General features: G+C 44.0%; 2 protein-coding genes across 2 annotated transcripts in view; one reads left to right on the top strand and one right to left on the bottom strand.

Moving 5' to 3' along the window:
* Positions 1–4534, bottom strand: part of LOC109886356 (macrophage mannose receptor 1-like) — a 91814-nt gene extending 87280 nt beyond the window's left edge. The window contains exon 1 of the mRNA XM_031806765.1: positions 4402–4534. Within this exon, the coding sequence (XP_031662625.1) occupies positions 4402–4468 (67 nt within the window). The 5' untranslated portion in view covers positions 4469–4534. The remainder of the gene's footprint in view (positions 1–4401) is intronic.
* Positions 4535–44926: 40392 nt separating this feature from the next.
* Positions 44927–107453, top strand: col6a1 (collagen, type VI, alpha 1). Its single transcript, XM_031806764.1, has 33 exons — positions 44927–45113; positions 52724–52853; positions 53890–54090; positions 54648–54807; positions 60168–60281; positions 60605–60625; positions 60728–60748; positions 61565–61609; positions 61904–61957; positions 62140–62184; positions 62291–62344; positions 62726–62824; positions 65391–65453; positions 65558–65620; positions 66213–66260; positions 66360–66395; positions 67385–67447; positions 67656–67718; positions 77818–77880; positions 81980–82042; positions 82137–82187; positions 82402–82437; positions 85581–85643; positions 92671–92736; positions 100219–100254; positions 101723–101759; positions 101967–101975; positions 102470–102603; positions 103152–103261; positions 103569–103755; positions 104908–105079; positions 105267–105296; positions 105880–107453. The coding sequence occupies exons 1-33, from the start codon at positions 45023–45025 to the stop codon at positions 106473–106475; spliced, it is 3024 nt and encodes a 1007-aa protein (XP_031662624.1). The 5' UTR covers positions 44927–45022; the 3' UTR covers positions 106476–107453.
* Positions 107454–108836: the final 1383 nt, after the last annotated feature.

The following is a 108836-nucleotide window of genomic DNA, read 5'->3' as shown; positions in this document are numbered from 1 at the left end:
CATAACACTGTTATAGAGCTATATAACACTGCCATAGGGCTACATAACACTGTTATGGAGCTATATAACACTGTCATAGGGCTACATAACACTGTTATAGAGCTATATTACACTGTCATAGGGCTAAATAACACTGTTATAGAGCTATATAAAACACTGTCATAGGGCTACATAACACTGTTATAGAGCTATATAAAGCACTGCCATAGGGCTACATAACACTTTTATAGAGCTATATAAAACACTGTCATAGGGCTAGATAATACTGTCATAGGGCTACATAACACTGTCATAGGGCTACATAACACTGTCGTAGGGCTACATAACACTGTCATAGAGCTATATAAAACACTGTCATAGGGCTACATAACACTGTTATAGAGCTATACAAAACACTGTCATAGGGCTACATAACACTGTCATAGGGCTACATAACACTGTTATAGAGCTATATAACACACTGTCATAGGGCTACATAACACTGTTATAGAGCTATATAAAACACTGTCATAGGGCTACATAACACTGTTATAGTGCTATATAACACTGTCATAGGGCTACACAACACTATATAAATCCTAATAAAGCCAGGCACCACACCCTCATCATCCTTAATCAATATCACATTCAACTTTTACCAGTTGAATGTAAACACAAATCTACAACTTTTTAGTATAACAAAAAAACTGCAATATGCTGAACTCAGCAAAAATAGAAACGTCCCATTTTCAGGACCCAGTCTTTCAAAGATAATTCGTAAAAATCCAAATAACTTCACAGATCTTCATTGTAAAGGGTTTAAACACGGTTTGTTCAATGAAACATAAACCATTTTTCTGGACAGTGGATGAAGTCAGACTAAATATTTAGTTTTATGTTTTGTTAAGACATTCCAGAACCAGATTTGATCAGAGCAGATTGTGGATAAATAGTTGTATCTTTCTACCTGTAAAATACTACAGACGTACGTGTCAGCGATGCAGAGATGTAGAGGAGTACAAAGGTTTGAGCAACACAACTGAATTTACTCACAAAAGTCATGCAAAAATTTAAAAAAATAGGAAAATACATACACACTAACACCTGCTTATTATATAATAATATAATGTATATATATATAGAATTAATTAATGTATATATATAATAATATAATAATAGAATTAATTTCTATATATAATAATATAATTAATTAATTTCTATATATAATAATATAATTAATTAATTTCTATATATAATAATATAATTAATTAATTTATATATATAATAATATAATGTATATATATAGAATTAATACATTTATATATATAATAATATAATAATATAATTACACACTAACACCTACTTATTATATAATAATATAATGTATATATGTAGAATTAATACATTTATATATATAATAATATAATAATATAATAAATTATTATATATAATAATATAACTAATTTATTATTATATATAATAATATAATTAATTTCTATATATAATAATATAATTAATTTCTATATATAATAATATAATTAATTTCTATATATAATAATATAATTAATTAATATATATATATAATAATATAACTAATTTATTATTATATATAATAATATAATTAATTTATATATATATAATAATATAATTAATTTATATATATATGTAATCATTCATATATCAATAACACAGTAGAAAAAACAACAACTATATAATAATTTATTTACCAAACACGTATTTAGACCCAATCACTTCAAAGTAAGTTACAAAATATAGTCCAGTTTGTAAAACTCTCTAAGAAATGGGCTTTACATGATAATGTGTGTCAGCCCAACGTGTGTCAGAGCGCTTTGTGAACGGCATCATTTGCTGTGCACTGTGTGAAAGCTCTCGATGTCCCTCTTCACATACTGCTCTCTGTTCTCATCTGAGATGCAGAACATGAAATCTGACACCTCATTTGCATAGGGAGCTACACCTCACATTTTTTGGCCTATCCAGGATCGATTTCCTCTGCCTTTGCTATTGCAGCAAAAAGCACCTCTCATCTCGCTGTGATCTTCTCAGAGGGATTCAGCTCTCAACATGAAAAAATACTCAATAATTTTGCAGAATTGAAACAAGACCTCTTCTTCTTGGTCACAGAGGGACGAAAACCACCTTAAAGCTGAAGTTGTCGGCAGGCATTTGAATGGTGTCTCTGCACCACTCAGTGGACGCTGGGCAGAAAATGATCTGTTGTCATGTGTTGTACTGTCACTGAGTACGATCACATTTATTTTACAGTCATAAGAAAGGTGCAGTGTTATGGCAAGTCGTTTATAATTTGATTGTTATTATATTTATTGTCAAAATGTCTATCTCTATTCCCTTCTCTTTTGTTGAATCAGAAAAAAAAATATTGAACTACTGAAAGAGCTGATTCCTGTACCTGGACCTCCTATGTTGAACGTAATAATGTGTACAAAACTCACTTTTGAAAAACCAAAAAAAGGAATCTGCCTATATGGAATCTCCCATTCCTCTCAAAAAAATTAGAAAAAGCTGTTGCGCAGCAACTCACTGCCTTCCTGAAGACAAACAATGTATACGAAGCGCTTCAGTCTGGTTTTAGACCCCATTATAGCACTGAGACTGCACTTGTGAAGGTGGTAAATTACCTTTTAATGGTGTCAGACCGAGGCTCTGCATCTGTTCTCGTGCTCCTAGACCTTAGTGCTGCTTTTGATACCATTGATCACCAAATTCTTTTGGAGAGATTGGAAACCCAAATTGATCTACACGGACAAGTTCTGGCCTGGTTTAGATCTTATCTGTCGGAAAGATATCAGTTTGTCTGTGTGCATGGTTTGTCATCTGACAAATCAATTGTAAGTTTCGGTGTTCCCCAAGGTTCCGTTTTAGGACCAATATTGTTTTCACTATATATTTTACCTCTTGGGGATGTCATTTGGAAACATAATGTTAACTTTCACTGCTATGCGGACGATACACAGCTGTACATTTAGTGGAACATGGTGAAGCCCCAGAATGTACCTCCCTGGAAGCCTGTGTTTAAGACATAAGGAAGTGGATGGCGGCAAATGTTTTACTTTTACAGAGAGGCTAGTTCTAGGTCCCAAGAAACAAAGAGATCTTCTGTTAGATCTGGCAATTTTGATGGTTGTACAGTCGTCTCAAATAAAACTGAAGAACCCCGGCGTTACTCTGGACCCTGATCTCTCTTTTGACAAACATATCAAGAATAATTCAAGGACAGATTTTTTCCCATCTTTGTAACATTGCAAAAATCAGAAACGTTTTGTCCAAAAATTATGCAGAAAATTAGATTAGACTACTGCAATGCTCTACTTTCTGACTATATTACTCCAGTGCTAGCCTCTCTGCACTGGCTTCCTGTTAAGGCTCGGCTAATTTCAAGGTTTTACTGCTAACCTACAAAGCATTACATGGGCTTGCTCCTACCTATCTCTCTGATTTGGTCCTGCCGTACATACATACACGTACGCTACGGACACAAGACGCAGGCCTCCTAATTGTCCCTAGAATTTATAAGCAAACAGCTGGAGGCAGGGCTTTTTCCTACAGAGCTACATCTTTATGGAATGGTCTGCCTATCCATGTGAGAGACGCAGATTCGGTCTCGACCTGTAAGTCTTTACTTTTTTTGAAGACTCATCTCTTCAGCAGGTCCTATGATTGAGTGTAGTCTGGTCCAGGGATGCGAAGGTGAACGGAAAGGCACTGGAGCAACGAACCACCCTTGTCTCTTCCTGGCTGGTTCCCCTCTCTCCTCTGGGATTATTTGCCTCTGACCCTATTATGGGGGCTGAGTCACTGGCTTACTAGTGCTCTTCCATGCTGTCCCTAGGAGGGTTGCATCATTTGAGTGGGTTGAGTCACTGACTCCTTGCTGTCCCCAGTCCACCTGGTCGTGCTGCTGCTCCAATTTCAACTGTTCTGCCTGTGGCTATGGAACCTTGACCTGTTCACTGGATGTGCTACCTTGTCCCGGACCTGCTGTTTTTGACTCCTTCACTCTACCGCACCTGCTGTTTCTAACTCTGAATGCTCTGCTATGAAAAGCCAACTGACATTTATTCCTGAGGTTCTGACCTGTTGCACCCTCTACAACCACTGTGATTATTATTATTATTATTATTATTTGACCCTGCTGGTCATTTATGAACGTTTGAACATCTTGGCAATGTTCTGTTATAATCTCAATCTAGCACAGCCAGAAGAGGACTGGCTACCCTCAGAGCCTGGTTCCTCTCTAGGTTTCTTCCTAGGATCCTGCCTTTCTAGGGAGTTTTGATTGATGAACAACATTCCTGTTTCAGGTGTAAACTAATAACCAATGAGATGAACAACATACCTGTTTCAGTTGTAAACTAATAACCAATGAGATGAACAACATACCTGTTTCAGGAGCCCCCAGGGTGGTTTGAATGAAGAGCATCAGTACTGTTATCATGATGGTTGTCATGGTCCCAGTTGGGTTGTGACTGACATACAGACGTCCTATAGCAGAGTGGAGTGTTCTGTACGACTGGGTCTGCTATTTAATAACATGACAGTCTCTGTCACATGACAGCTTTTTTTTTCTCTATCAACGGATGTTGTCGAGACATTTCAACACTTTTCTAGTCAATGGGAGGTGCACTGACACATCACTATGTCAGGGTTTACGATTCGCAGAAAACACTGTGGTGTTTAAAAAAATATATGTTCTGCGTATTTTACACGAACCACAAGTCATGAGACAATAGTCAATGTCTGAGCCCCAAATGGCATCCTATTCCGATATAGAACCCTGTGGGCCCTGGTTAAAAGTAGGGCACTACAAAGGGCCCTGGTTAAAAGTAGGGCACTACAAAGGGCCCTGGTTAAAAGTAGGGCACTACAAAGGGCCCTGGTTGAAAGTAGTGCACTACAAAGGGAATAGGGTGCCATTTAGGATGTAAATCACTAACCAATGTCTGTTCATCCCAACAGGTTAGATGATAATTACAACAATGTAAAGTAGGCCGACATGTCATCTCACTAGCTACAATAACAAACACAAAGGCAGCATCCCAAATGGCATCCTATATAGTGAATAATAGGGTGCCATTGGGGACGCTACCCACCTGGCTAACGGCTAGCTGTCAGTCTATTCCTGGCTAACGGCTGGATGTCAGACTATACCCGGCTAATGGCTAGCTGTCAGACTACCTGGCTAACGGCTAGCTGTCAGACTATACCTGGCTAACGGCTAGCTGTCAGACTATACCTGGCTAACGGCTGGATGTCAGACTATACCCGGCTAAAGGCTAGATGTCAGACTATACCTGGCTAACGGCTGGATGTCAGACTATACCCGCCTAAAGGCTAGCTGTCAGACTATACCTGGCTAACGGCTGGCTGTCAGACTAAACCTGGCAAACGACTAGCTGTCAGACTACCTGGGTAACGGCTAGCTGTCAGACTACCTGGCTAACGGCTAGCTGTTTTACTCTACCTGGCTAACACCTAGCTGTCAGCCTATACCTGGCTAACGGCTAGCTGTCTGTTTAATAGTTACCACTCTTTCAGGAACACACACTTGACCCTGACCCCAGGAGTGAAACTAGTCTGCTGTGAAAACATGTCATGCGAAGGAAGTGTGTGTGAGAAAGAAGAAGTGGTACCATGGGGCCCAGAGAGCTATGGCCTTCATCACCCTGCACCCTGCACACAAAAAGGACAGAGGGGACGTGATTCACCAGAACACAGGAAGTAACTGGCTGAGTGCCAAGGAAGACAAAGACCAGCTATGTCTACTATCCAACTGGAACCTATAGACCAGCTAGGTCTACTATCCTACTGGAACCTATAGACCAGCTATGTCTACGATCCTACTGGAACCTATAGACCTACAGCTAGGTCTGCTATCATTGGAAACTTTAGACCAGCTAGGTCTACTATCCTACTGGAACCTGTAGACCAGCTAGGTCTACTATCCTACTGGAACCTATAGAACAGCTAGGTCTACTATCCTACTGGAAACAATAGACCTACACCTAGGTCTACTATCCTACTGGAACCTATAGACCTACAGCTAGGTCTACTATCCTACTGGTACCTATAGACCAGCTAGGTCTACTATCCTACTGGAACCTATAGACCAGCTAGGTCTACTATCCTACTGGGACCTATAGACCAGCTAGGTCTACTATCCTACTGGAACCTATAGACCTAAAGCTAGGTCTACGATCATACTGGAACCAATAGGCCAGCTAGGTCTACTATCCTACTGGTACCTATAGACCTACAGCTAGGTCTACTATCCTCCTGGAACTTATAGACCTACAGCTAGGTCTACTATCCTACTGGAACCAATAGGCCAGCTAGGTCTACTATCCTACTGGTACCTATAGACCGACAGCTAGGTCTACTATCCTATTGGAACCTATAGACCTACAGCTAGGTCTACTATTCTACTGGAACCTATAGACCTACAGCTCGGTCTACTATCCTACTGGAACCTATAGACCTACAGCTATGTCTACTATCCTACTGGAACCTATAGACCAGCCAGGTCTACATCCTACTGGAACCTATAGACCAGCTAGGTCTACTATCCTACTGGAACCGATAGACCTACAGCTAGGTCTACTATCCTACTGGAACCTATAGACCAGCAAGATCTACTATCCTACTGGTACCTATAGACCAGCTAGGTCTACTATCCTACTGGAACCTATAGACCAGGTAGGTCTACAATCCTACTGGAACCTATAGACCAGCTAGGTCTACTATCCTACTGGAACCTATAGACCAGCTAGGTCTACTATCCTACTGGAACCTATAGACCTACATCTAGGTCTACTATCCTACTGGAACCTATAGACCTACAGCTAGGTCTACTATCCTACTGGTACCTATAGATTAGCAAGGTCTACTATCCTACTGGAACCTATAGACCAGCTAGGTCTACTATCCTACTGGAACCTATAGACCTACATCTAGGTCTACTATCCTACTGGAACCTATAGACCTACAGCTAGGTCTACTATCCTACTGGAACCTATAGACCTATAACAGGACCTACCTATAACAGGATCTACCTATAACAGGACCTACAGGACCTACCTATAACAGGACCTACTTATAACAGGATCTACATATAACAGGATCTAAATATAACAGGACCTACAGGACCTACCTATAACAGGACCTACCTATAACAGGACATACCTATAACAGGACCTACAGGACCTACCTATAACAGGACCTACAGGACCTACCTATAACAGGACCTACCTATAACACAACCTACAGGACCTACCTATAACAGGACCTACAGGACCTACCTATAACAGGACCTACAGGACCGACCTATAACAGGCCCTACCTATAACAGGACCTACCTATAACAGAACCTACCTATAACAGGACCTACCTATAACACAACCTACAGGATCTACCTATAACAAGACCTACAGGACCTACCTATAACAGGACCTACAGGACCTACCTATAACAGGACATACAGGACCTACCTATAACAGGACCTACCTATAACAGGACCTACAGGACCTACCTATAACAGGACCTACCTATAACAGGACCTACCTATAGCAGGACCTACCTATAACAGGACCTACAGGACCTACCTTTAACAGGATCTACCTATAACAGGACCTACAGGACCTACCTATAACAGGACCTACAGGACCTACCTATAACAGGACCTACCTATAACAGGACCTACCTATAACAGGACCTACAGGACCTACTTATAACAGGATCTACATATAACAGGATCTAAATATAACAGGACCTACAGGACCTACCTATAACAGGACCTACCTATAACAGGACATACCTATAACAGGACCTACAGGACCTACCTATAACAGGACCTACAGGACCTACCTATAACAGGACCTACCTATAACACAACCTACAGGACCTACCTATAACAGGACCTACAGGACCTACCTATAACAGGACCTACAGGACCGACCTATAACAGGCCCTACCTATAACAGGACCTACCTATAACAGAACCTACCTATAACAGGACCTACCTATAACACAACCTACAGGATCTACCTATAACAAGACCTACAGGACCTACCTATAACAGGACCTACAGGACCTACCTATAACAGGACATACAGGACCTACCTATAACAGGACCTACCTATAACAGGACCTACAGGACCTACCTATAACAGGACCTACCTATAACAGGACCTACCTATAGCAGGACCTACCTATAACAGGACCTACAGGACCTACCTTTAACAGGATCTACCTATAACAGGACCTACAGGACCTACCTATAACAGGACCTACAGGACCTACCTATAATAGGACCTACCTATAACACAACCTACAGGACCTACCTATAACAGGACCTACAGGACCTACCTATAACAGGACCTACAGGACCGACCTATAACAGGCCCTACCTATAACAGGACCTACCTATAACAGAACCTACCTATAACAGGACCTACCTATAACACAACCTACAGGATCTACCTATAACAAGACCTACAGGACCTACCAATAACAGGACCTACAGGACCTACCTATAACAGGACCCACAGGACCTACCTATAATAGGACCTACAGGACCTACCTATAACAGGACCTACCTATAACACAACCTACAGGACCTACCTATAACAGGACCTACAGGACCGACCTATAACAGGCCCTACCTATAACAGGACCTACCTATAACACAACCTACAGGATCTACCTATAACAAGACCTACAGGACCTACCTATAACAGGACCTACAGGACCTACCTATAACAGGACCTACAGGACCTACCTATAACAGGACCTACAGGACCTACCTATAACAGAACCTACAGGACGTACCTATAACAGGACCTACAGGACCTACCTATAACAGGCCCTACCTATAACAGGACCTACCTATAACAGGACCTACAGGACCTACCTATAACAGGACCTACAGGACCTACCTATAACAGGACCTACCTATAACAGGACCTACCTATAACAGGACCTACAGGACCTACCTATAACAGGACCTACAGGACCTACCTATATCAGGACCTATAATCTTAGAAAAAAAGGTTCCAAAATGCTAGTAAATGCTGTCCCCATAGTAAATGCTGTCCCCATAGTAAATGCTGTCCCCATAGTAAAAGCTGTCCCCATAGTAAATGCTGTCCCCATAGTAAATGCTGTCCCCATAGTAAATGCTATTTTGGGTTCCAGGTAAAACTATTTTGGGTTCCATGTAGAACCCTCTGTAGAAATGGAGCTACATGTAACCCTAAAGGGTCCTACTTGGAACCAGAATCGTTATAGTTGCAACCAAAAAATCGTTATTTAAAAAAATCGTTATACAAAGGGTTATCTTATGGGGACAGCCAAAGAACCCTTCAAGGGTTGGGTTTTGTGAATAATCCAACATATTGGTTTGGATTACCCAAACATGGATTAATTTATCCAAAAGTTGGGTTTACATTCATTTTCATGCTGGGTTGACCCAGCAGCTGGGTCTTTTTTAATCTAATCCATAGGTTATTTTCTGTAAACCAGCATATTAGGGGCGTGGCTTTTCAGATAGTTGTTTTTGGCCACCTGTGAGAGTAAATGTCATTCCTGTTCCATCATGTTAATTTTAACATTGCAAATTTAAAAAACCCTGAATATTTGTGTATATTACATATTCTAATACAACATGAATAATTTTCCATTGATCACAACATTTTGTAACAAAGTCGTAACTATTCCAACATTGGTATAGTCATAAGCTTTTGAGGAACTCATACATTTGTTTAAGCTTAATTAAAGCTACAAAAGTGTCAATGTCGAACCTTAACAATACAACAGGGATAAACAGAATTACATTTACTCTCACAGGAGACCAAAAATAACTATCTGAAAACCATGCCCCTACCATGATACGCCTCCAGTCTTCTGATCTGACCCACTGGGTCATATCTTAATAACCCAGCGTCAACAACCCACACTTGCTCCTTTTAAAGAAACAACCCAATTAAGTTACCCAAAGCCTTCAACCCAGCAGTTGGGTCATCCAAACAAGGCAGCATTTTTGCAAATGGACACATTCACAATGACCAACACTGTGTACTCATCAAGTAGTATCAGTGTTCCGTAATCGACAGTCAAAGTGTGTGTGTGTGTGTGTGTGTGTGTGTGTGTGTGTGTGTGTGTGTGTGTGTGTGTGTGTGTGTGTGTGTGTGTGTGTGTGTGTGTGTGTGTGTGTGTGTGTGTGTATCTTACATTTCTTTGAGCTCCATGATGAAGCGTTCAGTAAAGCTCTTGATCTGGTCGATGTAGAAGTTGGGAGGTTTGGCCCTCAGAGCAACACTCTCAGACGTGTCCAGCACAAAGAACAGGTCCACCGGACACTCTGAACACACACCGAAGTAAACATAAACATAGGAAATATCTTCAACAGAAACAAACACCTGACACCTGTATATGGGGCGGCAGGGTAGCCTAGTGGTTAGAGCTAGTTCAAATCCCTGAGCTGACAAGGTACAAATCTGTCGTTCTGCCCCTGAACAGGCAGTTAACCCACTGTTCCTAGGCCGTCATTGAAAATAAGAATTTGTTCTTTAACTGACTTGCCTAGTTAAATAAAGGTACAATAAAATAAAAATATGGAGAGGTTATTTACACAATGCTATACCCACCAGTTTTTCACATTTGTGTTTTTTCATCAGAAATGATTGCTTATTTTACACCCTTCATGTGTGTATAAAATATTACTGTTTTCAGATTTTTTATTAATAGATTTTAGAAATGTAGTGGAAATTTCCTGTATTGACCAAATCATGAGACCAAACCACCACACAAGTCAGAGTTATCATAAAGTCCATCTTTAATTATATGAGCTCCATCACAACCCTGTGACTCTCAGATCAATTCAGTGTCTATCAATGAATTCTCTGAGAGTCCCTTACACATTGCAACTGAGATCCTTTATAGCCAGACAGCATTGGCTATAAATTATCGTTCAGCTTTGTCTCCTAAACTATGTTCTCATCTCGCTCTCAGGACCATAAAACAAATCCTCATGAACAGGCATATATCAAATACACCCCTCCTGGACAAGATCACAGAGACACACTGACTGGCACACAGACATTGTGGAGCCAAGAGATAATTTGTTCCCCCTCAATCATCCCTTAAAATGGTTTAAAAGATATGTTTACCTATGAAGACAAGCTTGACCCCTCCCCTTTCTGCGGCCCAAGTAACTGACCCCAGGACAGATCAAGGATAACTGCAAATGGCCACCACTATGGTACAACAAGATACATTCTGATGAGAAGTAACTGACCCCAGGACAGATCAAATGTCCACCACTATAGTACAACAAGATACATTCTGATGAGAAGTAACTGACCCCAGGACAGATCAAGGATAACTGCAAATGGCCACCACTATAGTACAAGACATTCTATATGAGAAGTAACTGACCCCAGGACAGATCAAGGATAACTGCAAATGGCCACCACTATAGTACAACAAGATACATTCTGATGAGAAGTAACTGACCCCAGGACAGATCAAGGATAACTGCAAATGGCCACCACTATAGTACAACAAGATACATTCTGATGAGAAGTAACTCACAAGTATATAATGAAAATAAGACATCTTATCTATGTTACCCAACTAATTCTGATTTATCCCAGTATGAAAATGTTATAATATTGTTTTCAAAGCGCTTTATATCCATTGATTAGCTGCAATGGAATGTTTGTATTCTGTATATTTGACTGTGATATGAGGTTGTCTCATTTAGCTACCTGAAGATTCATTCACTTCCTGGATGTGACATCTGCTAAATGACTCAAATGTCAAATGGAAATGTTTTACACACAGATCTCATGTTACTGTATTGAAATATTTGTAATGTTTAATATTTATGTCCCACATGTATCATTTGTACAGTTCTTTGGACTGTGTAAACATAAAACCAAACAAATGTTTGCTATAGAATACTACAGTACTTACGATAGAATTATGTAGTAAACTGTAGAAAAGTGTAGAATACTATACTACACACTGGAGTACCCCTCAATCATGTGTAGTACTTACTATATAATTGTGTAGTATGCTGTAGAACACTATAGTTAATACTACACTATAGTACAGTATTATCCACAAAAAATACTGTAATAAATACAGTAATGTCCACAGAAACACTTCAGTCCCCAAATACAATAGTTTTTTTAAGTATAGTAATACTACATGATTTAATTCATAAATAAGGGTGATTTTTTCGTTTGTTGCTTATACCCTGCCCATTCCCCTCCCCAATATCCCAATTTGTGCTATCCATAAGTGATAAACCTACATGCCAAGTATACACTCTTAGAAAAAAGGGTTCTTCAGCTGTCCCCATAGGATAACTTTCTTTTCCAGGTGGAACCCTTTTGGAGTCCATGTAGAACCCTCTGTGTAAAGAGTTCTATATAGAACTCAAATGGGATCTACCTGGAACCAAAAGGGGTTCTTCAAAGGGTTTTCCTATGGGGACAGCCGAAGAACCCTTTGAGGTTCTAGAGAGCAACTTTTTTCTAAAAGTGGAGACCATAATTGTGTTCCCATCAGGAAATAGAAAAGAGCAGTAAACACTACAGTAAACACTACAGTAAATACTACAGGAAACACTACAGTAAATACTAGAGTAAATACTAGAGTAAATACTAGAGTAAATACTACAGGAAACACTACAGTAAACACTACAGTAAATACTACAGTAAACACTACAGTAAATACTACAGTAAACACTACAGTAAATACTACAGTAAACACTACAGTAAATACTACAGTAAATACTACAGTATACTGCAGTCTGCAACAACACTACAGTAAATACCACAGTATACTGCAGTCTGCAACAACACTACAGTAAATACTACAGTATACTGCAGTCTGCAACAACACTACAGTAAATACTACAGTAAATACTACAGTAAATACTACAGTATACTGCAGTCTGCAACAACACTACAGTAAATACCACAGTATACTGCAGTCTGCAACAACACTACAGTAAATACTACAGTATACTGCAGTCTGCAACAACACTACAGTAAATACTACAGTAAATACTACAGTAAATACTACAGTATACTGCAGTCTGCAAAAACACTACAGTAAATACCACAGTATACTGCAGTCTGCAACAACACTACATTAAATACTAGAGTATACTGCAGTCTGCAACAACACTACAGTAAATACTACAGTATACTTCAGTCTGCAACAACACTACAGTAAATACTACAGTATACTGCAGTCTGCAACAACACTACAGTAAATACTATAGTATACTGCAGTCTGCAACAACACTACAGTAAATACTACAGTAAATACTACAGTCTGCAACAACACTACAGTAAATACTACAGTATACTGCAGTCTGCAACAACACTACAGTAAATACTACAGTATACTGCAGTCTGCAACAACACTACAGTAAATACTACAGTATACTGCAGTCTGCAACAACACTACAGTAAATACTACAGTATACTGCAGTCTGCAACAACACTACAGTAAATACTACAGTATACTGCAGTCTGCAACAACACTACAGTAAATACTACAGTATACTGCAGTCTGCAAAAACACTACAGTAAATACTATAATCTATACTATAGTTTAAGTATATTAATACTACAGTAGGTATTCTACAGTAAACTGGAAATACTATAGTGTACTACAGTAATATATGGAAACAATACAGTCCTAAAAAACACGACAGTTGTTGAACTATTTTAAAAGTAAAGTATTTATACTATAGTAAACTATAGTATTGTTTATGTGGGTGAGGCAGATTAGTATTGTTTATGTGGGTGAGGAAGATTAGTATTGTTTATGTGGGTGAGGCAGATTAGTATTGTTTATGTGGGTGAGGCAGATTAGTATTGTTTATGTGGGTGAGGCAGATTAGTATTGTTTATGTGGGTGAGGCAGATTAGTATTGTTTATGTGGGTGAGGCAGATTAGTATTGTTTATGTGGGTGAGGCAGATTAGTATTGTTTATGTGGGTGAGGCAGATTAGTATTGTTTATGTGGGTGAGGCAGATTAGTATTGTTTATGTGGGTGAGGCAGATTAGTATTGTTTATGTGGGTGAGGCAGATTAGTATTGTTTATGTGGGTGAGGCAGATTAGTATTGTTTATGTGGGTGAGGCAGATTAGTATTGTTTATGTGGGTGAGGCAGATTAGTATTGTTTATGTGGGTGAGGCAGATTAGTATTGTTTATGTGGGTGAGGCAGATTAGTATTGTTTATGTGGGTGAGGCAGATTAGTATTGTTTATGTGGGTGAGGCAGATTAGTATTGTTTATGTGGGTGAGGCAGATTAGTATTGTTTATGTGGGTGAGGCAGATTAGTATTGTTTATGTGGGTGAGGCAGATTAGTATTGTTTATGTGGGTGAGGCAGATTAGTATTGTTTATGTGGGTGAGGCAGATTAGTATTGTTTATGTGGGTGAGGCAGATTAGTATTGTTTATGTGGGTGAGGCAGATTAGTATTGTTTATGTGGGTGAGGCAGATTAGTATTGTTTATGTGGGTGAGGCAGATTAGTATTGTTTATGTGGGTGAGGCAGATTAGTATTGTTTATGTGGGTGAGGCAGATTAGTATTGTTTATGTGGGTGAGGCAGATTAGTATTGTTTATGTGGGTGAGGCAGATTAGTATTGTTTATGTGGGTGAGGCAGATTAGTATTGTTTATGTGGGTGAGGCAGATTAGTATTGTTTATGTGGGTGAGGCAGATTAGTATTGTTTATGTGGGTGAGGCAGATTAGTATTGTTTATGTGGGTGAGGCAGATTAGTATTGTTTATGTGGGTGAGGCAGATTAGTATTGTTTATGTGGGTGAGGCAGATTAGTATTGTTTATGTGGGTGAGGCAGATATATACCTTTTTTTTTAAACATGATTATTTGTCCATGATTAGATAGTGAAAAAACTTACCAATCTCTTTCAGAATTTCTATAATCAGTAAAGCTCATTTACCAACATTTCTGAAAATGTGTTTTTAGCATTTTGGAATTAAATTATTCATATACACACAATCACACAATAACATTTGTTACTCAATGGCGGTAGTCTCGAAGTTAGAGAGCTGGGTTGCCGGTTCGAATCTCAGGACTGGTTGGGAAAATGAGAGTGATCTGGCTCAGCTGGCAACTAGCTGGTTGCCAACTATTGAGTTAAGCAGGCCTATATCCCACTGCTGCCACCAATGTAACCTGGCAGAGAGAGACAGAGAGAGAGACAGAGAGAGAGACAGAGACAGAGAGAGACAGAGAGAGAGACAGAGAGAGAGAAGAATACCTGTCCACTGTGACTGACCCAAACTTAAGGAAAGCTTTGACTATGTACAGACTCAGTGAGCATAGTCTTGCTATTGAGAAAGGCCGCCGTAGGCAGACATGGCTCTCAAGAGAAGACAGGCTATGTGCTCACTGCCCACAAAATGAGGTGGAAACTGAGCTGCACTTCCTAACCTCCTGCCCAATGTATGACCATATTAGAGACACATATTTCCCTCAGATTACACAGATCCACAAAGAATTCGAAAACAAATCCAATTTTGAAAAACTCCCATATCTACTGGGTGAAATTCCACAGTGTTTCATCACATCAGCAAGATTTGTGACCTGTTGCCACGAGAAAAGGGCAACCAGTGAAGAACACACACCATTGTAAATACAACCCATATCTATGCTTATTTATTTTATCTTGTGTCCTTTACCATTTGTACATTGTTAAAACACTGTATATATATATATATATATATGACATTTGTAATGTCTTTATTGTTTTGAAACTTCTGTATGTGTGATGTTTACTGTAAATTTTAATTGTTTATTTCACTCACTTGCTTTGGCAATGTTAACACATGTTTCCCATGCCAATAAAGCCCTTGAATTGAATTGAATTGAATAGATAAAGAGAGAGAGATAAAGAGAGAGAGAGAGCGATGAAGAGAAACAGAGGGGGTTCAAGAGAGAGATTGTGACTCCCAGAAAGAGTTAGTGCCACCTTGTGGTTTTGAAAGGAAGCAAGTAGGAGGAGCGAGGAGGTGGAGTTGGGAGGTACTGTATGTCGAGAGTGTTTGAGAATGTTTGAGAGTTGAGGGGGGTCTTGGTTGATATGTATGGAAGTAAGGAAACATTTAAAACTGAGTGTGTTTGTGTGTGTGTGTGTGTGTGTGGGGGGGGGGGGGGGGTGTATAGACTGTGAGACTACAGAGGGAATCTGGCCTAAACTCAGAGTTTCCATTGAGAACACTGTTTCAGAGAGAAACATAGGTTTACAGAGTGGAGAGACAGGGGTGGAGGTCGAGGGAGAAAGGGGAGAGAGAGGGAAGCAAGAGTCAGAGAACAAGGGAGTGAGAGACGAGTAAGACAGAAAGAAGAGAGAGAGGGGGGGAAAGTGAAAATGAGAGAGGGGTAAGAGAGAAAGAAGAGAGAGGGAGAGAGAGGGGAAAGAGAGAAAGAAGAGAGAGGGAGAGAGAAAGAAGAGAGAGGGAGAGAGAGCGGAAAGAGAGAGGGAGAGAGGGAGAGAGAGAGAGAGAGAGAGAGAGAGAGAGAGAGAGAGAGAGAGAGAGAGAGAGAGAGAGAGAGAGAGAGAGAGAGAGAAAGCGAGAGGGGAAAGAGAGAAAGAAGAGAGAGGGGGAGAGAGAGAGAGAGAGAGGGGGGGGAGAGAGAGAGAGAGAGAGAGAGAGAGAGAGAGAGAGAGAGAGAGAGAGAGAGAGAAAGAAGAGAGAGGGAGAGAGAGGGGAAAGAGAAAGAAGAGAGGGAGAGAAAAAGGTGAGGGGGAGGGCTGTTTGGCAGCTGCATTGTGTGTGTGTGTGTGTGTATACGAACATCTGTGTGTGTGTGCGTGCATGCAAACATCTGTGTGTCTGTTTAACTATACTATACTATACCAGAAAATTGGACCCACAGGGGACAAATGCTATTTCTAAGGGTTTAGAATTAGTGTTACGTTTAAGAGCTAGGGTTAGTTTTGGGTTAGTTTTGGGTTAGGAGCTAGAGTTAATTTTGGGTTAGGAGCTAGGGTTAGTTTTGGGTTAGGAGCTAGGGTTAGTTTTGTGTTCGGAGCTAGGGTTAGTTTGCTGTTAAGAACTAGGGTTGGTTTTGGGTTAGGAGCTAGGGTTAGTTTTGGGTTAGGAGCTAGGGTTAGTTTTGGGTTAGGAGCTATTGTTGGTTTTGGGTTAGGAACTAGGGTTAGTTTTGGGTTAGGAGTTAGGGTTAGTTTTGGGTTAGGCACTAGGGTTAGTTTTGGGTTAAGATCATGGGTTGGTTTTGGGTTAGGAACTAGGGTTTGTTTTAATCCAAAACTAACCCTAGATCCTAACCCAAAACTAACCCAAAACAAGCCCTAGCTCCTAACCCAAAACGAACCCTAGCCTCTAACCCAAAACTAACCCTAGTTCCAAACCCAATACTAACCCTAGCTCCTAACCCAAAACGAACCCTAGTCCCTAACCCAAAACTAACCCTAGTTCCTAACCCAAAACTAACCCTAGCTCCTAACCCAAAATTAACCCTAGCTCCTAACCCAAAACTAACTTTAGCTCCTAACCCAAAACTAACCCTAGCTCCTAACCCTAGCCCTAAACCCCAAAATAACCCAAAATAACCTTAGCTCCTAACCCAAAACGAACCCTAGTTCCTAACACAAAACGAACCCTCGTTCCTAACCCAAAACTAACCCTATTTCCTAACCCAAAACTAACCCTAGCTCCTAGCCCAAAACTAACCCTAGGTCCTAACCCAAAACTAGCGCTAGCTCCTAACCCAAAACTAACCCTAGCTCCTAACCCAAAACTAACCCCAGCCCCTAACCCAAAACTAATCCTAGCTCCTAACCCAAAACTAACTTTAGCTCCTAACCCAAAACTAACTTTAGCTCCTAACCCAAAACAAACCCTAGCTCCTAACCCTAGCTCCTAACCCAAAACTAAACCAAAACTAACCCTAGCTCCTAACCCAAAACTAACCCTAGCTCCTAACCCAAAATGAACCCTAGTTCCTAACCCAAAACTAACCCTAGTTCCTAACCAAAAACTAACCCTCGTTCCTATCCCAAAACTAACCCTAGCTCCTAACCCAAAACGAACCCTAGCTCCTAACCCAAAACTAACTTTAGCTCCTGACCCAAAACTAACCCTAGCTCCTAACCCCAAACTAACCCTAGTTCCTAATCCCAAACTAACCCTAGCTCCTAACCCAAAACGAACCCTAGCTCCTAACCCAAAACTAACCCTAGTTCCTAACCCAAAACTAACCCTAGCTCCTAAAACAAAACTAACCCAAAACGAACCCTAGCTCCTAACCCAAAACTAACCCTAGCTCCTAACCCTAGCTCCTAACCCAAAACTAACCCAAAACTAATCCTAGCTCCTAACCCAAAGCTAATCCTAGCTCCTAACCCAAAACTAACCCTTGCCCCTAACCCAAAACTAATCCTAGCTCCTAACCCAAAACTAACCCTAGCTCCTAACCCTAGCTCCTAACCCAAATGAACCCTAGTTCCTAACCCAAAACTAACCCTAGTTCCTAACCCTAGCTCCTAACCCCAAACTAACCCTAGCTCCTAACCCAAAACTAACCCTAGTTCCTAACCCAAAACTAACCCTAGCTCCTAAAACAAAACTAACCCAAAACGAACCCTAGCTCCTAACCCAAAACTAACCCTAGCTCCTAACCCTAGCTGCTAACCCAAAACTAACCCAAAACTAATCCTAGCTCCTAACCCAAAGCTAATCCTAGCTCCTAACCCAAAACTAACCCTTGCCCCTAACCCAAAACTAATCCTAGCTCCTAACCCAAAACTAACCCTAGCTCCTAACCCTAGCTCCTAACCCAAAACGAACCCTAGTTCCTAACCCAAAACTAACCCTAGTTCCTAACCCTAGCTCCTAACCCAAAACTAACCCTAGCTCCTAACCCAAAACTAACCCTAGCTCCTAACCCAAAACTAAGCCTAGCTCCTAACCCAAAATGAACCCTAGTTCCTAACCCAAACTAACCCTAGTTCCTAACCAAAAACTAACCCTCGTTCCTATCCCAAAACTAACCCTAGCTCCTAACCCAAAACGAACCCTAGCTCCTAACCCAAAACGAACTTTAGCTCCTGACCCAAAACTAACCCTAGCTCCTAACCCCAAACTAACCCTAGTTCCTAATCCCAAACTAACCCTAGCTCCTAACCCAAAACGAACCCTAGCTCCTAACCCAAAACTAACCCTAGTTCCTAACCCAAAACTAACCCTAGCTCCTAACCCTAGCTCCTAACCCAAAACTAACCCAAAACTAATCCTAGCTCCTAACCCAAAGCTAATCCTAGCTCCTAACCCAAAACTAACCCTTGCCCCTAACCCAAAACTAATCCTAGCTCCTAACCCAAAACTAACCCTAGCTCCTAACCCTAGCTCCTAACCCAAAACGAAACCTAGTTCCTAACCCAAAACTAACCCTAGTTCCTAACCCAAAACTAACCCTAGCTCCTAACCCTAGCTCCTAACCCAAAATGAACCCTAGTTCCTAACCCAAAACTAACCCTAGTTCCTAACCCAAAACGAACCCTAGCTCCTAACCCTACCTCCTAACCCAAAGCTAACCCAAAACTAACCCTAGCTCCTAACCAAAAAAGAACCCTAGTTCCTAACCCAAAATGAACCCTAGTTCCTAACCCAAAACTAGCCCTAGCTCCTAACCCAAAACTAACCCTAGCTCCTAACCCAAAACTAATCCTAGCTCCTAACCCAAAACTAATCCTAGCTCCTAACCCAAAACTAACCCTAGCCCCTACCCCAAAACTAACCCTAGCCCCTAACCCATAACTAACCCTAGTTCCTAACCCAAAACTAACCCTAGCTCCTAACCCAAAACTAACCCAAAACTAACCCTAGCTCCTAACCCAAAACTAATTTTAGCTCCTAACCCAAAACTAACCCTAGCTCCTAACCCAAAACTAACCCTAGCTCCTAACCAAAAACTAAGCCTAGCTCCTAACCCAAAACGAACCCTAGTTCCTAACCCATAACTAACCCTAGTTCCTAACCAAAAACGAACCCTCGTTCCTAACCCAAAACTAACCCAAAACTAACCCTACCTCCTAACCCAAAACGAAACCTAGCTCCTAACCCAAAACTAGCCCTAGCTCCTAACCGAAAACTAACCCTAGCTCCTAACACAAAACTAAACCTAGTTCCTAACCCAAAACTAATCTTAGCTCCTAACCCAAAGCTAATCCTAGCTCCTAACCCAAAACTAACCCTAGCCCCTAACCCAAAACTAATCCTAGCTCCTTACCCAAAATGAACCCTAGTTCCTAACCCAAAACTAACCCTAGTTCCTAACCCAAAACTAACCCTAGCTCCTAACCCAAAACTAATCCTAGCTCCTAACCCAAAGCTAATCCTAGCTCCTAACCCAAAACTAACCCCAGCCCCTAACCCAAAACTAATCCTAGCTCCTAACCCAAAACTAACTTTAGCTCCTAACCCAAAACTAACTTTAGCTCCTAACCCAAAACAAACCCTAGCTCCTAACCCTAGCTCCTAACCCAAAACTAACCCAAAACTAACTCTAGCTCCTAACCCTGGCTCCTAACCCAAAACTAACCCTAGCTCCTAACCCAAAACGAACCCTAGCTCATAACCCAAAACGAACCATAGCTCCTAACCCAAAACTAACACTAGTCCCTAACCCAAAACGAACCCTAGTTCCTAACCCAAAACTAACCCAAAACTAACCCTAGCTCCTAACCCAATCCTAACCCTGGCTCCTAACCCAAAACTAACCCTAGCTCCTAACCCAAAACGAACCCTAGCTCATAACCCAAAACGAACCCTAGCTCCTAACCCAAAACTAAAACTAGTCCCTAACCCAAAACTAACCCTAGTTCCTAACCCTAGCTCCTAACCCAAAACTAACCCTAGCTCCTAACCCAAAACTAAGCCTAGCTCCTAACCCAAAATGAACCCTAGTTCCTAACCCAAAACTAACCCTAGTTCCTAACCAAAAACTAACCCTCGTTCCTATCCCAAAACTAACCCTAGCTCCTAACCCAAAACGAACCCTAGCTCCTAACCCAAAACTAACTTTAGCTCCTGACCCAAAACTAACCCTAGCTCCTAACCCCAAACTAACCCTAGTTCCTAATCCCAAACTAACCCTAGCTCCTAACCCAAAACGAACCCTAGCTCCTAACCCAAAACGAACCCTAGTTCCTAACCCAAAACTAACCCTAGCTCCTAACCCAAAACTAAGCCAAAACGAACCCTAGCTCCTAACCCAAAACTAACCCTAGCTCCTAACCCTAGCTCCTAACCCAAAACTAACCCAAAACGAATCCTAGCTCCTAACCCAAAACTATTCCTAGCTCCTAACCCAAAGCTAATCCTAGCTCCTAACCCAAAACTAACCCCAGCCCCTAACCCAAAACTAATCCTAGCTCCTAACCCAAAACTAACTTTAGCTCCTAACCCAAAACTAACTTTAGCTCCTAACCCAAAACAAACCCTAGCTCCTAACCCTAGCTCCTAACCCAAAACTAACCCCAGCCCCTAACCCAAAACAAACCCTAGCTCCTAACCCTAGCTCCTAACCCAAAACTAACCCCAGCCCCTAACCCAAAACTAATCCTAGCTCCTAACCCAAAACTAACTTTAGCTCCTAACCCAAAACTAACTTTAGCTCCTAACCCAAAACAAACCCTAGCTCCTAACCCTAGCTCCTAACCCAAAACTAACCCAAAACTAACTCTAGCTCCTAACCCTGGCTCCTAACCCAAAACTAACCCTAGCTCCTAACCCAAAACGAACCCTAGCTCATAACCCAAAACGAACCATAGCTCCTAACCCAAAACTAACACTAGTCCCTAACCCAAAACGAACCCTAGTTCCTAACCCAAAACTAACCCAAAACTAACCCTAGCTCCTAACCCAATCCTAACCCTGGCTCCTAACCCAAAACTAACCCTAGCTCCTAACCCAAAACGAACCCTAGCTCATAACCCAAAACGAACCCTAGCTCCTAACCCAAAACTAAAACTAGTCCCTAACCCAAAACTAACCCTAGTTCCTAACCCTAGCTCCTAACCCAAAACTAACCCTAGCTCCTAACCCAAAACTAACCCTAGCTCCTAACCCAAAACTAAGCCTAGCTCCTAACCCAAAATGAACCCTAGTTCCTAACCCAAAACTAACCCTAGTTCCTAACCAAAAACTAACCCTCGTTCCTATCCCAAAACTAACCCTAGCTCCTAACCCAAAACGAACCCTAGCTCCTAACCCAAAACTAACTTTAGCTCCTGACCCAAAACTAACCCTAGCTCCTAACCCCAAACTAACCCTAGTTCCTAATCCCAAACTAACCCTAGCTCCTAACCCAAAACGAACCCTAGCTCCTAACCCAAAACGAACCCTAGTTCCTAACCCAAAACTAACCCTAGCTCCTAACCCAAAACTAAGCCAAAACGAACCCTAGCTCCTAACCCAAAACTAACCCTAGCTCCTAACCCTAGCTCCTAACCCAAAACTAACCCAAAACTAATCCTAGCTCCTAACCCAAAGCTAATCCTAGCTCCTAACCCAAAACTAACCCTTGCCCCTAACCCAAAACTAATCCTAGCTCCTAACCCAAAACTAACCCTAGCTCCTAACCCTAGCTCCTAACCCAAAACGAACCCTAGTTCCTAACCCAAAACTAACCCTAGTTCCTAACCCAAAACTAACCCTGGCTCCTAACCCTAGCTCCTAACCCAAAATGAACCCTAATTCCTAACCCAAAACTAACCCTGGTTCCTAACCCAAAACTAACCCTAGCTCCTAACCCTACCTCCTAACCCAAAGCTAACCCAAAACTAACCCTAGCTCCTAACCAAAAAATAACCCTAGTTCCTAACCCAAAATGAACCCTAGTTCCTAACCCAAAACTAGCCCTAGCTCCTAACCCAAAACTAACCCTAGCTCCTAACCCAAAACTAATCCTAGCTCCTAACCGAAAACTAATCCTAGCCCCTAACCCATAACTAACCCTAGTTCCTAACCCAAAACTAACCCTAGCTCCTAACCCAAAACTAACCCAAAACTAACCCTAGCTCCTAACCCGAAACTAATTTTAGCTCCTAACCCAAAACTAACCCTAGCTCCTAACCTAAAACTAACCCTAGCTCCTAACCCAAAACTAAGCCTAGCTCCTAACCCAAAACTAACCCAAAACTAACCCTAGCTCCTAACCCAAAACTAATTTTAGCTCCTAACCCAAAACTAACCTTAGCTCCTAACCCAAAACTAACCCTAGCTCCTAACCCAAAACTAAGCCTAGCCCCTAACCCATAACTAACCCTAGTTCCTAACCCAAAACTAATCCTAGCTCGTAACCCAAAACTAACCCTAGCTCCTAACCCGAAACTAATTTTAGCTCCTAACCCAAAACTAGCCCTAGCTCCTAACCCAAAACTAACCCTAGCTCCTAACCCAAAACTAAGCCTAGCTCCTAACCAAAAACTAATTTTAGCTCCTAACCCAAAACTAACCCTAGCTCCTAACCCAAAACGAACCCTAGTTCCTAACCCATAACTAACCCTAGTTCCTAACCAAAAACTAACTCTCGTTCCTAACCCAAAACTAACCCTCGTTCCTAACCCAAAACTAACCCAAAACTAACCCTACCTCCGAAACCCAAAACTAACCCTACCTCCTAACCCAAAACGAACCCTAGCTCCTAACCCAAAACTAACTTTAGCTCCTAACCCAAAACTAACTTTAGCTCCTAACCCAAAACTAACCCTAGCCCCTAACCCAAAACTAACCCAAAATAACCCTAGCTCCTAACCCAAAACGAACCCTAGTTCCTAACTCAAAACTAACCCTAGTTCCTAACCCAAAACTAACCCTAGCTCCTAACCCTAGCTCCTAACCCAAAACTAACCCAAAACTAACCCTAGCTCCTAACCCAAAATGAACCCTAGTTCCTAACCCAAAACTAACCCTAGTTCCTAACCCAAAACTAACCCTAGCTCCTAACCCTAGCTCCTAACCCAAAGCTAACCCAAAACTAACCCTAGCTCCTAACCCAAAACTAATCCTAGCTCCTAACCCAAAGCTAATCCTAGCTCCTAACCCAAAACTAACCCCAGCCCCTAACCCAAAACTAATCCTAGCTCCTAACCCAAAACTAACTTTAGCTCCTAACCCAAAACTAACTTTAGCTCCTAACCCAAAACAAACCCTAGCTCCTAACCCTAGCTCCTAACCCAAAACTAACCCAAAACTAACTCTAGCTCCTAACCCTGGCTCCTAACCCAAAACTAACCCTAGCTCCAAACCCAAAACGAACCCTAGCTCATAACCCAAAACGAACCCTAGCTCCTAACCCAAAACTAACACTAGTCCCTAACCCAAAACGAACCCTAGTTCCTAACCCAAAACTAACCCAAAACTAACCCTAGCTCCTAACCCAAAACTAACCCTAGCTCCTAACCCAAAACTAAGCCTAGCTCCTAACCCAAAATGAACCCTAGTTCCTAACCCAAAACTAACCCTAGTTCCTAACCAAAAACTAACCCTCGTTCCTATCCCAAAACTAACCCTAGCTCCTAACCCAAAACGAACCCTAGCTCCTAACCCAAAACTAACTTTAGCTCCTGACCCAAAACTAACCCTAGCTCCTAACCCCAAACTAACCCTAGTTCCTAATCCCAAACTAACCCTAGCTCCTAACACAAAACGAACCCTAGCTCCTAACCCAAAACTAACCCTAGTTCCTAACCCAAAACTAACCCTAGCTCCTAACCCAAAACTAACCCAAAACGAACCCTAGCTCCTAACCCAAAACTAACCCTAGCTCCTAACCCTAGCTCCTAACCCAAAACTAACCCAAAACTAATCCTAGCTCCTAACCCAAAGCTAATCCTAGCTCCTAACCCAAAACTAACCCTTGCCCCTAACCCAAAACTAATCCTAGCTCCTAACACAAAACTAACCCTAGCTCCTAATCCTAGCTCCTAACCCAAAACTAACCCTTGCCCCTAACCCAAAACTAATCCTAGCTCCTAACCCAAAACTAATCCTAGCTCCTAACCCAAAGCTAATCCTAGCTCCTAACCCAAAACTAACCCTTGCCCCTAACCCAAAACTAATCCTAGCTCCTAACACAAAACTAACCCTAGCTCCTAATCCTAGCTCCTAACCCAAAACTAACCCTTGCCCCTAACCCAAAACTAGCCCTAGCTCCTAACCCAAAACTAACCCTAGCTCCTAACCCAAAACTAATCCTAGCTCCTAACCCAAAACTAATCCTAGCTCCTAACCCAAAACTAACCCTAGCCCCTACCCCAAAACTAAACCTAGCCCCTAACCCATAACTAACCCTAGTTCCTAACCCAAAACTAACCCTAGCTCCTAACCCAAAACTACCCAAAACTAACCCTAGCTCCTAACCCAAAACTAATTTTAGCTCCTAACCCAAAACTAACCCTAGCTCCTAACCCAAAACTAACCCTAGCTCCTAACCCAAAACTAAGCCTAGCTCCTAACCCAAAACTAATTTTAGCTCCTAACCCAAAACTAACCCTAGCTCCTAACCCTAGCTCCTAACCCAAAACTAACCCAAAACTAACCCTAGCTCCTAACCCAAAACGAACCCTAGTTCCTAACCCATAACTAACCCTAGTTCCTAACCAAAAACTAACCCTCGTTCCTAACCCAAAACTAACCCAAAACTAACCCTACCTCCTAACCCAAAACGAACCCTAGCTCCTAACCCAAAACTAGCCCTAGCTCCTAACCGAAAACTAACCCTAGCTCCTAACACAAAACTAATCCTAGTTCCTAACCCAAAACTAATCCTAGCTCCTAACCCAAAGCTAATCCTAGCTCCTAACCCAAAACTAACCCTAGCCCCTAACCCAAAACTAATCCTAGCTCCTTACCCAAAACTAACCCTAGCTCCTAACCCTAGCTCCTAACCCAAAACTAACCCTAGTTCCTAACCCAAAACTAACCCTAGCTCCTAACCCTAGCTCCTAACCAAAAAAGAACCCTAGTTCCTAACCCAAAATGAACCCTAGTTCCTAACCCAAAACTAGCCCTAGCTCCTAACCCAAAACTAACCCTAGCTCCTAACCCAAAACTAATCCTAGCTCCTAACCCAAAACTAATCCTAGCTCCTAACCCAAAACTAACCCTAGCCCCTACCCCAAAACTAACCCTAGCCAATAACCCATAACTAACCCTAGTTCCTAACCCAAAACTAACCCTAGCTCCTAACCCAAAACTAACCCAAAACTAACCCTAGCTCCTAACCCAAAACTAATTTTAGCTCCTAACCCAAAACTAACCCTAGCTCCTAACCCAAAACTAACCCTAGCTCCTAACCCAAAACTAAGCCTAGCTCCTAACCCAAAACTAATTTTAGCTCCTAACCCAAAACTAACCCTAGCTCCTAACCCTAGCTCCTAACCCAAAACTAACCCAAAACTAACCCTAGCTCCTAACCCAAAACGAACCCTAGTTCCTAACCCATAACTAACCCTAGTTCCTAACCAAAAACGAACCCTCGTTCCTAACCCAAAACTAACCCAAAACTAACCCTACCTCCTAACCCAAACGAACCCTAGCTCCTAACCCAAAACTAGCCCTAGCTCCTAACCGAAAACTAACCCTAGCTCCTAACACAAAACTAATCCTAGTTCCTAACCCAAAACTAATCCTAGCTCCTAACCCAAAGCTAATCCTAGCTCCTAACCCAAAACTAACCCTAGCCCCTAACCCAAAACTAATCCTAGCTCCTTACCCAAATGAACCCTAGTTCCTAACCCAAAACTAACCCTAGTTCCTAACCCAAAACTAACCCTAGCTCCTAACCCTAGCTCCTAACCCAAAGCTAACCCAAAACTAATCCTAGCTCCTAACCCAAAACTAAACCTAGCTCCTAACACAAAACTAACCCTAGCTCCTAATCCTAGCTCCTAACCCAAAACTAACCCTTGCCCCTAACCCAAAACTGGCCCTAGCTCCTAACCCAAAACTAACCCTAGCTCCTAACCCAATACTAATCCTAGCTCCTAACCCAAAACTAATCCTAGCTCCTAACCCAAAACTAACCCTAGCCCCTACCCCAAAACTAACCCTAGCCCCTAACCCATAACTAACCCTAGTTCCTAACCCAAAACTAACCCTAGCTCCTAACCCAAAACTACCCAAAACTAACCCTAGCTCCTAACCCAAAACTAATTTTAGCTCCTAACCCAAAACTAACCCTAGCTCCTAACCCAAAACTAACCCTAGCTCCTAACCCAAAACTAAGCCTAGCTCCTAACCCAAAACTAATTTTAGCTCCTAACCCAAAACTAACCCTAGCTCCTAACCCTAGCTCCTAACCCAAAACTAACCCAAAACTAACCCTAGCTCCTAACCCAAAACGAACCCTAGTTCCTAACCCATAACTAACCCTAGTTCCTAACCAAAAACTAACCCTCGTTCCTAACCCAAAACTAACCCAAAACTAACCCTACCTCCTAACCCAAAACGAACCCTAGCTCCTAACCCAAAACTAGCCCTAGCTCCTAACCCAAAACTAACCCTAGCTCCTAACACAAAACTAATCCTAGTTCCTAACCCAAAACGAATCCTAGCTCCTAACCCAAAGCTAATCCTAGCTCCTAACCCAAAACTAACCCTAGCCCCTAACCCAAAACTAATCCTAGCTCCTTACCCAAAACTAACCCTAGCTCCTAACCCTAGCTCCTAACCCAAAACTAACCCTAGTTCCTAACCCAAAACTAACCCTAGCTCCTAACCCTAGCTCCTAACCCAAAATGAACCCTAGTTCCTAACCCAAAACTAACCCTAGTTCCTAACCCAAAACTAACCCTAGCTCCTAACCCTAGCTCCTAACCCAAAGCTAACCCAAAACTAATCCTAGCTCCTAACCCAAAACTAACCCAAAACTAATCCTAGCTCCTAACCCAAAGCTAATCCTAGCTCCTAACCCAAAACTAACCCTTGCCCCTAACCCAAAACTAATCCTAGCTCCTAACCCAAAACTAACCCTAGCTCCTAACCCTAGCTCCTAACCCAAAACGAACCCTAGTTCCTAACCCAAAACTAACCCTAGTTCCTAACCCAAAACTAACCCTAGCTCCTAACCCTAGCTCCTAACCCAAAATGAACCCTAGTTCCTAACCCAAAACTAACCCTAGTTCCTAACCCAAAACTAACCCTAGCTCCTAACCCTACCTCCTAACCCAAAGCTAACCCAAAACTAACCCTAGCTCCTAACCAAAAAAGAACCCTAGTTCCTAACCCAAAATGAACCCTAGTTCCTAACCCAAAACTGGCCCTAGCTCCTAACCCAAAACTAACCCTAGCTCCTAACCCAAAACTAATCCTAGCTCCTAACCCAAAACTAATCCTAGCTCCTAACCCAAAACTAACCCTAGCCCCTACCCCAAAACTAACCCTAGCCAATAACCCATAACTAACCCTAGTTCCTAACCCAAAACTAACCCTAGCTCCTAACCCAAAACTAACCCAAAACTAACCCTAGCTCCTAACCCAAAACTAATTTTAGCTCCTAACCCAAAACTAACCCTAGCTCCTAACCCAAAACTAACCCTAGCTCCTAACCCAAAACTAAGCCTAGCTCCTAACCCAAAACTAATTTTAGCTCCTAACCCAAAACTAACCCTAGCTCCTAACCCTAGCTCCTAACCCAAAACTAACCCAAAACTAACCCTAGCTCCTAACCCAAAACGAACCCTAGTTCCTAACCCATAACTAACCCTAGTTCCTAACCAAAAACGAACCCTCGTTCCTAACCCAAAACTAACCCAAAAATAACCCTACCTCCTAACCCAAAACGAACCCTAGCTCCTAACCCAAAACTAGCCCTAGCTCCTAACCGAAAACTAACCCTAGCTCCTAACACAAAACGAATCCTAGTTCCTAACCCAAAACTAATCCTAGCTCCTAACCCAAAGCTAATCCTAGCTCCTAACCCAAAACTAACCCTAGCCCCTAACCCAAAACTAATCCTAGCTCCTTACCCAAAATGAACCCTAGTTCCTAACCCAAACTAGCCCTAGCTCCTAACCGAAAACTAACCCTAGCTATCAACACAAAACTAATCCTAGTTCCTAACCCAAAACTAATCCTAGCTCCTAACCCAAAGCTAATCCTAGCTCCTAACCCAAAACTAACCCTAGCCCCTAACCCAAAACTAATCCTAGCTCCTTACCCAAAATGAACCCTAGTTCCTAACCCAAAACTAACCCTAGTTCCTAACCCAAAACTAACCCTAGCTCCTAACCCTAGCTCCTAACCCAAAGCTAACCCAAAACTAATCCTAGCTCCTAACCCAAATCTAATCCTAGCTCCTAACCCAAAGCTAATCCTAGCTCCTAACCCAAAACTAACCCCAGCCCCTAACCCAAAACTAATCCTAGCTCCTAACCCAAAACTAACTTTAGCTCCTAACCCAAAACAAACCCTAGTTCCTAACCCTAGCTCCTAACCCAAAACTAACCCAAAACTAACTCTAGCTCCTAACCCTGGCTCCTGACCCAAAACTAACCCTAGCTCGTAACCCAAAACGAACCCTAGCTCATAACCCAAAACGAACCCTAGCTCCTAACCCAAAACTAAAACTAGTCCCTAACCCAAAACTAACCCTAGTTCCTAACCCTAGCTCCTAACCCAAAACTAACCCTAGCTCCTAACCCAAAACTAACCCTAGCTCCTAACCCAAAACTAAGCCTAGCTCCTAACCCAAAATGAACCCTAGTTCCTAACCCAAAACTAACCCTAGTTCCTAACCAAAAACTAACCCTCGTTCCTATCCCAAAACTAACCCTAGCTCCTAACCCAAAGCGAACCCTAGCTCCTAACCCAAAACTAACTTTAGCTCCTGACCCAAAACTAACCCTAGCTCCTAACCCCAAACTAACCCTAGTTCCTAATCCCAAACTAACCCTAGCTCCTAACCCAAAACGAACCCTAGCTCCTAACCCAAAACTAACCCTAGTTCCTAACCCAAAACTAACCCTAGCTCCTAACCCAAAACTAAGCCAAAACGAACCCTAGCTCCTAACCCAAAACTAACCCTAGCTCCTAACCCTAGCTCCTAACCCAAAACTAACCCAGAACTAATCCTAGCTCCTAACCCAAAACTAATCCTAGCTCCTAACCCAAAACTAACCCTAGCTCCTAACCCTAGCTCCTAACCCAAACGAACCCTAGTTCCTAACCCAAAACTAACCCTAGTTCCTAACCCAAAACTAACCCTAGCTCCTAACCCTAGCTCCTAACCCAAAATGAACCCTAATTCCTAACCCAAAACTAACCCTAGTTCCTAACCAAAAACTAACCCTAGCTCCTAACCCTACCTCCTAACCCAAAGCTAACCCAAAACTAACCCTAGCTCCTAACCAAAAAAGAACCCTAGTTCCTAACCCAAAATGAACCCTAGTTCCTAACCCAAAACTAGCCCTACCTCCTAACCCAAAACTAACCCTAGCTCCTAACCCAAAACTAATCCTAGCTCCTAACCGAAAACTAATCCTAGCCCCTAACCCATAACTAACCCTAGTTCCTAACCCAAAACTAACCCTAGCTCCTAACCCAAAACTAACCCTTGCCCCTAACCCAAAACTAATCCTAGCTCCTAACCCAAAACTAACCCTAGCTCCTAACCCTAGCTCCTAACCCAAAACGAACCCTAGTTCCTAACCCAAAACTAACCCTAGTTCCTAACCCAAAACTAACCCTAGCTCCTAACCCTAGCTCCTAACCCAAAATGAACCCTAGTTCCTAACCCAAATCTAACCCTAGTTCCTAACCCAAAACTAACCCTAGCTCCTAACCCTACCTCCTAACCCAAAGCTAACCCAAAACTAACCCTAGCTCCTAACCAAAAAAGAACCCTAGTTCCTAACCCAAAATGAACCCTAGTTCCTAACCCAAAACTAGCCCTAGCTCCTAACCCAAAACTAACCCTAGCTCCTAACCCAAAACTAATCCTAGCTCCTAACCCAAAACTAATCCTAGCTCCTAACCCAAAACTAACCCTAGCCCCTACCCCAAAACTAACCCTAGCCCCTAACCCATAACTAACCCTAGTTCCTAACCCAAAACTAACCCTAGCTCCTAACCCAAAACTAACCCATAACTAACCCTAGCTCCTAACCCAAAACTAATTTTAGCTCCTAACCCAAAACTAACCCTAGCTCCTAACCCAAAACTAACCCTAGCTCCTAACCCAAAACTAAGCCTAGCTCCTAACACAAAACTAATTTTAGCTCCTAACCCAAAACTAACCCTAGCTCCTAACCCTCGTTCCTAACCCAAAACTAACCCAAAACTAACCCTACCTCCTAACCCAAAACGAACCCTAGCTCCTAACCCAAAACTAGCCCTAGCTCCTAACCGAAAACTAACCCTAGCTCCTAACACAAAACGAATCCTAGTTCCTAACCCAAAACTAATCCTAGCTCCTAACCCAAAGCTAATCCTAGCTCCTAACCCAAAACGAACCCTAGTTCCTAACCCAAAACTAACCCTAGTTCCTAACCCAAAACTAACCCTAGCTCCTAACCCTAGCTCCTAACCCAAAATGAACCCTAGTTCCTAACCCAAATCTAACCCTAGTTCCTAACCCAAAACTAACCCTAGCTCCTAACCCTACCTCCTAACCCAAAGCTAACCCAAAACTAACCCTAGCTCCTAACCAAAAAAGAACCCTAGTTCCTAACCCAAAATGAACCCTAGTTCCTAACCCAAAACTAGCCCTAGCTCCTAACCCAAAACTAACCCTAGCTCCTAACCCAAAACTAATCCTAGCTCCTAACCCAAAACTAATCCTAGCTCCTAACCCAAAACTAACCCTAGCCCCTACCCCAAAACTAACCCTAGCCCCTAACCCATAACTAACCCTAGTTCCTAACCCAAAACTAACCCTAGCTCCTAACCCAAAACTAACCCAAAACTAACCCTAGCTCCTAACCCAAAACTAATTTGAGCTCCTAACCCAAAACTAACCCTAGCTCCTAACCCAAAACTAACCCTAGCTCCTAACCCAAAACTAAGCCTAGCTCCTAACACAAAACTAATTTTAGCTCCTAACCCAAAACTAACCCTAGCTCCTAACCCTCGTTCCTAACCCAAAACTAACCCAAAACTAACCCTACCTCCTAACCCAAAACGAACCCTAGCTCCTAACCCAAAACTAGCCCTAGCTCCTAACCGAAAACTAACCCTAGCTCCTAACACAAAACGAATCCTAGTTCCTAACCCAAAACTAATCCTAGCTCCTAACCCAAAGCTAATCCTAGCTCCTAACCCAAAACTAACCCTAGCCCCTAACCCAAAACTAATCCTAGCTCCTTACCCAAAATGAACCCTAGTTCCTAACCCAAAACTAACCCTAGTTCCTAACCCAAAACTAACCCTAGCTCCTAACCCTAGCTCCTAACCCAAAGCTAACCCAAAACTAATCCTAGCTCCTAACCCAAATCTAATCCTAGCTCCTAACCCAAAGCTAATCCTAGCTCCTAACCCAAAACTAACCCCAGCCCCTAACCCAAAACTAATCCTAGCTCCTAACCCAAAACTAACTTTAGCTCCTAACCCAAAACAAACCCTAGCTCCTAACCCTAGCTCCTAACCCAAAACTAACCCAAAACTAACTCTAGCTCCTAACCCTGGCTCCTAACCTAAAACTAACCCTAGCTCCTAACCCAAAACGAACCCTAGCTCATAACCCAAAACGAACCCTAGCTCCTAACCCAAAACTAACACTAGTCCCTAACCCAAACGAACCCTAGTTCCTAACCCAAAACTAACCCAAAACTAACCCTAGCTCCTAACCCAAACTAACCCTAGCTCCTAACCCAAAACTAAGCCTAGCTCCTAACCAAAAATGAACCCTAGTTCCTATCCCAAAACTAACCCTAGCTCCTAACCCAAAACGAACCCTAGCTCCTAACCCAAAACTAACTTTAGCTCCTGACCCAAAACTAACCCTAGCTCCTAACCCCAAACTAACCCTAGTTCCTAATCCCAAACTAACCCTAGCTCCTAACCCAAAACGAACCCTAGCTCCTAACCCAAAACTAACCCTAGTTCCTAACCCAAAACTAACCCTAGCTCCTAACCCAAAACTAACCCAAAACGAACCCTAGCTCCTAACCCAAAACTAACCCTAGCTCCTAACCCTAGCTCCTAACCCAAAACTAACCCAAAACTAATCCTAGCTCCTAACCCAAAGCTAATCCTAGCTCCTAACCCAAACTAACCCTTGCCCCTAACCCAAAACTAATCCTAGCTCCTAACACAAAACTAACCCTAGCTCCTAATCCTAGCTCCTAACCCAAAACTAACCCTTGCCCCTAACCCAAAACTAATCCTAGCTCCTAACCCAAAACTAATCCTAGCTCCTAACCCAAAGCTAATCCTAGCTCCTAACCCAAAACTAACCCTTGCCCCTAACCCAAAACTAATCCTAGCTCCTAACACAAAACTAACCCTAGCTCCTAATCCTAGCTCCTAACCCAAAACTAACCCTTGCCCCTAACCCAAAACTAGCCCTAGCTCCTAACCCAAAACTAACCCTAGCTCCTAACCCAAAACTAATCCTAGCTCCTAACCCAAAACTAATCCTAGCTCCTAACCCAAAACTAACCCTAGCCCCTACCCCAAAACTAAACCTAGCCCCTAACCCATAACTAACCCTAGTTCCTAACCCAAAACTAACCCTAGCTCCTAACCCAAAACTACCCAAAACTAACCCTAGCTCCTAACCCAAAACTAATTTTAGCTCCTAACCCAAAACTAACCCTAGCTCCTAACCCAAAACTAACCCTAGCTCCTAACCCAAAACTAAGCCTAGCTCCTAACCCAAAACTAATTTTAGCTCCTAACCCAAAACGAACCCTAGCTCCTAACCCTAGCTCCTAACCCAAAACTAACCCAAAACTAACCCTAGCTCCTAACCCAAAACGAACCCTAGTTCCTAACCCATAACTAACCCTAGTTCCTAACCAAAAACTAACCCTCGTTCCTAACCCAAAACTAACCCAAAACTAACCCTACCTCCTAACCCAAAACGAACCCTAGCTCCTAACCCAAAACTAGCCCTAGCTCCTAATCGAAAACTAACCCTAGCTCCTAACACAAAACTAATCCTAGTTCCTAACCCAAAACTAATCCTAGCTCCCAACCCAAAGCTAATCCTAGCTCCTAACCCAAAACTAACCCTAGCCCCTAACCCAAAACTAATCCTAGCTCCTTACCCAAAACTAACCCTAGCTCCTAACCCTAGCTCCTAACCCAAAACTAACCCTAGTTCCTAACCCAAAACTAACCCTAGCTCCTAACCCTAGCTCCTAACCAAAAAAGAACCCTAGTTCCTAACCCAAAATGAACCCTAGTTCCTAACCCAAAACTAGCCCTAGCTCCTAACCCAAAACTAACCCTAGCTCCTAACCCAAAACTAATCCTAGCTCCTAACCCAAAACTAATCCTAGCTCCTAACCCAAAACTAACCCTAGCCCCTACCCCAAAACTAACCCTAGCCAATAACCCATAACTAACCCTAGTTCCTAACCCAAAACTAACCCTAGCTCCTAACCCAAAACTAACCCAAAACTAACCCTAGCTCCTAACCCAAAACTAATTTTAGCTCCTAACCCAAAACTAACCCTAGCTCCTAACCCAAAACTAACCCTAGCTCCTAACCCAAAACTAAGCCTAGCTCCTAACCCAAAACTAATTTTAGCTCCTAACCCAAAACTAACCCTAGCTCCTAACCCTAGCTCCTAACCCAAAACTAACCCAAAACTAACCCTAGCTCCTAACCCAAAACGAACCCTAGTTCCTAACCCATAACTAACCCTAGTTCCTAACCAAAAACGAACCCTCGTTCCTAACCCAAAACTAACCCAAAACTAACCCTACCTCCTAACCCAAAACGAACCCTAGCTCCTAACCCAAAACTAGCCCTAGCTCCTAACCGAAAACTAACCCTAGCTCCTAACACAAAACTAATCCTAGTTCCTAACCCAAAACTAATCCTAGCTCCTAACCCAAAGCTAATCCTAGCTCCTAACCCAAAACTAACCCTAGCCCCTAACCCAAAACTAATCCTAGCTCCTTACCCAAAATGAACCCTAGTTCCTAACCCAAAACTAACCCTAGTTCCTAACCCAAAACTAACCCTAGCTCCTAACCCTAGCTCCTAACCCAAAGCTAACCCAAAACTAACCCTAGTTCCTAACCCAAAACTAACCCTAGCTCCTAACCCAAAACTACCCAAAACTAACCCTAGCTCCTAACCCAAAACTAATTTTAGCTCCTAACCCAAAACTAACCCTAGCTCCTAACCCAAAACTAACCCTAGCTCCTAACCCAAAACTAAGCCTAGCTCCTAACCCAAAACTAATTTTAGCTCCTAACCCAAAACTAACCCTAGCTCCTAACCCTAGCTCCTAACCCAAAACTAACCCAAAACTAACCCTAGCTCCTAACCCAAAACGAACCCTAGTTCCTAACCCATAACTAACCCTAGTTCCTAACCAAAAACTAACCCTCGTTCCTAACCCAAAACTAACCCAAAACTAACCCTACCTCCTAACCCAAAACGAACCCTATCTCCTAACCCAAAACTAGCCCTAGCTCCTAACCGAAAACTAACCCTAGCTCCTAACACAAAACTAATCCTAGTTCCTAACCCAAAACTAATCCTAGCTCCTAACCCAAAGCTAATCCTAGCTCCTAACCCAAAACTAACCCTAGCCCCTAACCCAAAACTAATCCTAGCTCCTTACCCAAAACTAACCCTAGCTCCTAACCCTAGCTCCTAACCCAAAACTAACCCTAGTTCCTAACCCAAAACTAACCCTAGCTCCTAACCCTAGCTCCTAACCAAAAAAGAACCCTAGTTCCTAACCCAAAATGAACCCTAGTTCCTAACCCAAAACTAGCCCTAGCTCCTAACCCAAACTAACCCTAGCTCCTAACCCAAAACTAATCCTAGCTCCTAACCCAAAACTAATCCTAGCTCCTAACCCAAAACTAACCCTAGCCCCTACCCCAAAACTAACCCTAGCCAATAACCCATAACTAACCCTAGTTCCTAACCCAAAACTAACCCTAGCTCCTAACCCAAAACTAACCCAAAACTAACCCTAGCTCCTAACCCAAAACTAATTTTAGCTCCTAACCCAAAACTAACCCTAGCTCCTAACCCAAAACTAACCCTAGCTCCTAACCCAAAACTAAGCCTAGCTCCTAACCCAAAACTAATTTTAGCTCCTAACCCAAAACTAACCCTAGCTCCTAACCCTAGCTCCTAACCCAAAACTAACCCAAAACTAACCCTAGCTCCTAACCCAAAACGAACCCTAGTTCCTAACCCATAACTAACCCTAGTTCCTAACCAAAAACGAACCCTCGTTCCTAACCCAAAACTAACCCAAAACTAACCCTACCTCCTAACCCAAAACGAACCCTAGCTCCTAACCCAAAACTAGCCCTAGCTCCTAACCGAAAACTAACCCTAGCTCCTAACACAAAACTAATCCTAGTTCCTAACCCAAAACTAATCCTAGCTCCTAACCCAAAGCTAATCCTAGCTCCTAACCCAAAACTAACCCTAGCCCCTAACCCAAAACTAATCCTAGCTCCTTACCCAAAATGAACCCTAGTTCCTAACCCAAAACTAACCCTAGTTCCTAACCCAAAACTAACCCTAGCTCCTAACCCTAGCTCCTAACCCAAAGCTAACCCAAAACTAATCCTAGCTCCTAACCCAAAACTAAACCTAGCTCCTAACACAAAACTAACCCTAGCTCCTAATCCTAGCTCCTAACCCAAAACTAACCCTTGCCCCTAACCCAAAACTAGCCCTAGCTCCTAACCCAAAACTAACCCTAGCTCCTAACCCAATACTAATCCTAGCTCCTAACCCAAAACTAATCCTAGCTCCTAACCCAAAACTAACCCTAGCCCCTACCCCAAAACTAACCCTAGCCCCTAACCCATAACTAACCCTAGTTCCTAACCCAAAACTAACCCTAGCTCCTAACCCAAAACTACCCAAAACTAACCCTAGCTCCTAACCCAAAACTAATTTTAGCTCCTAACCCAAAACTAACCCTAGCTCCTAACCCAAAACTAACCCTAGCTCCTAACCCAAAACTAAGCCTAGCTCCTAACCCAAAACTAATTTTAGCTCCTAACCCAAAACTAACCCTAGCTCCTAACCCTAGCTCCTAACCCAAAACTAACCCAAAACTAACCCTAGCTCCTAACCCAAAACGAACCCTAGTTCCTAACCCATAACTAACCCTAGTTCCTAACCAAAAACTAACCCTCGTTCCTAACCCAAAAACTAACCCAAAACTAACCCTACCTCCTAACCCAAAACGAACCCTATCTCCTAACCCAAAACTAGCCCTAGCTCCTAACCGAAAACTAACCCTAGCTCCTAACACAAAACTAATCCTAGTTCCTAACCCAAAACTAATCCTAGCTCCTAACCCAAAGCTAATCCTAGCTCCTAACCCAAAACTAACCCTAGCCCCTAACCCAAAACGAACCCTAGCTCCTAACCCAAAACTAGCCCTAGCTCCTAACCCAAAACTAACCCTAGCTCCTAACACAAAACTAATCCTAGTTCCTAACCCAAAACTAATCCTAGCTCCTAACCCAAAGCTAATCCTAGCTCCTAACCCAAAACTAACCCTAGCCCCTAACCCAAAACTAATCCTAGCTCCTTACCCAAAACTAACCCTAGCTCCTAACCCTAGCTCCTAACCCAAAACTAACCCTAGTTCCTAACCCAAAACTAACCCTAGCTCCTAACCCTAGCTCCTAACCCAAAATGAACCCTAGTTCCTAACCCAAAACTAACCCTAGTTCCTAACCCAAAACTAACCCTAGCTCCTAACCCTAGCTCCTAACCCAAAGCTAACCCAAAACTAATCCTAGCTCCTAACCCAAAACTAACCCAAAACTAATCCTAGCTCCTAACCCAAAGCTAATCCTAGCTCCTAACCCAAAACTAACCCTTGCCCCTAACCCAAAACTAATCCTAGCTCCTAACCCAAAACTAACCCTAGCTCCTAACCCTAGCTCCTAACCCAAAACGAACCCTAGTTCCTAACCCAAAACTAACCCTAGTTCCTAACCCAAAACTAACCCTAGCTCCTAACCCTAGCTCCTAACCCAAAATGAACCCTAGTTCCTAACCCAAAACTAACCCTAGTTCCTAACCCAAAACTAACCCTAGCTCCTAACCCTACCTCCTAACCCAAAGCTAACCCAAAACTAACCCTAGCTCCTAACCAAAAAAGAACCCTAGTTCCTAACCCAAAATGAACCCTAGTTCCTAACCCAAAACTAGCCCTAGCTCCTAACCCAAAACTAACCCTAGCTCCTAACCCAAAACTAATCCTAGCTCCTAACCCAAAACTAATCCTAGCTCCTAACCCAAAACTAACCCTAGCCCCTACCCCAAAACTAACCCTAGCCAATAACCCATAACTAACCCTAGTTCCTAACCCAAAACTAACCCTAGCTCCTAACCCAAAACTAACCCAAAACTAACCCTAGCTCCTAACCCAAAACTAATTTTAGCTCCTAACCCAAAACTAACCCTAGCTCCTAACCCAAAACTAACCCTAGCTCCTAACCCAAAACTAAGCCTAGCTCCTAACCCAAAACTAATTTTAGCTCCTAACCCAAAACTAACCCTAGCTCCTAACCCTAGCTCCTAACCCAAAACTAACCCAAAACTAACCCTAGCTCCTAACCCAAAACGAACCCTAGTTCCTAACCCATAACTAACCCTAGTTCCTAACCAAAAACGAACCCTCGTTCCTAACCCAAAACTAACCCAAAACTAACCCTACCTCCTAACCCAAAACGAACCCTAGCTCCTAACCCAAAACTAGCCCTAGCTCCTAACCGAAAACTAACCCTAGCTCCTAACACAAAACTAATCCTAGTTCCTAACCCAAAACGAATCCTAGCTCCTAACCCAAAGCTAATCCTAGCTCCTAACCCAAAACTAACCCTAGCCCCTAACCCAAAACTAATCCTAGCTCCTTACCCAAAATGAACCCTAGTTCCTAACCCAAAACTAGCCCTAGCTCCTAACCGAAAACTAACCCTAGCTATCAACACAAAACTAATCCTAGTTCCTAACCCAAAACTAATCCTAGCTCCTAACCCAAAGCTAATCCTAGCTCCTAACCCAAAACTAACCCTAGCCCCTAACCCAAAACTAATCCTAGCTCCTTACCCAAAATGAACCCTAGTTCCTAACCCAAAACTAACCCTAGTTCCTAACCCAAAACTAACCCTAGCTCCTAACCCTAGCTCCTAACCCAAAGCTAACCCAAAACTAATCCTAGCTCCTAACCCAAATCTAATCCTAGCTCCTAACCCAAAGCTAATCCTAGCTCCTAACCCAAAACTAACCCCAGCCCCTAACCCAAAACTAATCCTAGCTCCTAACCCAAAACTAACTTTAGCTCCTAACCCAAAACAAACCCTAGCTCCTAACCCTAGCTCCTAACCCAAAACTAACCCAAAACTAACCCTAGTTCCTAACCCTAGCTCCTAACCCAAAACTAACCCTAGCTCCTAACCCAAAACTAACCCTAGCTCCTAACCCAAAACTAAGCCTAGCTCCTAACCCAAAATGAACCCTAGTTCCTAACCCAAAACTAACCCTAGTTCCTAACCAAAAACTAACCCTCGTTCCTATCCCAAAACTAACCCTAGCTCCTAACCCAAAACGAACCCTAGCTCCTAACCCAAAACTAACTTTAGCTCCTGACCCAAAACTAACCCTAGCTCCTAACCCCAAACTAACCCTAGTTCCTAATCCCAAACTAACCCTAGCTCCTAACCCAAAACGAACCCTAGCTCCTAACCCAAAACTAACCCTAGTTCCTAACCCAAAACTAACCCTAGCTCCTAACCCAAAACTAAGCCAAAACGAACCCTAGCTCCTAACCCAAAACTAACCCTAGCTCCTAACCCTAGCTCCTAACCCAAAACTAACCCAGAACTAATCCTAGCTCCTAACCCAAAGCTAATCCTAGCTCCTAACCCAAAACTAACCCTTGCCCCTAACCCAAAACTAATCCTAGCTCCTAACCCAAACTAACCCTAGCTCCTAACCCTAGCTCCTAACCCAAAACGAACCCTAGTTCCTAACCCAAAACTAACCCTAGTTCCTAACCCAAAACTAACCCTAGCTCCTAACCCTAGCTCCTAACCCAAAATGAACCCTAATTCCTAACCCAAAACTAACCCTAGTTCCTAACCCAAAACTAACCCTAGCTCCTAACCCTACCTCCTAACCCAAAGCTAACCCAAAACTAACCCTAGCTCCTAACCAAAAAAGAACCCTAGTTCCTAACCCAAAATGAACCCTAGTTCCTAACCCAAAACTAGCCCTATCTCCTAACCCAAAACTAACCCTAGCTCCTAACCCTAAACTAATCCTAGCTCCTAACCGAAAACTAATCCTAGCCCCTAACCCATAACTAACCCTAGTTCCTAACCCAAAACTAACCCTAGCTCCTAACCCAAAACTAACCCTTGCCCTAACCCAAAACTAATCCTAGCTCCTAACCCAAAACTAACCCTAGCTCCTAACCCTAGCTCCTAACCCAAAACGAACCCTAGTTCCTAACCCAAAACTAACCCTAGTTCCTAACCCAAAACTAACCCTAGCTCCTAACCCTAGCTCCTAACCCAAAATGAACCCTAGTTCCTAACCCAAAACTAACCCTAGTTCCTAACCCAAAACTAACCCTAGCTCCTAACCCTACCTCCTAACCCAAAGCTAACCCAAAACTAACCCTAGCTCCTAACCAAAAAAGAACCCTAGTTCCTAACCCAAAATGAACCCTAGTTCCTAACCCAAAACTAGCCCTAGCTCCTAACCCAAACTAACCCTAGCTCCTAACCCAAAACTAATCCTAGCTCCTAACCCAAAACTAATCCTAGCTCCTAACCCAAAACTAACCCTAGCCCCTACCCCAAAACTAACCCTAGCCCCTAACCCATAACTAACCCTAGTTCCTAACCCAAACTAACCCTAGCTCCTAACCCAAACTAACCCAAAACTAACCCTAGCTCCTAACCCAAAACTAATTTTAGCTCCTAACCCAAAACTAACCCTAGCTCCTAACCCAAAACTAACCCTAGCTCCTAACCCAAAACTAAGCCTAGCTCCTAACCCAAAACTAATTTTAGCTCCTAACCCAAAACTAACCCTAGCTCCTAACCCTCGTTCCTAACCCAAAACTAACCCAAAACTAACCCTACCTCCTAACCCAAAACGAACCCTAGCTCCTAACCCAAAACTAGCCCTAGCTCCTAACCGAAAACTAACCCTAGCTCCTAACACAAAACGAATCCTAGTTCCTAACCCAAAACTAATCCTAGCTCCTAACCCAAAGCTAATCCTAGCTCCTAACCCAAAACTAACCCTAGCCCCTAACCCAAAACTAATCCTAGCTCCTTACCCAAAATGAACCCTAGTTCCTAACCCAAAACTAACCCTAGTTCCTAACCCAAAACTAACCCTAGCTCCTAACCCTAGCTCCTAACCCAAAGCTAACCCAAAACTAATCCTAGCTCCTAACCCAAATCTAATCCTAGCTCCTAACCCAAAGCTAATCCTAGCTCCTAACCCAAAACTAACCCCAGCCCCTAACCCAAAACTAATCCTAGCTCCTAACCCAAAACTAACTTTAGCTCCTAACCCAAAACAAACCCTAGCTCCTAACCCTAGCTCCTAACCCAAAACTAACCCAAAACTAACTCTAGCTCCTAACCCTGGCTCCTAACCCAAAACTAACCCTAGCTCCTAACCCAAAACGAACCCTAGCTCATAACCCAAAACGAACCCTAGCTCCTAACCCAAAACTAACACTAGTCCCTAACCCAAAACGAACCCTAGTTCCTAACCCAAAAACTAACCCAAAACTAACCCTAGCTCCTAACCCAAAACTAACCCTAGCTCCTAACCCAAAACTAAGCCTAGCTCCTAACCCAAAATGAACCCTAGTTCCTAACCCAAAACGAACCCTAGTTCCTAACCAAAAACTAACCCTCGTTCCTATCCCAAAACTAACCCTAGCTCCTAACCCAAAACGAACCCTAGCTCCTAACCCAAAACTAACTTTAGCTCCTGACCCAAAACGAACCCTAGCTCCTAACCCCAAACTAACCCAAAACTAACCCTACCTCCTAAACCCAAAACTAACCCTACCTCCTAACCCAAAACGAACCCTAGCTCCTAACCCAAAACTAACTTTAGCTCCTAACCCAAAACTAACTTTAGCTCCTAACCCAAAACTAACCCTAGCCCCTAACCCAAAACTAACCCAAAACTAACCCTACCTCCTAAACCCAAAACTAACCCTACCTCCTAACCCAAAACGAACCCTAGCTCCTAACCCAAAACTAACCCTAGTTCCTAACCCAAAACTAACCCTAGCTCCTAACCCAAAACTAACCCAAAACGAACCCTAGCTCCTAACCCAAAACTAACCCTAGCTCCTAACCCTGGCTCCTAACCCAAAACTAACCCAAAACTAATCCTAGCTCCTAACCCAAAGCTAATCCTAGCTCCTAACCCAAAACTAACCCTTGCCCCTAACCCAAAACTAATCCTAGCTCCTAACACAAAACTAACCCTAGCTCCTAATCCTAGCTCCTAACCCAAAACTAACCCTTGCCCCTAACCCAAAACTAATCCTAGCTCCTAACACAAAACTAACCCTAGCTCCTAACCCTAGCTCCTAACCCAAAATGAACCCTAGTTCCTAACCCAAAACTAACCCTAGTTCCTAACCCAAAACTAACCCTAGCTCCTAACCCTAGCTCCTAACCCAAAACTAACCCTAGCTCCTAACCCAAAACTAATCCTAGCTCCTAACCCAAAACTAATCCTAGCTCCTAACCCAAAACTAACCCTAGCCCCTACCCCAAAACGAACCCTAGCCCCTAACCCAAAACTAACCCTAGTTCCTAACCCAAAACTAACCCTAGCTCCTAACCCAAAACTAACCCAAAACTAAGCCTAGCTCCTAACCCAAAACTAACTTTAGCTCCCAACCCAAAACTAACCCTAGTTCCTAACCCAAAACTAACCCTAGCTCCTAACCCAAAACTAACCATAGTTCCTAACCCAAAACTAACCCAAAACTAAACCTAGCTCCTAACCCAGAACTAACCCTAGCTCCTAACCCAAAACAAACACACACACAAACACACACACACACAATGCAGCTGCCAACAGCCCCCCCTCTCCTTTTTCTCTCCCTCTCGTCTTTCTCCCTTTCCCCTCTCTCTCCCTCTCTCTTCTTTCTCTCTTTCCCCCCTCTCTCTCTCACTCTCTCTCTCTCTCTCCCTCTCTCCTTTCTCTCTTACCCCTCTCTCTTCCTTTCTCATTTTCACTTTCCCCCCTCTCTCTCTCTCTTCTTTCTGTCTTACTCGTCTCTCACTCCCTTGTTCTCTGACTCTTGCTTCCCTCTCTCTCCCCTTTCTCCCTCGACCTCCACCCCTGTCTCTCCACTCTGTGAACATATTTTTCTCTCTGAAACAGTGTTCTCAATGGAAACTCTGAGTTTAGGCCAGATTCCCTCTGTAGTCTCACAGTCTACACACACACGCACACACACACACACACACACCCCAAACCCCAAACACTCGACATACCCAACTCCCAACTCCTCCTCCTCGCTTCCTTTCAAAACCACAAGGTGGCACTCTAACTCTTTCTGGGAGTCACAACCCTCTCTCTCTCCCACCCCCCTCCCACTCTATTTCTCTCTCTCTCTCTGTCTCTCACTCTGTCTCTGTCTCTCTCTCTTTCTTTCTCTCTCTCTGTCTCTTTCTGTCTCTCTCTCCCTCTCTCTCTGTCTCTTTCTCTTTCTGTCTCTCTCTCTCTCTTTCTCTCTCTCGGTCTCTTTCTCTTTCTCTTTCTGTCTCTCTCTTTCTCTCTCTCTCTTTCTCCCTCTCTCTCTCTTCTCCTTCTCTCTTCCATGTCAGGTCAGATCTGGACACTGAAGTAAAACAGATGGTCTTGAAACTCTTCCCTCTTGCCCTCAGCAAGAGCACACACACACACACACACACACACACACACACACACACACACACACACACCACACACACACACACACACACACACACACACACACACACACACACACACACACACACACACACACACACACACACCACACACACACTAGAGTGAGAGAGAGAGAGCAAGAGAGAGAGTTATTTCATTAAACATTGGCTAACATATATATACAAAGGAAGGAGAGGTAGGCGTTGCCATCTGTTTTTCATAGTGTACTTAGACTGAATGTGTGATATTGACATAACATGATTGCACTGTGTAGACCGATGTTACACCAGGTGTAACGTATTTACTAAGACATACATTACATTATTTACTAGTAAGGCTTTCAAAACAAAACTACAATCAAGCACAAGTTGATTTTTCCCTCTTCCAGATGTTTGCCATAAGGTCCCTTAGACACTGGGATAGGCTGACACCAATCACCACTAAAACTAAATAAGACGTCACAACATCAAGCTACAGATGTCGGTCTATACGAATAGTGGGTTCTTAGGTAGATATGCATGGGCGTTGGACCCTTCTGCAATCTAGATCATAGCATAGTTACTGCGTGAAATGTACTTCTTCTGAAGAGGAAGGCGGCGCGTACCCGTAAACTAAACTCTTCTTCTTCCTCCCTCCTCGTTGCGAGGCGTTCCATGTGCTGGTGCTCTGCTGCGCGCTCCCGGTGTTGGCTCGGGGGTTTTAACTGACTAACGGAAATTAGAACATTGATGAGCTCCGGTTTCATCCATCTTCTGAATTTCAGTTCGGAGGTTCGGGTTGGAGACGGTTGGGAGTGTTTTGGGTTTGAAAGTCTAGTTTTAACCGAATAAAGGCATGGAGGCTCATGGAGTTCTCTCTCTGCTGGTGCGTTGCGCTGTGCGCTGGGGCGCGCTCGCACAGCAGACCGACAGACCCAAGTTCTGGGGTGAGTTATAAAGTGGGTTATGAATAGAAACGGATTATTGTCCCGGTTGTCCAGGTATTGTATGTCTATGTATGACTATGTAATTAATACGGACTAAAACACAGGCTGTGGGATGAGAAACAAGTTAGAAACAAGGAGAACGAACGAGAGAGCGAAATCGGGATGGTTTCTGGCGCGTCTCTGCGTCTTGGCCAGAGTTGCGTTGGAAAGTTTAAAAAAACAGCCGTAGGAGCTACAGAGATGCTTAGTAAAATAGACAATGTTTAAATATATATTAGGCCGTGCCTAAACTAGCAAATTTTGAGCTGGTTTGGTCGATGGTCCTACTGTGTATGTAGTTAGGCTACAGCCTATCTAGCTCTCACAGCTGCATATTATGCTTAGAGTGGGATATTAAAATGTTACCCACAGCCTAACTTACCACTTAGGGGAGTGAAAACNTCTGGACACTGAAGTAAAACAGATGTCTTGAAACTCTTCCCTCTGCCCTCAGCAAGAGCAACACACACACACACACACACACACACACACACACACCACACACACACAACACACACACACACAACACACACACACACACACCACACACACACACACACACACACCACACACACCACACACACACACCACACACTAGAGTGAGAGAGAGAGAGCAAGAGAGAGAGTTATTTCATTAAACATTGGCTAACATATATATACAAAGGAAGGAGAGTAGCGTTTGCCATCTGTTTTTCATAGTGTACTTAGAACTGAATGTGTGATATTGACATAACATGATTGCACTGTGTAGACCGATGTTACACCAGGTGTAACGTATTTACTAAGACATACATTACATTATTTACTAGTAAGGCTGTCAAAACAAAACTACAATCAAGCACAAGTTGATTTCCCTCTTCCAGATGTTGCCATAAGGTCCCTTAGACCACTGGGATAGGCTGACACAATCACCACTAAAACTAAATAAAGGACGTCACAACATCAAGCTACAGATGTCGGTCTATACGAATAGTGTGTTTCTTATGTAGATATGCATGGGCGTTGGACCCTTCTGCAATCTAGATCATAGCATCGTTACTGGCGTGAAATGTACTTTCTCTGAAGAGGAAGGCGCGTAAACTCCTCTTCTTCCTCCCTACCTCTTTGCGAGGCGTTCCATGTTGCTGGTGCTCTGCTGCGCGCTCCCGTGTTGGCTCGGGGTTTTAAACTGACTAACGGAATTAGAACATTGACTGAGCTCCGGTTTCATCCATCTTCTGAAGTTCAGTTCGGAGGTTCGGGTTGGAGACGGTTGGGAGTGTTTTGGGTTTGAAAGTCTAGTTTTAACCGAATAAAGGCATGGAGGCTCATGAGTTCTCTCTCTGCTGTGCGTTGCGCTGTGCGCTGGGGCGCTCGCACAGCAGACAGACAGACCCAAGTTCTGGGGTGAGTTTATAAGTTTGTTTCTAGATAAGAAACGGATTTTTGTTCCCGGTTGTCCAGGTATGTATGTCTATGTATGCTATGTAATTAATACGGAACTAAACAAGCTCTGTGGGATGAGAAACAAGTTAGAAACCACGGAGAACGAACGAGAGAGCGAAAATCGGGATGGTTTCTGGCGCGTCTCTGCGTCTTGGCCAGATGTTGCGTTGGAAGTTTAACAAACAGCCTGTAGGAGCTACAGAGAGCTTAGTAAATAGACAATGTTTAAATCATATATTAGGCCGTGCCTAAACTAGCAGAATTTCTGAGCTGGTTTGGTCGATGGTCCTACTGTATGTAGTTAGGCTACAGCCTATCTAGCTCTCACAGCTGCATATTATGCTTAGAGTGGGATAATTAAAATGTTACCCACAGCCTAACTTACCACTTAGGGGAGTGAAACTGACCAATCAATCACTCAATCTGTGTAAATTGCTGGGATTTGAATTTAAATCCTATGCAGGATGCAGAATCATAATATTTCTGAGGTTGTTGATTGAATTGAGGCCTTAGTCTAAACAAATTGTAGTTGAAATATTACTTTTATTTTGTTATTCGGAGTTGTACAATTTAGTACAATTGCTGCAACAGTTTTGTGCTTTACATTTTTCTTTTACCCTTTTAGTGTGATTTTATGACCAGCTTCATTACATTGGTGGCAGCAGTGGGATATAGGCTTAACGCAATAAACTATAGTATATATTATAGCAATCTCTCTCTCTCTCTCTCTCTCTCTCTCTCTCTCTCTCTCTCTCTCTCTCTCTCTCTCTCTCTCCCCCTCTCTCTCTCTCTCTCTCTCTCTCCCCCTCTCTCTCCTCTCTCTCTCTCTCTCTCTCTCTCTCTCTCTCTCTCTCTCTCTCTCTCTCTCTCTCTCTCTCTCCCCCTCTCTCTCTCTCTCTCTCTCTCTCTCTCTCTCTCTCTCTCTCTCTCTCTCTCTCTCTCTCTCTCTCTCTCTCTCTCTCTCTCTCTCTCTCTCTCTCTCTCTCTCTCTATATATATATAGATATAGGCCTGCTTAACTCAATACTTGGCAACCAGCTAGTTGCCAGTGTAACGGATGTGAAACGGCTAGCTAGTTAGCGGCGGTGCACGCTAAATAGCATTTGTGACGATGCTACAGTAAAGTGACGATGCTTCGAGGGTGACTGTTGGCGTGTGCAGAGGGTCCCGTGTTCGAGCCCAGGGCGGGGCGGGGCGAGGGGACGGACGGAAAGTCTATACTGTTACACCAGCTGAGCCGGATCACTCTCATTTTCCCCAACCAGTCCTGAGATTCGAACCGGCAACCCAGCTCTCTAACTTCGAGACTACCGCCATTGAGTAACAAATGTTATTGTGTGATTGTGTGTATATGAATAATTTAATTCCAAAATGCTAAAAACACATTTTCAGAAATGTTGGTAAATGAGCTTTTACTGATTATAGAAATTCTGAAAGAGATTGGTAAGTTTTTTCACTATCTAATCATGGACAATAATCATGTTTAAAAAAAAAGGTATATATCTGCCTCACCCACATAAACCAATACTAATCTGCCCTCACCCACATAAACAATACTAATCTGCCTCACCCACATAAACAATACTAATCTGCCTCACCCCACATAAACAATACTAATCTGCCTCACCCACATAAACAATACTAATCTGCCTCACCCACATAAACAATACTAATCTGCCTCACCCACATAAACAATACTAATCTGCCTCACCCACATAAACAATACTAATCTGCCTCACCCACATAAACAATACTAATCTGCCTCACCCACATAAACAATACTAATCTGCCTCACCCACATAAACAATACTAATCTGCCTCACCCACATAAACAATACTATAGTTTCCTATAGTATAAATACTTTACTTTTAAAATAGTTCAACAACTGTCATGTTTTTTTAGGACTGTATTGTTTCCATATATTACTGTAGTACACTATAGTATTTCCAGTTTACTGTAGAATACCTACTGTAGTATTAATATACTTAAACTATAGTATATATTATAGTATTTACTGTAGTGTTTTTGCAGACTGCAGTATACTGTAGTATTTACTGTAGTATTTACTGTAGTATTTACTGTAGTATTTACTGTAGTGTTGTTGCAGACTGCAGTATACTGTGGTATTTACTGTAGTATTTACTGTAGTATTTACTGTAGTATTTACTGTAGTGTTGTTGCAGACTGCAGTATACTGTAGTATTTACTGTAGTGTTGTTGCAGACTGCAGTATACTGTAGTATTTACTGTAGTGTTGTTGCAGACTGCAGTATACTGTAGTATTTACTGTAGTGTTTTTGCAGACTGCAGTATACTGTAGTATTTACTGTAGTGTTATTGCAGACTGCAGTATACTGTAGTATTTACTGTAGTATTTACTGTAGTGTTGTTGCAGACTGCAGTATACTGCAGTATTTACTGTAGTGTTGTTGCAGACTGCAGTATACTGTAGTATTTACTGTAGTGTTTTTGCAGACTGCAGTATACTGTAGTATTTACTGTAGTGTTTCCTGTAGTATTTACTGTAGTATTTACTGTAGTGTTGTTGCAGACTGCAGTATACTGTAGTATTTACTGTAGTGTTGTTGCAGACTGCAGTATACTGTAGTATTTACTCTAGTATTTACTGTAGTGTTTCCTGTAGTATTTACTGTAGTATTTACTCTAGTATTTACTGTAGTGTTTACTGTAGTGTTTCCTGTAGTATTTACTCTAGTATTTACTCTAGTATTTACTCTAGTATTTACTGTAGTGTTTCCTGTAGTATTTACTGTAGTGTTTACTGTAGTGTTTACTGCTCTTTTCTATTTCCTGATGGGAACACAATTATGGTCTACACTTTTAGAAAAAAAGTTGCTCTCTAGAACCTCAAAGGGTTCTTCGGCTGTCCCCATAGGAGAATCAAATCAAATCAAATCAGATTTATTTATATAGCCCTTCGTACATCAGCTGATATCTCAAAGTGCTGTACAGAAACCCAGCCTAAAACCCCAAACAGCAAGCAATGCAGGTGGAGAAGCACGGTGGCTAGGAAAACTCCGGAGCAGCAGCACGGTCAGGTGGACTGGGGACAGCAAGGAGTCATCATGTCAGGTAGTCCTGGGGCATGGTCCTAGGGCTCAGGTCCTCCGAGAGAGAGAGAGAGAAAGAGAGAATTAGAGAACGCACACTTAGATTCACACAGGACACCGAATAGGACAGGAGAGGTACTCCAGGTATAACAAACTGACCCTAGCCCCCCGACACATTAACTACTGCAGCATAAATACTGGAAGCTGAGACAGGAGGGGTCAGGAGACACTGTGGCCCCATCCGAGGACACCCCCAGACAGGGCCAAACAGGAAGGATATAACCCCACCCACTTTGCCAAAGCACAGCCCCCACACCACTAGAGGGATATATTCAACCACCAACTTACCATCCTGAGACAAGGCTGAGTATAGCCCACAAAGATCTCCGCCATGGCACAACCCAAGGGGGGGCGCCAACCCAGACAGGATGACCACATCAGTGAATCAACCCACTCAGGTGACGCACCCCTTCCAGGGACGGCATGAGAGAGCCCCAGTAAGCCAGTGACTCAGCCCCTGTAATAGGGTTAGAGGCAGAGAATCCCTGTGGGAAGAGGGGAACCTTGCCAGGCAGAGACAGCAAGGGCGGTTTGTTGCTCCAGAGCCTTTCCGTTCACCTTCCCACTCCTGGGCCAGACTACACTCAATCATATGACCCACTGAAGAGATAAGTCTTCAGTAAGGACTTAAAGGTTGAGACCGAGTTTGCGTCTCCGACATGGGGTAGGCAGACCGTTCCATAAAAATGGAGCTCTATAGGAGAAAGCCCTGCCTCCAGCTGTTTGCTTAGAAATTCTAGGGACAATTAGGAGGCCTGCGTCTTGTGACCGTAGCGTACGAGAACCCTTTGAAGAACCCCTTTTGGTTCCAGGTAGATCCCATTTGAGTTCTATATAGAACTCTTTACATAGAGGGTTCTACATGGACTCCAAAAGGGTTCCACCTGGAAAAGAAAGTTATCCTATGGGGACAGCTGAAGAACCCTTTTTTCTAAGAGTGTATACTTGGCATGTAGGTTTATCACTTATGGACAGCACAAATTGGGATATTGGGGAGGGGAATGGGCAGGGTATAAGCAACAAACGAAAAAATCACCCTTATTTATGAATTAAATCATGTAGTATTACTATACTTAAAAAAACTATTGTATTTGGGGACTGAAGTGTTTCTGTGGACATTACTGTATTTATTACAGTATTTTTTGTGGATAATACTGTACTATAGTGTAGTATTAACTATAGTGTTCTACAGCATACTACACAATTATATAGTAAGTACTACACATGATTGAGGGGTACTCCAGTGTGTAGTATAGTATTCTACACTTTTCTACAGTTTACTACATAATTCTATCGTAAGTACTGTAGTATTCTATAGCAAACATTTGTTTGGTTTTATGTTTACACAGTCCAAAGTAACAAATATCTACATGTTTAATAAAGAACTGTACAAATGATACATGTGGGACATAAATATTAAACATTACAAATATTTCAATACAGTAACATGAGATCTGTGTGTAAAACATTTCCATTTGACATTTGAGTCATTTAGCAGATGTCACATCCAGGAAGTGAATGAATCTTCAGGTAGCTAAATGAGACAACCTCATATCACAGTCAAATATACAGAATACAAACATTCCATTGCAGCTAATCAATGGATATAAAGCGCTTTGAAAACAATATTATAACATTTTCATACATCAGAATGTATCTTGTTGTACTATAGTGGTGGCCATTTGCAGTTATCCTTGATCTGTCCTGGGGTCAGTTACTTCTCATCAGAATGTATCTTGTTGTACTATTTGCAGTTATCCTTGATCTGTCCTGGGGTCAGTTACTTCTCATATAGAATGTCTTGTACTATAGTGGTGGCCATTTGCAGTTATCCTTGATCTGTCCTGGGGTCAGTTACTTCTCATCAGAATGTATCTTGTTGTACTATAGTGGTGGACATTTGCAGTTATCCTTGATCTGTCCTGGGGTCAGTTACTTCTCATCGGAATGTATCTTGTTGTACTATAGTGGTGGCCATTTGCAGTTATCCTTGATCTGTCCTGGGGTCAGTTACTTCTCATATAGAATGTCTTGTACTATAGTGGTGGCCATTTGCAGTTATCCTTGATCTGTCCTGGGGTCAGTTACTTCTCATCAGAATGTATCTTGTTGTACTATAGTGGTGGACATTTGCAGTTATCCTTGATCTGTCCTGGGGTCAGTTACTTGGGCCGCAGAAAGGGGAGGGGTCAAGCTTGTCTTCATAGGTAAACATATCTTTTAAACCATTTTAAGGGATGATTGAGGGGGAACAAATTATCTCTTGGCTCCACAATGTCTGTGTGCCAGTCAGTGTGTCTCTGTGATCTTGTCCAGGAGGGGTGTATTTGATATATGCCTGTTCATGAGGATTTGTTTTATGGTCCTGAGAGCGAGATGAGAACATAGTTAAGGAGACAAAGCTGAACGATAATTTATAGCCAATGCTGTCTGGCTATAAAGGATCTCAGTTGCAATGTGTAAGGGACTCTCAGAGAATTAATTTATAGACACTGAATTGATCTGAGAGTCACAGGGTTGTGATGGAGCTCATATAATTAAAGATGGACTTTATGATAACTCTGACTTGTGTGGTGGTTTGGTCTCATGATTTGGTCAATACAGGAAATTTCCACTACATTTCTAAAATCTATTAATAAAAAATCTGAAAACAGTAATATTTTATACACACATGAAGGGTGTAAAATAAGCAATCATTTCTGATGAAAAAACACAAATGTGAAAAACTGGTGGGTATAGCATTGTGTAAATAACCTCTCCATATTTTTATTTATTGTACCTTTATTTAACTAGGCAAGTCAGTTAAAGAACAAATTCTTATTTTCAATGACGGCCTAGGAACAGTGGGTTAACTGCCTGTTCAGGGGCAGAACGACAGATTTGTACCTTGTCAGCTCAGGGATTTGAACTAGCTCTAACCACTAGGCTACCCTGCCGCCCCATATACAGGTGTCAGGTGTTTGTTTCTGTTGAAGATATTTCCTATGTTTATGTTTACTTCGGTGTGTGTTCAGAGTGTCCGGTGGACCTGTTCTTTGTGCTGGACACGTCTGAGAGTGTTGCTCTGAGGGCCAAACCTCCCAACTTCTACATCGACCAGATCAAGAGCTTTACTGAACGCTTCATCATGGAGCTCAAAGAAATGTAAGATACACACACACACACACACACACACACACACACAGACACACACACACACACACACACACACAAAATAACTATCTGAAAGCCACGCCCCTAATAGGCTGGATTAATAGGCTGGATTAACCTATGGATTAGATTTAAAAAGACCCAGCTGCTGGGTCAATCCAGCATGAAAATGAATAAATTAATCCATGTTTGGGTAATAAAATCAATATGTTGGATTATTCACAAAACCCAACCCTGAAGGCTTCTTTGGCTGTCCCCATAAGAGAACCTTTTGAATAACGATATTTTGGTTGCAACTATAACGATTCTGGTTCCAAAGTAGGACCCTTTAGGGTTACATGTAGCTCCCTTTCTACAGAGGGTTCTACATGGAACCCAAAAGAGTTTTACCTGGAACCCAAAATAGCATTTACTATGGGGACAGCATTTACTATGGGGACAGCATTTACTATGGGGACAGCATTTACTATGGGGACAGCTTTTACTATGGGGACAGCATTTACTATGGGGACAGCATTTACTATGGGGACAGCATTTACTATGGGGACAGCATTTACTATGGGGACAGCATTTTGAACCTTTTTTTCTAAGATTATAGGTCCTGTTATAGGTAGGTCCTGATATAGGTAGGTCCTTTAGGTCCTGTTATAGGTAGGTCCTGTTATAGGTAGGTCCTTTAGGTCCTGTTATAGGTAGGTCCTTTAGGTCCTGTTATAGGTAGGTCTTGTAGGTCTTGTTATAGGTAGGTCCTGTTAGAGGTAAGTCCCGTAGGTCCTGTTATAGGTAGGTCCTTTAGGTCCTGTTAGAGGTAAGTCCCGTAGGTCCTGTTATAGGCAGGTCCTTTAGGTCCTGTTATAGGTAGGTCCTATAGGTCCTGTTATAGTTAGGTCCTGTAGGTCCTGTTATAGGTAGGTCCTGTAGGTCCTGTTTGAGACTTATTGTAATGGTAAAAGTAATTTACCTGTAGTTACATTGTTTTGTGTGATTTGACATATCTATTTCTCTCTCTGTCTAATGTCCTTGTTGCTAGGCGCCAGCCATGTGACCGCTCCTTGACGTGGAACTCCGGAGCGCTGCACTACTCTGATGAGATCATCTTAGTGCGCCAGCTGAGTGACATTGCCACCGAGCGACAGGCGCTCATCAGTGACATCAAAGGCATCAGCTACATCGGCAAGGGAACACACACTGACTGTGCCATCAAGAGAGGCATCGCTGAGCTGCTCATAGGGTAACACAGACACACACACATATATTGTTAGAAATGCTCATGTCCTCCTCCCGGGTGGCGTAGTGGTCTAAGGCACTGCGTCGCACTGCGTGTGCTGGCTGCTTCCACCAGGGATTCTGGGTGGAGGCCAGGCTCTGTCGCAGCCTGCCGCGACCGGGAGGCCCATGTGGCGGCACACAATTGGCCCAGCGTCGTCTGGGTTAGGGAGGGTTTGGCCAGCAGGGATATCCTTGTCTCATCGCGCAGTAGCGACTCCTGTGGCAGGCTGGGCGTAGTGCACGCTAACCAGGTCGCCAGGTGTACGGTGTTTCCTCCGACACATTGGTGCGGCTGGCTTCCAGGTTGGATGGGCATTGTGTCAAGAAGCAGTGCGGCTTGGTTGGGGTTGTGTTTCGAAAGACGCATGGCTCTTGACCTTCGCCTCTCCCGAGTCCGTGTGGGAGTTGCAGCGATGAGATAACTACCAACTAACTAAGTAACGCTCCCTAATTGCCCTCTGACCACACTGGCCCCTCCCAGTGGTTTTTCATTCTCCTTCCTTCACTGTGTGTGTTCAGGGGCTCCCACTACCAGGAGAATAAGTACATCGTCGTGGTGACGGACGGGCATCCTCTAACAGGTTACAAGGAGCCCTGTGGGGGGTTACAGGAAGCTGCCAATGAGGCCAGGCACCACGGGGTTAAAGTCTTCTCTGTTGCCATATCACCTGACCAGGAGGTACGACACACACACACACACACACATACACACACACACACACACACATAGACCTAACCCTTTTAACCTGACCATGAGGTATGATATCATTGTAGCGGTAGAGGTAGGTAACATCGTCTGACTCCTAAAGACTTGCATTGGCTCTCTGAGCTGTAAGGCAGAGGCTTTAGCTAGGTGGACTAACACAGAACCCAAACCGGCTGCGCTCGTGCGTCATCATGCATACATTTAGTTTGCCCCCCCCACACCAAACACGATCACAACACGCGGGTTAAAATATCAAAACAAACTCTGAACCAATTACATTAATTTGGGGACACGTTGAAAAGCATTTAACATTATGGCAATTTAGCTAGCTAGCTTGCGGTTCTATTTTAGCCCTTGGCAACGCAGACGCTCGTTGGCACTTGCGAGCAGTGTGGATGCAATAATTGAATAACATAGATTTCAACATTTATTTTGCAACACTCGCACACACGACACGAGCGGTGTAATCAAGGTATAACACGTGTCTTGTGGCACGCAGGATACCTACGTTTCTAAATCTGCCCTCTGTTGGGTGGCAGGTAACCATCTATTTACAGAGGATCCATAGCCAGAAGGTTGTTACCAGATCTGGTGATAGATAGAAGGAAATGAAGTGTCTGTCAACTGTCCAGAGGCCTGCTGGTTCAACATCTCTGCTGGTTTAACATCTCTGCTGGTTCAACATCTCTGCTGGTTTAACATCTCTACTGGTTTAACATCTCTGCTGGTTTAACATCTCTGCTGGTTTAACATCTCTGCTGGTTTAACATCTCTGCTGGTTTAACATCTCTGCTGGTTTAACATCCCTGCTGGTTTAACATCTCTGCTGGTTTAACATCTCTGCTGGTTCAACATCTCTGCTGGTTCAACATCTCTGCTGGTTTAACATCTCTGCTGGTTCAACATCTCTGTTGGTTTAACATCTCTGCTGGTTTAACATCTCTGCTGATTTAACATCTCTGCTGGTTTAACATCTCTGCTGCTTTAACATCTCTGCTGGTTTAACATCTCTGCTGATTTAACATCTCTGCTGATTTAACATCTCTGCTGGTTTAACATCTCTGCTGATTTAACATCTCTGCTGCTTTAACATCTCTACTGGTTTAACAGCTCTGCTGGTTTAACATCTCTGCTGGTTTAACATCTCTGCTGGTTTAACATCTCTACTGGTTTAACATCTCTGCTGGTTTAATATCTCTGCTGGTTTAACATCTCTACTGGTTTAACATCTCTGCTGGTTTAACATCTCTACTGGTTTAACATCTCTGCTGCTTTAACACCTCAGCTGGTTTAACATCTCTACTGGTTTAACATCTCTGCTGCTTTAACATCTCTGCTGGTTTAACATCTCTACTGGTTTAACATCTCTGCTGCTTTAACATCTCTGCTGGTTCAACATCTCTACTGGTTTAACATCTCTGCTGGTTTAACGTCTCTGCTGGTTTAACATCTCTGCTGGTTCAACATCTCTGCTGGTACTGTGACTGGCCCTGTGACTGACCCTGTGACTGACCCTGCTCCAGGGGTCCTGTACTGTGACTGACCCTGCTCCAGGGGTCCTGTACTGTGACTGACCCTGTGACTGACCCTGTGACTGACCCTGCTCCAGGGGTCCTGTACTGTGAATGACCCTGCTCCAGGGGTCCTGTACTGTGACTGACCCTGTGACTGACCCTGTGACTGACCCTGCTCCAGGGGTCCTGTACTGTGACTGACCCTGCTCCAGGGGTCCTGTACTGTGACTGACCCTGTGCTCCTCCCAAGTGTTGCTGGGTGTTTGTGTTTAGTCCAGGCAGAAGGACCAATAGATTTAATGGTCAAGTACTACGGTGTTCCAGAACACTTATTCACTCGTGTTGACTTGACGTTGGTTTAGTTATGAGGTTATTCTCTGGTCACTAACATGGTGTTGACTTGACGTTGGTTTAGTTATGAGGTTATTCTCTGGTCACTAACATGGCGTTGACTTGACGTTGGTTTAGTTATGAGGTTATTCTCTGGTCACTAACATGGTGTTGACTTGACGTTGGTTTAGTTATGAGGTTATTCTCTGGTCACTAACATGGTGTTGACTTGACGTTGGTTTAGTTATGAGGTTATTCTCTGGTCACTAACATGGTGTTGACTTGACGTTGGTTTAGTTATGAGGTTATTCTCTGGTCACTAACATGGCGTTGACTTGACGTTGGTTTAGTTATGAGGTTATTCTCTGGTCACTAACATGGTGTTGACTTGACGTTGGTTTAGTTATGAGGTTATTCTCTGGTCACTAACATGGTGTTGACTTGACGTTGGTTTAGTTATGAGGTTATTCTCTGGTCACTAACATGGCGTTGACTTGACGTTGGTTTAGTTATGAGGTTATTCTCTGGTCACTAACATGGCGTTGACTTGATGTTGGTTTAGTTATGAGGTTATTCTCTGGTCACTAACATGGTGTTGACTTGACGTTGGTTTAGTTATGAGGTTATTCTCTGGTCACTAACATGGTGTTGACTTGACGTTGGTTTAGTTATGAGGTTATTCTCTGGTCACTAACATGGCGTTGACTTGACGTTGGTTTAGTTATGAGGTTATTCTCTGGTCACTAACATGGCGTTGACTTGACGTTGGTTTAGTTATGAGGTTATTCTCTGGTCACTAACATGGTGTTGACTTGACGTTGGTTTAGTTATGAGGTTATTCTCTGGTCACTAACATGGCGTTGACTTGACGTTGGTTTAGTTATGAGGTTATTCTCTGGTCACTAACATGGTGTTGACTTGACGTTGGTTTAGTTATGAGGTTATTCTCTGGTCACTAACATGGCGTTGACTTGACGTTGGTTTAGTTATGAGGTTATTCTCTGGTCACTAACATGGTGTTGACTTGATGTTGGTTTAGTTATGAGGTTATTCTCTGGTCACTAACATGGTGTTGACTTGACGTTGGTTTAGTTATGAGGTTATTCTCTGGTCACTAACATGGCGTTGACTTGACGTTGGTTTAGTTATGAGGTTATTCTCTGGTCACTAACATGGTGTTGACTTGACGTTGGTTTAGTTATGAGGTTATTCTCTGGTCACTAACATGGTGTTGACTTGACGTTGGTTTAGTTATGAGGTTATTCTCTGGTCACTAACATGGTGTTGACTTGACGTTGGTTTAGTTATGAGGTTATTCTCTGGTCACTAACATGGTGTTGACTTGACGTTGGTTTAGTTATGAGGTTATTCTCTGGTCACTAACATGGCGTTGACTTGACGTTGGTTTAGTTATGAGGTTATTCTCTGGTCACTAACATGGTGTTGACTTGACGTTGGTTTAGTTATGAGGTTATTCTCTGGTCACTAACATGGTGTTGACTTGACGTTGGTTTAGTTATGAGGTTATTCTCTGGTCACTAACATGGCGTTGACTTGACGTTGGTTTAGTTATGAGGTTATTCTCTGGTCACTAACATGGCGTTGACTTGACGTTGGTTTAGTTATGAGGTTATTCTCTGGTCACTAACATGGCGTTGACTTGATGTTGGTTTAGTTATGAGGTTATTCTCTGGTCACTAACATGGTGTTGACTTGACGTTGGTTTAGTTATGAGGTTATTCTCTGGTCACTAACATGGTGTTGACTTGACGTTGGTTTAGTTATGAGGTTATTCTCTGGTCACTAACATGGCGTTGACTTGACGTTGGTTTAGTTATGAGGTTATTCTCTGGTCACTAACATGGCGTTGACTTGACGTTGGTTTAGTTATGAGGTTATTCTCTGGTCACTAACATGGCGTTGACTTGACGTTGGTTTAGTTATGAGGTTATTCTCTGGTCACTAACATGGCGTTGACTTGACGTTGGTTTAGTTATGAGGTTATTCTCTGGTCACTAACATGGTGTTGACTTGACGTTGGTTTAGTTATGAGGTTATTCTCTGGTCACTAACATGGCGTTGACTTGACGTTGGTTTAGTTATGAGGTTATTCTCTGGTCACTAACATGGTGTTGACTTGATGTTGGTTTAGTTATGAGGTTATTCTCTGGTCACTAACATGGTGTTGACTTGACGTTGGTTTAGTTATGAGGTTATTCTCTGGTCACTAACATGGTGTTGACTTGACGTTGGTTTAGTTATGAGGTTATTCTCTGGTCACTAACATGGTGTTGACTTGACGTTGGTTTAGTTATGAGGTTATTCTCTGGTCACTAACATGGTGTTGACTTGACGTTGGTTTAGTTATGAGGTTATTCTCTGGTCACTAACATGGCGTTGACTTGACGTTGGTTTAGTTATGAGGTTATTCTCTGGTCACTAACATGGCGTTGACTTGACGTTGGTTTAGTTATGAGGTTATTCTCTGGTCACTAACATGGCGTTGACTTGACGTTGGTTTAGTTATGAGGTTATTCTCTGGTCACTAACATGGTGATGACTTGACGTTGGTTTAGTTATGAGGTTATTCTCTGGTCACTAACATGGCGTTGACTTGACGTTGGTTTAGTTATGAGGTTATTCTCTGGTCACTAACATGGTGTTGACTTGACGTTGGTTTAGTTATGAGGTTATTCTCTGGTCACTAACATGGCGTTGCCTTGACGTTGGTTTAGTTATGAGGTTATTCTCTGGTCACTAACATGGTGTTGACTTGACGTTGGTTTAGTTATGAGGTTATTCTCTGGTCACTAACATGGCGTTGACTTGACGTTGGTTTAGTTATGAGGTTATTCTCTGGTCACTAACATGGTGTTGACTTGACGTTGGTTTAGTTATGAGGTTATTCTCTGGTCACTAACATGGCGTTGACTTGACGTTGGTTTAGTTATGAGGTTATTCTCTGGTCACTAACATGGCGTTGACTTGACGTTGGTTTAGTTATGAGGTTATTCTCTGGTCAGTAACATGGCGTTGACTTGACGTTGGTTTAGTTATGAGGTTATTCTCTGGTCACTAACATGGCGTTGACTTGACGTTGGTTTAGTTATGAGGTTATTCTCTGGTCACTAACATGGCGTTGACTTGACGTTGGTTTAGTTATGAGGTTATTCTCTGGTCACTAACATGGCGTTGACTTGACGTTGGTTTAGTTATGAGGTTATTCTCTGGTCACTAACATGGTGTTGACTTGACGTTGGTTTAGTTATGAGGTTATTCTCTGGTCACTAACATGGTGTTGACTTGACGTTGGTTTAGTTATGAGGTTATTCTCTGGTCACTAACATGGTGTTGACTTGACGTTGGTTTAGTTATGTGTACATTGATAACTGTGTGGATATATATAACTTTGTATACCTCTATGTATTGATAAGGTACTGATAACTGTAAATATTGAAAATTGATCAATGTCTGTATTGCTCTCTACAGGACACAAGACTGTCAGTGATTGCTACAGACCAGAACTACAGACAAAACTTCACAGCAGCTGACAACAGCAGATCCACCCAGCTACAGACCATACGCAGTATCATAGATATGATCGTACGTATTACCTCCTCTCCTCTCCTCTCCTCTCCTCTCCTCTCCCTCTCCTCTCCTCTCCTCTCCTCTCCTCTCCTCTCCTCTCCTCTCCTCTCCTCTCCTCTCCTCTCCTCTCCTCTCCTCTCCTCTCCTCTCCTCTCCTCTCCTCTCCTCTCCTCTCCTCTCCTCTCCTCTCCTCTCCTCTCCTCTCCTCTCTTCTCCTCTCCTCTCCTCTCCTCTCCTCTCCTCTCCCCTTCCTCTCTCGCTCTCGCTCCCCCCCCCCTCTCCTATCATTTTAAAGTGTAAATTAGTCTCTCTAACCTCTGATCTACTTTCTCTTACAGACCAATGAGACCAAGGATGTGGTATGTCTTGCCTACAGTAATCATTAGTACAAAGTCACATTCACAAAGTATTTCTGTGTTTATTGCCATTTATAACATTTCTTTTTTACATCTGATTTTCAGTGCTGTTCTTTCGACTGCAACGTAAGTAACCCCTAACCCACGATGACCCCAACAGGTTGTTGTGTTCTATGAAGGCTCTCTGAGTGACATAGCGGTATGACCCCCTTATGACCCCTTTATAACAGGTTGTTGTGTTCTATGAAGGCTCTCTGAGTGACATAGCGGTATGACCCACGATTACCCCTTTATAACAGGTTGTTGTGTTCTATGAAGGCTCTCTGAGTGACATAGCGGTATGACCCACGATGACCCCTTTATAACAGGTTGTTGTGTTCTATGAAGGCTCTCTGAGTGACATAGCGGTATGACCCACGATGACCCCTTTATAACAGGTTGTTGTGTTCTATGAAGGCTCTCTGAGTGACATAGCGGTATGACCCACGATGACCCCTTTATAACAGGTTGTTGTGTTCTATGAAGGCTCTCTGAGTGACATAGCGGTATGACCCATGATGACCCCTTTATAACAGGTTATTGTGTTCTATGAAGGCTCTCTGAGTGACATAGCGGTATGACCCATGATGACCCCAACAGGTTGTTGTGTTCTATGAAGGCTCTCTGAGTGACATAGCGGTATGACCCCCTTATGACACCTTTATAACAGGTTGTAGTGTTCACTCTCTGAGTGACATAGCAGTATGACCCCCTTATGACCCCTTTATAACAGGTTGTAGTGTTCACTCTCTGAGTGACATAGCGGTATGAACCCCTTATGACACCTTTATAACAGGTTGTAGTGTTCACTCTCCGAGTGACATAGCGGTATGACCCCCTTATGAAACCTTTATAACAGGTATGACCCATGATGACCTCACTGATGATGTGTTTTGTCTGCAGGCTAAAGGAGGTCCCAAAGGACCAGTAGGAGACCTCGGGTCCAAGGTGGGGCTCACACACACACACACACACACACACACACACACACACACACACACACACACACACACACACACACACACACACACACACACACACACACGAAGACCTAAAGACTTTTGTTAGCTCCCCAGGTTAATGCCTAGGATTGAGCTCAGTGTGCTAACCTGGTCATCATAGCTAGTGTCTGATTGTTATTATGTAGTGACGATTTTGAATTCTAATTCTCCACCTCTCTTCCTCTCTCTTCCTCTCTCTTCCTCTCTCTTCCTCTCTCTTCCCTCTTCCGCTCTCCTGCAGGGTGAAACAGGTAGACAGGGGATGCCAGGGGAGAAGGGAGACATCGGGGTAGATGTGAGTACCTGTGAACACACACTGTTAATCTATAGAATCATATATTCTACTAACGATCAGGATGAAAAAACACTGCTCTATTCTACTAACGAACAGGATTAAAAAACACTGCTCTATTCTACTAACGATCAGGATTAAAAAACACTGCTCTACTCCACTAATGATCAAGTCCTCTATTTCAGGGAAATTTGGGAGACCCCGGCCCTGTGGGGTACCGTGGAATGAAGGTACGGCATCACAGTCACACACACCGGATATGACCATGACACACTCTTCATTAAATAAAGTGTATTGCAATAATCGCAATTATGATAACTTGTGTCTTGTTTCCAGGGTGACCGTGGTGGAAGAGGTGACAAGGGCGAGAGAGGCCATAAAGGCTACAAGGTAAACTGCACAGCCATTGGTGGATATGATTTCCTCTTTAATCTGTTCTCCCATTAATGATGTAAAGTTAATTTCCTCTCTGTCTACCCCTCGATTACCTACAATGTCTCTCTCTCTCTCTCTCTCTCTCTCTCTCTCTCTCTCTCTCTCTCTCTCTCTATTTCTCTCTCTTCCTCTCTTCTATTTCTCTCTCTTTCTCTCTCTTTCTCTCTCTCTCTCTCTCTCTCTCCCTATTTCTCTCTCTATTTCTCTCTCTTTCTCTCTCTCTCTCTCTCTCTCTCTCCCTATTTCTCTCTCTCTATTTCTCTCTCTTTCTCTCACTCTCTATTCCTCTCTCTCCCTATTTCTCTCTCTCTCTCTCTCTCTCTCTCTCTCTCTCAGGGAGACAAAGGACAACGGGGAACAGATGGAGTTGATGGACGTAAGGGTGATCCAGGCTTTTCTGGTCTAGCCGGCTGTAAAGGTTCCCCAGGACCTGACGTGAGTCCTTCTCCTAATGTTGTAATAATTTAAACCCCAGTCCTGCATCAGGTTTAGGATGTGTCTCTCTGTATCTACACTGAGTATGCAGAACATTAGAACACCTGCTCTTTCAATGAGACTGACCAGGTGAATCCAGGTGAAAGCTATGATCCCCTTATTGATGTCACTTGTTAAATCCACTTCAATCAGTGTAGATGAAGGGGAGGAGACCAGTTAAAGAAGGATTTTTAAGCCTTGAGACAATTGAGACATGGATTGTGTCTGTGTGCCATTCAGAGGGTGAATGGGAAAGACAAAAGATTGACAAAAGATTGAAGTGCCTTTGAACGGGGTAGGTGGTAGTAGGTGCCAGGCGTACCGGTTTGAATGTCAAGAACTACAACGCTGCTGGGTTTTTCACGCTCAACAGTTTCCCGTGTGTATCAAGAATGGTCCACCACCCAAAGGACATCCAGCCAAACTGAAAAAAACTGTGGGAAGCATTGAAATCAACATGGGCCAGCATCTCTGTTGAACGCTTTCAAAACCTTGTGGAGCCCCGATGAATTGAGGCTGTTCTGAGGGCAAAAGGGGGGAGTCCTAAAGTTTTGTCCTGTGTACAGTACATTCGGAAATTATTCAGACCCCTTGACTTTTTCCACATTTTGTTGCCTTATTCATCAATCTACACACATTACCCCATAATGACAAATCAAAACCAGATTTTGTTTTATTTTAAATTTGACAAATATATATTTTTTAAATACAGAAGTATTCATATCCTTTACTCAGTACTTTGTTGAAGCACCTTTGGCTGCGATTACGATCTCGGTTTTCTTGGGTATGACGCTACAAGCTTGGCACACCTGTATTTGGGGAGTTTCTCTGTCAGGTTGGATGGGGAGCGTTGCTGCACAGCTATTTTAAGGTCTCTCCAGAGATGTTCGATCGGGTTCAAGTCCGGGCTCTGGCTGGGCCACTCAAGGACATTTAGAGACTTGTCACGAAGCCACTCCTGCGTTATCTTGGCTGTGTGCTTATGGTCGTTGTCCTGTTGGATGGTGAACCTTCACCCCAGTCTGAGGTCCTGAGTGCTCTGGAGCAGGTTTTCATCAAAGATCTCTCTGTACTTTGCTCCGTTCATCTTTCCCTCGATCCTGACTAGTCTCCCAGTCCCTGCCACTAAAAAACATCCCTACATGATGCTGCCACCACCATGCTTCACTGTAGGGATGGTGCCAGGTTCCCTCCTGATGTGATGCTTGTCATTCAGGCCAGAGAGTTCAATCTTGGTTTCATCAGACCAGAGAATCTTGTTTCTCATAGTCTGAGACCTTTAGGTGCCTTTTGGCAAACTCCATGTGGGCTGTCATGCCTTTTACTGAGGAGTGGCTTCCGTTTGGCCACTCTACCATAAAGACCTGATTGGTGGAGTGCTGCAGAGATGGTTGTCCTTCTGGAAGCTTCTCCCATTTCCACAGAGGAACTCTGGAGCTCTGTCGGAGTGACCATTGGGTACATGGTCACCCTCCTGACCAAGGCCCTTCTCCCCCGATTGCTCAGTTTGGCCGGACGGCCAGCTCTAGGAAGAGTCTTGGTGGTCCCAATGTCTCTGAGCTCTACGAACAACTTCTTCAACCTCATGGCTTGGTTTTTGCTCTGACCTGCACTGTCAACTGTGGGACCTTATATAGTCAGGTGTGCCTTTCCAAATCTTGTCCAATCAATAGAATTTACGACAGATGGACTCCAATCAAGTTGTAGAAACATCTCAAGGATGATCAATGGAAACATGATACACCTGAGCACAATTTTGAGTCTCATAGCAAAGGCTCTGAATAATTTTTCATTTTTATGAATTTGCAAAAAAATTATGATGATGCCATTATGGGGTATTGTGATGTCATTATGGGGTATTGTGATGTCATTATGGAGTATTGTGTGTAGATTGATGATGACGTGTTATTATTATTAAGGCTGTAATGTAACAAAATGTGGAAAAAGTCAAGGGGTCTGAATACTTTCTGAATGAACTGTGTGTGTGTGTGTGTGTGTGTGTGTGTGTGTGTGTGTGTGTGTGTGTGTGTGTGTGTGTGTGTGTGTGTGTGTGTGTGTGTGTGTGTGTGTGTGTGTGTGTGTGTGTTTACAGTATGTATAAACTAATCCCCCCAGGGGTTAGTTTATAAACATTCTGCTAACAGAGAATGTAAACACAGTTATTCTGATTAAGCAGCTTGGTCCACGACACACACACACACACACACATTTTAGCCACATAGTTATGGGTGTAGGGGCCACTCACTGGGGCTGTATGCTCTGGTGGTTAACAAGTAGTAGAACTCTGTGATGTGGTGAAGCTCTGCTGTTTTTCCACAGGGAACCACAGGGGCTCTAGAACACTTTGATGTTTGGGTTCTATATTCTGACTTTTGTGTTCTGTTGTTCTATGTTCCATTGTTCCGTGTTCTATATTCTGACTTTTGTGTTCTGTTGTTCTATGTTCCATGTTCTATTTTCTGACTTCTGTGTTCTATTGTTCTATGTTCCATTTTATCTGTGTTTAAATAGCGTGTTCTGGTTGTAGGGCTCACAGGGAGACGGAGGTCCTAAGGGAGATCCTGGTCCATACGGAACCAAAGGAGTTAAGGTACAGTAAGATGACTTCCTGTTGTACTGTTGTTACCATGGTGACTTGAGCTGGGAGACATAGTTGTTAACATGATGATGTTGACAGTGTATTTTCTGTTTAAGGGAGATCAGGGGAAAGACGGAGAACCAGGACGACCCGGCAACTACGGACTGCCCGGAGTCAAGGTACAGCTCTTAATTTGAGCCAGTTTGCTGCAGGAAGATAATCTCACAGCAAGACGACATTTAAATTATTGTGGATTACAATTCACGGGCAGTTTTGTGTACATGTGTTAGTGTGTACATGAGTTAGTGTGTACATGTGTTAGTGTGTACATGAGTTAGTGTGTGTGTACATGTGTTAGTGTGTACATGAGTTAGTGTGTGTGTACATGAGTTAGTGTGTACATGAGTTAGTGTGTACATGAGTTAGTGTGTACATTAGTTAGTGTGTGTACATGAGTCAGTGTGTACATTAGTTAGTGTGTACATGTGTTAGTGTGTGTGTACATGTGTTAGTGTGTACATGAGTTAGTGTGTACATGTGTTAGTGTGTGTGTACATGTGTTAGTGTGTACATGAGTTAGTGTGTACATGTGTTAGTGTGTGTGTACATGTGTTAGTGTGTGTGTACATGTGTTAGTGTGTACATGAGTTAGTGTGGATGTGCACATGTGTTAGTGTGTACATTAATTAGTGTGTACATGAGTCAGTGTGGATGTGTGAGGACTACTGTGTATCAAGTGATAAGTCATGTTATCATGTCATCTTCTGATAGGGTACACCAGGCCCAAAAGGAGCCAATGGGGACAAAGGACAGCGGGGGTGATGATGTAAGTGACTCTAACTCCTGAGAATTATGGGAAGTTACTGTTTACATTGAGGTGTTGATGATATCATGTGACATCTTCGTTGTGCATTTCAGGGAGCACCTGGACCGGACGGCCTCCGGGGAGACAAAGTATTCACACTTTACTACTACTACACTGTCTGTGTGGTCTGTGTGTGTGTGTGTGTCTCTGTGTGTGGTCTGTGTGTGTGTGTGTGTGTGTGTGTGTGTGTGTGTGTGTGTGTGTGTGTGTGTGTGTGTGTGTGTGTGTGTGTGTGTGTGTGTGTGTGTGTGTGTGGTCTGTGTGTGTGTGCGTGTGGTGTGTGTGTGCGTGTGGTCTGTGTGTGTGTGGTCTGTGTGTGGTCTGTGTGTGTGTGTGTGTGTGTGTGTGTGTGTGTGTGTGTGTGTGTGTGTGTGTGTGTGTGTGTGGTCTGTGTGTGTGTGCGTGTGGTGTGTGTGTGCGTGTGGTCTGTGTGTGTGTGGTCTGTGTGTGGTCTGTGTGTGTGTGTGTGTGTGTGTGTGTGTGTGTGTGTGTGTGTGTGTGTGTGTGTGTGTGTGTGTGTGTGTGGTCTGTGTGTGTGTTTGTGTCTGGTGTGTGTGTGTGGTGTGTGTGTGTGTGTGTGTCTGGTGTGTGTGTGTGTGTGTGTGTGTGTGTGTGTGTGTGTGTGTGTGTGTGTGTGTGTGTGTGTGTGTGTGTGTGTGTGTCTGGTGTGGATGTGTGGTCTGTCTGTGTGTGTGTGTGTGTGTGTCCGGTGTGGATGTGTGGTCTGTCTGTCTGTGTGTGTGTGTGTGTGTCTGGTGTGTGTGTGTGTGTGTGTGTGTGTGTGTGTGTGTGTGTGTGTGTGTGTGTGTGTGTGTGTGTGTGTGTGGTCTTGTTCTTCTGTCCTGAAATCACCAAACGTCCCCACTAGGGTAGTAAAACAAGGAACATTCTCCCTCGTGATGACATTTCCCACTACCTCATGAGGACAAAGTAACAGTAGGATTTAGGGTTAGGTTTACAACTAGGGTTAGGTTTAGGATTAGGATTACGTTTAGGATTAGGATTAGGTTTAGGATTAGGGTTAGGTTTAGGATTAGGATTTGTGTGTGTGTGTTGACTTCTGTTCATTCTCCTTCAGGGAACCCCAGGAGAGAAAGGAGAACAAGGAACCCGTGGAAACAGAGGACCAAGAGGAGATTTGGTGAGTGATGATGCGGGTGATGTTGATGGTGATGATGATGCTGGTGATGAGGGTGATGGTGATGGTCGTGATGGTGATGGTGGTGATGATGCTGGTGATGGTGGTGATGGTGATGATGTTGATGTTGATGGTGGTGATGGTGATGGTGATGGTGATGATGTTGATGATGATGAAGGTGTGTGTTGACGAAAGTCTTCTGTCCCTTCAGGGTGACCCAGGACCTCGTGGAGATCAGGGCAGAGAGGGTTCATCTGGAGCCAATGGAGAGCCTGTACGTACCATAGTTCTCGACCTCTGAAAACAGTAGCTACTAATTACATCCCCCCCATTAGATAAAACAGCAGCTACTAATTAGATCCCCCCCCCATTAGATAAAACAGCAGCTACTAATTAGATCCCCCCCCATTAGATAAAACAGCAGCTACTAATTAGATCCCCCCCCATGAGATAAAACAGCAGCTACTAATTAGATCCCCCCCCATTAGATAAAACAGCAGCTACTAATTAGATCCCCCCCCATTAGATAAAACAGCAGCTACTAATTAGATCCCCCCCCCCATTAGATAAAACAGCAGCTACTAATTAGATCCCCCCCCCATTAGATAAAACAGCAGCTACTAATTAGATCTCCCCCATTAGATAAAACAGCAGCTACTAATTAGACCCCCCCCCCATTAGATAAAACAGCAGCTACTAATTAGATCCCCCCCATTAGATAAAACAGCAGCTACTAATTAGATCCCCCCCCCATTAGATAAAAACAGCAGCTACTAATTAGATCCCCCCCCCCCATTAGATAAAACAGCAGCTACTAATTAGATCCCCCCCCCCCATTAGATAAAACAGCAGCTACTAATTAGATCCCCCCCATTAGATAAAACAGCAGCTACTAATTAGATCCCCCCCCCCCCCATTAGATAAAACAGCAGCTACTAATTAGATCCCCCATTAGATAAAACAGCAGCTACTAATTAGATCCCCCATTAGATAAAACAGCAGCTACTAATTAGATCCCCCCCCATTAGATAAAACAGCAGCTACTAATTAGATCCCCCATTAGATAAAACAGCAGCTACTAATTAGATCCCCCCCCCCATTAGATAAAACAGCAGCTACTAATTAGATCCCCCATTAGATAAAACAGCAGCTACTAATTATATCCCCCCCCCCCCATTAGATAAAACAGCAGCTACTAATTAGATCCACCCCCATTAAATAAAACAGCAGCTACTAATTAGATCCCCCCCATTAGATAAAACAGCAGCTACTAATTAGATCCCCCCCCATTAGATAAAACAGCAGCTACTAATTAGATCCCCCCCCATTAGATAAAACAGCAGCTACTAATTAGATCCCTCCCCCCCATTAGATAAAACAGCAGCTACTAATTAGATCCCCCCCCCCCATTAGATAAAACAGCAGCTACTAATTAGATCCCCCCCCCCCATTAGATAAAACAGCAGCTACTAATTAGATCCCCCCCCCATTAGATAAAACAGCAGCTACTAATTAGATCCCCCCCCCCATTAGATAAAACAGCAGCTACTAATTAGATCCCCCCCATTAGATAAAACAGCAGCTACTAATTAGATCCCCCCCCATGAGATAAAACAGCAGCTACTAATTAGATCCCCCCCCCCCATTAGATAAAACAGCAGCTACTAATTAGATCCCCCCATTAGATAAAACAGCAGCTACTAATTAGATCCCCCATTAGATAAAACAGCAGCTACTAATTAGATCCCCCCCCCATTAGATAAAACAGAAGCTACTAATTAGATCCCCCCCCCATTAGATAAAACAGCAGCTACTAATTAGATCCCCCCCATTAGATAAAACAGCAGCTACTAATTAGATCCCCCCCCCATTAGATAAAACAGCAGCTACTAATTAGATCCCCCCCCCCATTAGATAAAACAGCAGCTACTAATTAGATCCCCCCCATTAGATAAAACAGCAGCTACTAATTAGATCCCCCCCATTAGATAAAACAGCAGCTACTAATTAGATCCCCCCCCCCCCATTAGATAAAACAGCAGCTACTAATTAGATCCCCCCATTAGATAAAACAGCAGCTACTAATTAGATCCCCCATTAGATAAAACAGCAGCTACTAATTAGATCCCCCATTAGATAAAACAGCAGCTACTAATTAGATCCCCCCCATTAGATAAAGCAGCAGCTACTAATTAGATCCCCCATTAGATAAAGCAGCAGCTACTAATTAGATCCCCCCATTAGATAAAACAGCAGCTACTAATTAGATCCCCCATTAGATAAAACAGCAGCTACTAATTAGATCCCCCCCCCCATTAGATAAAGCAGCAGCTACTAATTAGATCCCCCCCCCCCCCATTAGATAAAACAGCAGCTACTAATTAGACCCCCCCCCATTAGATAAAACAGCAGCTACTAATTAGATCCCCCATTAGATAAAACAGCAGCTACTAATTAGATCCCCCCCCATTAGATAAAACAGCAGCTACTAATTAGATCCCCCATTAGATAAAACAGTAGTTACTAATTAGATCCCCCATTAGAAAAAACAGTAGTTACTAATTAGATCCCCCATTAGATAAAGCAGTAGTTACCAATTAGATCCCCATTATATAAAACAGTAGTTACTAATTAGATCCCCCATTAGATAAAGCAGTAGTTACCAATTAGATCTCCCCCATTAGATAAAGCAGTAGTTACCAATTAGATCTCCCCCATTAGATAAAGCAGTAGTTACCAATTAGATCCCCATTAGATAAAACAGCAGATAGGAATTAGATTCCCCGTTAGATTCACTGTTCGATTTAGGGACCTTACAGATAGTTATATTTGTGGGGTACGGAGATGAGGTGAGATGAGTATCCATTTTATATTTAGGCTGTAGCACACCAAAATGTGGAAAAAGTCCAGGGGTGTGAATACTTTGTGATTGCTCTGTATGTTGAAGAGGGTGGGCCTCAAGCTGCTCTGTATGTTGAAGAGGGTGGGCCTCAAGCTGCTCTCCATGTTGAAGAGGGTGGGCCTCAAGCTGCTCTCCATGTTAAAGAGGGTGGGCCTCAAACTGCTCTCTATGTTGAAGAGGGTGGGCCTCAAGCTGCTCTCTATGTTGAAGAGGGTGGGCCTCAAGCTGCTCTCTATGTTAAAGAGGGTGGGCCTCAAGCTGCTCTGTATGTTGAAGAGGGTGGGCCTCAAGCTGCTTTCTATGTTGAAGAGGGTGGGCCTCAAGCTGCTCTCTATGTTGAAGAGGGTGGGCCTCAAGCTGCTCTGCATGTTGAAGAGGGTGGGCCTCAAGCTGCTCTGCATGTTGAAGAGGGTGGGCCTCAAGCTGCTCTCTATGTTGAAGAGGGTGGGCCTCAAGCTGCATCCTTGTCTCACCCCCCAGCCCTGAGGAAAGACATGTCGGTGTCTATTTGCATATTTGTTGTTTGTGTACGTTGGTTTTTTTGTTTTTGTACATCACGTTCCTTCCATTTGTATAGAAGACCCTCGTGAAATCAACAAAGCATGAGAAGGCTTTGTCTGTTTTGGTTTGTTTGTCAGTAAGGGTTTGCAGGGTGTATATTACGTGGTCTGTCGTACGGTATTTTGGTAAGATTTGCTCAGGACATTGTTTTCACTGAGGAAATGTTGGAGTCTGCTGTTGATGATACTGCAGAGGATTTGTCTAAGGTTGCTGTTGACGCACATTCCTGAGTAATTATTGTGATCAAATTTGTCCTTACTTTTGTGGATTGGGGTGGCCAGACCTTAGTTCCAAATATTGGGGAAGATGCCAGAGCTGAGCATAATCTTGAAGAGTTTAAGAATAACCAATTGTATTTTGTGGTATGTATATTTTATCATTTAGTTTAGTATAACATCAACACCTCAGTCCTTTTGGGGTTGGAGGGTTTGTACACTACATGACCAAAAGTATGTAGACACCTGCTCGAACAACATCTCATTCCAAAATCATGGGTATTAATATGGAGTTGGTCCCCCCCTTTGCTGCTAACAGCCTCCACTCTTCTGGGAAGACTTTCCACTAGATGTTGGAACTTTGCTGCTATAACAGCTTCCACTCTTCTGGGAAGGCTTTCCACTAGATGTTGGAACATTGCTGCTATAACAGCCTCCACTCTTCTGGGAAGGCTTTCCGCTAGATGTTGGAACATTGCTGCTATAACAGCCTCCACTCTTCTGGGAAGGCTTTCCACTAGATGTTGGAACATTGCTGCTATAAAAGCCTCCACTCTTCTGGGAAGGCTTTCCACTAGATGTTGGAACATTGCTGCTATAACAGCCTCCACTCTTCTGGGAAGGCTTTCCACTAGATGTTGGAACATTGCTGCTATATCAGCCTCCACTCTTCTGGGAAGGCTTTCCACTAGATGTTGGAACATTGCTGCTATAACAGCCTCCACTCTTCTGGGAAGGCTTTCCACTAGATCTTGGAACATTGCTGCTATAAAAGCCTCCACTCTTCTGGGAAGGCTTTCCACTAGATGTTGGAACATTGCTGCTATAACAGCCTCCACTCTTCTGGGAAGGCTTTCAACTAGATGTAGGAACATTGCTGCTATAACAGCCTCCACTCTTCTGGGAAGGCTTTCCACTAGATGTAGGAACATTGCTGCGGGGACTTGCTTCCATTCAGTCACAAGCGCATTAGTGACGTCGGGGACTGATGTTGGGCGATGAGGCCTGGCTCGTAGTCGGCATTCCAATGCATCACAAAGGTGTTTGATGGGGTTGAGGTCAAGGTTCTGTGCAGGCCAGTCAAGTTCTTCCATACCGATCTCGACAAACCATTTCTGTATGGACCTTTTTGCATGGGGGCATTGTTGAAACAGGAAAGTGCCTTCCCCAAACTGTTGCCACAAAGTTGGAAGTACAGAATCATCTAGAATTTCATTGTATGTTGTAGTGTTAAGATTTCCCTTCACTGGAACTAAGGGGCCATGAAAACAGCCCCAGTTTGCACTATGCATTAGGGCTGGTAGTGTTCTCCTGGCATTTGCCAAACCCAGATTCATCCTTTGGACTGCCAGACAGTGAAGCGTGATTCATCACTCCAGAGATCGTGTTTCCACTGCTCCAGAGTCCGATGGAAGCGAGCTTTACACCACTCTAGCTTACTCTTGGGGTTGCGCATGGTGATCTTAGGCGTGTGTAAGGCTTCCGCCGACGAACAGTTCTTATGTTGACGTTGCTTCCAGAGATCCTACTCTGCGTCCCAAAAAGAAATGGAGGTTGGCGGTTGGAACCATGGCGGTTGGAACCAAAACGAACATTTGGACCGTGAAGCATGGAGGAGGAGGTGTGATGGTGTGGGGGTGCTTTGTTGGTGACACTCTCAGTGATTTCTTTAGAATTCAAGGCACACTTAACCAGCTTGGCTACCACAGCACTCTGCAGCGACACACCATCCCATCTGGTTTGTGCTTAGTGGGAGTATCATTTGTTTTTCAACAGGACAATGACCCAACACCCCTCCAGGCTGTGTAAGGGCTATTTGATCTAGAAGGAGAGTGATGGAGTGTTGCATCAGATGACCTGGCCTCCACAATCACCTGACCTCAACCTAATTGAGATGGTTTGGGATGAGTTGGACAGCAGAGTGAAGGAAAAGCAGCCAACAAGTGCTCAGCATATGAGGGAACTCCTTCAAGAGTATTGGAAAAGCATTCCAGGTGAAGCTGGTTGAGAGAATGCCAAGAGTGTGCAAAGCTGTCATCAAGGCGAAGGGTGGCTACGTTGAAGAATCTAAAATATAAAACACTTTCTTGCTTACTACATGATTCCATATGTGTTATTTCATAGTTTTTCTACAATGTAGAAAATAGTTTTAAAAATAAAGAAAAACCCTTGAATGAGCTGCAGCTTTCAAGAAGCCGGGACTTCTTGAACTTCCATCAAACAGGGAAAGTGTCAATACAGGACTAAGATCGAAAACAAATTATAGATTATCAGATACACCGGCTACAACGCTCGTCGGATGTGGCAGGGCTTGCAAACTATTACGGACTACAAAGGGAAGCACAGCCTCGAGCTGCCCAATGACACGAGCCTACTAGACGAGCTACATGACTTCTATGCTCGCCTCCAGGCAATCAAAACTGAAACATGCATGAGAGCACCAGCTGTTCTGGACGACTGTGATCACGCTCTCCATAGCCGCAGTGAGTAAGACCTTTAAACAGGTCAACATTCACAAGGCCGCAGGGCCAGACAGATGTACTCCGAGCATGCGCTGACCAACTGGCAAGTGTCTTCACTGACATTTTCAACCTGTCCCTGACCAAGTCTGTAATACCAACATGTTTCATGTGCCCATGAACACCAAGGTAACCTGCCTATATGAATACTAACCCGTAGCACTCACGTCTGTAGCCATGAAGTGCTTTGAAAGGCTGGTCATGGCTCACATAAACACCCACTCCAATTCACATACCACCCCAACAGATCCACAGATGATGCAGTCTCTATTGCACTCCACACTGCCCTTTCCCACCTGGAGAAACGGAACACCTACATAAGAATGCTATTCACTGACTACAGCTCAGCGTTCAACATCATAGTGCCCTCAAAGCTCATCACTAAGCTAAGGACCCTGGGACAAAACACCTCCCTCTGCAACTGGATCATGGACACCCTGACGGGCCGCCCCCAGGTGGTGAGGGTAGGCAACAACACATCTGCCACACTGATCCTCAACACAGGGGCCGCTCATGGGTGGTGCTCAGTCCCCTCCTGTACTTCCTGTTCACCCACGACTGCATGGCCAAGACAGCAACACCATCATTAAGTTTGCCAACGCCACAACAGTGGTAGGCCTGATCACCTCCTGATCACCGTCTCAACGATGAGACATATAGGGAGGAGGTCAGAGACCTGGCTGTGTGGTGCCAGGACAACAACCTCTCCTCTCCCTCAACGTGATCAAGACACTGGAAACTATTCAGCCAACCACAAGGCACTACAGAGGGTATTGTGTACGACCCAGTACATCTGGGGCCAAGCTTGCTGCCATCCAGGACCTCTATACCAGGCGGTGTCAGAGGAAGGCCCAGGAAAAAAAGACTCCAGTCACCAAAGTCATAGACTGTTCTCTCTGCTACTGCACGGCAAGCAGCGACAGCTTCTACCCCCAGGCCATAAAACTGCTGAACAGCTAATCAATTGGCCACCCAGACAATTTGCATTGCCCCTCCCTTTTTTACACTGCTGCTACTCTCTGTTATTATCTATACATAGTCACTTTACTTCTACCTACATGTACATATTACCTCAACTACCTCGACTAACCGGATGCCCCCTGCACATTGACTCTGTACCACCTGTATATAGCCTCGATACAGTTATCTGATTTTTGCTCTTCAATTATTTATTTTGATATTTTCTGATTTATATTTATTTATAATATTATTTATTTTCTTTCTTTTTTCTTTCTTCATTTTTTACTTCAGTTTATTTAGTAAATACTTTCTTAACACTGATTTTCCTTAACTGCACTGTTGGTTAAGGGCTGGTCAGTAAGCATTTCACTGTGAGGTCTACACTGTTGGTTAATGGCTGGTCAGTAAGCATTTCACTGTGAGGTCTACGCCTGTTGGTTAAGGGCTGGTCAGTAAGCATTTCACTGTGAGGTCTACACTGTTGGTTAAGGGCTGGTCAGTAAGCATTTCACTGTGAGGTCTACGCCTGTTGGTTAAGGGCTGGTCAGTAAGCATTTCACTGTGAGGTCTACACTGTTGGTTAAGGGCTGGTCAGTAAGCATTTCACTGTGAGGTCTACACCTGTTGGTTAAGGGCTGGTCAGTAAGCATTTCACTGTGAGGTCTACACTGTTGGTTAAGGGCTGGTCAGTAAGCATTTCACTGTGAGGTCTACGCCTGTTGGTTAAGGGCTGGTCAGTAAGCATTTCCCTGTGAGGTCTACACTGTTGGTTAAGGGCTGGTCAGTAAGCATTTCACTGTGAGGTCTACACTGTTGGTTAAGGGCTGGTCAGTAAGCATTTCACTGTGAGGTCTACACTGTTGGTTAAGGGCTTGTCAGTCAGCATTTCACTGTGAGGTCTACACTGTTGGTTAAGGGCTTGTCAGTCAGCATTTCACTGTGAGGTCTACACTGTTGGTTAAGGGCTGGTCAGTAAGCATTTCACTGTGAGGTCTACACCTGTTGGTTAATGGCTTGTCAGTAAGCATTTCACAGTGAGGTCTACACTGTTGGTTAAGGGCTGGTCAGTAAGCATTTCACTGTGATGTCTACACCTGTTGGTTAAGGGCTGGTCAGTAAGCATTTCACAGTGAGGTCTACACTGTTGGTTAAGGGCTGGTCAGTAAGCATTTCACTGTGAGGTCTACACTGTTGGTTAAGGGCTGGTCAGTAAGCATTTCACTGTTAGGTCTACACCTGTTGGTTAAGGGCTGGTCAGTAAGCATTTCACTGTGAGGTCTACACCTGTTGGTTAACGGCTGGTCAGTAAGCATTTCACAGTGAGGTCTACACCTGTTGTTTAAGGGCTGGTCAGTAAGCATTTCACTGTGAGGTCTACACCTGTTGGTTAAGGGCTGGTCAGTAAGCATTTCACTGTGAGGTCTACACTGTTGGTTAAGGGCTTGTCAGTCAGCATTTCACTGTGAGGTCTACACTGTTGGTTAAGGGCTTGTCAGTCAGCATTTCACTGTGAGGTCTACACTGTTGGTTAAGGGCTGGTCAGTAAGCATTTCACTGTGAGGTCTACACCTGTTGGTTAATGGCTTGTCAGTAAGCATTTCACAGTGAGGTCTACACTGTTGGTTAAGGGCTGGTCAGTAAGCATTTCACTGTGAGGTCTACACCTGTTGGTTAAGGGCTGGTCAGTAAGCATTTCACAGTGAGGTCTACACTGTTGGTTAAGGGCTGGTCAGTAAGCATTTCACTGTGAGGTCTACACTGTTGGTTAAGGGCTGGTCAGTAAGCATTTCACTGTGAGGTCTACACTGTTGGTTAAGGGCTTGTCAGTCAGCATTTCACTGTGAGGTCTACACTGTTGGTTAAGGGCTTGTCAGTCAGCATTTCACTGTGAGGTCTACACTGTTGGTTAAGGGCTGGTCAGTAAGCATTTCACTGTGAGGTCTACACCTGTTGGTTAATGGCTTGTCAGTAAGCATTTCACTGTGAGGTCTACACCTGTTGGTTAATGGCTTGTCAGTAAGCATTTCACTGTGAGGTCTACACTGTTGGTTAAGGGCTGGTCAGTAAGCATTTCACTGTGAGGTCTACACCTGTTGGTTAATGGCTTGTCAGTAAGCATTTCACTGTGAGGTCTACATTGTTGGTTAAGGGCTGGGTCAGTAAGCATTTCACTGTGAGGTCTACACCTGTTGTTTAAGGGCTGGTCAGTAAGCATTTCACTGTGAGGTCTACACTGTTGGTTAAGGGCTGGTCAGTAAGCATTTCACTGTTAGGTCTACACCTGTTGGTTAAGGGCTGGTCAGTAAGCATTTCACTGTGAGGTCTACACCTGTTGGTTAACGGCTGGTCAGTAAGCATTTCACAGTGAGGTCTACACCTGTTGTTTAAGGGCTGGTCAGTAAGCATTTCACTGTGAGGTCTACACCTGTTGGTTAAGGGCTGGTCAGTAAGCATTTCACAGTGAGGTCTACACCTGTTGTATTCTGCATTTCACAGTGAGGTCTACACCTGTTGTATTTGGCGCATGTGACAAAATACAATGTGATTTGATGTGTAGGCCAGTGATCCAAAAATCGAAATGTCCATTTTAAATTCAGGCTGTAACACAACAACATGTGGAATAAGTCAAGGGGTGTGAATTCTTTCTGAATGCACCGTATGCATTACTCTGACCATTTTTATCTCCATAATGCAACACTTTGAAAGGCTGTGGCCAACGATAGCGAATGACTTTACAAAAGTGATCCGCTCAAAAGCGCCCACTGCTTCCTACTTCCTGTCTACACAGTTTCTGCTTCCTACTTCCTGTCTACACTGTTTCTGCATTCTACTTCCTGTCTACACTGTTTCTGCTTCCTATTTCTTGTATACACTGTTTCTACTTCCTACTTCCTGTCTAGACTGTTTCTGCTTCCTATTTCTTGTATACACTGTTTCTACTTCCTACTTCCTGTCTACACTGTTTCTGCTTCCTATTTCTTGTATACACTGTTTCTACTTCCTACTTCCTGGCTACACTGTTACTGCTTCCTATTTCTTGTATACACTGTTTCTACTTCCTACTTCCTGTCTACACTGTTACTGCTTCCTACGCTGTTACATAATTAAATGGTGTTATAATTACAAACCTTTTACGACTGTGTCTTAGGGCGAGCTATGTGTGTGTGTGCGTGTGTGTGTGTTGTAAGTCTAACAGTTTTGTTGTGTGTGTTTCAGGGTGACATCGGCAGGGCGGGGTCTCCAGGATACAGAGGAGATGAGGGCGCCCCCGGACCAGAGGTTGGGAAACTAATCAATCAATTTGTTTATCCATTCCGTCATCTAGTTAACACATGTATTTGTCTCACACACATTTATCACTAAGCTGAGAGTCTTATCACACCTGCATCACTAAGCTGGGAGTCTCATCACACCTGCATCACTAAGCTGGGAGTCTCATCACACATTTATCACTAAGCTGGGAGTCTCATCACACATTTATCACTAAGCTGGGAGTCTCATCACACATTTATCACTAAGCTGGGAGTCTTATCACACATTTATCACTAAGCTGGGAGTCTCATCACACATTTATCACTAAGCTGGGAGTCTTATCACACATTTATCACTAAGCTGGGAGTCTTATCACCCCTGCATCACTAAGCTGGGAGTCTTATCACACCTGCATCACTAAGCTGGGAGTCTTATCACACCTGCATCAAATCAAATCAAATGTATTTATAAAGCCCTTCTTACATCAGCTGATATCTCAAAGTGCTGTACAGAATCCCAGCCTAAAACCCCAAACATCAAGCAATGCAGGTGTAGAAGCACGGTGGCTAGGAAAAACTCCCTAGAAAGGCCAAAACCTAGGAAGAAACTTAGAGAGGAACCAGGCTATGTGGGGTGGCCAGTCCTCTTCTGGCTGTGCCGGGTGGAGATTATAACAGAACATGGCCAAGATGTTCAAATGTTCATAAATGACCAGCATGGTCAAATAATAATAATCACAGGCAGAACAGTTGAAACTGGAACAGGTGGACTGGGGACAGCAAGGAGTCATCATGGAGTCATCATGCCATGGAGTCATGGCATGATGCCATGGAGTCATCATGCCAGGTAGTCCTGAGGCATGGTCCTAGGGCTCAGGTCCCCCAAGAGAGGGAAAGAAAGAGAGAAAGAGAGAATTAGAGAGAGCATACTTAAATTCACACAGGACACTGGATAGGACAGGTGAAGTACTCCAGATATAACAAACTGACCCTAGCCCCCCGACACATAAACTACTGCAGCATAAATACTGGAGGCTGAGACAAGAGGGGTCAGGAGACACTGTGGCCCCATCCGATGATGGGACAGGGCCCCACCCACTTTGCCAAAGCACAGCACCCACACCACTAGAGGGATATCTTCAACCACCAACTTACCATCCTGAGACAAGGCCGAGTATAGCCCACAAAGATCTCCGCCACGGCACAACCCAAGGGGGGGGCGCCAACCCAGAAAGGAAGATCACATCAGTGACTCAACCCACTCAAGTGACGCGCCCCTCCTAGGGACGGCATGAAAGAGCACCAGTCAGCCAGTGACTCAGCCCCTGTAATAGGGTTAGAGGCAGAGAATCCTAATGGAAAGAGGGGAACCGGCCAGGCAGAGACAGCAAGGGCGGTTCGTTGCTCCAGAGCCTTTCCATTTACCTTCACACTCCTAGGCCAGACTACACTCAATCATATGACCCACTGAAGAGTTGAGTCTTCAGTAAAGACTTAAAGGTTGAGACCGAGTTTGCGTCTCTCACATGAGTAGGCAGACGTTTCCATAAAAATACGAGCTCTATAGGAGAAAGCCTTGCCTCCAGCTGTTTGCTTAGAAATTCTAGGGACAATTAGGAGGCCTGCGTCTTGTGACCGTAGCGTACGTGTAGGTATGTACGGCAGGACCAAATCAGAGAGATAGGTAGGAGCAAGCCCATGTAATGCTTTGTAGGTTAGCAGTAAAACCTTGAAATCAGCCCTTGCCTTGACAGGAAGCCAGTGTAGGGAGGCTAGCACTGGAGTAATATGATCAAATTGTTTGGTTCTAGTCAGGATTCTAACAGCCGTATTTAGCACTAACTGAAGTTTATTTAGTGCTTTATCCGGGTAGCCGGAAAGTAGAGCATTGCAGTAGTCTAACCTAGAAGTAACAAAAGCATGGATTCATTTTTATGCATAATTTTTGGACAGAAAGTTTCTGATTTTTGCAATGTTACGTAGATGGAAAAAAGCTGTCCTTGAAACAGTCTTGATATGCTCGTCAAAAGAGAGATCATGGTCCAGAGTAACGCCGAGGTCCTTCACAGTTTTATTTGAGACGACTGTACAACCATTAAGATTAATTGTCAGATTCAACAGAAGATCTCTTTGTTTCTTGGAACCTAGAACAAGCTTCTCTGTTTTGTCCAAGTTGAAAAGTAAAACGTTTGCAGCCATCCACTTCCTTATGTCTGAAACACATGCTTCCAGCAAGGGCAATTTTGGGGCTTCACCATGTTTCATTGAAATGTACAGCTGTGTGTCATCCGCATAGCAGTGCAAGTTAACATGTTTTCGAATGACATCCCCAAGAGGTAAAATATATAGTGAAAACAATACTGGTCCTAAAACGGAACCTTGAGGAACACCGAAATTTACAGTTGATTTGTCAGAGGACAAACCATTCACAGAGACAAACTGATATATTTCTGACAGATAAGATCTAAACCAGGCCAGAACTTGTCCGTGTAGACCAATTTGGGTTTCCAATCTCTCCAAAAGAATGTGGTGATCGATGGTATCAAAAGCAGCACTAAGGTCTAGGAGCACGAGGACAGATGCCATTAAAATGTCATTTACCACCTACATAAGTGCAGTCTCAGTGCTATGATGGGGTCTTAAACCAGACTGAAGCATTTCGTATACATGGTTTGTCTTCAGGAAGGCAGTGAGATGCTGCGCTACAGCCTTTTCTAAAAAATTTGAGAGGAATGGAAGATTCGATATAGGCTGATAGTTTTTTATATTTTCTGGATCAAGGTTTGGCTTTTTCAAGAGAGGCTTTATTACTGCCGCTTTTAGTGAGTTTGGTTCACATCCGGTGGATAGAGAGCCGTTTATTATGTTCAACATAGGAGGGCCAAGCACAGGAAGCAGCTCTTTCAGTAGTTTAGTTGGAATAGGGTCCAGTATGCAGCTTGACGGTTTAGAGGCCATGATTATTTTCATCATTGTGTCAAGAGATATAATACTAAAACACTTGAGCGTCTCCCTTGATCCTAGGTCCTGGCAGAGTTGTGCAGACTCAGGACAACTGAGCTTTGAAGGAATACGCAGATTTAAAGAGGAATCCGTAATTGCTTTCTAATAATCATGATCTTTTCCTCAAAGAAGTTCAGGAATTTATTACTGCTGAAGTGAAACCATCCTGTCTTGGGGAATGCTGCTTTTTAGTTAGCTTTGCGACAGTATCAAAAAGGAATTTCGGATTGTACTTATTTCCCTCAATTAAGTTGGAAAAATAGGATGATCGAGCAGCAGTAAGGGCTCTTCGATACTGCACGGTACTGTCTTTCCAAGCTAGTCGGAAGAGTTCCAGTTTGGTGTGGCGCCATTTCCGTTCCAATTTTCTGGCAGCTTGCTTCAGAGCTCAGGCATCACTAAGCTGGGAGTCTTTCAGGTTTTGTCATCTTATTTTCCAACCAGTGTGCCGTGCACCAGGTGGATATTTTGATATTGATAAAAGTTTCTGGCTAAATGAAGTCAAAGGTCAGGTGGTCAGGAAGTCTTCCTCCGTTAACATCTGAACTTCATTTCTCATGTTCCTGCTCTGATTTCCTATCTGTCTAAACTACATTTCCCTTCGCTCTCTTATCTAAACTACCTTTCCCTTCGCTCTCTTATCTAAACTACCTTTCCCTTCTCTTTCTTATCTAAACTACCTTTCCCAACTCTTTCTTATCTAAACTACATTTCCCTTCTCTCTCTTATCTAAACTACATTTCCCTTCTCTCTCTTATCTAAACTACATTTCCCTTCTCTCTCTTATCTAAACTACCTTTCCCTTCTCTCTCTTATCTAAACTACATTTCCCTTCTCTCTCTTATCTAAACTACATTTCCCTTCGCTCTCTTATCTAAACTACCTTTCCCTTCTCTTTCTTATCTAAACTACCTTTCCCAACTCTTTCCTATCTAAAATACATTTCCCATATCTTTCTTATCTAAACTACATTTCCCATCTCTCTCTTATCTAAAATACTTTTCCCATCTCTGTCTTATCTAAAATACATTTCCCATCTATTTCTTATCTAAAATACATTTCCCATCTCTTTCTTATCTAAACTACATTTCCCATCTCTCTCTTATCTAAACTACATTTCCCAGGGCCCCAAAGGACCAAGAGGAATCAAAGGAGCTCCTGGAGACAGAGGCCAGATCGGAAACAGGGTGAGAGGGCGAGAGAGAGAACATTTAGGGGGAGGGGAAATGAAAGAAAATAAGATCGAGGCATGGCTGAAGTGTTCTGTTTCTTCTGTCTCAGGGAGAAGATGGGGCACCAGGAAATGGAACTGAAGGTTGCCATGGTTTCCAGGTACAGTTGTGTTACGTCTGAGGTATTGTTGTTTGGGTTCATTGTAGTGTGTGTGTGTGTGTGTGTGTGTGTGTGTGTGTGTGTGTGTGTGTGTGTGTGTGTGTGTGTGTGTGTGTGTGTGTGTGTGTGTGTGTGTGTGTGTGTGTGTGTGTGCGTGTGTGTGTGTGTGCTGTCTCCCGTCTGCCGTGTCTCACACATCCCTCTCCTCTCTCAGGGTTACCCCGGCCCACGAGGGGGCATTGGAGAGCCGGTGAGTTCACCTTTCACCTCAGAATCAGCCCCAAGGCAGTCTCTCACACTATATCACACTATCATAGTACCGTAGCGAGTTAGGTCGATAGCCTAGCCAGAACTCCAACCTGGGTCTCTCTGGTTCAGAGGCAAGGACTCTATCCACAGTCCCAAGACACTGAACTTTGTAAGTAGCAGACCACCCTGCGTCCCAATGCTGCCTTGCCTCTGAAACTAAACAGGGTCGGTCCTGGTCGGTCCCTGGATGGGAGACCAGATGCTGCTGGAAGTGGTGTTGGAAGGCCAGTAGGTTTAAATAGTAATATGCCAGGGTAGTGACTGGGGACATTGTCCTGTGTAGGGTGCTGTCTTTCAGGATGGGACGTTAAACGGGTGGCCTGACTCTCTGTGGTCACTAAAGATCCCATGTCACTTATCATAAGATAAGTGGTGGTGTTAACCCCGGTGTCCTGGCTAAATTCCCAATCTGGTCCTCATACCACCGCGGTCACACAGGAAACACTACTCTACCCTGGTATAGGATGTATAACAGTAGTCCTACAGTACATTAACAGTACCACAGTACCAGGATGTAATGCCAGGATTGGATCCTATTCAACTCAGTGCCAGATGAATTGAGAAGAGCTTACTGAGTACTTTAGATGTGCAAAACATGGCAGGCTTAAACACCATGACATTTCAATGTTTGAGTTTCAACCTCAAATCAGTCTAGTCCAGTCACTAGATGACTAGTGTTACTGGAACTGTTTCCTGACTGTGAATTACTTTCAGAGTAGATGGGTTCATCTGGGTTCATCTGGGTTCATCTGGGTTTTAGAGTAGATGTATTCATCTGGGTTTTAGAGTAGATGTATTCATCTGGGTTCATCTGGGTTTCAGAGTAGATGTATTCATCTGTGTTCATCTGGGTTTTAGAGTAGATGTATTCATCTGGGTTCATCTGGGTTTTAGAGTAGATGTATTCATCTGGGTTCATCTGGGTTTTAGAGTAGATGTATTCATCTGGGTTCATCTGGGTTTTAGAGTAGATGTATTCATCTGGGTTCATCTGGGTTTCAGAGTAGATGTATTCATCTGGGTTCATCTGGGTTTCAGAGTAGATGTATTCATCTGGGTTCATCTGGGTTTTAGAGTAGATGTATTCATCTGGGTTCATCTGGATTTTAGAGTAGATGTATTCATCTGGGTTCATCTGGGTTTTAGAGTAGATGTATTCATCTGGGTTCATCTGGGTTTCAGAGTAGATGTATTCATCTGGGTTCATCTGGGTTTCAGAGTAGATGTATTCATCTGGGTTCATCTGGGTTTCAGAGTAGATGTATTCATCTGGGTTCATCTGGGTTTCAGAGTAGATGTATTCATCTGGGTTCATCTGGGTTTTAGAGTAGATGTATTCATCTGGGTTCATCTGGGTTTTAGAGTAGATTTATTCATCAGGGTTTTAGAGTATATGTATTCATCTGGGTTTTAGAGTAGATGTATTCATCTGGGTTTTAGAGTAGATGTATTCATCTGGGTTTATATGGGTTTTAGAGTAGATGTATTCATCTGGGTTTTAGAGTAGATGTATTCATCTGGGTTTTAGAGTAGATGTATTCATCTGGGTTCATCTGGGTTTTAGAGTAGATGTATTCATCTGGGTTCATCTGGGTTTTAGAGTAGATGTATTCATCTGGGTTTATCTGGGTTTCAGAGTAGATGTATTCATCTGGGTTTCAGAGTAGATGTATTCATCTGGGTTCATCTGGGTTTTAGAGTAGATGTATTCATCTGGGTTTCAGAGTAGATGTATTCATCTGGGTTTATCTGGGTTTCAGAGTAGATGTATTCATCTGGGTTTCAGAGTAGATGTATTCATCTGGGTTCATCTGGGTTTTAGAGTAGATGTATTCATCTGGGTTCATCTGGGTTTTAGAGTAGATGGATTCACCTGGGTTCATCTGGGCTTTAGAGTAGATGTATTCATCTGGGTTCATCTGGGTTTTAGAGTAGATGTATTCATCAGGGTTCATATGGGTTTTAGAGTAGATGTATTCATCTGGGTTCATCTGGGTTTTAGAGTAGATGTATTCATCTGGGTTCATCTGGGTTTTAGAGTAGATGTATTCATCAGGGTTCATATGGGTTTTAGAGTAGATGTATTCATCTGGGTTTTAGAGTAGATGTATTCATCTGGGGTTTAGAGTAGATGTATTCATCTGGGTTTTAGAGTAGATGTATTCATCTGGGTTTATCTGGGTTTTAGAGTAGATGTATTCATCTGGGTTCATCTGGGTTTCAGAGTAGATGTATTCATCTGGGTTTTAGAGTAGATGTATTCATCTGGGTTCATCTGGGTTTTAGAGTAGATGTATTCATCTGGGTTTTAGAGTAGATGTATTCATCTGGGTTCATCTGGGTTTTAGAGTAGATGTATTCATCTGGGTTTTAGAGTAGATGTATTCATCTGGGTTTATCTGGGTTTTAGAGTAGATGTATTCATCTGGGTTTATCTGGGTTTTAGAGTAGATGTATTCATCTGGGTTTATCTGGGTTTTAGAGTAGATGTATTCATCTGGGTTCATCTGGGTTTTAGAGTAGATGTATTCATCTGGGTTTTAGAGTATATGTATTCATCTGGGTTTTAGAGTAGATGTATTCATCTGGGTTTTAGAGTAGATGTATTCATCTGGGTTTTAGAGTATATGTATTCATCTGGGTTTTAGAGTAGATGTATTAATCTGGGTTCATCTGGGTTTTAGAGTAAATGTATTCATCTGGGTTTTAGAGTAGATGTATTCATCTGGGTTCATCTGGGTTTTAGAGTAAATGTATTCATCTGGGTTTTAGAGTAGATGTATTCATCTGGGTTTTAGAGTAGATGTATTCATCTGGGTTTATCTGGGTTTTAGAGTAGATGTATTCATCTGGGTTCATCTGGGTTTTAGAGTAGATGTATTCATCTGGGTATAGGGAATAGAGAGACATTTGACCAGGCCTATATCATGACTATATAGGGAATAGAGAGCCATTTAAGATACAGTCCTTCTTTATCCGAGACATGACGATTTGCCAGTTGTATTTGGTCTGGTTCGCCCAATGTCTGATTCATCAATAGATTTCCATGACAACTGTCTCTGACCCCTGACCTGTGACCTTCAGGGCGGGAAGGGAACCCCGGGACCCAAAGGAGATGACGGAGAGCCTGGAAACCCTGGCCTGGACGTGAGTCACACCATCTATATCTGTCTCTCTATCCCTCTCTATCTGTTTCTATATCTGTCTCTATCCTTCTCTATCTGTCTCTATCCCTCTCTATCTGTCTCTATATCTGTCTCTATCCCTCTATATCTGTCTCTCTATCCCTCTCTATCTGTCTCTATCCCTCTATATCTGTCTCTCTATCCCTCTCTATCTGTCTCTCTATCCCTCTATATCTGTCTCTCTATCCCTCTCTATCTGTCTCTCTATCCCTCTCTATCTGTCTCTCTATCCCTCTCTATCTGTCTCTCTATCCCTCTATATCTGTCTCTCTATCCCTCTCTATCTGTCTCTCTATCCCTCTCTATCTGTCTCTCTATCCCTCTATATCTGTCTCTCTATCCCTCTCTATCTGTCTCTCTATCCCTCTCTATCTGTCTCTCTATCCCTCTCTATCTGTCTCTCTATCCCTCTATATCTGTCTCTCTATCCCTCTATATCTGTCTCTCTATCCCTCTCTATCTGTCTCTCTATCCCTCTATATCTGTCTCTCTATCCCTCTCTATCTGTCTCTCTATCCCTCTATATCTGTCTCTCTATCCCTCTCTATCTGTCTCTCTATCCCTCTATATCTGTCTCTCTATCTGTCTCTCTATCCCTCTATATCTGTCTCTCTATCCCTCTCTATCTGTCTCTCTATCCCTCTCTATCTGTCTCTCTATCTGTCTCTCTATCCCTCTATATCTGTCTCTCTATCCCTCTCTATCTGTCTCTCTATCCCTCTATATCTGTCTCTCTATCTGTCTCTCTATCCCTCTATATCTGTCTCTCTATCCCTCTCTATCTGTCTCTCTATCCCTCTATATCTGTCTCTCTATCCCTCTCTATCTGTCTCTCTATCCCTCTCTATCTGTCTCTCTATCCCTCTATATCTGTCTCCTCCTTCTCCCCCTCCTTCTCTTTCCCTCCCCAGTCTCTCCCTCCTTTTTCTTTCCCTTCACAATCTCTCCCTCCCCAGTCTCTCCCTCCCCAGTCTCTCCCTCCCTTTTCTCTCCCTCCCCAGTCTCTACCTGCCCAGTCTCTACCTCCCCAGTCTCTCCCTCCCTTTTCTCTCCCTCCCCAGTCTCTCCCTCCCTTTTCTCTCCCTCCCCAGTCTCTCCCTCCCTTTTCTCTCCCTCCCCAGTCTCTCCCTCCCCAGTCTCTCCCTCCCTTTTCTCTCCCTCCCCAGTCTCTCCCTCCCTTTTCTCTCCCTCCCCAGTCTCTCCCTCCCCAGTCTCTCCCTCCCCAGTCTCTACCTCCCCAGTCTCTCCCTCCCTTTTCTCTCCCTCCCCAGTCTCTCCCTCCCTTTTCTCTCCCTCCCCAGTCTCTCCCTCCCTTTTCTCTCCCTCCCCAGTCTCTACCTCCCCAGTCTCTCCCTCCCCATTCTCTCCCTCCCCAGTCTCTCCCTCCCTTTTCTCTCCCTCCCCAGTCTCTCCCTCCCTTTTCTCTCCCTCCCCAGTCTCTCCCTCCCCAGTCTCTACCTCCCCAGTCTCTCCCTCCCTTTTCTCTCCCTCCCCAGTCTCTCCCTCCCCAGTCTCTCCCTCCCTTTTCTCTCCCTCCCCAGTCTCTCCCTTCCCAGTCTCTCCCTCCCCAGTCTCTCCCTCCCCAGTCTCTACCTCCCCAGTCTCTCCCTCCCTTTTCTCTCCCTCCCCAGTCTCTACCTCCCCAGTCTCTCCCTCCCTTTTCTCTCCCTCCCCAGTCTCTACCTCCCCAGTCTCTACCTCCCCAGTCTCTCCCTCCCTTTTCTCTCCCTCCCCAGTCTCTACCTCCCCAGTCTCTCCCTCCCTTTTCTCTCCCTCCCTTTTCTCTCCCTCCCTTTTCTCTCCCTCTATCTTTCAGTCTTGCAGCTGGTAACACTTTATGTTCTGGATGCAGTGTGTGTGTGTGTGTGTGTGTGTGTGTGTGTGTGTGTGTGTGTGTGTGTGTGTGTGTGTGTGTGTGTGTGTGTGTGTGTGTGTGTGTGTGTGTGTGTGTGTGTGTGTGTGTTTGTGTTAAAAGCTGTGAGCTGTGGCAGCTGTGTATGTGTCATTGTCATGGATACCAGGAAATGAGGGGAGAGTATGTGGGAAGCTCATTTCTCTTGTTGAACCCCAGTGATGTGTTATAGTCCCAGTCCCAGTGATGTGTTCTAGTCCCAGTGATGTGTTATAGTCCCAGTCCCAGTGATGTGTTATAGTCCCAGTGGTGTGTTATAGTCCCAGTGATGTGTTATAGTCCCAGTGATGTGTTATATATAGTCCCAGTCCCAGTCCCGTGATATTGTCCCAGTCCCAGTCCCGTGATGTGTTATAGTCCCAGTGATGTGTTATAGTCCCAGTGATGTGTTATAGTCCCAGTGATGTGTTATAGTCCCAGTGATGTGTTATAGTCCCAGTGATGTGTTATAGTCCCAGTGGTGTGTTATAGTCGCAGTGATGTGTTATAGTCCCAGTTATGTGTTATAGTCCCAGTGATGTGTTATAGTCCCAGTGATGTGTTATAGTCCCAGTCCCAGTGATCTTAATTGGGCATTGGACACAAGCTAAGGCTTGATCACCCTTTAGCTGGCCACCTTTGATGAGGGTGTTTAGTGATTAAAGGCCGAAACACCCACTGATTCGAAGGCACACTACTGAGGATGTGTCACACAATTGACATCTTAACCCAGTCTAAGAAATAAACCTCCCATGCCACTCTGTCAACATCACGGCAAATCTCATGTGAGTGCATTCCATCTATTGGCACAATGGACAGTTTTTAACATCTCGTCCCGTGTTTTATGATTCCAGTGATGTGTTATAGTCCCAGTGATGTGTTATAGTCCCAGTGATGTGTTATAGTCCCAGTGATGTGTTATAGTCCCAGTGATGTGTTATAGTCCCAGTGGTGTGTTATAGTCCCAGTCCCAGTGATGTGTTATAGTCCCAGTGATGTGTTATAGTCCCAGTCCAAGTGATGTGTTATAGTCCCAGTGGTGTGTTATAGTCCCAGTCCCAGTGATGTGTCATAGTCCCAGTGATGTGTTATAGTCCCAGTGATGTGTTATAGTCCCAGTGATGTGTTATAGTCCCAGTTCCAATCCCAGTGATGTGTTATAGTCCCAGTGGTGTGTTATAGTCCCAGTCCCAGTGATGTGTTATAGTCCCAGTGATGTGTTATAGTCCCAGTGATGTGTTATAGTCCCAGTGATGTGTTATAGTCCCAGTCCCAATCCCAGTGATGTGTTATAGTCCCAGTCCCAGTGGTGTGTTCTAGTCCCAGTCCCAGTGGTGTGTTCTAGTCCCAGTGGTGTGTTCTAGTCCCAGTCCCAGTGATGTGTTATAGTCCCAGTGATGTGTTCTAGTCCCAGTGGTGTGTTATATTCCCAGTGATGTGTTATAGTCCCAGTGATGTGTTATAGTCCCAATGATGTGTTATAGTCTCAGTGATGTGTTATAGTCCCAGTGAGGTGTTATAGTCCCAGTGATGTGTTATAGTCCCAGTTATGTGTTATAGTCCCAGTCCCAGTGATGTGTTATAGTCCCAGTGGTGTGTTATAGTCCCAGTCCCAGTGATGTGTCATAGTCCCAGTGATGTGTTATAGTCCCAGTGATGTGTTATAGTCCCAGTGATGTGTTATAGTCCCAGTCCCAATCCCAGTGATGTGTTATAGTCCCAGTCCCAGTGGTGTGTTCTAGTCCCAATCCCAGTGGTGTGTTCTAGTCCCAGTGGTGTGTTCTAGTCCCAGTGGTGTGTTCTAGTCCCAGTCCCAGTGATGTGTTATAGTCCCAGTGATGTGTTCTAGTCCCAGTGGTGTGTTATAGTCCCAGTGATGTGTTATAGTCCCAGTGATGTGTTATAGTCCCAATGATGTGTTATAGTCCCAGTGATGTGTTATAGTCCCAGTGATGTGTTATAGTCCCAGTCCCAGTGATGTGTTATAGTCCCAGTGATGTGTTATAGTCCCAGTTATGTGTTATAGTCCCAGTCCCAGTGATGTGTTATAGTCCCAGTGGTGTGTTATAGTCCCAGTCCCAGTGATGTGTCATAGTCCCAGTGATGTGTTATAGTCCCAGTGATGTGTTATAGTCCCAGTCCCAGTGATGTGTTATAGTCCCAGTGATGTGTTATAGTCCCAGTGATGTGTTATAGTCCCAGTGATGTGTTATAGTCCCAGTCCCAATCCCTGTGATGTGTTATAGTCCCAGTCCCAGTGGTGTGTTCTAGTCCCAGTCCCAGTGGTGTGTTCTAGTCCCAGTGGTGTGTTCTAGTCCCAGTCCCAGTGATGTGTTATAGTCCCAGTGATGTGTTCTAGTCCCAGTGGTGTGTTATAGTCCCAGTGATGTGTTATAGTCCCAGTGATGTGTTATAGTCCCAATGATGTGTTATAGTCCCAGTGATGTGTTATAGTCCCAGTGATGTGTTATAGTCCCAGTCCCAGTCCCAATGATGTGTTATAGTCCCAGTGATGTGTTATAGTCCCAGTTATGTGTTATAGTCCCAGTCCCAGTGATGTGTTATAGTCCCAGTGGTGTGTTATAGTCCCAGTGATGTGTTATAGTCCCAGTCCCAGTGATGTGTTATAGTCCCAGTCCCAGTGATGTGTTATAGTCCCAGTGGTGTGTTATAGTCCCAGTGGTGTGTTATAGTCCCAGTGATGTATTATAGTCCCCGTGATGTGTTATAGTCCCAGTGATGTGTTATAGTCCCAGTGATGTGTTATAGTCCCAGTCCCAATCCCAGTGATGTGTTATAGTCCCAGTGGTGTGTTATAGTCCCAGTCCCAGTGATGTGTTATAGTCCCAGTGGTGTGTTATAGTCCCAGTCCCAGTGATGTGTTATAGTCCCAGTTATGTGTTATAGTCCCAGTGGTGTGTTATAGTCCCAGAGATGTGTTATAGTCCCAGTGATGTGTTATAGTCCCAGTGATGTGTTATAGTCCCAGTGACATGTTATAGTCCCAGTGATGTGTTATAGTCCCAGTGATGTGTTATAGTCCCAGTCCCAATCCCAGTGATGTGTTATAGTCCCAGTCCCAGTGGTGTGTTCTAGTCCCAGTCCCCGTGGTGTGTTCTAGTCCCAGTGGTGTGTTCTAGTCCCAGTGGTGTGTTCTAGTCCCAGTGATGTGTTATAGTCCGAGTCCCAGTGATGTGTTATAGTCCCAGTGATGTGTTATAGTCCCAGTGATGTGTTATAGTCCCAGTGATGTGTTATAGTCCCAGTGATGTGTTATAGTCCCAGTGATGTGTTATAGTCCCAGTCCCAATCCCAGTGATGTGTTATAGTCCCAGTCCCAGTGGTGTGTTCTAGTCCCAGTCCCAGTGGTGTGTTCTAGTCCCAGTGGTGTGTTCTAGTCCCAGTGGTGTGTTCTAGTCCCAGTGATGTGTTATAGTCCCAGTCCCAGTGATGTGTTATAGTCCCAGTGGTGTGTTATAGTCCCAGTGATGTGTTATAGTCCCAGTGATGTGTTATAGTCCCAGTCCCAATCCCAGTGATGTGTTATAGTCCCAGTGGTGTGTTATAGTCCCAGTCCCAGTGATGTGTTATAGTCCCAGTTATGTGTTATAGTCCCAGTGGTGTGTTATAGTCCCAGTGATGTGTTATAGTCCCAGTGATGTGTTATAGTCCCAGTGATGTGTTATAGTCCCAGTGATGTGTTATAGTCCCACTGATGTGTTATAGTCCCAGTCCCAATCCCAGTGATGTGTTATAGTCCCAGTCCCAGTGGTGTGTTCTAGTCCCAGTCCCAGTGGTGTGTTCTAGTCCCAGTGGTGTGTTCTAGTCCCAGTGGTGTGTTCTAGTCCCAGTGATGTGTTATAGTCCCAGTCCCAGTGATGTGTTATAGTCCCAGTGATGTGTTATAGTCCCAGTGATGTGTTATAGTCCCAGTGATGTGTTATAGTCCCAGTGATGTGTTATAGTCCCAGTCCCAATCCCAGTGATGTGTTATAGTCCCAGTCCCAGTGGTGTGTTCTAGTCCCAGTCCCAGTGGTGTGTTCTAGTCCCAGTGGTGTGTTCTAGTCCCAGTGATGTGTTATAGTCCCAGTCCCAGTGATGTGTTATAGTCCCAGTGATGTGTTATAGTCCCAGTGATGTGTTATAGTCCCAGTGATGTGTTATAGTCCCAGTCCCAGTGGTGTATTATAGTCCCAGTGATGTGTTATAGTCCCAGTGATGTGTTCTAGTCCCAGTGGTGTGTTATAGTCCCCGTCATGTGTTTTATAGTTAACCTCTGATTGGCCATGGTTCTTTTTTACTTTGGTCCTCTGGGGAGGATGTGGGAATGAGCTCAACAAGTTCACGTTTCTTCACCTAAACATAATTAGCCTTCCTGTACCATTCCCTATACTCCAGCCTTTAGGTACCTTAACCTCAGCCCTCCTCTCAGCCCTCCCCTCAGCCCCATACCTCAGCCCTCCCCTCAACCCCATCCCTCAGCCCTCCCCTCAGCCCTCCCCTCAACCCCATCCCTCAGCCCTCCCCTCAGCCCTCACAGCCCATCCCTCATCCCTCATAGCCCCATCCTTCAGCCCTCACCTCAGCCCCATCCCTCATCCCTTCCAGCCACATCCCTCAGCCTCCCCTCAGCCCTCCCCTCACCCCCATACCTCAGCCCTCCAGTAGTCACTAGTCAGGCAGTAGACAGTAGTCACTAGTCAGGCAGTAGACAGTAGTCACTAGTCAGGCAGCAGACAGTAGACAGTAGTCACTAGTCAGGCAGTAGACAGTATACAGTAGACAGTAGACAGTAGTATACAGTAGACAGTAGTCAGTAGACAGTAGTCACTAGTCAGGCAGTAGTCAGTAGACAGTAGACAGTAGTCAGTAGACAGTAGACACTAGTCAAGCAGTAGACAGTAGTCAGGCAGTAGACAGTAGACAGTAGACAGGCAGTAGACAGTATAGTCCACCTGTTTTGAGTGAACTTTGACCCCAGAGATAATAATATAGGTTACTCATCAGTTGTCTGTCTCACCCTCTCTCACGACACTTTGTCAAAGTTTCACTACCTGTATTGTGTGTTACTAAGTCTCTACCTGTCTCTCCTCTGCAGAACGACTCCCCAGGTCTCCCAGGGAACAAAGGAGCCAAAGGTCACCGAGGACCTGAAGGAAACCCGGTAAGACAGGGAGATCAATTACATGTATTTTCTAAAGCCCCTTTTACATCAGCAGTTGTCACAAAGTGCTTTACAGATTCCCAGCCTTGAACCCCATAGAGCTTTACAGATTCCCAGCCTTGAACCCCATAGAGCTTTACAGATTCCCAGCCTTGAACCCCATAGAGCTTTACAGATTCCCAGCCTTGAACCCCATAGAGCTTTACAGATTCCCAGCCTTGAACCCCATAGAGCTTTACAGATTCCCAGCCCTGAACCCCATAGAGCTTTACAGATTCCCAGCCTTGAACCCCATAGAGCTTTACAGATTCCCAGCCTTGAACCCCATAGAGCTTTACAGATTCCCAGCCTTGAACCCCATAGAGCTTTACAGATTCCCAGCCTTGAACCCCAAAGAGCTTTACAGATTCCCAGCCTTGAACCCCATAGAGCTTTACAGATTCCCTGCCTTGAACCCCATAGAGCTTTACAGATTCCCAGCCTTGAACCCCATAGAGCTTTACAGATTCCCAGCCTTGAACCCCATAGAGCTTTACAGATTCCCAGTCTTGAACCCCATAGAGCTTTACAGATTCCCAGCCTTGAACCCCATAGAGCTTTACAGATTCCCAGCCTTGAACCCCATAGAGCTTTACAGATTCCCTGCCTTGAACCCCATAGAGCTTTACAGATTCCCAGCCTTGAACCCCATAGGGCTTTACAGATTCCCAGCCTTGAACCCCATAGAGCTTTACAGATTCCCTGCCTTGAACCCCATAGAGCTTTACAGACTCCCAGCCTTGAACCCCATAGAGCTTTACAGACTCCCAGCCTTGAACCCCATAGAGCTTTACAGATTCCCAGCCTTGAACCCCATAGAGCTTTACAGACTCCCAGCCTTGAACCCCGTAGAGCTTTACAGATTCCCAGCCTTGAACTCCATAGAGCTTTACAGATTCCCAGCCTTTAACCCCATAGAGCTTTACAGATTCCCAGCCTTTTGAACCCCATAGAGCTTTACAGATTCCCAGCCTTGAACCCCATAGAGCTTTACAGATTCCCGGCCTTGAACCCCATAGAGCTTTACAGATTCCCAGCCTTGAACCCCATAGAGCTTTACAGATTCCCAGCCTTTTGAACCCCATAGAGCTTTACAGATTCCCAGCCTTGAACCCCATAGAGCTTTACAGATTCCCGGCCTTGAACCCCATAGAGCTTTACAGATTCCCAGCCTTGAACCCCATAGAGCTTTACAGATTCCCAGCCTTGAACCCCATAGAGCTTTACAGATTCCCAGCCTTGAACCCCATAGAGCTTTACAGATTCCCAGCCTTGAACCCCATAGAGCTTTACAGATTCCCTGCCTTGAACCCCATAGAGCTTTACAGATTCCCAGCCTTGAACCCCATAGAGCTTTACAGATTCCCAGCCTTGAACCCCATAGAGCTTTACAGATTCCCAGCCTTGAACCCCATAGAGCTTTACAGATTCCCAGCCTTGAAACCCATAGAGCTTTACAGATTCCCAGCCTTGGAATTGGAGACAGAGAGACAGAGAGAGAGAGAGACAGAGACAGATAGAGAGACAGAGAGAGAGAGAGAGAGAGAGACTGAGAAACAGAGACAGAGAGACAGAGAGACAGAGAGACAGAGAGAAACAGAGACAGAGACAGAGAGACAGAGAGATGTACTCATTCAATGTAGCACTTGTAGATTTTTTTCTTTGTTATAAATTCAACTTATTATTATTTAAAGAGAGACGGAGAGATGGTGTGAGAGAGAGGGGTTGCAGTCTCTCCCCCTCTGTTTTTCCCTGGCTAGTGGCTAGGCTTCATATTTATAGGATAAACAGTTTGAGTTATGTGTTTGTGGGAAGTGTGCTACACTCAGCCTACAATTAACTGCTGTGTGCGTGCTTGTGTGCGTGCTTGTGCGTGTGGTTGTGTCCTCTTCGTCAAGAAAAAAATGCTCGTAAATTGAATATTCTCTGCTTGAAACAAACAGATGGGAGTGAGGGCAATGGAAGGAGGAAAAGAGAGAGATGTAGAACTATTGAAAGACCCTGAAGCAGAGAGACGTAGAACTATTGAAAGACCCTGAAGCAGAGAGAGACGTAGAACTATTGAAAGACCCTGAAGCAGAGAGAGACGTAGAACTATTGAAAGACCCTGAAGCAGAGAGAAACGTAGAACTATTGAAAGACCCTGTTGTTGAAGCAGAGAGAGACGTAGAACTATTGAAAGACCCTGAAGCAGAGAGAGACGTAGAACTATTGAAAGACCCTGTTGTTGAAGCAGAGAGAGATGTAAAACTATTGAAAGACCCTGTTGTTGAAGCAGAGGGACATAGAACTATTGAAAGACCCTGTTGTTGAAGCAGAGAGAGATGTAAAACTATTGAAAGACCCTGAAGCAGAGAGAGATGTAGAACTATTGAAAGACCCTGAAGCAGAGAGAGACGTAGAACTATTGAAAGACCCTGAAGCAGAGAGAGATGTAGAACTATTGAAAGACCCTGAAGCAGAGAGAGACGTAGAACTATTGAAAGACCCTGTTGTTGAAGCAGAGAGACGTAGAACTATTGAAAGACCCTGTTGTTGAAGCAGAGAGACGTAAAACTATTGAAAGACCCTGTTGTTGAAGCAGAGGGACAGTTGAATTCCATGTTTTCTTAAATGTTTTCATCTGTCGTTCTGCCCGGTGGAAGCTGTGCATTTCAAAGAACATCTGTTATGTTATTACAGTAATGTCACTACACTAACTAGCCCCTTTCATCTATTACAGTAGGGCTTCTACACTAACTAGCCCCATTCATCTATTACAGTAGGGCTTCTACACTAACTAGCCCCATTCATTTATTACAGTGAGGCTACTACACTAACTTGCCCCATTCATCTATTACAGTAGGGCTACTACACTAACTAGCCCCTTTCATCTATTACAGTAGGGCTTCTACACTAACTAGCCCCATTCATCTATTACAGTAGGGCTCCTCTACTAGCCCCATTCATATATTACAGTAGGGCTACTGCACTAACTAGCCCCATTCATCTATTACAGTAGGGCTCCTCTACTAGCCCCACTCATCTATTACAGTAGGGCTACTGCACTAACTAGCCCCATTCATCTATTACAGTAGGGCTCCTCTACTAGCCCCATTCATCTATTGCAGTAGGGCTCCTCTACTAGCCCCATTCATCTATTGCAGTAGGGCTCCTGTACTAGCCCCATTCATCTATTGCAGTAGGGCTCCTACACTATCCCCATTCATCTTTTGCAGTAGGGCTTCTAGACTAGCCCCATTCATCTATTACAGTAGGGCTTTTGGACTAGCCCCATTCATCTATTGCAGTAGGGCTTCTAGACTAGCCCCATTCATCTATTACAGTAGTGCTCCTACACTAGCCCCATTCATCTATTGCAGTAGGGCTCCTCTACTAGCCCCATTCATCTATTGCAGTAGGGCTCCTCTACTAGCCCCATTCATCTTTTGCAGTAGGGATCCTCTACTAGCCACATTCATCTATTGCAGTAGGGCTTCTAGACTAGCCCCATTCATCTATTGCAGTAGGGCTTCTAGACTAGCCCCATTCATCTATTGCAGTAGGGCTCCTCTACTAGCCCCATTCATCTATTGCAGTAGGGCTTCTAGACTAGCCCCATTCATCTATTGCAGTAGGGCTCCTCTACTAGCCCCATTCATCTATTGCAGTAGGGCTCCTCTACTAGCCCCATTCATCTATTGCAGTAGGGCTTCTAGACTAGCCCCATTCATCTATTACAGTAGTGCTCCTACACTAGCCCCATTCATCTATTGCAGTAGGGTTCCTCTACTAGCTCCATTCATCTATTGCAGTAGGGTTCCTCTAATAGCCCCATTCATCTATTGCAGTAGGGCTCCTCTACTAGCCCCATTCATCTATTGCAGTAGGGCTCCTCTACTAGCCACATTCATCTATTGCAGTAGGGCTTCTAGACTAGCCCCATTCATCTATTGCAGTAGGGCTTCTAGACTAGCCCCATTCATCTATTGCAGTAGGGCTCCTCTACTAGCCCCATTCATCTATTGCAGTAGGGCTCCTCTACTAGCCACATTCATCTATTGCAGTAGGGCTTCTAGACTAGCCCCATTCATCTATTGCAGTAGGGCTTCTAGACTAGCCCCATTCATCTATTGCAATAGGGCTCCTCTACTAGCCCCATTCATCTATTGCAGTAGGGCTTCTAGACTAGCCCCATTCATCTATTGCAGTAGGGCTCCTCTACTAGCCCCATTAATCTATTGCAGTAGGGCTCCTCTACTAGCCACATTCATCTATTGCAGTAGGGCTCCTGTACTAGCCCCATTCATCTATTGCAGTAGGGCTCCTACACTATCCCCATTCATCTTTTGCAGTAGGGCTTCTAGACTAGCCCCATTCATCTATTACAGTAGGGCTTTTGGACTAGCCCCATTCATCTATTGCAGTAGGGCTTCTAGACTAGCCCCATTCATCTATTACAGTAGTGCTCCTACACTAGCCCCATTCATCTATTGCAGTAGGGCTCCTCTACTAGCCCCATTCATCTATTGCAGTAGGGCTCCTCTACTAGCCCCATTCATCTATTACAGTAGGGCTTCTAGACTAGCCCCATTCATCTATTGCAGTAGGGCTTCTAGACTAGCCCCATTCATCTATTGCAGTAGGGCTCCTCTACTAGCCCCATTCATCTATTGCAGTAGGGCTTCTAGACTAGCCCCATTCATCTATTGCAGTAGGGCTCCTCTACTAGCCCCATTCATCTATTGCAGTAGGGCTTCTAGACTAGCCCCATTCATCTATTGCAGTAGGGCTCCTCTACTAGCCCCATTCATCTATTGCAGTAGGGCTTCTAGACTAGCCCCATTCATCTATTGCAGTAGGGCTCCTCTACTAGCCACATTCATCTATTGCAGTAGGGCTTCTAGACTAGCCCCATTCATCTATTACAGTAGGGCTACTACACTAACTAGCCCCTTTCATCTATTACAGTAGGGCTTCTACAATAACTAGCCCCATTCATCTATTACAGTAGGGCTTCTAGACTAGCCCCATTCATCTATTGCAGTAGGGCTCCTCTACTAGCCCCATTCATCTATTACAGTAGGGCTTCTAGACTAGCCCCATTCATCTATTGCAGTAGGGCTCCTCTACTAGCCCCATTCATCTATTGCAGTAGGGCTCCTCTACTAGCCCCATTCATCTATTGCAGTAGGGCTTCTAGACTAGCCCCATTCATCTATTACAGTAGTGCTCCTACACTAGCCCCATTCATCTATTGCAGTAGGGTTCCTCTACTAGCTCCATTCATCTATTGCAGTAGGGTTCCTCTAATAGCCCCATTCATCTATTGCAGTAGGGCTCCTCTACTAGCCCCATTCATCTATTGCAGTAGGGCTCCTCTACTAGCCACATTCATCTATTGCAGTAGGGCTTCTAGACTAGCCCCATTCATCTATTGCAGTAGGGCTTCTAGACTAGCCCCATTCATCTATTGCAGTAGGGCTCCTCTACTAGCCCCATTCATCTATTGCAGTAGGGCTCCTCTACTAGCCACATTCATCTATTGCAGTAGGGCTTCTAGACTAGCCCCATTCATCTATTGCAGTAGGGCTTCTAGACTAGCCCCATTCATCTATTGCAATAGGGCTCCTCTACTAGCCCCATTCATCTATTGCAGTAGGGCTTCTAGACTAGCCCCATTCATCTATTGCAGTAGGGCTCCTCTACTAGCCCCATTAATCTATTGCAGTAGGGCTCCTCTACTAGCCACATTCATCTATTGCAGTAGGGCTCCTGTACTAGCCCCATTCATCTATTGCAGTAGGGCTCCTACACTATCCCCATTCATCTTTTGCAGTAGGGCTTCTAGACTAGCCCCATTCATCTATTACAGTAGGGCTTTTGGACTAGCCCCATTCATCTATTGCAGTAGGGCTTCTAGACTAGCCCCATTCATCTATTACAGTAGTGCTCCTACACTAGCCCCATTCATCTATTGCAGTAGGGCTCCTCTACTAGCCCCATTCATCTATTGCAGTAGGGCTCCTCTACTAGCCCCATTCATCTATTACAGTAGGGCTTCTAGACTAGCCCCATTCATCTATTGCAGTAGGGCTTCTAGACTAGCCCCATTCATCTATTGCAGTAGGGCTCCTCTACTAGCCCCATTCATCTATTGCAGTAGGGCTTCTAGACTAGCCCCATTCATCTATTGCAGTAGGGCTCCTCTACTAGCCCCATTCATCTATTGCAGTAGGGCTTCTAGACTAGCCCCATTCATCTATTGCAGTAGGGCTCCTCTACTAGCCCCATTCATCTATTGCAGTAGGGCTTCTAGACTAGCCCCATTCATCTATTGCAGTAGGGCTCCTCTACTAGCCACATTCATCTATTGCAGTAGGGCTTCTAGACTAGCCCCATTCATCTATTACAGTAGGGCTACTACACTAACTAGCCCCTTTCATCTATTACAGTAGGGCTTCTACAATAACTAGCCCCATTCATCTATTACAGTAGGGCTTCTAGACTAGCCCCATTCATCTATTGCAGTAGGGCTCCTCTACTAGCCCCATTCATCTATTACAGTAGGGCTTCTAGACTAGCCCCATTCATCTATTGCAGTAGGGCTCCTCTACTAGCCCCTTTCATCTATTACAGTAGGGCTCCTCTACTAGCCCCATTCATCTATTACAGTAGGGTTCCTCTACTAGCCCCATTCATCTATTACAGTAGGGCTCCTCTACTAGCCTCATTCATCTATTGCAGTAGGGCTCTTCTACTAGCCTATTAAATCTCTGCCTTGCACACAGCATTGATCCGTCATCATTACCTCTTCTCTCCTAGCATTATGGTTTGAAAGAGGCATGTAAATTCCAGTCCATTTGATAGGCCTGCTGTATGCAACACCCAATCACAGATACCATCCTATATTTAAGTGTGTTTGTGCCCCCCCCCCCCCCCCCCCGCCCCTATTTTAGGGCGCTGTCGGGACCACCATTAGACTGGCATAAATGGTATAAATTGCTAGTTGGTCCACGGGGTGGGTGCTGGAACAATTTCATGTACAATGTAGGTACGTTACTGCATTGCAGAGCCTAGAAACACCGCTTCCTGTCGGCTATTCTAAATATTCAATATTCATTCAAATCCTCCTGCTGTAGGATGATGTCCCTCCTGCGACTAAATAAGATCTGACATTAGTTATGTCCCTATAAGGTAATGATGCATGGCTCACTCCTCTTCTCTCTCTCTCTCTCTCTCTGTCTCTCTCTTTATCTCTCTCTTTGTCTCTTTGTCTGTCTGTCTCTCTGTCTCTCTCTCTCTGTCTCTCTCCTTCTCTCCCTATCCCTCTCTCTCTCTCTCCCTCTCCCCCCCCTCTCTCTCTCTCCCTCTCTCTCTCTCTCTCTCTCTCTGTCTCTCTCTCTCCCTCCCTCTCTCCCTTTCTCCCTCTCTCTCTGTCTCTCTCTCTGTCTCTGTCTACAGGGACCAGTTGGGCCTCCCGGACCTGCAGGAGTTGATGTGAGTCAATGTTACAGGAGGAGACGCTATAAACTGTGTGTTAACTTGCGATTAAATACTGCTCACTGTAAAACATTTCTGGTATCTTATGTGGTTATATCAAGACCAGGGTTCAAATATCTAAATGACTTTCACATATTCAGGTACAGTATATTTTATTTGAAAAGACAAGCAGTTTAACATTTTTCTTCTGGAAATAGACACTCCCATGCATTTTACCCAGGTATTGGAAAATAGAATTTGATTTGAAAGAAGTACTTGAAAATCTTTAATACAATTTGGACGACTATTTGGTTTTTACAAATAACCATTCAAATACTCAAATCAAAGGACTTGTTTTGGGCTCTGTATTTGGAAAAAATAAACTAAAAACAGAAAGTCAAATCCACATTGAACCCAGTTGTGATTATATACATTCTGAAAGTATTCAGACCCCTTTTTAAACAATAAGGCTGTAATGTGGAAAGAGTCAAGGGTTGTGAATACTTTCTGAAGGCCCTGTATCTACTGTTTTAATATTCTACTGATGGAAGGGCATTAATATTCTACTGATGGAAGGGCATTAATATTCTACTGATGGAAGGGCATTAATATTCTACTGATGGAAGGGCATTAATATTCTACTGATGGAAGGGCATTAATATTCTACTGATGGAAGGGCATTAATATTCTACTGATGGTAGGGCATTAATATTCTACTGATGGAAGGGCATTAATATTCTACTGATGGTAGGGCATTAATATTCTACTGATGGAAGGGCATTAATATTCTACTGATGGTAGGGCATTAATATTCTACTGATGGAAGGGCATTAATATTCTACTGATGGTAGGGCATTAATATTCTACTGATGGTAGGGCATTAATATTCTACTGATGGAAGGGCATTAATATTCTACTGATGGAAGGGCATTAATATTCTACTGATGGAAGGGCATTAATATTCTACTGATGGAAGGGCATTCATATTCTACTGATGGTAGGGCATTAATATTCTACTGATGGAAGGGCATTAATATTCTACTGATGGTAGGGCATTAATATTCTACTGATGGAAGGGCATTAATATTCTACTGATGGAAGGGCATTAATATTCTACTGATGGAAGGGCATTAATATTCTACTGATGGAAGGGCATTAATATTCTACTGATGGAAGGGCATTAATATTCTACTGATGGTAGGGCATTAATATTCTACTGATGGAAGGGCATTAATATTCTACTGATGGTAGGGCATTAATATTCTACTGATGGAAGGGCATTAATATTCTACTGATGGAAGGGCATTAATATTCTACTGATGGAAGGGCATTAATATTCTACTGATGGAAGGGCATTAATATTCTACTGATGGAAGGGCATTAATATTCTACTGATGGTAGGGCATTAAAATTCTACTGATGGTAGGGCATTAATATTCTACTGTTTAGTTTAATGCCACTTATATAACATCACTGTTATCAACAGGATTGTGAGATTCTGGATATCATCATGAAGCTTTGCTGTAAGTTCTCCTCCCTCACACACACACACACACACACAGTCACACACACACACACACACACACACACACACACACACACACACACACACACACACACACACACACACACACACACACACACACACACACACACACACACACACACACACACACACACAGTCACAGACACACTAGAGTGACTTCCATTGTGTTGTTGTTTTTCTACAGCGTGCTGTGGTAAGTCCATCCCTTCTTCCCATTGGCTTCTGAGGCTTCTGAGTTCATCACCGCTTTCTATTCACTAATACGACCTGTCTGTCTGTCTGAGTGTAAGTGTGGGCCCCTGGACCTGGTCATCTAATGTGTCTGTCTGTCTGCCTGCCTGCCTGCCTGCCTGTCTGCGTCTGTCTGCCTGTCTGTGTCTGTCTGTGCCTGTCTGTCTGCCTGCCTGTCTGTCTCTGTCTGTCTGTCCTGATGTAGAGTGTAAGTGTGGGCCCCTGGACCTGATCATCTAATGTGTCTGTCTGTCTGTCTGTCTGTCTGTGTCTGTCTGCCTGTCTGTGTCTGTCTGCGCCTGTCTGTCTGCCTGCCTGCCTGCCTGTCTGTCTGTCCTGATGTAGAGTGTAAGTGTGGGCCCCTGGACCTGGTCATCTAATGTGTCTGTCTGTCTAATGTGTCTGTCTATCCTGATGTGTCTGTCTGTCCTGATGTGTCTGTCTGTCCTGATGTAGAGTGTAAGTGTGGGCCCCTGGACCTGGCCTTCATCGTGGACAGTTCTGAGAGTATCGGCTCCACTAACTTCGCTCTAGCTAAAGACTTCATCATCACCGTCATAGACCGCCTTATTAAGGACCAGCAAGTTCGTGTGAGTAACACACGCACAGACATTTGAATCAACAAATTACATTACAGTCAAAAAAGACTCAAATACAGTATTTCAAAGGTCACAAATACATGAACACTCATGAATACAATAATTGTGTGTTCATTTTTATTAATCCTTATTTTAATGTTTTATTAATCCTTATTTTAATGTTTTTATTAATCCTTATTTTAATGTTTTTATTAACCCTTATTTTAATGTTTTTATTAACCCTTATTTTAATGTTTTTATTAACCCTTATTTTAATGTTTTTATTAACCCTGATGAACATGATGGTTTGAGGGACAGATTGGAAATGTATCCAAGCCACCGGGATTAACACCCCTACTCTTACGATATGTTCCATGGGAGCTTTAGCATCCACAGAGAGTCAGGACACCCGTTTAACGTACCATCCTGTGTGTGTGTGTGTGTGTGTGTGTGTGTGTGTGTGTGTGTGTGTGTGTGTGTGTGTGTGTGTGTGTGTGTGTGTGTGTGTGTGTGTGTGTGTGTGTGTGTGTGTGTGTGTGTGTGTGTGCGTGTGTGTGTAGTTTGGTTTTAATGAGTCCAGGGTAGGCGTGGTGCAGTACAGTGGGGATGGAGCCCAGGAGGCTGTCAGACTGGGAGACCCCAACATTAACACACTGACTGAGCTCAAACAGTAAGTACACACACACACACACACACACACACACACACACAATCATCTGTACATTGTGTGTAGGGCAGTACAGGACCTGCGCTGGCTGAGGCCCACTATACAGGAAAGGCTCTTCAGTACTTAACATACGTGCCTGTCTCTGTGTGTGTGTGTGTGTGTGTGTGTGTGTGTGTGTGTCACTCTGTCTGTCTGTGTGTGTGTCTGTCTGTGTGTGTGTCTGTGTGTGTGTGTGTCTGTCTCTGTGTGTGTCTGTCTCTGTGTGTGTCTGTCTGTGTGTCTGTGTGTCTCTCTGTGTGTCTCTGTGTAGGGCGGTGCGGGACCTGCGCTGGCTGGCTGAGGCCACCTATACAGGGGAGGCTCTGCAGTTCTCTCTGACCAACATGATTGACCGTCTGCAGCAGGAGAACCGCGTGGTCCTAGTGCTCACTGACGGACGCTCTGATATCACCAGAGATAAAACACCGCTCAACACACTCTGTGGGAAGGGCATCAAGGTGAGGGACACCACTCTGTAGGAAGGGCATCAGGGTAAGGGACACCACTCTGTATGAAGGGACACCACTCTGTGGGAAGGGCATCAAGGTGAGGGACACCACTCTGTGTGAAGGGCATCAAGGTGAGGGACACCACTCTGTGGGAAGGGCATCAAGGTGAGGGACACCACTCTGTGGGAAGGGCATCAAGGTGAGGGACACCACTCTGTGGGAAGGGCATTAAGGTGAGGGACACCACTCTTTGTGAAGGGACACCACTCTGTGGGAAGGGACACCACTCTGTGTGAAGGGACACCACTCTGTGGGAGGGGCATCAAGGTAAGGGACACCACTCTGTGGGAAGGGACACCACTCTGTGTGAAGGGACACCACTCTGTGTGAAGGGACACCACTCTGTGGGAGGGGCATCAAGGTAAGGGACACCACTCTGTGGGAAGGGACACCACTCTGTGTGAAGGGACACCACTCTGTGGGAGGGGCATCAAGGTAAGGGACACCACTCTGTGGGAAGGGACATCACTCTGTGTGAAGGGACACCACTCTGTGTGAAGGGACACCACTCTGTGTGAAGGGACACCACTCTGTGTGAAGGGCATCAAGGTGAGGGACACCACTCTGTGGGAAGGGCATCAGGGTAAGGGACACCACTCTGTGTGAAGGGCATCAGGGTAAGGGACACCACTCTGTGTGAAGGGCATCAAGGTGAGGGACACCACTCTGTGTGAAGGGCATCAAGGTGAGGGACACCACTCTGTGTGAAGGGACACCACTCTGTGGGAGGGGCATCAAGGTGAGGGACACCACTCTGTAGGAAGGGACACCACTCTGTGTGAAGGGCATCAAGGTGAGGGACACCACTCTGTGTGAAGGGACACCACTCTGTGGGAGGGGCATCAAGGTGAGGGACACCACTCTGTGGGAGGGGCATTAAGGTGAGGGACATCACTCTGTAGGATGGGCATCAGGGTAAGGGACACCACTCTGTAGGAAGGGCATCAGGGTGAGGGACACCACTCTGTAGGAAACCTCCCCGTCTGCTTCACACCATCTGTCTCGAAGGATGGAGGCAAGCTTCAGTTCGACCAGCAACACACAATCCATTAGGCATGCACACACACACACACACTAACCCTGCCCCCCTCTCTCTGTCAGGTGGGTGGTCTGGGAGTGAAGGACTACTCTGGCCGTCAACCCAACCATGAACAGCTCAGTGCTGTGGTCTGTACGAGCGACCCTAAACCAGGCTTCTCCTTCGTACTGGAGAACTTCGCTGAGCTGCTGGATGACAGCTTCTTACAGAACCTCACCACACGCATCTGTGAAGGTACACACACACACACACACGCACGCACACACACACGCACACACGCACACACGCACACACACACGCACACACACACACACACACACACACATTTAAGTGAACCCCTTGGTTCTGATACAGACTCTAAAATTAATCGTTGACTTGAAAATGTTCTAATTTATTTGTGTTTCTCTATTTCCTTCCACAGATAAGAAGTGTCCTAACTACAAATGTCCCAGTAAGTCCACTGCTTGTTACCATGTGGTTCATCTCTGTCCTCATCTCTCTTCTTGGATGTTGTTGTTTCTCCTGTCGTGTCTCTCCTCCAGTCTCATTCTCAGGGGACACAGACATCGTGTTGTCTTAGGGTATTGTCTTCATGTTGTTTCTCCTGTCGTTTCTGTCCTCCAGTCTCGTTCTCAGGGGACACAGACATCGTGTTGTCTTAGGGTATTGTCTTCATGTTGTTTCTCCTGTTGTTTCTGTCCTCCAGTCTCGTTCTCAGGGGACACAGACATCGTGTTGTCTTAGGGTATTGTCTTCATGTTGTTTCTCCTGTCGTGTCTCTCCTCCAGTCTCATTCTCAGGGGACACAGACATCGTGTTGTCTTAGGGTATTGTCTTCATGTTGTTTCTCCTGTCGTGTCTCTCCTCCAGTCTCATTCTCAGGGGACACAGACATCGTGTTGTCTTAGGGTATTGTCTTCATGTTGTTTCTCCTGTTGTTTCTGTCCTCCAGTCTCGTTCTCAGGGGACACAGACATCGTGTTGTCTTAGGGTATTGTCTTCATGTTGTTTCTCCTGTTGTTTCTGTCCTCCAGTCTCGTTCTCAGGGGACACAGACATTGTGTTGATGATGGACAGTTCAGCCAGTGTGGGACAGAGGAACTTTGACTCCAGCAAGACCTTCGTCAAGCGTCTGGCTGAGCGCTTCCTGTCTGCCGAGCGGTCCGGCCGCGCTGCCGTGCGTGTCGCCGTGGGCCAGTACAGCCGTGAACGCCGCATGGAGGCGGAGCTGACCTCTAACCTCACCCTGCTGACCCGTAAGATCGATGCCGCCACCTTCCAGAATGACGGTACTGATGTTACCAAGGCGATGGCCTTCGCCATGGAGCAATTCAAGACATCAGGGGGCGGGAAGAGGAAGCTGGTGCTGTTCTCTGACGGGAGGTCGCAGGGCGTTACCGAGGCGATGCTGGAGAAGCGCGTACGGCTGGTGTCGGAGGCAGGAGTGGAGCTGTACGTTATCACCGTGGGCAACCAGGTGAGCGAGGCCAACCTGCGCTCGCTGGTCAGCAGGGGGAGGAGTTACGACGTCACCTACGCCCAGCGCCACCTGTTCCGCGTCCCAGACTACCCGTCTCTGCTGCGTGGCGTGTTCTACCAGACCGTGTCCCGCAGGGTCTCCCAGGCCTGAGTGCAGGGGTCAGGGCTGGGACCACATGCTTTAGAGTTTAGTCTCCCTCATTATGAATGTCCATTCGTACTTTGTCGCTAATTTACAATCACTGTGTTTTAGTTGTGTTTTTATGTCTGATAATGACAGAAGACTATTGTGTGTCAGACGGTGTAAGAGATTGTGTTACACTGTGTTCATGTGCTCTCTGAATTATCAGGACCATCCAACCGGGAAACTCCTGAAAAACTCCCGTAACAGAAACTAGTTTCAGATGTCTAAAACAGTTTGTTATGAGCTTCTAAGTTGTAACATCTCCCAGTCAGACTGTTCCCAGTTCCCAGTTCTACAATTCCAAGCAGCACATGAACACAGCATTAAACAGGAAGGTTACTGTAAAATAATGTTTTTTTTGTGTGTTTTTTTTAACAAACGTATTTTATGTTGTTTGTAGATCAGAGATAGAACAGGATATGACATCACTCCATATGTTTTAAACATCAAAGTTAAACATTAAACATCCTCCCTATAGACAACCTGGTCAAAATGAAGATACTGAACAGCTGGACACAGACTGTTAACGTATGTGTGTGTTTAGGGGAATGGTCTCTAATGTCCAGTATATCATGTATCATTTTCTCTATAAACAGTTTGTCTGGGTTCACTTGTTTAGATGATGACAGACACACACACACACACTCCTCTCTGTATCAGCCTCATTAACCCTTGAAGGCTACCAACCGTAAACTTTGTTTTGGATGGATTATTCAGTCCTTCAACGTTCCAGGTAACAGATGTGTGTGTTGTCAGCAGGGAATTCCCTCTATGTAATAAATCATTAATCCTCGGTGCTATCATTCAGAGCAAGTGTCTCAGTGTCAGATGACCTCTGTAGCAGTAGACTTCTACATGTTAAACTGATGTCTTGATCTGAAAGAAAACATTTTGTTTGTACCAAGCAAGCTGCTTCATTAAATGCCGCGTCACCCCCTAATAAATGTTTCTGTAGTGTCTGTTTTCTGTCCTACACACACACACAACACACACAATCCCTTCTGTCATTGACACTTCTCTCTTCTGTCCTTCAGATATACACACCTCTCTTCTTTCTCATTGGCCTAAAAAATATATAGGTATTTTGACCTCAAGGGGCCTTCTGGGTTAAAGGGTGACTGCATATCCTGTTCTGGTCTCGTTTTTAAGAAATGCTAGCGGCCATGACTGAAGGCAAACGTGAGTAGTCATGTGGGTGTGTCTTTACCATTCAATCTCACAAACAAGGGCAGTAGTGAGTACATCAAGGTAAGCTAAGCTAGCTTTGCTATGGTGAGAAATATGTTTTGGAGTTCAGTTCTCCCCTTCTGACTGCCATCTCAAGATGGTCAGCTAATTCAGTTCTATGTGTAGGCTAAAGCCTGTGCTGGCCTTGCTTAGCCAAGCTGTCAGCAGCTAGCTAGCATATCTTGGTGGTAGCTGTAGCTTCTATCCAATCTAGCTGATATTTCTCTGTCAAGTCAATTAGCTTGTAACAGCTAGCTGGCATAGCTTGGTGATAGCTGCAGCTGGCTATCCTATTTATCAAATAAAATAAAATAGTATTTGTCACAACAGTGAAATGCTTACTTACAAGTCCTTAACCAACAATGCAATTTTAAGAACCCCCCCCCCTAAAAAAGTATGAGATAAGAAAAACAAATAATTAAAGAGCAGCAGTAAATAACAATAGCAGAGCGTTACGGTACAGAGTCAATGTGGAGGCTATATACAGGGTATTACGGTACAGAGTCAATGTGGAGGCTATATACAAGGGGTACTGGTACAGAGTCAATGTGGAGGCTATATGGCTATATACAGGGGGGTACCGATACAGAGTCAATGTGCGGGGGCACCGGTGTTGAGGTAATTATGTATGTAGAGTTATTAAAGTGGCTATGCATAGATAATAAACAGAGAATCAACGTAAAAGGGGGGGGGGACAATCCAAATAGTCTGGGTAGCCATTTGATTAGCTGTTCAGGAGTCTTATGGCTTGGGGGCAGAAGATGTTTAGAAGCCTCTTGGATCTAGACTTTGCGCTCCGGTGCCGCTTGAAAAAGAGCCGGATGCCTGGTCAGGACCCGGAGAAGGCGACTGGAAAAGCTGCTGTTACCGTCAATAATACTCGCCAACATGCAATCATTGGACAATAAATTAGACGAGGTACGATCACGAAAATCCTACATCAAAACTGTAATATTGTATGTTTCACAGAATCGTGGCTGAATGACGACATGGATATTCAGCTAGCTGCAAGATAGAACAGCACATTCCGGTCAGACAGGGGTGGGGGTGGGGTGGGGGGCGGTCTGTGCATATTTGTAAACAACAGCTGGTGCAAGAAAT

Source organism: Oncorhynchus kisutch, linkage group LG27 (assembly GCF_002021735.2).
Source record: "Oncorhynchus kisutch isolate 150728-3 linkage group LG27, Okis_V2, whole genome shotgun sequence".
Taxonomy (NCBI): domain Eukaryota; kingdom Metazoa; phylum Chordata; class Actinopteri; order Salmoniformes; family Salmonidae; genus Oncorhynchus; species Oncorhynchus kisutch.
The sequence above is the reverse complement of the archived record's forward strand: the minus strand, read 5'-3'. Positions and strand labels throughout refer to the sequence as shown.

What these genes read in the sequence shown, in the direction of transcription:
- col6a1 (XM_031806764.1), top strand. Translation starts at nt 45,023, where the DNA reads ATGGAGGCTCATGGAGTTCTCTCTCTGCTGGTGCGTTGCGCTGTGCGC. An exon ending in AAGGTTCCCCAGGACCTGAC is followed by an intron (nt 62,825 to 65,390) that starts GTGAGTCCTTCT and finishes TTCTGGTTGTAG; the next exon opens with GGCTCACAGGGAGACGGAGG. An exon ending in GGGACAAAGGACAGCGGGGG is followed by an intron (nt 66,261 to 66,359) that starts TGATGATGTAAG and finishes TGTGCATTTCAG; the next exon opens with GGAGCACCTGGACCGGACGG.